Raw genomic sequence first — 130838 nt, forward strand, 5'->3', positions numbered from 1 at the left:
CTTTGATTTGTGCTCGGAAATGTACTGGAAGCCAATGTAGAACCATTAGGACCTTAAAAGGATAAGCACTTAGTATATGCTCAGAGGCTTTCTTGTTTATTTCATTTCAGTCTCTGCAGCTGAGTCCTGGTTATAACAAATCCCTCTTTCACTAGTTATAAGTCCAGTTATTTCTTTGTTTAGAAGGCATGGCTGTCAGCAGACAATGAGGTAAAAAGGCAACAGAAACTGACTATTTATGACATCTGCTAATCAGCCATGGCTCCTGACAGTATTCCCTCAGGATCCACAAATTAAAAATATTAAATGGAGGTGCAGTTAAAGTGGCACAATATTGATTATAATCCTTCTGCCTGATGCTGCATGTCGAATTAGGTAAATATAATATTGAAAGCTCATTCTGAAATGAATATTCACCACGCACATCAAATTTGACCAGCGACACGGGTTCATATAGATGTGTATTTATATACTTGCCAAATATTCCAGTTTGATTCACACAAAGGGGAAATACTTCTTTCTTTCTTTCTTTCTTTCTTTCTTTCTTTCTTTCTTTCTTTCTTTCTTTCTTTCTTCTTATTTCCATCATTTTTGCCTGCCTCTCTATAGGATTATTCAGTGTGGCAAACAAGTATGCATGAATTAAAGCAATAAACCAAAGTGATTGGTTACACTAAAACTGCATTATAATATTTGCATTTTAAATTTAGATGGAAGGAATCAGGTTTGGGCTGCCTGACAAAAGGCACATAGCGATGAGGACACATGGCAAGGGTGTTTTATACATGACCAGAAATATGTTGAATGCTTTTAAAGACCAAAAAAAAAAAAAAAAAAAAAACACCTTTGGTTACAGGTACCGTTGTGTCAGTTTTGGCCCTAAGCCTTGCATCTTATGATAAAGCTTCTCCTCCTCCTGGAGGGGAGGGATTGTGATCGGGAACCGTTTCCTGCACTTTGCAGGGGGCGTGCCGGCCCCCTGCCCGTCATCACTGCTGACGCGCCACGCTCCCTGGTCAGTCTTCCAATCGGTGGGAAGCTCGGGGGCGGGGTTTAGCCGCCTAAATGCGGCCACGACAGCTCTTCCCCTCATTGTGCTGCCCGTTTCCATCAGGTGGCGGTTAGGCATTGGAATCTGTGGTTGGTGTATGGAAGGACAGGGTGTGGCCATCGCCTACCCCTTCCTTATGGGTATTCCGGTAAAGGAATCCAGCGGTCGTGGATCCTGTCCGATGCCCTGCTGTGGCTGGGGGCCATGGCACGACCCCCGGTGACATCAGGGGACAGCTTATAGTTGTATTTGCATCAACAGGCTCCCCTACTGGTGGTTAACCCCTGTTAGACTCGCCCCTCCCTGAGGGCCGGAGTCGAACTTTGAGGTTTTTTCCAATGCCTAAGCCAATACCTCTCACATGCTGTAAGTTGTGGCCTTTTCTAGTCCATTAACCTTAAATACTGTGTCCATGTGTCTTTCTTATTCCCAAGCGTGGGGGGAGGGTCCTCGAATCACAAGTGTAGGGCAAGAAGGGAAAGCATGGCCCAAGTAGAAGTTTGGTAATATCAGTGGCGTAGCGTGGGGGGTGCAGGGGGGGCCGGCCGCACCAGGCGCAACATCTGGGGGGGCGCACTCGCACTCGCAGCTCTCTGCCCCTACTAAAATCCACAGGTTAGGGGGCGCAAATTACTTGCCTTGCCCCGGGTGCTGACAACCCACGCTACGCCACTGGGCAATATACTGTGTTTTTCTCCAAGATCCTCTAAAATGAGCCTTACAGGTGCTGCAACAGACCTGGTGACCTTTCTATCTGGCCTAATATCAGCCAGATATCATTATTTAAATATATATACCACCCTTCATCTGAAGATGTCAGGGCACTCTGACTAAGTCCATTAAGTACACTAGATACAAGCTGCTTCCTTAACACTGATGGATCGCACCACCCAGAAAATACCTTTTGGTGAATTTTAACTTTAAAATATGTGTGTTATTTTGCCTAACCATGGTCTGTCTCCTTACTATTCCCCTCACGAATAAAGAAACTAGAATGTATATAAGATACAGACAGAGACAAATATTCCTTTACATTTCATTACTTATGAACTTTTCTCCTTGTGTGAGTGACTTATCCATATCCAATTCTGAAAGGATGAAGAGAGTGACATTTTACAATAAAGGGCTTCATTCTGGGGAGGGAGCTGCCTTAGATGAAATTCTCGTTGATAAGACTTACATACACACTGGAAAATGTCTGGCTGAGGTTTTCAATCAATTATGACGATGTGAATCATGTAAAAATGCTTCTTTTTCGTCTCTTCTCTCTCTCTCTCTTTTGCGTATAATCAGATTCAAGTTTTCTGAGCTCAAAAATTAACGCTTATTGCTTTTGATCCACCGCTGCTGAGTTTTTAAATTAATAGGGCTGAGCTGCTCTGTTTGGAATTATCTCTGCAGGAACTAAGTTGTTTTACCTAGATTGAAATTAATGAATTGTGTTTTAGAAGAAATTGATTTTCTTGCAATACAGCAGTTCAATCCAATCAACATATATTTCTCTTTCTGTTCTATTTGCAGACTTCAGTACAGGAAGAGGTGAAGCTGACGCCTCCATTTGGTGTCACAGCTGATGCCACAGAAGATCTTCAAATGACAGTCACGGGGCAAAATCCACACCTCCTTTTCTCAGATAGTTGGGAGTGCATGCATTTGTTTTAAAAAAAATCATTTTGCATTGATTTCTCAGTTTGTGCAATTTTGATTGTATTTTTATTTAGCTATCATTCATTATCTTATTATTTTTGAAGCCATTGGTTCGAGTCCTTACCCTCCAGAGCAGGAGAAAACAAGCTTGTTCCCTCATCCATGTGACAGCCCTTCAGATATTTGAAGATGGCTATCATATCTCCTCTCAATCTCCTCTTTTCCAGGCTAAACAGACCCAGCTCCTTCAACCATTCCTCATAAGGCTTGGCTTCTAGACCCTTGATTATCTTGGGTGCCTTCCTCTGTACACATTCCAGCTTGTCAACACCCTTCTTAAATTGTGGTGCCCAGAATTGGACACAGTATTCCAGGTGTGGTCTGACCAAAGCAGAACAGAGCGGCACTATTACATCCCTTGTTTTGAATGCTATACAGTGATACCTCAGGTTAAGTACTTAATTCATTCCAGAGGTCTGTTATTAACCTGAAAGCGTTCTTAACCTGAGGCACCACTTTAGCTAATGGGGCCTCCTGCTGCCGTTGCGCTGCTGGAGCACAATTTCTGTTCTCATCCTGAAGCAAAGTTCTTAACCTGAGAAGAGCAATGTCCAGCCACTTTTGATTGATGGGGTCTGTGTGGAGAGGGTAACAACGTTCAGATTTTTGGGCATTGAATTACAAGAGGATCTGTCCTGGAGTGTCAACACAAGGGGGCTTGTAAAGAAGGTGCAGCAGAGACTGTACTTTTTGAGAATTCTAAGGAAAAACCATCTTCCGCAGAAACTGCTGCTTGCCTTCTATCACTGTGCCATTGAGAGCATGCTCACTTATGGCTTATGTGTGTGGTATGGAAGCTGTACTACCCAGGACAGGATGGGGTTGTGCAGAGTTGTTAAGGCAGCAGAGAGCATTGTTGGCTGCCCAGTCTCCACCTTAGAGCAGATTTATGCCACAAGGTGCCATAGGAAGGCACTGGACATAGTAAAAGATCCATCGCATCCTGGTCACTGTCTCTTCGAGCTCCTGCCGTCGGGACGGAGATACAGGACGATGAAGACAAGAACGAGCCGTCTTAAGAACAGCTTCTTCTCCAGAGCGATCTCGGCCCTGAATGGGAAGCCTGGACTTTGAAAGTCATCTAATCTTCCTTGCTGTATTATACTGTATTGTTTTAATTAGTGTTTTTATAGTTGTTTTGATTTTGTGTGGAGTGCCCTACCTGGGTGGATGGAGCAGCCAAGTAATTCCGTTGTCCCCGAGAGGGGGCAATGACAATAAAGATATTATTATTATTATTATTATTATTATTATTATTATTATTATTATTATTACTATTACTATTTCTGGGTTAGCGGAGTCTGTAACCTGAAGCGTATGGAACCTGAGGCGTATGGAACCCAAGGTACCACTGTACTTCTGTTGATGCAGCCTAGAAAAGCGTTAGCTTTTTTTTGCTGCTGTATCACACTGTTGACTCATGCTAAGCTTGTGGTCCACCAAAACCCCTATATCCCTTCCACATGTACTGCCAGTAAGTCAGGTGTTCCCCATACAGTATTATAATGATGAATAAAATAATATTAGTTAACTGTTATTCCAGCATTTTATACTGGCATAATGCTTTCTCCCTTCAAATCCATGCACAGTATCCATCTTTCATGAAAGGCCTTTTAGCTCTAATCCCACTAATCCTCATCGCTAGCTCCAGCCAAGGGTAAATACAAGTTTGGCTGGCTCCATTTCCTTGCAGGCATCTCGCTTCCCTCTGTTGTCTTTCTGTTGTCGGTTTTAGACTCTAAACTCCTTTGAAGAGGGGAGCTGCTTTGTATTATTTGCATAATTCTGTAAAGCAATGTGCATTTTGTTATTATTAATAATCAATATTTATACTAAAACAACATTTTAAGCGTTATACATGCTATTTCCAGGTCTCTGGCTACAAACAGTGATGAGTGAACTCTTCTCACTCGATTTGGAATTGGCTCAGTATTTGCAAGCTTTTCCTGAGAAAGTATTTTGGGGCTGGGGGTGGGGGGAAAAGTTTGACTATATTTCCCAAAAGTTCTTCCTGAGCTTGAAGTGATGGCATGTACACACTTCAGCTACATGCATGTACCATCTCATATTGCTCCTGGGAGAAATGGAATTGTCTGGCATAAACCATGGCAAAGAATTCCTTAGAAATTCAACTCCCCCCCTCTTAAAACTAGCACACCTGAGAGCAAGAGAAAGTTTTAGATCTCTTTTTTTTAATAATAATAATTTTTATTGGTTTTACACATATTTTCCAGCATAACATCTCATGAACATCAAAACAAATCTTTGGCTATCACAGCCTAAGACTTCCCTTTGAAACCCTAATGGTTTTCAAAGATCATTTCTAATTATGCATTTTATTACTATAATTATTGCTATAAATCCAAATCCTAAATAAACTCGTACTTAATCCTTTTTGCAATCACATATATAATTCTCCTCACAAAACTTATTGTAACCCTACAAGCGATGTCAGTTGATTACAATTGTCTCTCAGATACGTCATAAATTTCTTCCAGTCCTTCGGGAAAGTCTGGTCTTGCTGGTTCCGAATTTTCCCTGTTAGTCTCGCCAACTCGGCATAGTCCATCAGTTTTGTTTGCCATTCTTATTTTGTTAGGCTTTAGATCTCTGGATTGGGGAGCAACAATTACACGAGACGTGTGCAAGGAACAATAAAAAGAATAGATATAAATAGGGGACATAATCCACACTGATCAACAGAGGTTGCCTCCAGGTCGTCAGTAGTATAATCACCACACAGGGAAATCAGGATAGAGACTCACTGGTATATAATCTTAAAACAAATATGAATGAATGGAGACTGTACATAATCTAATGGAGACTGTACATAATGGAGACTGTACATAATCTAACCTCCCCATAACCTTCGTACAAGCAAATGAGGATGAATGCTTGATAATCAGGTTGTTTGGGATGGCTCAAAGAGTTCCATTGACAGTGAATACAATGAAGGACTTCTGCTCAGTTTGAGTGTGTATAATCTGACTGTATACTCCCAACTGCAAAAGAACTTCCTGGGGAAATTATGGTTGAGTTATGGTACATCTGAGCTGGACAAATCAGAATTCTGAACCAGAAAATTACAAACTGGTGACATAACTATTTTTAATAATTGTATGTGTAAATTGCCTTGAGACCGTTGTTTAGAAGACAATTAATAAAATGATGGTGATGAAGATGCTCTCAAGATATAAGCACAGTATTCCAAACTTAAGAAAAGAAATGAAATAACATTCCCAACATCACTCTGCATTAGCAGTATCTTAGATGTGTGGTGCCACTTGGAGAAAGAGTTAAATGTCTCTTTTTGCAAAGGTGTGCTAATCTTTAGAATGTAGGAGACACACCATAATTTAAAACAGTGCACTGTACTGTGTTGACCTTTTCAATATTCACTAGCTTGCATGGTTGGGGTTTCCATCTTTCCCTGATTAAAGACCCCACTCATCACTGAGAAAGTTAAAAGAAGATTAAAAAATTAAAAATGGCACAGTATTTTTCCCCTTCATCTGACAGAGGTTAGAATGTGAATAAGAATTAGAAAGGAGAAGCAGCCTGAACATTAACAGAGTCATTTGAAATGCTCTGTACAATTTCTGACCTGCCAAGCAGAACTCAGCTCATCAGCCATACATTGTTTTGTGTCATACCAGACCCCCACCCAGTCCTAGATAGGTAGAAAAGAGCAATGTTTTTAAACCACCACCCCCCTTCATCTGAGTGGTTCCCACATCCTGTGGCTCTGCTCTAAAGTCTTGCCCTGCCTTAGGCAACTAGCCCCATAGCAACCTGCCTTCCAATGAGTCCAGGACCCCCTGGATGGCCTGTTAGAATTCCTGCTCCATGATTGCAGTCATGGGATTGTTGTATTTCCCATGACGGTATATGTTTTGACTCCACAGAGTGGGAAGTGACGGAGACAGATGTTTGTGTTACTGTGCTCCGTGAAGTGGGACTATTGTCCTTTGTTCTTTTTCTCTTTGCTGTCTGATGCTAGAGAGAGAAGGAGCCATGTTGCAGTGCTCCATGCGTGCTTATATGTAAATAAAGTAGATTAGCCAAAATGCTGAGTTGTTGAGGTCTGTTACGCAACTGCGCAGACTCTGTGGATCCCTAAGTGTGCCGGTGTCAGTCGGCATCGGTCGCTGTGATGTTCGGGCTGAAGAAAGCTTTTGAAGCTCCCGAACAATCGACCAGGAGGGAGAGAACATGCCAGTCGGGCATGTGTCTCTGCCAGGGTCCTACTCGAGTGTAGGCTGAACTCCTGCCATGGCCAAGGTTGGTGCATGGCTTGGATGGGTGGAAGACTGGTGACAAGGTGATGGGGGACAGAGCTGTGTGTGCCATGCATGGCTTGCCCTATGCCCTATAAGCTAGCCTGCTGCCCACACACGTGGTGGAGGATGGTGTCCTGTTGCCAGTGCTGAAGTAAGATTCGACTGCTGGGATGCAGGTGGCACTGTGGTCTAAATCATTGAGCCTCTCGGGCTTGCTGATTGGAAGGTCAGCGGTTCAAATCCCCATGACGGGCTGCGCTCCTGTTGCTCTGTCCCAGCTCCTGCCAACCTAGCAGTTCAAAAGTACGCCAGTGCAAATAGATAAGTAGGTACTGCTGCGGCGGGAAAGTAAATGGCACTTCCATGAGTTCTGGTTTCCGTCAAGGTGTCTCATTGCACCAGAAGCAGTTTAGTCATTCTGGCCACATGACCCGGAAAGCTGTCTGTGGACAAATGCTGGCTCCCTTGGCCTGAAAGCGAGATGAGCGCCACAACCCCATAGTCACCTTTGACTGGACTTAATTATTCAGGGGTCCTTTACCTTTTTTGTTTACCTTTAAGTTTCGGCTACTAGGCTGGCTGGCTTTTGCAGAAATGGAAGGGGGCATCACCTTATCCATTGCCTCAGGCATTAAAATGCCACAGGCTGGACCTGTATCTAGTCCAGCATTCTGTCTCCAGTGGTCAGACTGATGGTTTTGGGGCGATTCCAAAAATCTTGAGGATTTTCCCATGCATTTTCTTCAGCGTGAACTGAAATGGGGGGTGGGGGGTGGGATCTGCTCATCCCTGTACAGTGGTACCTCGGATTACAGACGCTTCAGGTTACAGACTCCGCTAACCCAGAAATAGTACCTCAAGTTAAGAACTTTCCTTCAGGATGAGAACAGAAATCGTGCAGCAGCAGGTGGCCCCATTAGATAGAGTAGTACCTCAGGTTAAGAACAGTTTCTGGTTAAGAACGAATTAAGTTCTTAACCTGAGGTACCACTGTAGTTTTAATGGGGACCAAAAGTTATTTTTCAGTCAGTAAATATGCCTTGCTCCCACCCACCCACTCTTCTCTCTTTGTGGGGCGGGGGAAAACAGAGGTGCAATACAGGAAAGAGCAAAGGTGCCATGTTTCTCATTTTTATTTCAATGCTCTTTGGGATAATGCTTGTCACTTAATTACACAGTAAATACAGGTAGTGACAGTTTAATTATATGATAATAGACATGGTGATAAAATGTAAACGGGGGATTATTTCTGTCTTTTAAAAGCAGTGTGGGTTACATAGTAATTATTCTTGGACTTACTAAGCATTTTACCAAGTCATCGCCAAGAACATGTAATTATCCTATCTCCCCCTCACATGCTTCCTTTCTACACCGGCATTCAGAACGGAATTTAAATTACTCTTTGGGCTCCCAAACTCTCCACTCGTTACATTTCTGTCATTTCACCCCCGCTGGTTCACGTTGCTTCTCTAATCCTAACTTCTCTCCCACTCACCTTAACCATCCCTGCCTCCGAACGTCATTGCTAGAGCTGACAGCCTCTCCTCATCTTATCATGTTAACCAGAGATGCAGGCAGCTGCGCCATTCTGCGCAAAGCAGCCTTCACAGGCATGAATGGCTCCCTAAGGACTGGCTTATGCACAGCGACAGTGGAAGTGTTGAAAGCAAAGGGAAGTGCAGCTCTGGTATCCCAGGAGTGATGACATCATCGACCACTGGAGACGAGGGATGGGCAGATCTGTAAATTTTGGTACTCCCAGTTTCTCATTTTTCCAATCTTACATCGCGTCCTTACAAGGTGCAGATGGTTTTTCAGGTACAGTTTATATACAGCTCCATTCTAAGTGGTTAACGGCATCCTAAGATGTCTCACAAATAGATACAATAAAATACAATATAAAACACACATTTTAAACATCAGCATAACCTAAAATGACAACCTATGGTGGTAATTACATATGAAGAACCTGCTGCATTGGGCCAATGGCCCTCTGTGCATATTATTGCTCTGCTTCTAACTCAAAGCCTGTCCCTGTGTCTTCTTTCTTAGTAGATTACATGGACTGCAAGGGATCTTTGCCCTGAAAATATGCTTTATTTTGAAGTCTCAGGTTGAAATTTCATATACAATTACTTGAAGTCCAGTTCAGTTCTATTGGATTCAATTCAAAGCACTGTAAAAGATAATAATAATAATAATAATAATAATAATAATGATAATAATAATAATAATAATAATAATAATAATAATAATAATAATTTTATTATTTATACTCCACCGATCTGGCTGGGTTTCCCCAGCCACTCTGGGTGGCTTACAGTACAAAAAATTTGCTTTCAGATGTCTTCTAAAAGTAAGATAGATGTTTATTTCCTTGACATCTGATGGGAGGGTGTTCCACAGGGCGGGTGCCACTACCAGAAGGCCCTCTGCCTGGTTTCCTGTAACCTCACTTCTCGCAGGGAGGGAACTGCCAGAAGGCCCTTAGTGCTGGACCTCAGTGTCCGGGCTCAATGATGGGGGTGGAGATGCTTCTTCAGGTATACTGGACCGAGGCCATTTAGGGCTTTAAAGGTCAGCACCAACACTTTGAATTGTGCTCGGAAACGTACTGGGAGCCAATGTAGGTCTTTCAGGACCAGTGTTATATGGTCTCGGTGGCCACGCCCGCTCACCAGTTTAGCTGCCACATTCTGGATTAGTTGTAGTTTCAGAGTTACCTTCAAAGGTAGCCCCACATAGAACGCATTGCAGTAGTCCAGTTAGGAGATAACCAGAGCATGCACCACTCTGACGAGACAGTCTGCGGGCAGGTAGGGTCTTAGATTGCGTACCAGATGGAGCTGGTAGACAGCTGCCTTGATTGCACTTTATGTTAAGCAAACTTCCAGAGGAAATTTGGCAGTCAAAACTAGATGATCCATTCCTATCCTTTTCTCAACTCTAACCTGGTCCATAACCCTTGGTAGGAGCTGTCGTAGGGGTCAGGGATGCTGGTGGTGCTGTGGTTTAAGCCACTTAGCCTCTTGGGCTTGCTGATTGGAAGGTTGGCAGTTCGAATCCGCATGATAGGGTGAGCTTCCATTGCTCTGTCCCAGCTTCTGTCAACCTAGCAGTTTGAAAGCATACCAGTGAGAGTAGATAAATAGGTACCACTGCAGTGGGAAAGTAAAGCTCTGGCTTCCATTATGGTGGTCCATTGCATCAGAAGTGGTTTAGTCATGTTGGCCACATAACCCGTAAAGCTGTCTGTGGACAAGCACCGGCTCCCTCGGTCTGATGAGAGATGAGCGCCACAACCCCATAGTCCCCTTTGACTGGACTTAACCGTCCAGGGGTCCTCTACCTTTTTACCCACCTATCCTAGGGGGAACAGCCCTAGAGGACTTCCCCGGCTACTTCCCCACAGTGTTTGTGTGCAATGCCCATTCATTTCAGCGGAGCTTTTCAGTGGACTACTCGATCAGTGAGTGCTTGTGGAGTTTTAATATGCTGCCAGGGGTTATTTTCTTCTATCCCAATTATTTATTTTCCTCTGCTCAGTTTCGCTAATGAGGACAGTCACTGAATTACACAACCAGCTTTCCTCCACAGTCATTTGCAGCTCATTTAAGTTTCCATTAACCAGCTTTTCAACCCTCTTAAATAAGTAGAAAGAAGGAAAATATTTGCAGCCTTTTGTTAAATGACATTATAACCCTATCTGATAACAACCTCTCTCTCTCTTTACAAGGTATCAGAGTGCTTGTTGGAAGTCAATTTTATATGGAAAGCCTCCTGAATAACATCAATCTTAGTGTTTTAGGTTTCAGATATAGTTATTTACCATATCACTCCTGAGGGACGGGAGGAGGGGGAACCCATAATGTGCACAAATGAACATAGATACACAGCCAGTGATTTTTCCAGTGGTGATATAATTAAGACTATAAAACATTGCCTGTAGCAAACAGCTATTGTGGGAGTCCCAAACATACACTTCTATGCAAGACACCAGATTAAGTTTGTCTTGATTTGCAGCAACAACTATTTGTTTGTCTCTGTCAAAGAGTTTGGAGCACGAGGAAGTTTACACGAGGCATAATTAAGCCACTCAGAATACACTTCTAAAGGAACTATATAAAAATCAAAATAAATCAGTTTTGTTCTATCAAGGAAGATGAATAAAACATTGACATATTTTCCTTTTGGTGTGTGACTTCAAAACTCTGAGGGTGCTTTTGCTGTGGTTTGTTTCAGTTCTGTTTATCAAACGTAATCACCTGGGGTCTGAAACAATTAAATAAGGCACAGATGCTGTTTTTAAACTGCATCTAGATTTATCCCTCTTGGGATTAAGGGCTTCATCAAACATCAGTTCATTTGCTTTTTATTCCATTGGTCATTTTTATTGCTACGAGTGGAAATTACTAAGTGAAGCGATTATGGATTTCATTCCCCTTTCCTTTTGTTCAAGCTTCTGATATGACTCTAGTGGATTTTTCTGAAGATAGTTTTCAGGGTAAGGCTTCGTATTTGTTTTCAAATCCCAAATTCCTGCTTGGATTAACATCCAGAGATGTGTTAGCCTGTCCAGCAAAAGCTCTAATCCACAAAAGTTTATGATGCAATAAATCTGTTAGTCTTTAAAATGCCACAAGACTCTTTGCTGTTTTTGGTTTGGATCAAGCTTGTCCATTCAACAATAAAAACCTGATTAGATCCACATTATATTAGCCAAATAACTAGTCCACCTTCCAAAGCTGAGCCACGTACACCACAAATCAAAACCCTGTCAATAAAAGTACAAACTAATTTTAAAGGTAAGCCTCCAGGGTGCCTTAACTTCAGGTAATTTCACTACAGCATTGCAAACCAACAGTTTTGGAGCAAAGCTCTGCAGTTTCTTCAAACTGTGCTATATTGGGTTTCTTGTCTTAACATTTCATTATTGCTCAAATTTAGATGCTCTGTAAAGCACATTCTTAAAGGACAAGGTCTGTTGGAAGAATGAAGAAAGCAAATATATGGTCCCAATCCAATGTAAATTACCTGTGAGCACCTTTATGTTTGGTTTCAGTAGTTGCACTGGTTTCAGTTGTGGGTTTGTCAACATCGGAGCAAAATATGGACCCCACTCAGTGTTACCCCAGACTTTCCCCCTTTTCAATGCAAGGTTTTCTGTTTCAGACATTCAGTGGATAAAGAAATGCCACATGCAAGGGAGAAAAGTTCTGAGACAACGCTGTAACGGGGATGACATCTTGCAGGCAAGCCTACATTGATGGGGAGACAGGCGGTACGAATTGACATTTTGCTCCAGTGTTAACAAGTCCTTAGTCATTCCTAACATCTCCATAAGTAGGTCCTCTGTCTCTGAACCACCATCTTCTGTTCACAGTTTGCTTCCTAATGTGGGATTCTACTTATTTTGAGATAGACCCTGTCTATAACAAATTCAGCAAAAGTGTTCCCATTTCTGCCAGGAGAAAACCTGGCAGATGTGATTCTTTGTTAATGAATACTCAACATTGCACAAGCCACACTGGGAACACTCTTTACTCCTCAGCTGACATTCTTGGCTGTTTGTCAGACTGAAAATATACCCTGGTTGTGGGTAGCCAAAGAGGATAACAAACACAATGGTTCAAAGTTGTTTTGGAAAGTTGGTAGTTGGTGGGGAGGGAATCCCCTTATTAAACGGCCTCGGTCCAGTATACTTGAAGGAGCATCTCCACCCCCATCATCCAGCACCAAGGTCCTTCTGGCGGTTCCCTCACTGCAAGAAGCAAAGTTACAGGGAACCAGACCAAGGGCCTTCTCGGTAGTGGCATCCTGTGGAATGCCCTTCCATCAGATGTCAAGGAAATAAACAACGATCTGACTTTTAGAAGACATCTCAAGGCAGCCTTGTTTAGGGAAGTTTTTGATATTTGATGCCTTCTTGTATTTTAATGTTTTGCTGGAAGCCGCCCAGAGTGACTGGGGAAACCCACCCAGATGGGTGGGGTAAGAAGAAGAAGAAGAAGAAGAAGAAGAAGAAGAAGAAGAAGAAGAAGAAGAAGAAGAAGAAGGAGGAGGAGGAGGAGGAGGAGGAGGAGGAGGAGGAGAAGGAGAAGGAGAAGAAGTTGTTGTAAAGTTTGTGTCTCAGGGGTATAAGTGCAGTTAGGTAGACATCCCAACAGATATTACATAAAATCTCTTAGAGGAGCAACACTTTCAGCCTGAATACCTAATCCTATATGCTGTGATCCTGTACCCTATGTTCAGAAATCGTCTAGCCCCAGGTGCCCCAGGTTATAGGGGACAGAAAAGAGACATCTGTTATTGGCATTCATCTAGCTCGAGAGACAATAGAGGGTGCCTCCGGGGGTGATGACATAGGGGGTGATGACATAGTGCTGCATTATCAGCACCAAAGTGATCTCCCCATGGCGCAAGCCTGGGCAGTGTGTAATGGAGGTCCTGAGCTCCTCGGACTAAAATACCCTACTCTTGGTCTCGCTGATGTGTAGCTGGAAGGAGGTGAAAAAGCCCTACCCAAACACCTTAGGGACTACTTCTTAGCCTTTTCTTCTCCCAGAGATATCCCTCAAGGCAGTGGAGGTTTAGGATCAGACTTTTCCTTCTCCTAGATGAGCTACCTTCCCAGGTTGACGAGCTCCAGCTGCCCCTCAATTCCTTCTCCAGCATGTGCAGAAACCACCTTCTTGACCACTGGCCCCTCTATTGGTCTTGTCTGCTCAATCCACCAGAGCTTGTCTTCGCATGCAGAGAAAGTCCATAACTCACCAAGGCTTTGAGACCCATCGGCAATCTTCACCTGGATTGGCATTCCAGTCGAAGCCGTTTCCCAAGGTGTAGCCTCTGTCACATGCTGACAGCTTCTAGGAGCCACGGGTGAGAGCTGAGTGCAGGGTGGGGACTAAAGGAGCACAACATGTCTTCTACCAGAGGTACTACCTTTCCCCTAGCATCCTGCAGAGATATCTGGCTGCTCAATATTGAAATAAAAATACTGGACTTAATTGGATCTTTGGTCTAATCTTGCAAGACACTTCCTATTTTCATATCCATCTTCATGTGTTATTTACCATTTGATGAGTTAGGAAAAGTCAGCAGGAGGCAGAAAAGGAAGGGCACAAGGGGCAGGGATATTGAAAGTAACTTTGTCCTTGCATGGGATTAAAACAAAAAAAAGAATTCTGCATTTGGGCAGGGAAAGTGACAAAGAGAACGCAAGGATCTTCAACCCATTAACTAAACTTTTTATAAAACCAAATGCATCCCCAATTCCCCAAGCAGATGCTTTCAGAGCAAATCATGTCAAGGGAAAAGGCCATAGCTCCGTGATAGAGCACTTGCTCTGCATGCAGAAAGTCCCAAGTCCATCATTTCTGAAACCCGAGAGAGACATTCCTGGTCCATGAGCTAATCGGCCAATGGTCTTGGTATAAAGCACTTCCCTAATTTTTTCACTTTATGCTATATTTTCTGGAATCTTTTTTTTTAATCGCATAACGATCACCTCTTAATAAGATATCCTGTGTAGTTTAAATATTCACTGCACATTAGTGAAATGCTTTTTAGTGGTGTGACATATACTTGGAGTCGAGAGTGGATTTCATGCTCTTTATTCAGCTCATAGTGGTGAGGAGGAATGGAAGTTCCCCCAGAATGTCTGCTTTATATACTTTATTTACACAATGGGTCCCATGTGATTGGCTAATTCCGGGATTCTCCTGTAGGCCAATCAGGTTGTGGATTCACTTCCACCTGGAGCTGGATTGGGTGGCTCCTGTTGACCAATCAGACTGCTGTGTTCTGGGTCCTATTGTTATAGGACCAATCAGACTCCTCATTTTGGATTCTATTCAACTCAGTGCATGACATGATGTGTGGAGGGGAAGCTTTGATAGTGCAAGTATCCTGGAGGACGATTTGCACAGGAAGATAGACACATGGCAGCCTCTGGCCAGGCCCCTGGGGTTGGTTCAGATGGCAAATTTTGTCTAGTTTTAGTGCCCTAAGGCATAGTGCTTCAACTTCTCTCATCGGATTAATTGGCAGCTATTTGCTCATGTTGTAGAAAGAGGGGTGCTCAAGGATGCAGCTTGGTTGGGAGGGTACACCTTGCCTTGGCTTTTGTGATGCCATCCATTAAGAGTAAAATCTGTGTGTGACTGCAGAGCCCAACCCTGCGTTCTGTTTCTTGGTCAATGGGAAGCTGTGGCCACCCAGATGCCACAGGGCTCTAATTCCCATCATCCTTAGCCAGTGGAGCCAGGCATCCCATAACATCTGGCGGACTGCAGGTTCTCCAGACCAGCACTAGAGTGTAAGGAGGCCTCCCCCAACCTGATGTCTTCCTGACGATTTAGACTACGATCAGACCCACCCAATAGGTGGTCAGGAATGATGAGAGAGTTGTAGTGCAAACCATGAAGAGGGCTTGGTTGGAGAAGCCCCATGTTAGGACATGTTGGCAACTGTTGTATGCATCAACGTAGCTTTCAGGAAGGAAGTTAACCTAACAACACAGTTATACTTTGCTTAAATTTGCCAGAGTTTTTGCTTCCATTTTGCTGGAAGGAAACCATCTCATTCAAAATAACCTAATTGAAGTGCTACTTGATAGCAGCTGATGAGAAAACACTCCCTCACACATATCATGTTGTTTGCTTCAGAGCAATCAGCAGATAATGGCATTTCTTTACCAATGGGCGTTTAGAACATTTCCATTATTGGCTGTTATGGCTTTTTTCAGCATCCGTTATCTCAATAGCTGTCGATCCAGTAATAGAGGGAGATGCATTCACTGCTTGGCACAGACCACTGAGAACTACTCACAGAGAATCACACTTGTTTCAGCGGAATACAGTCTTTAAGAAAGAGCACATAGAGCGTGGCATACTCCATTCTTTGTTTCTGAGTTACAGCCCAAGGAACTCAAAACACTTCTCAAACACCCCTAAACCAGCACTTATTTTGGTAACAGCAACAGTTTCTGTTTCACCTTTGCACCTCACAATAAATCCTCAGATAACCTTATTCCAAGGACAGGCTATATGGAGGATAGCCTAATGGACGTCCAGGTAGCTCTGCAAGTTATATGGGCTGCCAATAGGAAATAGCTTATAAAGATCTATGACAGCACTCTTCTGTGGAAATGGATGCTCTGTATCTCTTTCCAGCCCTAATGCTCTTACTAGCGCAGTATCCTCTAGGGTGCTCTGGTCAAGTCTATCAGCTATTCTCCTATCCACCTGTATGCTCCAGTGTTAACACTCAGGACGTCAAAGTGAAAAACAGGAATTGTTCCCTTCAAGGGAACTCTGTGGTGCTGCTCTGCTAAATGGGGGACAAAATGTTTGAGAGCCAGTATGGTGCAGTGCAAAGGTGGGACAGGGGTGGCGCTGTGGGTTAAACCACAGAGCTTAGGACTTCCCAATCAGAAGGTTGGCGGTTCGAATCCCCACGATGGGGTGAGCTCTCGTTGCTCGGTCCCTGCTTCTGCCAACCTAGCAGTTCGAAAGCACGTCAAACTGCAAGTAGATAAATAGGTACCGCTCCAGCAGGAAGGTAATGGCATTTCCATGTGCTGCTCTGGTTCGCCAGAAGTGGCTTAGTCATGCTGGCCACATGACCTGGAAACTGTACGCCGGCTTCCTCGGCCAATAAAGCGAGATGAGCACCGCAACCCCAGAGTCGGCCACAACTGGACCTAATGGTCAGGGGTCCCCTTACCTTTACCTTTATGGTGGCAGTGCAGAGTTTCCCAAATTTATTTGGCCTACCGCCCTCTTTTCAGAAAAAAAGTTACGCAGCACCCCACCCCGAAATCTATCTTTTTTAAGTGGCTCAGTCTGATCCACCCCAGGGGTGGGGCCAGTCCCACAGCCCTTCAACTGGCCAATCAGGCAGGCAAGTTGTGATCCACTTCCCAGGGGGTGGGATTACCCACTTTGGGAAACACTGGTGTAGTGTGCTGGACTTGTCCTGGGAGATCAGGATTCAAATCCCTCCTAAGTCATGAAGCTCATTGGGTGATCTTGAGCCAGCCACTATACTCCATCACGGTGTGGTACGCTGGTTTGACATCATCTGATAGGAAGTGCCTACAGAGGGCGGTGAATACAGCACAAGACATTATGGGCTGTCCCGTGAATCCGCTGGATGACATCACAGAAGAACATTGCATCAGAAGAGTAAGGAAAATTCTCAGGGATGATTCACACCCTGGCCGGCACTTTCTTGATCTCCTGCCCTCAGGCAGAAGATATAGAAGCATGATTAGTCACACCAACAGGGTAAAGAACAGCTTCTGTCTGTGGGCTGTTAGGCTGCTGAATGAAAAGATAACAACAGGGCAACTGACTTTTGGGCTTGGTGGGTGTGCATCAGTAAATGAGGGGAATTAAGACTAAGAGAGCTTAGAGCTTAGTGGGGGGTGCTCGTGTAATCTCACTGTATACAAGTTGTACAAGTGACAATAAAGTATAACAACAACAACAACAACAACTTAATTTATTATTTATACCCTGCCCATGCGGCTGGGTTTCCCCAGCCACTCTGGGTGGCTCCCAACAGAATAAAACGTCAAATATTAAAAACTTCCCTAAACAGGGCTGCCTTCAGGTGTCTTCTAAAAGTCAGATAGTTGTTTATTTCCTTGACATCTGTTGGGAGGGCATTCCACAGGGTGGGCGCCACCACCGAGAAGGCCCTCTGCCTGGTTCCCTGTAAACTCACATCTCACAATGAGGGAACTGCCAGAAGGCCCTCGGAGCTGGACCTCAGTGTCTGGGCTGAATGATGGGGGTAGAGATGCTCCTTCAGGTATACTGGGCCGAGGCTGTTTAGGGCTTTAAAGGTCAGCACCGACATTTTGAATTGTGCTCGGAAATGTACTGGGAGCGAATGTAGGTCTTTCAGGACCGGTGTTATATGGTCTTGGCGGTCACTCCCAGTCACCAGTTTAGCTGCTGCATTCTGAATTAGTTGTAGTTTCTGGGTTACCTTCAAAGGTAGCCCCACGTAGAGCGCATTGCAGTAGTCTAAGGGGTAGTTAACTAAAGCATGCACCACTCTGGTGAGACAGTCCATGGGCAGGTAGGGTCTCAGCCTGCATACCAGATGGAGCTGGTAGACAGCTGCACTGGACGCAAAATTAACCTGCGCCTCCATGCACAGCTGTGAGTCCAAAATGACTCCCAGGCTGCGCACCTGGTCCTTCAGGGGCACAGTTACCCCATTCAAGACCAGGGACCACTGTCTCTTAGACTAACCTACCTCACAGGATTGTTGCAAAGAAAAATGGAGAGGAGGACTAATGTGTATACCACCTTGGGTTCCTTGAAGGAAAGTTGGCTATAAATGAAATAAAAAAATGAATAGTTGTCATGAAAATTATGTTTGAATATCTCCCCTCACCGCTAAAAATGAAGAAGTCACAAGTAACAGGGACGACTGAATTCATCTCATTAATCTTAGACCCAATGAGTCTCATGTTTTTCCAGCTCACTGGTGGCTTGCACATGTCTGGAATTGTTAGACACGGCATTTGTAAGATAAGTGAAAGTCATAAATAGTTCAGTTTTTGCATTTGTATTTCTAGCAAACAAGTAGTCAGGGTTAGGCTGTATTGATCCGAGACCTCACAGATCCAAAGTCTCTGCATTTGTGCGCTGGTACTCCTTGTTACGGTGAACTACACAGGTTTCTCTGCAGAGTAAAGTAAGAAAAGACAACCATGGTCTCCTCACATCATCATCATCATCAAACCTTTTATTGGCAGCACGTACAAACATCCATAACATAACAGTACAGAGTTACCGCTTCCCCCGTGGCACAAAACATTTACCCCAAAAAAGGAGAGGCAGAGCACACTATTGTCACATCTCTAGGGAGATCAGTCATCTGCAATGTGTTTTGACGACAGAATACCAGATAAAGGTATTTGGCCACTAACATGGTGAGCTCCTGGTCATTCCTCCAATAGTGGAAATTGTATGACCTCCGACTCTGGTTTCCATTTGGGGATGCAGAGTTGCTCTAGGAATTGCTGGTGGAGATCAGCATATAGTGGTCTCCTCACATGAAACCACTTCCCACATTGGCTCCTCTGTACCACCGCTGTTTTCAAACGTTTCCTGGTTGAGCCTAAGTATTTACAGTGGTACCTCGGGTTAAGAACTTAATTTGTTCTAGAGGTCCGTTCTTAACCTAAAACTGTTCTTAACCTGAAGCACCACTTTAGCTAATGGGGCCTCCTGCTGCTGCCACGCTGCCGGAGCACAATTTTTGAAGCAAAGTTCTTAACCCGAGGTAATATTTCTGGGTTAGCGGAGTCTGTAACCTGAAGCATCTGTAACCTGAAGCGTCTGTAACCCGAGATACCACTGTACTGAGAAGCAGTAATAGTTTCTGTGTGCTCTATCTCTCTAATGGTTTAGAAGTGGGCATCTTTCCACCATCTTCCATGGTGATAGTCAAGGCAAATAATTCATTTAGCTTCTCTGCGTCCTCCCTGTCCTCCTCCAGCCCTTTCACACCTTTGTCATCTCCCAACACTTTCTGGCCAGTTCCCTGCTCCTGGTGTATTTAAAGACAAGTTGATTGGCTGTCTTTTATGCCTTTTGGAGTTTGCTCCTCTCTATCTCTCTGCTTGCCTTATCAACACTATGTTTTCACTCTTAGAATTACTGGAGGATTTGACACATGACTCTGATATTCCGTGTCTTCTGCTGTGACATCAGGGAGTCACTGTCTCCTCAGCTTTTACTTTGGGGAAAAAAGATAATTAAAAAGAAATCACCACACTAGTCTTTCAGTTGGAAAAACATAGGCCTCTCCAGTGACTCAGTCGAGGGAGCCACCTCAAAGGATCCAGAAAGGAAATAGGTTATCCGATCACAGTCCTTGCAGCACAGTTTCCCTCCCACTGCTTTTAATGGCAACCCACAGAAAGCACATAAGAATGGAACAGGTCTATTATCCATTTGCTGTAGGAAGGGGAGGAATTAGGCAGCCTACTACTCCAACCCTCAATACGTTTTAGAGGACAACTTCGATAAGGCAATGGTTCCATGGCCAAGGGTCAGGGATTATGGGAGTTGTAGTCCAGCAAGGTTTGATGCTGCTTTTGAATTATGGTGCTGGAGGAGACTCTTGAGAGTCCCGTGGACTGCAAGAAGATCAAACCGATCCATTCTTCAGGAAATCAGCCCTGAGTGCTCACTGGAAGGACAGATCCTGAAGCTGAGACTCCAATACTTTAGCTACCTCATGAGAAGAGAAGACTCCCTGGAAAAGACCCTGATGTTGGGAAAGATGGAGGGCACAAGGAGAAGGGGACGACAGAGGACGAGGTGGTTGGACAGTGTTCTCGAAGCTACCAGCATGAGTTTGACCAAACTGCGGGAGGCAGTGGAAGACAGGAGTGCCTGGCGTGCTCTGGTCCAGGGGGTCATGAAGAGTTGGAAACAACTAGACCACCAAACAACAACAACAAAAGATTTGATGGCACAAATAAAGGGAAATAAAGTGTTGCAAGCTAGATCCCTCCCTCTCTCTCAAAGCATGAGGTCATCATCAGTCATGGCACAAATCCCTCTTTGTATCACTATGACAACTTGGGATCTCACAATCCAAACAACTCTCACTGGCCATGCATTATGGCTTCCTAGGCACTTGATCCCTCCCCTTTTGTTTGATTTTTGGTAGCCCCAGGCAGGGCCGGATTTAGGTTTGATGAGGCCCTATGCTCATCGATTTTATAATGAATGGTTTTAGAGTGTTGTTTGTGCTGTACTTTTGTGCTGTTTTGTTGTTGTTAGCCGCCCTGAGCCCGGCTTCGGCTGGGGAGGGCGGGATATAAATAAAATTTATTATTATTATTATTATTATTATTATTATTATTATTATTATTATTAAGCTACTGAAGGTGATGGGACCCTTTATATGTCCAGCTGTCCTTTGTCAACAACAAATTGTCGCTGTTTTTTGTGTTGAATATATGCTACATGGTCATTTATTGACCTAATAGGTATCTAAAGCCATTTGCACATAACAAAGTATGTATTTTATCAAAGTAATTGTTGAACTGAAATACAACTAAGAAGAAGTATATTAATAGTGAAATACAATTAAGAAGAAGTATATTAATAGTGAAATAATTATTAAGCTGTAACTTAAAATGATTTGGTGCCCATTACAGTGGTACCTCGGGTTAAGTACTTAATTCATTCCAGAGGTTCGCTCTTAACCTGAAACTGTTCTTAACCTGAAGCACCACTTTAGCTAATGGGGCCTCCTGCTGCCGCCGCGCCGCCGGAGCCAGATTTCTGTTCTTATCCTGAAACAAACATCTTAACCTGAAGCACTATTTCTGGGTTAGCGGAGTGTGTAACCTGAAGCGTATGTAACCTGAAGCGTATGTAACCCGAGGTACCACTGTACTTACATCATGGGAGCCTACACAACACAAAACACTGTTGCTGTATGTAGGTTTTATTTTATTTGTTTTTTATCTTATATTTTGGAAATGTACATCCAGTTTTTTCCCTTTAAATTTTTTTGGGGCCCCCAAGAGAGTGGGGCCCTAAGCTATAGCTTGTTTAGCTTATACGTAAATCTGGCACTGGTCCCTAGCATACAACTACATTGGTGGGAGAGGGTGTTACAAAATTTGCAATGGAATTTGCCTTCTTGCATCACAACTAAGAGTATCAAAAATACTTCCTGTTTCATTTCCTTTCTTTCTAGTAGTGGGAGGGAGGCTTCCCTCCTCTCCCCAGCAGATGTTAGCATTTTCGGTTCCAAGCTTCCCTGTGATGTAGAGGAGAAATGCCATTGAAAGAACATGGTTCCTAGTTTCTGCGATAAAAGAAGATTAATTTGACGGGCAAGGGAGAGGGGAAGACTGCATGACTGCATCATGCGAGTTGACCTAGAAAATTGGTGGGTTTTTCTAGCATAGGAAATGGGTGGATTTAATTTTTTCCGCGTTAGCGTCGGTTCAATTCATTCTACAACCCTTACACATTAAGAACATTAAAAAGGGCCCTGCTGCATCAGGCCAGAGGCCCATCTGCTTCAACATCCTCTTCCCAGGAGTAGCCAAATGATGCTTCTGGGAAGCCTGGAAGCAGAGGAGAGAGGTATTACCTCAGGAGTCAGCAAACTTTTTCAGCAGGGGCCGGTCCACTGTTCTTTTTTTTTTTTTAAAGATATTTATTAAAGTTTCAAAAAGGTTTACAAAATAAGAAAAAGGAAAGAAAGAAAAAAAATACAAAGTACAGAAAAATAAAAGAACAGTTAAAAACATATCAATCTTTTCATGTTTGTCTTTCATTTGCTTGTTTCCCTGACCTCCTCACACCTCCCTTTTTTTTCTATTCCAGTTCAATTAGTTAATTCAACAAATCCTTTTCCTCCTTGTTTTTATCTTAATCCTTTACTTTAATGTATTGTAACTTTGCATTCTCACCTAATAGTAATCCATTTTTACATACTCCTTTATAACATTGCTGCTAAAACCACTTAACTTCATTCTGACATCATTCTAACATTCATTAATTTTACAGTATTTATGTCAATAGTCTTTAAATTTCTTCCAATCTTCTTCCACCGACTCTTCTCCCTGGTCTCGGATTCTGCCAGTCATTTCTGCCAGTTCCATATAGTCCATAAGCTTCATCTGCCATTCTTCCAGGGTGGGTAGATCTTGTGTCTTCCAATACTTTGCAATGAGTATTCTTGCTGCTGTTGTAGCATACATAAAAAAAGTTCTATCCTTCTTTATCACCAATTGGCCGACCATGCGCAGGAGAAAGGCCTCTGGTTTCTTCAGGAAGGTATATTTAAATACCTTTTTCATTTCATTATAAATCATCTCCCAGAAAGCCTTAATCTTTGGGCACGTCCACCAAAGGTGAAAGAATGTACATTCATTTTCTTTACATTTCCAACAAATGATAGATTTTTGCAAGCTTGACTGGTGTCATGTACCACCTGTATATCATTTTCATAATATTCTCTCTTAAGGCATTACATGCCATAAATTTCATACCTGTGCACTGTTCTTCAGACCTTGTGGGAGGCCAGACTATATTTTTTTTGGGGGGGGATGAACAAATTCCTATGCCCCACAAATAACCCAGAGATGCATTTTCAATAAAAGCACACACTCTACTCATGTAAAAACACCAGGCAGGCCCCGCAAATAACCCAGAGATGCAGTTTAAATAAAAGGACACATTCTACTCATGTAAAAACTATGCTGATTCCTGGACCGTCCGCAGGCCAGGTGTTATAGACTGAAGTTCTCACCCTTGGCCAGCAGGGGGATACTGTAGGTAATTTTCAGTCAGGTCCACATATGCAAATAAGGGATTGAAAGTGACGTTCAGTGATTGGATAGTCACAGAAAGTGGTTACTGTTGCGTTGTAGTGGAGCTGTATATAAGCAGGCTGGCTGAACCCTTCAGTTCAGTTCAGTTCTGTTCTGGCCAGTGAATTAACAAGAATTTGAAGAATCGCTGTGTGATCTGATATGTTCACCCACAACTTAACACTGGTTTTAGAAGGTGATTGGGCCGGATCCAGCCCCCAGGCCTTAGTTTGCCTCTTCCCACTGTTTGTTCCCCAGCAAGGGGCATTCAGAGGCATGTGGAGTCTGGAGCTTCCTTTTACAGTATTTTTCTGGATTTAGTGTATCTTTTAATACTGGGAGACATCATAAACTTTTTTATGGGTGCAGATCTGAGCAAGTGATCTTAATCAAATCAAATTTGGGCCGGAATCCTAAACCTATCTAGGAGTCTGGAGCTTCCATTTAGCTGTCATTTGGTTAATAGACATTGGTTAGACATCTCTACATTCAGATCTTTTTTAGTAAAATGTTGCTGTTAATAGTACATTTATACTTATTAAATTTTTTATTATTTATTAAATTATATTTCTTATCTGCCCTTCACCATAAGGTCCCGGGTGGGTTACAGCAGTGTAAAAATACAATATAGAAGAATATGAAAACAGTGAAAACATTTTACAATCAAATGTATAGACTGGGTCCTGTATGTATATATGTATGTATCGCATGCATGCATTTCTTGTTTCTAAATCGAACAGTTATTGCAAATATAGAAATACAGGTAGCCTCCAGATTGCTCTATGCTGCCTGCGAAATAATGAACACCTTCTGTTCACAGTCCAGCCTCTATAAAGATATTACGCCATTGTTAAATTGAATCTCTTACTCCACTGTTAAAACAAGTGATCAATATCCATTACCATTCACTGAAGGTTGGGACTGAAATGAGATTATATAGTAAATGAGCCACAGGCAAAGTAATGATCCCTTTATTCTGATATATGCAAAGATAGACCCAAAAGTAGATAATTACCTTTTTTAAATAAAAAAACTAGAAAATTTCTAGCATCCCAGTTACGTGGATAAAACTTTTGTTTATAAATGTTTAGGATAAAATTTCATATTATGAAATTTGGACTAGCATTTAGAAGGCCTAAAATTAAGAGCTAGCTAAAATGCTTTGTTGGCAAATGCCATCTTTTGGCAATTTGCACTCACTATACATAGATCCAGCAACAGTTAAGCACTTTAAAATTTAATAGATTTCAATGGTTGAGCATAGACTTAACTTTTAGCCTGAAATCAATGGAACTGAATGTGCTTACCTTTGTGCTTGCTATCTAGAGCACTGACGAACCAAATCATTGTCTTGGGAACAGAAGTGATATTGTGGGTTATGTGACTTTTTAAAAATAAAAATGACATCTCTGTATCTATTGAAAAGACGTAGAGAACCCAGTCCTTTTGTTTTTTAAAGAAATAAAAACATTTTAGAAAGAATCTTTGTTTACTTATACACCATTGCCAATTAACAGAACACTTTATATGGTAAATCTAAATAAATAAATAGGATAGATATGTATCCCAAGAAGCTTAGACAAACTGCATCTGTGCCTTGGAGGAAAGGTGGGAGATAAATGTAGTAAAATTATATATATATTTATATTTATATTGTAGCACCTCTGCTTGTGGTTAACGCTTAGCTGGAATGAAATATTCAACGCAGCAATAGAGAAATTAAAATATTAATTTATTTGTCAGACAAATAAATGAGAGGCACAGTGGTATATGGTTACCAAGCTCTGGCCTGGCCTCCTGCCATTCTGGCCAGCACTTATATTCCCTTAATCCAGCCCCCTTTGCTCCTCCTGTGGCTGCCTCTGTCCAATCAGCCTGGTTGGAATTCCTATTGGCTGTTTGGTAGAACCAATCACAAAAGATACACCCACAAAAGATACACCCATTTCCTTGCCCTTATAAGGGAGACAAAGAGCTATATATATGACATATAAGTAATAATATATCTTACATGGAATCTTAATTACCAGCTCACCTCTTGCCCTATTGCCTTCTAAAACAAATGTTTAATCTTACATTTTTATGTTCAACAGATGTCAAGGATCTTGAGTTCACATCAACATTGAAAGATTTCCTTCATTTAAGGTTTCTAAACAAATGCCTGACAACTATATATCAAGAGTGCTTGGATGGCGTCTTCTGTCTGGCAGGGGGGCTAGGCTGGTGGCTGACTTAATTTCAGGATAAATACAACTCTTACAACCATATGAAATAAGAATCTAGCATTCCTTAAATCCTTTGCATAATTACATTTAAGCCAATATATTTAAGCTAATATATTTCATACATTATCATAGGTAGCCTCTTAAAAGAATAAAGCTTCTCAAAGTAAAAAGGAAGGAACTCAGTAAAAAACAGCTTTTAAAAGAAGCCTCTTTAGTTTACACTCCTCCTTTCACCCCCCTTTCCAGCCTAAAAATAAAGTAGAAAGAAGCTTCTTCTCCAGCCAAGCCAGTTGCCTTTCCCCAACATTTTATTGCCCTTTTTAACTCTCTCAGTTTGAGAAAGAAACAGCTTTAGAAGATTTCCTAAAAATGTTCTCTTTTTTCTGTCAGCTAAATGTTTTTCCCATTTGCTTCTGGCCTTAGAGAATTCAGCTCAAGGTTTAACGTGAGGCCCATTGGTATCATTTTACTTATTTACCCATTCTTAATAGTGTTTTTTCAGCCTTGGGGCAGCATATGTAATTCTCCCTTTTTATGACTTTGAGAATTGTTTTTTCTACCATAAATCAATGGGGCCCTCTTGTCTTAGGAGAAAACCTCTTGCCAAGGTTTTTTCTGCCTGGCATGAAACATTTTGAAAATCTAAGCCCATTTAATTTAGGAACCTGATCAAGATATAAGCCAATATAAGTCTTGATTAAAAATGCAGTCTATATTCAGATGCCACATTCCCCCCTTTCAAGCTCAAGGACCTTCATCCCAAGTGTCCTTGATAGCTTGACCTTCATCATATTCCTGAGGTAAAGCTCTGTATAGGGCCATGATATGAGGTAGAGTTTCATTTGAAACCATCTTGCTAATTGTACTTCTAAAACATGAAATGATACATGGCATCATACATAAAACCATTACCACTACTGTCAAGAAAAACAAGCAAGACAATAGTATCCCTTTAAGTCCTGTGACATTAGGTAACCAATTGGTGAGCCATCCCATATCCCATCCTTCCCATGTTTGTACTGGGACATGTGCTATATTCTCCATCTTTGTAGCCAACACACGGATTGCCTCACCATTATCTGAAATGTTAAAGCAACAGGCATTCCCTGTCAAGTTCAAGACTCCACATAAGCCTCCCTGCCTGGCAAGTACATAATCCATTCCCATTTTCAGCTGCAAAATGGCGGCTCTACTTTCATCCAACTGTTGTGCAATAAGTCTCAAACTCTGGGCCGTTGCATTGGTTACAAGTTCCACTACTGCTTGCAATCGAATTATTCTATTTAGATTATAAATAGGATCCCGTGCCCCTTGTATGAGCTCACCAGGATTCCAGGAGGCAGGATCATAATAGGCTATAATGCGCTCTGGCGGCCAATCATCAGTACCGCTCCAACTTTGGGTACTTCCTCCTGCTATATGAGAAATATCAGCGTTTCTTCGTGTACGCTTGGCCGAACTAGTGGGCATAATCCACATTGGTGGTAATACCCAACCCAAGAAACAAGTCCCACTCCATTTGGAAGGGAGTTTCTTGTATGCCCATTCTCCACATATCCACCACAACCATCGGGTCTGAGGTTTTTGGTACGTGGAGTGCATAAGGCGAAATATCAAAAGGGGTAGAGAGTTCACAGTGCAGTATGTTAGATTGCCTTTTTCTGTCACAGTTATGTTCCACACCACTTTCCATGCATGAATAAAAGGAGGTGCACAGGGCAAGGTATTCCGAGTTCGATACGTAGTACCGTTTGCCCAGGTTTGACTATTCTTAATATAATCCCAAGTATAGTGACAATGAGAAGAGCCTATCATGGTAGGATCAGCTGCATCTGATGATTTATGCACACAGATTTCCCCTTGCACAGGTATAACTCGTATTGGTTTAGTTGAGTTCCATCCGGGGAAATTCTGTACTTCTGTTTGGTGTGGCATTTCGCTTACCATACCAATGGCACTTAATGGTATTGGTAATAAGGGCATACCTCCCTCTGAATCATCTGGCCCAAGAGAGCAAACAAGGCAATTAGTCCTATTTGCAACATTGGCTACCATCTCAGCTAAGCCTACCCACATATTGTGGTCATGGCGGAATCCATATTTAGCAAATTTGGTCAGATTCATGGACCCTTCCCCTTCCCAAGGGATCAGGATTAATAATGAAATCATGTTGATGTCTAGCATATGCATTCCTTCCACAAAAGATTACCTTATTGTGATAGCAAATAATTATTAGCCCCAATATAATTCCCCCAATGACAGAAATGGGGAACCACCAAGACCAAAACATATATCCCGAGGATCCCCAATGAGTAATATCACTTATAATTGTTCCACAAGGGGGCAGTCAATCGATTGTATAAGAGAATCTTCCCGTTCACAATCGCTGGTTTAGACGCTCCTCAAGCTTCAGGCGTGCGCAGGTCAGCCAGCTTCCAGGTTGTGGCTGCAGCAGGCCGGTCGTCAAATGTTGCCCGTGACCTAGCCCGTTCCCGGTAGGGCTAGATACAGGGGTTTTTGGAGAGAGTTAGTTTTAAAGGATTAGAGGGGTCACCTTTGCATGTCCAACTGCCTTCGGACTTCTTCAAACGAGAGTGATGAATCCAGGGGGTCACCTCAGCTACCTTCACCGCTGTTGGAGTAGAGAGCAAGACGGTGTAAGGTCCACGCCATTTAGGTGCAAGTGGATCGCGTTTCCACTCTTTCACCCATACGCTATCGCCAGCCTGGAACTGATGAATCGGCTCAGCAATGCTGCACGGCGTGCGTTCGAGGGCCCACCTGTTAAGAGAAACAAAAACACGGGAGAGAGATTGCACTTGTCCCTGTGTCACATGGTCTCCTATTTGTTTAAGGTCAGCTGGAATATCCTGAACAAAGGAGGGCGGTCTCCCATACAGGAGCTCAAAAGGTGACAACTTAAGTCTTTTTGTGGGTGCACACCGAACACGAAACAGTGTTATGGGTAACACATCTACCCATCCCAATCCCGTTTCCTGGGTTAATTTTGCCAATTGGGTTTTCAGAGTCCGATTCATTCTTTCAGTTTTCCCTGAACTCTGAGGCCTATATGCTGCATGCAGTCTCCATTTTACTTGTAGGACTCGACATACATCTTGTACTACTTGATCAATGAACGCTGGCCCATTATCACTTCCAATGCATCTAGGTAATCCAAACCTTGGGATCAATTCAGTGAGGAGTCTCTTAGTTACCTCTCGTGCTTTTTCAGTTCGGGTGGGAAAAGCTTCAACCCATCCGGTAAGAGTATCTACAAACACAAGGAGATACTTGAATCCCTTAGAAGGGACCAGCTCTGTGAAGTCCACAATTAGGCTTTCCATGGGGACGTATCCCACATGCTGAATTCCAGGAGGTTGTACCGGTCCCTGCCTGGGATTGTTTTTAGCACAAAGAACACATTTCTGTGAAATGCAAGTTGCTAATTGTGATAGGTTAATAATATACAACTTCCGACTGAGACTCTCTCTGGTTGCAGTACCGCCAAGGTGAGTAGATTCATGATAATTTCTTACAATTGTGCCTGCTAGATGATGAGGTACATAAATCCTATTGTCCGGCAGGATCATCCAACCGTCCTTCACAACCGCTCCTTCCTGTTCAGCCCACTTCCTCTCTTCTGGGGTATAGTGAGGTTTAACTTCTTCTGGAACTACCTCTGGTATGAGGGCTGCTATAAATCCTCCCACAGGCTTTTGGGCTGCCTCTCGGGCTGCTTTGTCAGCAGCATGATTTCCTCTGGTTATTGGATCCCTTCCTCGTCCATGACCTTTGCAGTGCATTACAGCAATCTGTTCTGGAGCCCATACTGCTTCTAACAGGATTTCTACTTCAGGTCCATATTTCAAGGCCTTCCCGTGGGCTCCGATTAGACCTCTTTCTTTCCATAGAGCTCCATGTGCATGCAGGGTTAAGAAGGCATATTTAGAATCAGTATAGATGTTTGCCTTACATCCAGCTGCCAACTGCAGAGCTCTAGTTAAGCCTATAAGTTCAGCTTTTTGTGCTGAGGTGCCAGCAGGCAAAGCTTCAGCTTCCACAACTTCCTCATTGGTGACCACAGCATATCCTGCTCGTCTGGCACCTTCATGCAGGTAACTGCTACCATCCGTATAATATACAACATCTGGATTTTTCAATGGCTCATCTTTCAGATCAGGTCTACTGGAATAAACTTCATCCATTATTTGGAGACAATCATGTGATTCTTCATCATCTACCTCTGGTAGGGGCAGCAAAGTCGCTGGATTGAGCATATTCACTACTCGTAGATGAATCCTGGGATTTTCACACAATAGGCCTTGGTATCTAGCCATCCTTGGGTTCGTTAGCCAATAACTACCCTTATATTCCATGAGTGTCAGAACAGCATGAGGTACATTCACATACATCGTCTGGCCAAAGGTAAATTTATCAGCTTCTTTGACAAGGCTTGCAGTGGCCGCTACTGCCCTTAGGCATGGAGGCCATCCTTTTGCTACTGAGTCCAATTGTTTAGACAAATAAGCTACTGGACGGTTCCAACTTCCTAGTCTCTGGGTCAGGACTGCCGCTGCAATCCCATTCTGTTCATGTACATACAGCTGAAAGGGTTTTTCCGAATTAGGCAATCCAAGGGCTGGTGCCTCCATAAGTCGTTGTTTGATAACTAAAAAGGCTTGTTTCTGCTCAGGTCCCCATACGAATGGGTCCTTTTCTGCACCTCGAGTGCTTTCATGTAAGGGCTTGGCCAGACTGCTGAAATCAGGTATCCATAGTCTACAAAACCCTGCTGTTCCCAGGAATCCTCTAAGTTGTTTTCTTGTGGTAGGTTCCTTGATAAGGCAAATAGCTTCTTTCCTCTCTGGTCTCAATGCTCGTTGTTGGTGTGAGATGTCAAAGCCCAAATATTTGACCTTTTCTAAACATAACTGTGCCTTTTTCTGGGAAACTCGGTAGCCAGCTTCCCAGAGCAAGTGGAGCAGTTCCTCTGTCCCTTCTTTACAGGTATCAAAATCCTTTGCCGCTAATATAAGGTCATCTACATATTGCAGAACCACCTTTTCTCCCGGTATTGAGGGGTAACTTGTTAGATCCCTCGCCAAGGCAGTGCCAAATAAAGTTGGGGAATTTTTGAATCCTTGGGGCAATCTTGTCCAGGTTAGCTGGCCTTTTGTTCCTGTTAAAGGGTCTTCCCACTGGAAGGCAAATATAGGTTGGCTCTGTGGTGCCAGCCGGCAACAGAAGAATGCATCTTTCAAGTCCAATACAGTAAAAAATGTTGCTTCTGGTGGGATCAAACTCAGCAAGGTATATGGGTTTGGTACATTTGGGTGCAAGGTCTCGATAGCCTGGTTTACGAGCCTCAAGTCCTGCACTGGCCTGTATTCATCTGTCCCAGGTTTTCGAACAGGCAAAAGGGGTGTGTTCCATTCTGATTGGCAAGGCTTAAGCAGACCATATTTTAATAGGCGGTCCAAATGTTTCTGGATGCCCTCTGCTGCTCGCCGGGGTAAGGGATATTGCTTTACAGATACAGGGGTAGCCATAGGTTTTAGGGTTACTACAATTGGAGCTATATTCTTAGCCATTCCTGGTGGGCTATTTTCGGCCCATACTCCTGGTGGCACCTGTAGAGTTCGGAGGAGCTTGTTTAATTCTGTATCCAATGTGGGTTGGACTTGCAAGGCTGACATTAGGCGCCATGATTGTTCCTTAGGTACTGAGAGGGTAATTATTCCTGCTGCTTTTGATGGCAGTTTCATTTCTGGACCTCGAGGAGTGAAGGTGATTTGGGCCTGCAATTTGGACAGCATATCTCTGCCTAAGAGAGGTATTGGACACTCAGGTATATACAAAAACTGATGGGTTAAACGATGTCCCCCAATCTGGCATTCCAAAGGTTGGAGGAAAGACCTCTTAGCTGACTGTCCAGTGGCACTTTTAATGACTACACTTTTGGATGCCTTTTTCTGCAATAGTTCTGGGAGTACTGAGTATTCAGCCCCAGTATCAATCATAAAGTCTATTAAATGGCTCCCTAATTGAATCGTGACCGTGGGCTCCTGGAAGCCTAACTTTATGGAGTCCGGTCGTTCCTAGTCTTGGGTAAAATCCTCTTCTGCCAGTCCAATAAAATTGTCTCTACTCCGTCCCTGTCCTGGTCTCTGATATCTTCCATCTCGGATCATTCCCCGTCCCCGTCCCTGGTTTCTTGGGCCGGAGCCTGGGCCTGGGCCTGGGCCTGGGCCTGGGCGTACTTCTTCCAACCTCAAGGGTTCAGGACACTCCCGCTTCCAGTGACCCTCCTTCTTGCAATTTGCACATTGATTCCTTCCCAATGGTGGATTCCTTCCTCGCCCTCTCCCTCCATTTAAGGGGCGGTGGTCTTGCTTCACTGCTGTGGCTAGCATCACCATCTTTTCCTTCTGCCACTTCTTCTTCTCTTGTTTCTCAGCCTCATCCCTATTCCGATAAACTCGGCGTGCAATGGCCATAATTTGGCTCATCAGCATCCCTTCCCATCCTTCTGATTTCTGAATTTTCTTACGAATGTCAGAAGCACACTGGGCCACAAATGTAGCCGTAATCATTCTGCTGTTTTCAGGGGCTTCAGGGTCAAAAGGAGTCCATATACGATAGGCTTCCTGCAGCCTCTCTAAAAAGTCTCCCGGACTCTCATTTGGTTTCTGTTCTACTTCTGAAACTTTAGACATATTAGTGGGCTTCTGACATGCCCTGCGGATACCTTGCACAAGCGTCTGGCGGTAGGTGGTAAGTCTGGTCAGGTGAATTGCATTGTTTGGATCCCAATTAGGATCTTCCAAGGGAAAGTTGTCTTGGAGATGACGGTCAATATTAAAAATATTTCCCACTCTGGCCTGCTCACGCAAATATATCTGTGCCTTTTCAATTATGTCTCTCCTTTCCTCAGTGGTGAAAAGAGTATTTAGGAGCTGGCGACAATCTGTCCAAGTAGGGCTATGAGTATTTACTATTGAAGTCACCAAGTCCATCATAGCCTGAGGTTTTTCTGCAAAAGATGGGGTGTGTGTTTTCCAATTCATCAGATCTGTAGTTGTGAATGGAATGTACTGCAGGGTCGAAGTTCGAGGTGGCCGTGGTCCGGGTTGCCCGTTAACCAGCGCAGGCTCCTCAAGTGCATCAAATACTCTTCTAAGAGGGGCTACTACGTGACCTTTCTCTTCACTTTGCTCTAGGGGCCTCAAATCATAAGGGATGGTATCTGTTCCAAGGCGTTCTTTTAGCAGCTTTATACGCCTGGCTGTATTGCTTGCTGACCGATCAAGGTCTCCCTGTAACTTCTGTAATATTTCTCTAGGACTTGGATGTACAGGGGTTTGGGGTGGGCAATCAGTTGTTCCACTAAAGGAGACTTTAGATGGAGGTCTATTAGGAGTCACAGGTGGAATAACCACTTCTGCTTGGGCTTTATTATAGGACTCCAATGCCTCCTGAAGATATTTATCATAATCTATCAAGGAATCAAGCTCTGTGACTCCACCCCCATTATTCATTCCACTTTCTTGCTTCGGGGTTACAACTGGTGGAGTGTTTGGATTAGGCTCCCTTCGATGTGGAGCATAGGGGGGAGGTGGAAGCACCTCTTCCTCTGGTCCCTCAAAAATGGGTTTAAGTTTATTTGGCAAGATTCCTTTCCTAGCTTCAGCTTTTACAGCCAATAATTTGCATCGTTGGACTTTGCATTCCCTTATCCATGGAGGATTTTTATTTAATGTGCTCAGCCAGGAATCTATATATGGAAATTGTTCTGGGCACCCTCCAGTTTCTTTGGCGATATCAGACCAAAGTTTGCTTACTAAATTTATATCAAAGGTTCCCTGGGATGGCCATTCAGTATTTTGCTTTGGCCATTCTAGTTCACATAACGTTCTCAAGCGCTCTGGCGTCATTTTGACTCCATATGCCCCTGAGAAGGCTTTCTTAAAATTATTTAACATACACTCAAGAGGTGTATTTTCCCCCTTTGAACCCCCAACTCCCATTGTATGGCCCTGTGAAGTATCCACTCAGTCACTCACAGACACGCTTTGTGGGTTTCCTTGCCTAGTGAAGTCGCCTTACTAGGAACCGAAGTACTGCCCACTCCACACTCAGGTCAGCTACAGATTGCTCTGTACTTTCTCACACATACAATGCGCTGGATACTTCACCACACTCTACCTCCCAATTTTCCCTTTTCCTCCACCAGACCACCATCTGATGTACCCAACCACCTAGCGTACTCAGTTTCCCCTTACTGAGACGCAGAAGTTTGATCAAGACTTCTCTTCCTCCTAATTAATTGGAGGGCCAAAAATCCCTTTGTGCACTTACCCTTGGTTGATTCCCTGTTTCCCCCGGTTCCGTCGCCGCCAGTGAGCAGGGTATCAGACAGACGAGTCTTCTGCGTTCCCCCTGGAAAAATTTACCAGTGCGCGCTTTGGGTAAGCAGTTGTCCTCTCTCTTGTACCCTGCCCAGTAGGGCGAAGGGGCTGCGTTCCAGCAGACCACTTATCCGAGTCACAGGGCACCATAAAATGTAGCACCTCTGCTTGTGGTTAACGCTTAGCTGGAATGAAATATTCAACGCAGCAATAGAGAAATTAAAATATTAATTTATTTGTCAGACAAATAAATGAGAGGCACAGTGGTATATGGTTACCAAGCTCTGGCCTGGCCTCCTGCCATTCTGGCCAGCACTTATATTCCCTTAATCCAGCCCCCTTTGCTCCTCCTGTGGCTGCCTCTGTCCAATCAGCCTGGTTGGAATTCCTATTGGCTGTTTGGTAGAACCAATCACAAAAGATACACCCACAAAAGATACACCCATTTCCTTGCCCTTATAAGGGAGACAAAGAGCTATATATATGACATATAAGTAATAATATATCTTACATGGAATCTTAATTACCAGCTCACCTCTTGCCCTATTGCCTTCTAAAACAAATGTTTAATCTTACATTTTTATGTTCAACAGATGTCAAGGATCTTGAGTTCACATCAACATTGAAAGATTTCCTTCATTTAAGGTTTCTAAACAAATGCCTGACAACTATATATCAAGAGTGCTTGGATGGCGTCTTCTGTCTGGCAGGGGGGCTAGGCTGGTGGCTGACTTAATTTCAGGATAAATACAACTCTTACAACCATATGAAATAAGAATCTAGCATTCCTTAAATCCTTTGCATAATTACATTTAAGCCAATATATTTAAGCTAATATATTTCATACATTATCATAGGTAGCCTCTTAAAAGAATAAAGCTTCTCAAAGTAAAAAGGAAGGAACTCAGTAAAAAACAGCTTTTAAAAGAAGCCTCTTTAGTTTACACTCCTCCTTTCACCCCCCTTTCCAGCCTAAAAATAAAGTAGAAAGAAGCTTCTTCTCCAGCCAAGCCAGTTGCCTTTCCCCAACATTTTATTGCCCTTTTTAACTCTCTCAGTTTGAGAAAGAAACAGCTTTAGAAGATTTCCTAAAAATGTTCTCTTTTTTCTGTCAGCTAAATGTTTTTCCCATTTGCTTCTGGCCTTAGAGAATTCAGCTCAAGGTTTAACGTGAGGCCCATTGGTATCATTTTACTTATTTACCCATTCTTAATAGTGTTTTTTCAGCCTTGGGGCAGCATATGTAATTCTCCCTTTTTATGACTTTGAGAATTGTTTTTTCTACCATAAATCAATGGGGCCCTCTTGTCTTAGGAGAAAACCTCTTGCCAAGGTTTTTTCTGCCTGGCATGAAACATTTTGAAAATCTAAGCCCATTTAATTTAGGAACCTGATCAAGATATAAGCCAATATAAGTCTTGATTAAAAATGCAGTCTATATTCAGATGCCACAATATGTTTTCGTAGATTTTCACGGGTACAGGAATGCAGGTTTTGGTGTCCTCGGGTGTCTTCCCGTGTAAAAGTTGGGGTGTCTAGGCGACGTTTCGACGAGGTCTCACTCGTCATCTTCAGGCTGGTGCTTTCGGCTTCTTGTTACTGGAACAGAGCTATATATATATATACACACACAGACACACACACACACATACATACATATACACTGTATATGATTTTTTCACGGAGAGAATAGTTTCACAGGTCTGGCTTATTTTAATGGTTCCTCGTGAATGTGCATTTAAAGTTGAGTCTATCAACTTCAGTTTCCGAAACAATATGTGAACTGAAAGACAGCCATCCTTCAAAATTTGCACATATCCAAATTTTATGATGCAGAGTTTCAAACAACCAGTGTTTACAAGAATGCATATACTGGAGAAAGTGTTCGTGAAAATGAAGATATTAGTGAAAACAAAATACAATTTTATGCATACATCAGTCAAAACTGCAAAAAAGGGGGTTATTAGGAGAAATTTGCACCAAAATGCTGGTGGATTTTCATAATGGTTTTTAAAAAATAAATCACAAATTGCTGAAAAATGTGGAGAATTGAATGGAAAAATGAGAAACTGAAAGAACAGAAATGTACAGATCTTTCCATACCTATTTGGAAGTAAAACAAAAACCCAAAAGCTGTTGAACTCAGTGGGGTATACTTTCAAATAATGATGCATAGTTTTAGCTTCAACAGCTGTTTGAAATAAATGGGGTTTTAGGGGTCTTGCAAGTATTTTAGACTGATAAACCTTACATACCATGAAACGTTGGTCAGGATCTAGAAAACAACTTTTGGCATGCCCACATTAAACTAGTTGCTTATGGTCTTGATAGCACAAAGCAGGCTTTGCATCAACTTTCAAGAGAAGAGTTTTCTTGTCAGCGACGACCTCTATTTTTGAAAAGTCAGAAAGTAGGAAGAAAAACCCCCAAATACATCCCAGGGAACAATCACTGTCCAATATGAAATTGAAAATTGAACTTCTCTAAATGTACAGTAAAAGCAGTAATAGCACAAGGCAATGGAAAACCTTCAATTACACAGTAAAAGTGCAGTTCAATAATTTATTCAGGGCAGCGGGGAAATAAAACAGGTACACTGGAAGAATCAAAAAGTCAAGGAACATGGAATAATTACTAGACTGACATTTAGGCATTCTAAAAATGTCTCAACCTGTACTGAAAACTGTACTGGATTGTCCTAAAGTCTCTAAAGGATTATGGCTTCAAAAGTGATGGGGGGGATAGGGATTGTGTCCGTTTAAGAATTCCATGGCAGGAGCTCATCTATTTCAATGATCTATCTCCCTAATCTGCATGTGATTAACACAATTAAATTCTTAGAGATCAGGAATGGGCATCCCTACATAGCAGAGATAGTTTGCTGATGCTTTTTTTTGTCTTTTGATTAGCAATATCTGTGTCATACATCCATGTTCATCATACTCATGAATGGATGCAAGCTGAAATGTTATGTCACCTCACACACAGTGCTTTACTTATGAGTTGCTTCAAACATGCTGGGTGGTATCCAACGAAGTCATAGAGTTGTTGCTTAGTCGTTTAGTCGTGTCCGACTCTTCGTGACCCCATGGACCAGAGCACGCCAGGCACTCCTGTCTTCCACCGCCTCCTGCAGTTTGGTCAAACTCATGCTGGTAGCTTCGAGAACACTATCCAACCATCTTGTCCTCTGTCGTCTCCTTCTCCTTGTGCCCTCCATCTTTCCCAACATCAGGGTCTTTTCCAGGGAGTCTTCTCTTCTCATGAGGTGGCCAAAGTATTGGAGCCTCAGCTTCACGATCTTTCCTTCCAGTGAGCACTCAGGGCTGATTTCATTCAGAATGGATAGGTTTGCTCTTCTTGCAGTCCATGGGACTCTCAAGAGTCTCCTCCAGCACCAGAATTCCAGCTCTCCCTTCACATTGATTGAAATCAATGGACCGCAATAAGTTGCGCTGATTTTGTTTATTCTACTCTGGGTATTTGGTTTAGATGGGTACAACCCACAACTTACAGGAATAAAAGGTTCAGAATTAAGTGAAGGAGTGTCTCCACCCCCATCGTTTGCCCAGACATTGAGGTCCTCCTCTGAGGGTCTTCTGGCAGTTCCCTCACTGCGAGAAGTGAAGCTACAGGGAACCAGGCAGAGGGCCTTCTCGATAGTGGTGCCCGCCCTGTGGAACACCCTCCCATCAGATGTCAAAGAAACAAACAACTATGTGATGTTGGCAGATCTGAAGGCAGCCCTGTTTAGGGAAGTTTTTAATGACTGATGCTTTAATGTATTTTTAATATTTTGTTGGAAGCCACCCAGAGTGGCTAGAGAAATTCAGCCAGATGGGCGGGATATAAATTATAAATTGTTGTTGTTGTTGTTGTAAAAAAACACACCAATGCACATGCATGAGCTAACTATAATCAGATGGTCATTTAACCATAGATGAAACAGTCATTAGCAGTAAATGAAAAATAAGACAGTATTTTAATAAATGTGTCAGCAATATTAAGAATTTTTGGAAATTTATTAGATGCACATCTATGCATTATTCCTTAAAATGCTGATGGAATCTTGGCAGTCATTCTTGATGCACTGTCCATCAAGGTAAGAACATAAAATCCACTGCCATCGTTTTTCACTGGTCCTTCTACTTTATTGATATGGCAGAGCTGTCGATTCGCAAATGGTTAGCCAGAAATGGCCCAAGTCATTGAGACACTCAGTGCCAATGGTGACTCTCATCTCGGATCTTCCCTCTACCTCTGATGGTCAAGCTGTTGGTGCCACTACTTGTGTCACCAAATATACAATAGTTTGTTTTATTGAATTATTCTATACCATAGATTCATGGAATTGTAGAGTTGGAAGGGACCCCGAGGGTCATCTTGTCCAACCTCCTGCAATGCAAGAATCTCAACTAAAGCATCCATGACAGATGCCCATCCAACTTCTGCTTAGAAACCTCCAAGGAAGGAGTGGTAATGTGCTTCTCAGAAAGACATTCCATGATCCAATCATAGGGACGTTACCAGGAAGGCTTTCGTAATTCAGGGACTGTCCCTGGAAAATCGGGACACTTGGAGGGCATGCTATTTTGTGACCTCTGGGCACACCTCCTGCATCTAAAGCACATTCTCCCCCTCCCCACCCAAAAAGAATCATGGGAGCTGTAGTTTAATGGTGCTGGAAATTGTAGCTCTGTAGTGTGAAACTACACTTCCTAGGATTCTTTGCTGGTGGTAGGGAATGTATTTTAAATATATGATGTGCACGATCTAGCCGTTGTTTGCCTTGCTTGGGAGAGAAATTAAAACTGTTAGTTATTGCTTCTTTGGAGCATGTTTGGTTCACCAGAGGTTACGGCCTGAGGTGTTATGTGAATTGATTCCAACAAGGACTGCTGAGCGCAGCCAAGATAGTATTTAAGCTTCCTGAGCCCTCTGCCTGAATTACTTTTTGTTTTCTCCAGCTCTCTTATTTATCTTCCTTCTGCAGGGAAGGATTTAGTGGACTCATAATACAGCTGTGTGGGTTCCTTTTGCTCTGTGTTTGTTTGCTTTGGCATGAAATAGTTGGGTTTGTTTGGATGGAGGTGGGGGGGCAGCGCAGTGCCACATCAGGGCAAGCATGGAGGCAAAGGGTTAATTTGAAGCCCGCTGGTCTTAGGAGATTAGTTCAGGTTTAATTGGTGTCTTCCAGCCCTTTTCTAGCTGTGCTGAATCCCAGATGGCAAATTTTCTTATTAGAGGCAAAAGCATTGCCCATGGATACCAGGAGAACAACGGCGCTTAGCCCTTCTAGGGTCTTTTTTTGAGTGTTCAGAGAACATCGTAAACATTATTTCAGCCATCCTCCCAATGCATGTTATGCGCATTTGGCTTGCGCAATTTCATGTTGAGAATTCCATTCCTCTCGTGCTGCAGATGTGTGGGATTGTTACATGTCACATGTCTGTTTACATTCCAGCACTGATTATTGGAGTCATGTGAGTGGAAAGGGAGATGTGCTGTTTCTGCTCTGTATAGCTATTGTTTTTGCAGTTCTCTCTCCGAGGACGAAAGACAGAGGGAGAAGCCATGTTTTCTTTGTTCTTTTACGTTGTGCGCAATAAATTAGGCTTAGATGTTACACCTCAAGGCTCAGCTTCTGTTTGGACTCTGCTAGTCGTGTGCTCATGTCCTTGGATATGGGTCACATCAGTGTGATGGGACATCGGGCAACTCTGCATGGGGGGGGGGGAGGCACCGGCCTCGGCGTTATCACCCAACTTTTCAACCATATGTGGTTGAAGGCAGGCTTGTGAGAGAAAGGATCAGAGATCCTGGGCAAGACCTGCTTAACATGCCAGCTCTGGTGGTACTGGGGATTCTCGTCACCCCCTCACCAACAAGCCATGGGGCAGCTACAAGGGCATCTACTATGAAACCAATGAAGCTTAAGTATAAGGGCCCCTAACTCCAGAGGGGCCCCAGAAGTGACTTTAGCAGACCCAATTTGAGTGGCATGATTCAAATTGATCAATTTTTGTTGTATATATTTCAACACAGCATCTTAAAAAGCAGAGACATCACCTTGCCACCAAAGGTCCATATAGTTGAAGCCATGGTTTCCCCAGTAGTATTGTATGGAAGTGAGAGCTGGACCATAAAGAAGGCTGAGCACCGAAGAATTGATGCTTTTGAATTATGGTGCTGGAGGAGACTCTTGAGAGTCCCATGGATCAAACCTCTCCATTCTTCAGGAAATCAGCCCTGAGTGCTCACTGGAAGGGCAGATCCTGAAGCTGAGGCTCCAATACTTTGGCCACCTCATGAGAAGAGAAGACTCCCTGGAAAAGACCCTGATGTTGGGAAAGATGGAGGGCACAAGGAGAAGGAGACGACAGAGGACAAGATGGTTGGACAGTGTTTTCGAAGCTACAAACATGGGTCTTACCAAACTGCGGGAGGCAGTGGAGGACAGGAGTGCCTGGCGTGCTCTGGTCCATGGGGTCACGAAGAGTCGGATACGACTAAACAACTAAACAACAACAACAACATATTTCCACAATCCCAAAGTTTGAGAGTTGGTAGCACAGGTGTTGTAAAGGTTGTTGTAAACAACACCACTGAAGAAGAGAACAGTGGTTACTCAGGCCTTGTTGCTGGTTGACAAGGGGCCCCCATGACATTTCAAGCTTCAGGCCCTCAAAAATGTAGATCTGCCACTGTCCAAGGGACTGGGTATTAGCAAGAAGCCATGGAACTAACAAGCCTCCCAGCCTCCAATAATAAGCAATCGTACTGTACAGCCAAGCCTACTGGTGAATTGGAAGATAGCATTTGGAGGAGGGGCCATCGTAGGTAATCTGATTTGCATACAGAAGGTCCCATGTTCTCTTCTTAGCATCTCAAGGTAGGGTTGGGCATGTCTCCCATTGGAGAGCTGCCACCAGTCTGCGTAGGCAGTAACTAAATGGACCAATGACCTGACTTGTCATAAGACAGGTTCCTGTGTTTCAGTGTTCCTTCCTAAATCTGCTACAGCCCTTAAGATGGTTCTTAGTGTTTCTTGAGATATATTAATGTACCCCAGGAATAAAGATTTATTTCATTTCAAGAAGCTGGTGTCTGTCTCATGGGGAACACTTCATCAGCCCCATGACCACAATGCAGAGTGTGAGCTGGACTCATACCATGGATGATGGATCTGCTGTGATGACTGTTTAAATGGCACATTTCAACCTACATATTGCCCCTGTATTTAGACCAAAACTGAAGGAAGCCGCAACAACAGTTTTATTATTTGTATCCCGCCCATCTGTCTGGCTTGCCCCAGCAGCTTCCAACAAATATAAAAGCATAATAAAGCACCAAACATTAAAAAACTTCCCTACATAGGGCTGCCTATTTCCTTGACATCTGACAGGAGGGCATCCCTCAGGCCCCACTACTGCAAAAGCCCTGTGCCCGATTCCCTGTACCCTCACTTCTCACAAACAGGGAACCACCAGAAGGTCCTCGGAGCTGGACCTCAGTGTCTAGGCTGAATGATGGGGGTGGAGACGCTCCTTCAGGGATACCAGGCCGAGACCATTTAGGGCAGCACCAACACTTGTGCTTGAAAATGTACTGGGAAACGTATGTCAATGTACATGACAAGCCCATCGGAGGACATATACCAAGGATGGGGAATCTGTGGTCCCATCAGCCCTAGGCAGCTTGGCCAATGGCCAAGGGATGATGAGAGTAGCATTCCAGCAATATCTGGAGAACCAAAACAGAGGGAAGCAATAATCAGATTCATATCAAATCATAATCTTGTGTTAATTACAAAGAATTAAAAATAAATCCATTATCCACTGAAAAGAGGGCTCGTGTTTCCCTGGATGCTCTTCCAAGTCTAGTCTTTATATATATATTTGTAATGTGATGATTTGGATATCTCATCTGAAATATAATTCAAATTCCAGATCAGTGTTTCTGCAAAACAATCATTTGCTCTTTTAGAAAAATTGATTGTTTGTGGTTTTTCCCGTGTCTGTGTCATTTTCATTTTGCATTCTGGTTATTCCAATACACAGCACTAGCTGGGCAATTCTTCACTGATACTGTTATCTGAATCTAAAATATAATTAATTACTTGATGTTTAAAAAAAAGAGAGAGGAAATGGGCACTTTCAGACAGTTCCTTGTTGCCTAACATTATAGGAAATATGAAAGCTGAGATAGTTTTCCATGCTGAAATAATTGCATGTGTCAAAGAAATTGCTGGCAAAAGCATATTTAATGCTGGATTTTAAAAAAATACTGACATAAAGACTTTATACAACTAAAAGTTATTTCTCTTCCTTTTAATAATAAACCTGATTCTCAAAGCACTACTACCGTCACAGAAATGAAAACAAATTTGCACCCATGGAGGCCTCATTTGACTCAGTTTGGGGCCATCATGAACACCTGAATTCTCTGTTTGCTGCTATGAACGGCAGGCATCGTGGGCAGCCTTCCAAGTTGCACATCTTCTTGTAAGGGTTCCGCAATCAAACTTTAATGTAATAACTTTTGTCTGGCAATTAAAACACATCCAGAGTCTTTCTCCTTCATCCAGAGTCTTTCTCCTTAGGATGCAAGGTACAGGAAGAAAATTCCAAGCTTGGGTTAGCTTTAATGAGATTTGCAAACCCATGAGCAATACTTTCAAAAAATTATATATTTATTTATTAAATCTTAAAATGTTTAGCTTTCCCCAACTCTGTTCCTTCTGGGCCCAGGAGGACCTACAGTGGTACCTCGGGTTACATACGCTTCAGGTTACAGACTCCACTAACCCAGAAATACTACCTCGGGTTAAGAACTTTGCTTCAGGATGAGAACAGAAATTGTGTTCCGGCGGCACGGCAGCAGCAGGAGGCCCCATTAGCTAAAGTGGTGCTTCAGGTTAAGAACAGTTTCAGGTTAAGTATGGACCTCCGGAACGAATTAAGTACATAACCCAAGGTACCACTGTACTGTAAACACTTTGAAGAGGTCTCCACACAATTTTGAGTTTGGGGCCAGAGTGCACACACACACAAACACAAATGGAAACAGTCGCAATTAGCATTTCCGGCCTTCCTCGCCCCACTGCTGGTGTAGGTTGCCTTTACTTTGTACAGATTATTCTGGGAAAAGTAAAAGTCAGCATTTCTCCTCGCAGTCCTACTCTAGCAGCAGGCTAGGGGTGACTGGAAATGCTGAATTAACTTTGTACAATTATTCTGCGCAAAGGATCAGGAGCTATTTGTCATTTCTACCACTTAAGTACTGAGGTGGGAAGAAAGGCTACATTTCACTCTTAAAGAGCAGGTAGGCTTTATCTCCAAACTTAGCACTCTGGTGCTTAACACAAATATTGGAGATAGAAAATCCCTCTGGTAAAGCAGTTTACCTCCCAATCAGATTGTGAGATTAGGTTATCAGGGAGGAGGGCTGGTTGGCTTAGTGTAACTGGAATTTATCTCCTTTTGATATTTTTCAAATGCATTTTTTAATTACATTTCCCCAAACGTTAAGAAAACAAAAACATGCAGCTCAAGTACCCCATATCTGCATCTCAAAAGAGCAAATGGGTGAGTCTTTCCATCACCATCTCATCTGACTGGTAGGTAGAAGAACAATAGCCAGAGCTGTTGTGTGAGGGAGACGAAAGCTAGAGAGACATGTCTTGTTCTGTGCTGAACCCAAGATGGACTTTGGGGCTTTTCTGAAAACCTAATGGAGAAGCAGGATCTGTTGGGGTGTTCATGTTGTTGTGGTTCTACAGGGCTTTGTGTTGTCCCAGATGCTATTCAATATCTACATGAAACCACCAGGAGAAGTAATTTAAGAGTCTGGGCTGTGGCGTTGCCAATAGGTGGATGGATGACACTCAGTTCTACCTTTCATTTTCATCTTCGGGCTCCAGGAAGGCTGCTGAAGATCTGAACCAATGACCAAAGGCAGTTCTGGGATGGACGATAACAAACAGAAGTTTAATCTGAGCAAGTCAAAGGGAAATTGCCAGCTTGGAGAACTGCTATCAGTTCTGCATAAACATCATATCCGCCTATTGGGCGACTGAGGGTCAAATGTATACAAGAAGAACAAAAAATGTGCAATATCAGGTCTCCCCGCTACACAGACCAGGTAGGAAGTCAAACCCAGGAGATTGCCTTTTAGAGACTAAGAAAGTGTCAATTGACTTTCTGTGACCTAACAGTGCTTCCTTGACAGGTTTCTGCACAGTCACCCCTGACATTCCATAGATGGTCTCCTATGGGCTTCAGTCTTGACCAGGGGTCAGCAAACTTTTTGAGCAGGGGGCTGGTCCACTGTCCCTCAGACCTTGTGGGGGGCCAGACAATATTTTGAAAAAATAATAATAATGGATGAATTCCTATGCCCCACAAATAAGCCAGAGATGCATTTTAAATAAAAGGACACATTCTACTCATGTAAAAACACGCTGATTCCCGGACCGTCTGCAGGCCGGATTTAGAAGGCGATTGGGCCAGATCCACCCCCTGCCCTTAGTTTGCTTACCCATGATCTTGACTTTGGAACATAATGGCTTGTTATCTGACCATGTAAAATTATCCAGATTTTAGCAATCCTTTATCATAGCCCAAAGAGAGCATAACTTTTTTTCAACGTGGACATACAGTAACTGGTTGTCTTAAAGTGCACTCATTTGGTGTTTTGCTTGACAAATGCTATTAATGACAGCTGGGGTTGTGTGTGTGTGTGAATGTGCATCAGGTACTCTCTTAGTAATAGCTCTTCTATACATGCAAGCAATAAGGACGCAGGTGGTGCTGTGGTCTAAAACATAGAGCCTAGGGCTTGCCAATTGGAAGGTTGGCGGTTTGAATCCCTGCGATAGGGTGAGCTCCTATTGCTCGTTCCCAGCTCCTGCCAACCTAGCAGTTCAAAAGCATGTCAAAGTGCAAGTAGATAAATAGGTACCACTCCGGCGGGAAGGTAAACGGCGTTTCCATGTGCTGCTCTGGTTTTGCCAGAAGTGGCTTAGTCATGCTGGCCACATGACCCAGAAAAACAAATGTCGGCTCCCTCGGCCAGTAAAGCGAGATGAGTGCCGCAACCCCAGAGTCATTCACGCTGGACTTAACTGTCAGGGGTCCTTTACATTTACATGCAAGCAATATCTTTTAATGAACAGACAGGTATTATACAGTACTGGGCAAATTTTAATTTTTGCATTTACATTCCACCATTCCTCCATGGTTTTCAGCCTCATTTTATCCTTATGACAAGAGTTAGGTAGGTTAAGCTGAGGCTGGCGCAGAGTAAAAGCACAGATACATCCCATAACAAACAATAAATTTATAATATAAGTACTGTGTTTGTGCTCGCAGGTCACCAGGAAAGAAAACATCTGTTGCAATGGGTGCAGACTTTGCCTTCAAAGTATGCTCAATATTGTATGACCTATTTGGGGTTTTATGCCTGTTAGGAGGCATTTTTTAAAATGCTGCATCCCATAGACAGTGCTTCCCTTGTGCCACGTTGCAATGGGTTAAGCTGCTGGAAGTCAGTAGCCATTATAAAGATAATTTAAGCTGGGAAACAGTGATGGCAACACATTATGAACCAATAATGGGATACTAATGTCCTGAGCAGACTCTTGCTGTTCATTGAGATAAAAAGATGCAAGTTTCAAAACCCAACCCTTAATTATATAGATGATTTTCTGACTCGGAGCTTACCATGCTGTCAACGTTGGCAAGAGCTGGGCACTGCTTCTCTGAGCATTGCGGGACTTGGGTCTCTTCACTGCAAGCAACAAAGGCAGGGCTTTCACATCAAACAGCATTTTTGTGGGTGTGAATTTTAGCGCAAAGCAAATCCGGTGGAAATGGGTTTTTTAAAGACCTCAGCAAGCCCTCATGGGGCAGGTTTCATCTTCTGATGCAGAGCGGTGTCTTACTATTTGGCAGCATCCACTGCCGAAATGAATGAAACACCCTAGTTTCATCGGGACAGGAAAAGCAGCTGAAAGAGACATGTGTGGCGTTTTGGAAGCAGTCTGTTGGCTTGCTGTTTGAAATTCCTCCATGACACGATTGGATGCCAGAGACTTCCATAAATATCCCAGTGGCTAGGAAATGATGTAGGAGCATAAGGCTCAGAGCAATAGATAAGACTGCAAGGAAGGAGAAGATTAGCAGATCAAGCATTGCTACTTCAGAGGACCTACAGGTATACAGATTGATGGATTGCAATATAGTTTGATACAGAGGCAGGCTTTTCATCTCCTTTTGGTAACATTAAGTGTGTGAAGAGGTTTTAACAAGGCAAACATACATTTCTATGATTAAAATTGTAAGTGTGTGTATTTATTTATTTATAGGGTGGTAGCAGAAATGCTTCCATATTCTGCAGAATGCCATGACTGTGCCCTTGGAGAACACACACTTGTTACTTGCTGCTTCTTAGCTTCTGGGCTCTGGTTGTCCCCTTTAAAGGCTGGATTCCTTGCACATCTTAGGGCAGAAATGGGAACCTATATCCCTCCAGAATTTGATGGACTGCTGCCCCCTATAACCCTTGACCATTTACCCTGCTGGATGGGACTCCAATAAAACCAAGAGTTCTGCATGTTTCCCACTCCTACCTTCCAGAATGCTACTTCCTGTACATCTTTTCCCAAGTCCCGAGAGAAAGCTCCTGATTCTCTTTCAGAGGTGACAGATATTGGTTTGAACACAGAGTGTACTGTAATCCTGTTCTTTGGTGTCCTTCCCCCAGAACTGCTTGCCAAGACTGTTTGCCAGTTTTCTTTCTGCTGCCAAGAAGAAACATTTCTATATGCAAAGCTTCTTCATTGTGCTATTTTCGTAGATGTCTCTTTAGTTGTTTTCTCATAGCTTTATATCAGGTTCTTTGGGTTTTTAAGATGTTGAAAAATCACTTTTTGAGAACTTATTTTAGTGGAAAAGCTACTAATATAATATATAATATTATATATATAATATTATAATATATAATATTTATATATATAAAATGAACTGTCCACTTTAAAGAATCATCCCATGAAAGCTTAGAAAAATGGGAAGGGGAAGAAAATTAACCACGTGCTTCATTTTTCATTGCTTTCTTCCATTTTCTACAATGGAGTGCTTTGAGAATTTTCCTTTCTTAGTGACTGAACAGCCACACAAAGTTGGAGGAAGAAATTTCTTGAGGAAAAAGTACTTACCGCAATGGAGGTTGGGCATCATAGTCACACACACACCCCATTATGTCAATCTCAGCATCCATCTCAGCTTGACAACACTGATCACTGCTGATTCTTTGGACTAGCAGCCATTTGCATTGTGATCACCACTAGCTCCAGGTGGGTTGTGAGGTTGTGCCCAACACTAGCAAAAAACCCAAAACCTTCTGCCTTAAAAGATGCATGAAGGAAGCTTCTCCACTATCCTTATTCTCACATTGCAAAGACCTATTTTCCACCATCCTGTGCCCACTTGCCTACACACAAACACACACACACACACACACACACTTCAGTCACATCCATCTTAACAAATGAGGAGCTTTTTCTACATAAAGTTTTCCCTCCCATCACCTTATCTGGAAAGGTGGTGCAAAAATATCAGAAGTAAATGAATAAAATGAATAGGCTAGTTCACACATCATAGTGGACCCACCCAACCAGCTTGAGACCAAACAGGACCACCAGCATGCAGCTAGCTCATGATTTCTAGCATCTCTATGTAGATAGGGTCCTGCATAATCACTCCCTGGAAATCACACAAACAACACTGACCAACAAACATGTTCCTGAAATAAGCACATGGGAGTCACTGTGATGTGTGAACTGACCCAAATAGAAAGAGCGCGCTTTGAAACAAATTTATTCAGTGAATGAATTGAGTTACAAGTTTTGAAAGCCTGAAGATTATTCAGTATAGACCTGGGGCACCAAGCAACCCTTACAGATGTGAGACACTTTGTCAAATTAGCCAAGATGCTGTTACTACTGTAAAGAAAAGCATCAGACAAAAGAAGACAAATTGCTGGTATATATAAAAATCTAATACTCAACAATATTTCATAAGTCTCTGCAAATTCTTCATTCATCCCAAGCACGCCAGCTTTTGATCAGATTATTTTTGTGTCATTATGGATGAATATTAGCTTTTGTGTACTGGGAAAATAGTTCCTTTGGTCTGGTGTACCTTGTTAACGACATCTTAAATTTAGTATTTTAACAGTAATTTCACAACAGTTGTCAGAAGTATTATTTTCCTTGTCAACTCAAATTCTCATTGTGTGCTCTTGGTTGAGATTTTATCGCTACTGTACTGAGCAGTAATCAATAACATTGTTTTTCCCCCCCATCACGTTGAATCTCTATTGAACATTTTAATTAAAACTCACGTACCCCAAGCATTATTCATTTTCGGCTGAAATGTGTTGCTTGCAATTTGGAAGCAGAGTAGGAACATAATGAGAACACTGCAAAAACTCTCCTTAAAATTATTTGAAGATGCAGACAAAAGACTAATAATAACATAAGAGTAATAAATCAAAAAAATCTTAACAGTAGGCCCCTTTTAATAAATATGTTTAGGTTTTTTTTTATTTTTCCAGCTTTGTTGGCTAACATGAAAACAGAAACTTTTCAGACCATGAAACCAGTTTTCACAATCTGGTTTTGCATTTCACAGAAATAGTCCTGACAAACATTAATAGATGAGTGTTGGTGCAATCATAGAACAGTATAAGGCATATTTACACCATCCTTACAAAACGAACACACAGCCACACACAAATCCTCACAAAGTTCAATTCCAAAGACATTTTACATTGATCGTCTTGGCATTGAACAAAATATTTATCCAAGCAGACAAACCTCTTGCTCTTTTGTGATCTACTTGTCAACTATTGTGCTCATGCAAAATAGACATTTGCTTTATTGCATTAACATTTTAAATAGTGTTCATGTTTAATTCTGTTATCATAAGCCCCATTCTTCTTCATCCAGCGGAATTTTGTATCACTGCTATTGTGGATGATGAATGCTCTCATGATATATTTCTTTCACAAATGAGAAGTTTGAAAACCAAACCAAAATTTCCTATCATGCACATTTTAAACTATTATAAAAGAATCCATAATGCTTTAGTTTCATTTTATTACTTCATTTTTGAAAAAGGGAAAAAACAAAAGGTCAACCCATGTCCTACCCAACATCCAGTTCACAGAAAGAAATAAGCAGCAGGAATCACTCCAATGAGTAGATCAAAAAGAACTACATCAGTAGAAACTGGCAACTTAATATACATCAAATGCACCACCGACAAGTCATAAAATACTGAAAAAACTATAGCCCATATTTTTGTAGCAGTTCAGATTGCCATGGGCGTTTCCGTTCAGGAAAATAATCCGGAATATGGATTTGTTTAAAATCCTGAATACACTTTTTCATCTCTTCTTCAACACTTAGCTTCTCACATACCTTCCTTTTGGACAGGTTTGTTTCTCTGGACTTGCTAATGAGTGTCTGAAAAAGTTCGCTGTTCCTGCGTTTGTCTGGTGGGGGCATCCACTGTGCCCCACCTTTCTTAGAGGGCCGATCCAACGTTAGAGTATTTGGCTGGTGCCCTGTAGACTGCTGAGTGCTGGCAGCGTTTTCTTGGGGAGTGCTGGCCTCAGAGTGGCTGTCGCAACTAGAGGTGGACAACTCATTGCAGGACGTCCCACTCTCACTTCCTTTGTCTGCAACTTTTTCGTGCTTCTTATCTTCGTGGTCTTGTTTGGGAGACACTGTCCTCTGTGGTGGTCCTAATAAAAGGAGAGGGGGAGAGAAAGTATGAGTAGGCAATGAATTAACTAAATAAATAATCCATAAACAATAGGACTGTTTACAGACTGACTTGTGTTTTCTTACTGTGAGCTAACTTGTAGGCTTGTTGGGCCAAAAAGAAGGGTAAAGATTTAAGGGGGAAAGCATACTCCTTAATGTTACATTGAGTGGCATTCACAGTATACCCACTGAAATTAATGGACCTAACTCAGCCTGTTGATTAATTTCGATTTGTCTACTCTGGGTAAAATTTAATGTTGACTGCCCATTATATATTAAAAAAATTTCCCTGCCTTAAGCCAAAGAGTTCAGAGTGAACACAGTTCTCCTTCCAATCAAGGCTTTTTCCCCAGCCGGAAATCACTGGAACAGAGTTCTGGCACCTCTCAGGTGGGCGCCATTGCCATTATAAGAGAACAAGGGAGGTGTTCATGGTGAGTTCCCTACACCTCTTTTTCTAGAAAAATAGCACTGCTCCCAATGTTATTTTTATAGCAACTCTAATAGTGGTTAGTCACCCAGTGAGCACTGTGACTGCGAGGCTTTCAATACTCATCTCTCTGATTCTTCCTTGAACTAATGCCTCTCACTGGTAACAGTCCTACAGGTCAGCACTCAGTGCATCAAGGCCCCTTTGGCTCTGAATTTAGGCCTGAAGTCAGACTAAAATGGGTCCAGATAAACCCTTTCCTCCAACAATATCTGAAGCTGACCACTAGCTACTAGGGTTGTGCGATAAATCACCATATTGTTGAATACCGCTATTGAAATAGCATCCTTATATACCGGTGAACAAAAGGTGAAGACTTTGACAGCTTCCCAGGGGGTAGCTCAGCTGAACTGATACTTCACAGATAATTTGTAGATAATTTGCAGGCACTGTATTGACAGCTTTGTTTGCTCTCTCCCTCCTCCCTCCTAACCAATAAGAAATGATGATAAGCCCTCACACAAACCAGCAAACTCTTTCAGTTTCACCAGTATCTCTTAGAGCCTGCTAACAATCCAGGAGGATAGACAGTAAAGTAAAGTAAAGTAAAGTAAAGTAAAGTAAAGTAAAGTAAATGAAGAACTGGAAAGCACTTCTTTCTTCCTTCACACACTCCACCACCAGTGAAAAAAGAGGTGGAAGAGGTTTTGTTTTTATTTTCTGGTGGCGTTTATGTTGTTTGTTCCCCCTAAATAGCTTTCCTCCGTATCAAAAAGGAAGGATTGGTGGGTTGGTTGGTTGATTTATTTGAGACTATCTCAGGCACCCCCAAACTCAGCCCTCCAGATGTTTTTTGGGACTACAACTCCCATCATCCCTAGCTAACAGGACCAGTGGTCAGGGATGATGGAAACTGTAGACCCAAAACATCTGGAGGGCTGAGTTTGGGGATGCCTGGACTATCTTTGCGCTTGCTTGCCCTTGCTCCCTCCCTCTGATAGAAAGGGGGAGAGAGCTTTGCTGAGGAGGGGTGGGAATGGAGGTGAGAAGACTTGCTGCCTACCTTATGCTGAAATGGGAGGTTGGGTACCAAGTGAGAATGATGGGGAGGATGTTTTTCGGTAAGCAGTGCAAGCAAATGCATGTATACTCACAAGCAAGCCCTACTAAATTCAGTGAGGCGCAAAAGAGCCCAGTTTCTTCCCTCTCCCTACCTCAGCCTGTGCAGAAGCATCATAAGGAAGAACATTCCAGGAACTGGGAGGTCTACGCATGCTTTCTGTATTTCCACCCAGTCTGCCTTCTCTGTAGGAGAAGTTCAGAGCTGCTGTGATCTAGATCTTGAGCAACTTGAGCAACACAGAGGGGGAGAACTGGATGGGGACATGGGAGGCCTGTACAGACCTCCTGTTAACTGCCGGGTGATACGACTGGAGAGTGGAAAGAAGTGTCTGTCCACTGAGCCCTATGGGGATCCCTCCATACATCCTTCTACAGGGAACGAGGGTGTCCTAAATACCTGGAGTTTGCTACATCTTTTGAAACATGTTCAGCTCTGGATGAACATACAGGGGTTTCCACTCGGAAGGCATACGACTGAAAGAAGACTGCACAGAATAACTGGGGGTTGTAAGAGAAACCTCAAAGTAACCCTTTCTATAATGTAGGTCACAAGACAAATGTTGCTGTAGTGATAATTAGCTTTTTAATAGGTTTGAGAACAAAAACAAAGGGAAACTGACAAAATCAAACATAGTGATGAGTCTGTCCAGGGCTAACGAAGGCAAAATACTGTCTTGATTTATTTCATTAGGTTTGACTACAAATAATGTTAAGTGGGCAACAACAACAACAAAAAAGCTGTTTCTCAGAATAATTACAGTTCTCTGGTGGTATTAGCATTGGTGGTGGTGCCATCTCACTTCCTTGAGTGGAAAACAGATGACTTTCATAATTAGATTTGGCAGTTTTGTGTAAATGGTAAAGTTTTTCAGGCATATGATTATGTTCTTGGGACTGTGGGCATTTTAAAATGAGGGCCAGATGTGTGATTGCAGTTGAAACTGGAAGATGCCTTTGATTTCAAATTCCTTTATCTACTTGGGGATAAAAGGATTTAGCTGTGTAGAATTATGTTGTGGTGAGTGCAATTCCCATAAGGGAAATTACCCTTTAATAGCATTGAGCTCAATGGTGTGTGACTGGTTATGTAGTGACTTGAAATGAATGAAGCAATTTATCATTCAGAACAGGACTCCATGTCTCTAAGTGATAAGCCATTCATCTAAAGCAATGCTTCCAAACTTCTGGGAATCGTGGATTCTTCCTGATTTAACAAGGGAACTGAGCTAGACTGACCCACACAACTTTTATGATAAGTGAGAGGGATTTCCCAGTTGTGGTGCAGTGATTACACTTTTAGACTTAGACTTGAGAGACTAGGGACCTTTCCAGACTGGTGTTTTATTGTGGATGTACAGTATTCTGCCACAATAATAGTGCATTTGTGGTGGCTTTATTCTGCTTTAGTATTTTCTGTGATGCCTCCCGATGCTACTGCATTATTGCTGTCTGGAGGGGCTCTAAAACAATAAAAGCAGGACAAAAATAAATCAGAACATTTGTGGCATAAAAAGTTACGGAATTTCAACAGGAAATTTCAGGATATGAACTGATTGGGCATGAAGCTGTGTGACAGCACCAAAACCTTTGCAGGCCCAAAAGGTAGGATCAAATATGACCGTATTATAAGCAGAAATCACCACAAATGCCAGGTGGGCGGGGATGTCTGTAGGAGCCCTAGAGTTCAAATCATCACTCAGCCACAAAGGTTAGTGTTAAGTTGTGGGCGCACATATCAGACGACACAGCGATTCTTCAAACAGCTGTTTATTCAAAGGCCAGAACAGAACTGAACTGAAGAGCTCAGTCAGCCTGCTTATATAGAGCTCCAGAACAATGTAACTGTAGCAACTTTCTAAAACTATCCAATCACTGAACGTCACTTTCGATCCTTCATTTGCATACAAACTATCCAATCACTGAACGTCACTTTCGATCCTTCATTTGCATAACTATCTACAGTATCCCCCTGCTGGCCTAGGATGAGAACTTCAGTACATAACAGTTACTGCATGAGCTTCATTCAGCCTCAACCACTAAAATGCCTCACAGGGTTCTGAAGGGCAAGGAGAATAATGTACGTGACCCTGAACTCTTTGGAGGAAGAGATAAAAAATATAATAAATAAGCACTCCTTTTTGGCATTCCGCATGGTGGTCACCGCCATTCTTGGTTACAAATCAAATAAAGTATGTTCCCAATTTGAAGAACACAGCTTTAAATCAGGCTTTAATCCATCAGCTCACCCCCATTTATTGTATCATAGCTCTGCTGTATGTAATATAAACCCTGTTCACTTTATGTATTGTGGGGATTTCAGTGCCTGGATATAAGAGTAGAATCATGAATGCTGTTACTACCCTCAACTGCAGCACCAAAGGTCTGAACAGAACTCATATCCATACAGCAGGCTCCTAGACACCAGGGTCATTAATACTGTAATATCAGGAAATAAAATCTACCATGCCTTTTGGAGTATTGCTTGTCTCTTTGTCTGATCTCTATGTATTTGGGCACCTCTTGTGATATCATAAACAATTTTTGCATGTTGGCTTCTGAGATGAAGGAGCAGGTTCCTGTCTATGTTTGGATACTATTGGACACCATTCTGAATCAAAATGGTGGGTTGAACCTTTCAAAACTGCATGGATTTTAACCACAGTTTTCAAAAACTGCAATTTTTTATTTTATTTTTTGGTTTTGTAGAATTCCTGAGCAACACCAGGCACTTTCTGCTAGTAAGAGAAGTAAAGAATGCTAAGAGAAAATAGGATCATTGTGCTTGTTTGTTTTTTTAAAGATCCTAAGCCATTATACTATGCTGTGGCAAATAAAGAGAAGGGAAACTGAGCTGAAATTGTGAGGTTGAAGGAGCAATTGAGCTAGTAAATATAAATGTGGACCTGAGTGATTTGACTTGGGCACACCTGGTCAAAGAAGTTAATGCTCTACTGTGGGCTCAAAATGAAGGGCTAAGCACAGCTATCGCTGGCAAGTTGTGATAAGAAGGGGGACAGTTGGTTGAGAGGATGTTTTGCACAGCAGCAGTTCTGAATAACCTTGCAAATAAATCTCTATTGCTTTCAGCATAAGACACCACCTTTGCTCCTGAATTTCTCCTCTCCCTATCTACACAACAGCACCCACCTATTGACACAACTTAACACCATAAGAATTCAATAGAAACTCTTACTATGGAGAAAAATCCCTAGTTTCTCTTTACTTCCTTATTTATCAGTTTTTCAGATAGGAGCCCGGTCCAAGGATTGGAGCACACATTAGAGCCCCTGTAGAGACATTGCCACTGGAAACTATCTCTCCGTGGTGACTGATCACCACCCAGGCCATTGTGTTCAGAAGCATTTACTGCATGGCAGCCAACCATCATTTCATGTGTCTCCAAACTCTCATTCCACATTCCTCACAGCTGCTCACTCATGGCAAACTCAAAAGCAGATCCACTGCCTTGAGGGGAGGGGATGGAAGAGGGCTTGGACTTGCAACCTAAATGGCAGAATAAAGCTCTTTTCAGCCAATGGACTAGCTCCAGAGGGCACGGGCAATATTCGTTGTGTGATGTCTCTTCCAACATCACAGGGAGAAAGCAAATACCCTTTGGCTGTCCCAGAACAAAACTATTAAGTGGAGAACTAATCAGGGATGTGATCCTGACAGCGTTAGCTCCCCCCCCCCCCGCCCCACTCAAGATGTAGCCTAGAAAACACACCCTTAGAGACACATTCTAGTTGATTTAACAGCAGCATGCTCAAGTGAGCCACATTAAGCTCAATATGGGGCACATTTCATATTGAACATGAGCACTGAACACATAATCAGATATAAATAAGGATGGGGTGGGGTAGGCACTAGTTCAGCCTGAGGTGCAGTCACTCAGCACCTGAAAACACATTTGTGTCAAAATAATAAATTTTCTGTTTTTTATTAAAAAAAGGTTTGTGAATGTTTGTTTTCCCATGAGCTGGAAAAAAAATCAGATGTATAAATGTGCATGAGAAGGCACGGATATAGCATTATTTACAGTAGCAGATTCCATGGGCATTGGATGAAAATAACATGCAATGAGGAAGCAACGGAAATCCAGTCCTTAAAGAACACAGCACATTCCAATAGAACTTGTATATGAGTATCTCAGATCATACACAAAGAGAACCAGGGTTTTTTCCCCTCCAACGACCACATTTAATCCTTCTACTAATGAAAACAGATTGAATGGTTATTGCTACTACTTTAATTATCCCAAGCAAATTGGACTAAAAGAAACAGGCAAAAACTGATTTCACTCTAGTTTTCTTAAGTCCGATTTCATTTACTTGGCCGTATTTTCCTCTCACAGCTTGAACAGTCACACTGGAGGTCAGGCCAGTGGAAAGTTATAATTGCCTGGGAATATTGCCACAAATATACTGCCAGGGCAGTAAAGCAGCACACCCCAGCTGAGTACTTCTAAGCAGCCATTTAGAATTGATGGAAACTCATTCAGGAAAATATTCCTTCTTCTCAAAAGGATCTCCATTCCATACCATTTGGGTATTTTTTATCTTCCTTTTTAAGTTTTAGCTCTACGATAAGCCGAAAATCCTAAAACAGCCTGAAGATGTAAACAATTGTCATTGAGAAAAAGTAATCTTATCTTGATTTTAAAATAATGAAGAATACTGGTGTTGCCATAAGGTACAGAGATACCAAGAATATATGTACGGTATTTTTAACCACTTATGGAGAAAAAGGTAAAGGTACCCCTGCCCGTACGGGCCAGTCATGTCTGACTCTAGGGTTGTGCGCCCATCTCACTTAAGAGGCCGGGGGCCAGCGCTGTCCGGAGACACTTCTGGGTCACGTGGCCAGCGTGATGAAGCTGCTCTGGCGAGCCAGCACCAGCGCAGCACACGGAAATGCCGTTTACCTTCCCGCTATAAAGCGGTACCTATTTATCTACTTGCACTTAGGGGTGCTTTCGAACTGCTAGGTGGGCAGGAGCTGGGACCGAAAGACAGGAGCTCACCCCGCCGCGGGGATTCGAACCGCCGACCATACGATCGGCAAGTCCTAGGCACTGAGGTTTTACCCACAGCGCCACCCACCACTTATGGAGAAAAGCTGACTATAAATACAACCACCCTGATTCAGCAAAGGACAGGTGAATGGCTCACTCCGTAAGTGGATTATGTTGCTGCTACTGACATGTTCTACATACTCATTCTCAAGTCTACTCTTGTTGGTAAACCAAGGACCATGCCATTGTAAGGTCTCTTGTGCTTTTCTTGTGATCTGATTGAAATAAGTAAGTTTGCCTGCTTTCTACTTCCTCCTTTCTACTTCCAGAATAATCTGTTCACCCTTAATTTTGATGTATTAGAGAGAAACAAAGTGGGTATCATCGTCAGCATACTAATAACATTGGGTTTTTTGAGTGTGCATGCACACGAAAGCTCATACCAAGAACTAACTTAGTTGGTCTTTAAGGTGCTACTGGAAGGAATTTTTTTTTATTGGGTTTTTTAATCACCTAATGGCCACACACACTGGATTCATAGAAGTTCTTCAGTTTCAGATATGTTGTGCCAGCTATAGCAAAAGTCAAATGATCTTAATATTGCCATCTGTACTCATATAAACAAAGATGGAGTAGGCCATTAAAGCTGTTTCAAGTCCCAGTTCTTGTCTTTAGCCTGATCTGGACACACGGGTGATCACATAGTCAAATTATTTTGGGACAGCATGACTGGAGACAATTAGTGCTGTATGCTTGAGTGATCCTCCATTGAAACAAAGAGGCAGACAGATACTGAAATACAGCACAATCAGGAAGAAGGATATGCTCAAACTCTCCTCATTGATATCTTGTTTTCTATATAGTGGAGCGCTGAATAATATAACCCTTCACTTGGAATCTGAAGTGGTGCAGACCAGGGGCAATGTAGTCAGCCATTTGTGCAGTCTGGGTCTAAATTATCATGTACTCAAATTAAGCAAAGTGTGATGCTCACATAATGCAAACAAAATTTCTCTTATGCCACAAGACACTCTTTTTCTGAACAACACATGTAAAACTGCTTATAGCTGCTTAGCATTTACTAGACCTATATTTTAAATCTGGGATATCCAGAGTGGCATCTTTCAGATGGCTATTCCTGTCAGCCCCTCCCTGCATGTCTAGTGGATAAGGATAAGGGGAGTTGTAGTCCAACAACAACTGGAGGGAACCACATTGGCAAACTCTGCCTTTAAATGGTTCACATGTCCAACATCTCGTTCTAAGGTTAATTATTCCTTCTTTTATGCATGCTTTCCCTGCCTCCTTGCTCCCCTCTCTCTCCAAACCACACACAAAAAAATTAAAATGCCAGAGAAACCTTTCTCCATCCAATACGGTAAAGTGATTAAAAAAGCGAAGCTAACAGGATAATGAGATGAGGAACACAGTCTAATTGGTGATAAAACATCAATATCCCAATAAACGTGTACCAGAAGTCCATTTGATTTAATAGGCTCCCTCCCTCTCTCCCAGCCATAAATCAGGAAAGAGACAAATTGCAATGGAAATCAACCATATATTGCTGGAGGCAGGGTGAGGTTCTATCTCCAGAAGGTGTTAGACCCAAAGTCTCATCAGCACCAGTCAGCATGATTCCCAATTAATCAGTGAATAACACATTCAGAAGATATATGGGAAACATACTAAGCATCTTCATTTGAAGGCATAGTTATATTTAATACTACGTGTGGTTATTTATTTAAACTGTCCAATTCTTATTAGTTCAATGATAATGTGAATTGAACTTTTGATTTCATAGTAAGGCTTCTGGAAAACAATGTTAAATTGCTTTGGAAGAGAAACTGAACTCAAAAGTGGAAAATGAACTTAGATTGGTAATGTCCCAATGTGAGCTGTTTTTCATGATACCGTAAGAAACATGTGGGCTGCTAAAGAGAAGCTGCTACAGGGCTTCTGTTTAACCTGGAAAGTACCTGGCTTAATCAGAGAGACTTTGGAGGGTCTGCCCAGGCTTGGCTCCAACGAGCCCCCAATACTAGTCATCCAATAAGCAGCACATTTAGGAACACACTCCGAAATCTTTTTTCGTTTAGTTGCAAGCTTCAAGCCACATCTTGAACTATCCTGTGCCTGATACCAGACCAGGGAAAGGTTAGTCCAAAATGGATGGGTCCATCTTGAAGACCTGGCAGACCTTATTAGACTCATGGGCCAGAGGTTCTCCACTCCTACTTAGGTCCATCTATTGATTAAAGCTTGCAGCACCCATATTCTATTTCATTTATGCAGCGGACAGGGAATCAAATTGTTATATTTTAAAGCTTGTATGATATGGCCTTGATTATGGGTACAGCAAAGTGTGTTAAAGGCCTTTAGCTACTGTAAAAGCTGAACAGCACACACAATGATGTTCACCCATTCATTTAAACTTCTTTGGTACCACTTCCCCCACACTCAACAATAAGTAGAAACAGGGACAAGTAGTGTATCATATTCCTTTGCTAAACTCTCATGAGTCCACAATATCACTGAGAACAAATTGCACTTTACGGTAGAAGTCAGAAGTGATTGGAACCACTCTTACTCTCTGCTGCTAGAAAGGTGTTAAAAGCATTTTAAAGAGGCAGTGCAGAATTCAGGAGATGGTAGACTGTCTCAAGACTAATGATAGGAAGCAGCTCTGTGCAACAACCAGCAGGAGAAGCAAAATGGAGCTTTACACTTATCTTCATTTCGGACTGCTGAGTGCCTGGGGGGAAATGCCAGCCTCAAGAGTCATCGGAGCATTTTTATTTATGATAGACCCCACTATGAGTACAGGCAAATTGTATAAAGCCATTCCAAACCAACTTCATATTAAGACAAGGAAATGTCTATTAGAGCTCTACATTTTGCATCTTACGGCCTTTGAAAAAAAGGAAGGTGCTTAAAAGGGCATATGAAAGTAAATCTACCTTTTAAACATATGGGATGGAATTCAGCCTAGAGCTAAGAAGATAGTTCTCCTTATGCACCAGCATTTTGGCTTGCCCAATGGAATGATCTCCCCTCCCTGCCCACTGTGCTGTTCTGCTGCCCCTACCCATTTAATGTATTAAAATTAACATATTAAGCATATATGAAGATCCTCTTTTCCTGGCATGATTCCAAAGCTTTTAACAGCTGTGTGAAACAGTTTCTCCCAGTTCAAAATTTCTTTCTAAAAGTATCCCAGTTCTAAATGTCTTTCGGGCATGCTGCTGTTGAAGGTACATAAGCCTTATCAGAAAAAAGTTGGCAACTTTGATTCCAATTTTATTTTTTTATTTATTTCACAAAATGTAGACGCCATTTGAATGCAATAAAACTTCCAAGCAGCATACGTAATTTTAGTGAAAGAAATCTGCGGGTTGCTGTTGATAAATTTGTGTACCAATGCCATGGACAACAACAACAACATCTTTTGAAAGTACAAGGTAGCCATTGGATTCATCTGTTGCACTGTACTAAGAACTAGGCTACCGCAAGCGGATATTTATATAGATGTTCCTTCTGACAGAGAACCATTTCTTCTTTATTCCAAAGGCATGGGAGCTCTGTGTGGTTGCAGTTCTATACATGTCTTTTCAGAAGTAAGTAATTAAGTAAGTAAGTAAGTAAGTAAGTAAGTAATTAAGCCCCACTAAGTTCAGTGGGGCTTAATTCCAGGTAAATATGTGTATGATTGCACATTGAATATGAATAATGTTTTATCTGATGATACTACTGGGGAGAGGCAAGCCTTCCTCCAAACATAAAAACCTTCTAAGGAAATGGCTGCTCTAAATAAATAATATTTTTTTCAAGCCTAACCTAAGAATGAATATAACATAGAAATAGACCCATAGCCATATGCACAGAAAACAATGGGGGGGGGGGAAATAAATTTACAATATAAAACTCCCCCCAAATACCACGTCTTGCTTTAAAACATCTGTATTTCTGAAGGCTATTTCTCACTAATACTATGAATTACACTACCCTTTTACACACCCTTGTAGGAGACTGGAGAACCTAATACTTTTTAAACTTACAAATACTGCAAATATATTACACTGAGTTTTGGTCCAAGCATGCATGTGAAATTTCTGGACTTGAAAATGAAATTAAATATTTCAATTTCAAATGCTCACCTATGTACGAAAATCTCAGAGGCTAAGGAACCTTTTCACCAGTCTAGAACAAATTCCCCATTAAATCAGTAAGCTGAACCATGAACATTTCCCGAATGTAAAAGAATGTATTGCTTGTGCTAGAATGTCGGAAGAGCATTTTCAGCAGAGCAGATCAAGAGAAAAAGGCGTCTTGATTGTAGAAACAGCTGACAGATAAAAGCTTATAAAAGTTTATATTAATAGAGTTCCTTTGCATTTTACAAAGGAAAATGCATGAATTGCCCTTGAAAAATCAGAATTATTTTGAGCCAGCCTATGCCTCTATCTACGGAAAACAAAATTGGTTATAGAAGCCTAATTACAAGGGAGGGACAAGTCTTGATATGTACAATGAAAATCAGGGAGACAAGAAGCAGATGGCCTGAAATGGAATCTCTTAATCCTTAAAATGAAATGAAAATGTAGCCTCTAAAAGGATTCTGCCTTGGTGTTGATGTTCTTTAAATGTGGTAAGTACCTATGAATGATTCATTTTTTTCAAGGAAGAGATACACACACGTATGTACGTATGTATGTATGTTGTATGTATGACAAAAACAGAAAGTAGAATTCAATGTAGTGCTAAGTGGCATATTCATATAGGGAACGAGGTCTGCTAGCGCAATGAGACTTTCCTTACCCCACATGCCCTCCGAACCTGTTCTGTGTTTTCCCCCAACTCTCCAGAACAGATTTAGTGGGTGCAGGTGGAAGAGAGTGAGGGGAGGGTCCCATTGAGCAATTGAACCTCATTCAAATGGAAGGAGAACTCTGCCACCCATACTTTCACATAATACTTATAAAGGTTGATACTCCATTGCATCACACTCAGGGTAGACCCACTGAAATCAATGGGCTTAAATTACTTAGCAGTAGGAGGCGGTAGGATTGCTCCTCTAGTCTTAATTCCCATTTGGCAATAGTAGGGCTGAATCTCCATCCAGTGGGGGGGGCACCTCCCAATCCAAAGTCCTGCTCCTTATGCTGGCCAGGGTGGGAAGAGGTTATTCTCTCTTGTGGGTCAGTCACACTGCCAGTAGCTGGATCCCATGGATCCTTGGCTGGCCAGCTCCACCTCTGCTTTCAGAGCCAAATGGAAGGAGATCTCTGCCACACAGAGACAAGCATGGCAGACTGGGGGTATGGATTGCTCTGCAGTAGGCAGTTCCCGGTGAAAGTTCTCCCCCAGCTGCACTAGGCAGTTTCCAGTGTTGCATACCTGCCCCACAAGTGCAGGGGACATGTAGGTGTGGATTTTGAATTACAGTGGTACCTCGGGTTACAAACACTTCGGGTTACAGACTCCGCTAACCCGAAAGTAGTACCTCGGGTTAAGAACTTTACCTCAGGATGAGAACAGAAATTGCGCGGTGGCAGTGGGAGGCCCCATTAGCCAAAGTGATACCTCAGGTTAAGAACGGTTTCAGGTTAAGAACGGACCGCTGGAATGAATTAAGTTCTTAACCAGAGGTACCACCGTATAGCATTGCAGGCTAAATTGAAGCCCATGGGTTGGAGGTACCTTACTTCTATGCTTCAAGCTTGCAAGACTCAAGTTTAGAAAAATCTTTGCCCTGTTTGGGGTCAACTATAACTTTGACCTCTTCTTAAGTTTTACGGAACACATTTTGATAAATGTCAATTTTTTTTAATAGTGGGGAAGCTACAGAGTAAAATATGATTTTATAATTTTAATCCGTAAATACTTCCAAGTCCTGGAGTTTTATTGCCCCCCCTTTTTTTAGCTCATTCAGTGTTTGTTCCATTGCTATCAGAGCTTCAAGATTCTCAGCTTTGTCCTTCAATAAATGAGGTAAATATACCTTCCACATAAAAGATTTAATACTTTCCTCAAAAGCATTCTCAGATGAATAAGGTTTAATGAAAATCTTTTTGAATTCACTTACTATATCTCTCGGGTGTACAACTATAATCTACGTACCTCATGAAATGTTGCTGTTGCTTCTTTCTTAATTATGCTGCTAATAGTCTATCCAGTTTGTTGCCTTTTTCAACTACACAGTTTTAGAAAACATAAGAGTTGTTGTTTTTTACCTGGAAGCAATTTAGATATATCTAATTGGTTCCACACTGCTTCCAATTTTCTATATACAGCCTTTCAGCATATCCTTTTATGTTCTTCCTCCAACTGGCATATTTGCAAAGTAATATCTTCCACCTTTTTCTTTCTGTTCTTCCTTAATAAAGAAGTCTTTTGTATTAATACCTCTTTGATCACAGCCTTCAATGCTCCCCAGATTAATTAAAATTTGGATTGTACTGAAAGTATTAATCTATATTTATTGTTATACTGTACTAATTCTTCAAAGGCTTATATTTCTTTGAATTTTTGATGGCTCCTGTAATTCTGTTGTTGACTATTCTTTCCATTTTTTGTGAAACAGTCCTTCTGTTTCCACCATACTCTTCCAGCCCTGTCTTCACTAAGTAATAATTTCTTGTCTAGATTGGATTCTAAAATATCATCTATTTTTTGACATGTGAGAATGAAAGCACAATTCCTTAAAATGACCAAACTCAGAGAGTTAGGTTTATTCAAACCAAAGTTAGTTTAAGCTAATTTTTTCCAGACTTTGGATCTTCAGATGTTTTTGGACTACAATTCCCATCATCCCTGACCACCGGTCCTGCTAGTTAAGGATGGTGGGAGTTGTAGTCCAACAACAGCTGGAGACCCAAGTTTGGGAAACGGTGGTTTAAGCAAACCAGGATCGTAAAATACACTTTGATGCTAGTTTGTTTATATTAACTTTCCCATGTAATCACATCATTGCGATCCATCACTCCTAGGGGAATTGCAATTCCACTTTCAATTATCATGGCAGCAGTGTTTGCTAGCCACTTCCTACCAATCTGGCTTTGATCCGATTCTTCACTTATGTGGTTATAGCCAGGGCTTGTGGAATTTGTGATGTTTCTGGGTGAAAGCTGGAAGTATGTAGTTATGAGTACCTTTCCAGCAAACTGCATCCATTCAGATTCATCGGACAGAGACTCACACTTAAACAAGTTACATCAAGCATTCTTCAGATTATTATACTTACTCAACAAAATGGAGAAAACCAGAACAAAAGGCCAATAACGATGTACTACAGGACAGCACCAGATAAGAAAATGACAGGCCTCTCTCACTTAAAACTGTATCATCTATTATCTACAGTCCATCCTGGACAAAGACACTTCTCTCACACAGGCCTTGGGTGGCAAGCCTGCACTTGCTTACAGACGCCCCCCCTCCCCCCCAAAAAAATCCAACATGGATACAGGCACAGACCCTGGGGCAGACCCAGATGCTAACTCTGTCCCCATATTTACTCTGACAGCAGTATTACAGGACTTAAAAATGCCACCCAAAGCATCAGGGGTTCATTCACTTCCTTCATCAAGCAACAATACGCATCTCTCAAGGTACCATACGCCACCATCTGCTATCAATGCCCTCTGCATTCTACATAGGGCAAACAGGTCAGGCACAACACTGGCAACATAGAGAAGCCATAGATAAATGTTTCAGCCTCCAAGAACTTAAAGCTACCATCCTTAAACAAAGGAACATCAAGGGAGCATGCACAGTGAAACCACTGAGTTAGAATATATCAAGAGGTTCAATACAGGTAGAATTGGTACAATGGATTTTATCACACTGCATGCGTTAACTGGCTTTATCAATAGCAGCAAGTCTGTGCCATGGATTATTTTTGTCTGAGGGAATAATCTCATGCCAAACTTTTCTGCATTTTGTTTCCAACAGACCTCACTGTTTATAATGCCACCCACCCACAAAAAATAACAATTAACTCAAAAGCTTATGCCATGATAATTTGTCAGTGGTTAACATGCCACAAGACTGTTACTTTTACAAGAAACCAAAAGTTTTGAAACAGTTCTGTGAGTAAAACAACAACAACAACCTGCAAACAGAATGCACGAATGCCAAGTAAAATTAATGAGTGGAGTAAGGTGGAAACAAAATTTTACTTGGTTCAGACAGCCCCCCCCAAAGATTTTTTGTCATTCTTGGAGGGGGCTGGGCAAGAAAGAAAGCATTGTTAACATCATCTAACTTTTTCCTAATTTTATAAAATATGGTTTTACAGCAGACACCAATTACTTTGTTAAACAGGAGATGAATTTTTTATCAGATTCTACACTTCACTTGACTTCACGTGGTGAGATTCTTATTTTCAGGGGAATAATCCAGATAGTTTGGTTTGAAACCCATCAGCGTTAAGAGTTCTAGCTGATCTGAGCTGCATTTACCAATTTGCATTATGCTTCTCCATGCTCAGCAGTTTTGAAACAGTATTACAAATTAATTCATAAGGGAAAGTGAAGGAAATCCACCCCAAAATTTTTTAATAGATTACGTATGACATAAAACAATGCATGATCTAAAGAACAGCAGGGTTTAAGCAGAGCAAACTAAGAAATAAAAACTGGCAAAAGCAAATTTATGATGACTCAAGAAAGCCTAGAATATGATATTTTGTACTATTAGCTTGCAGTGAAGGAAAGGACAATGAAGGAACATGAAAATGGTAAAAACAGTTGACAGAGTAATTTAATCAGTCTACGCTGCATTGCTGTTTGTGGAAGGGAGGGGGGTTATTGGTTTGTGGTTTTAGTTTTATCATGTATTTTTATATTGTATTTGATGTTGTGATGTGAACCACCCTAATATCTGCAGATGAAGGGCAGTATTCGGAACAAACAAACAAAGGTAAATGAAACAAGTTTGAGAAAGAGAAACAGCATGGCAGAGCTTTCCAAACTTTTCATGTTGGTGACACTTTTTAGATATGCACCAGTTTGCGACACAGTAATTCTGTTTTCCTAGCAAACCAGACATTAAACTAACTCCTTTCCAGCCCTGGGAGGAGTGCAGGGAGAGTTTGCGTAACACACCTGCACACTGCAGCCGACACACTAACGTGTCGCAACACACAATCTGGAAAGCGCTGCAATATGGGAATGACAACAAACGTTGGCGCAGGGTTAGTGAGCTGAGAAATTAACCAAAAATTCAGACAATGTGCTAAGCCAAACCTTTCCTTTACTCAATGCAGCGTGGCAGTAAAAAGGACCAGAAAGGAGCAACGCAGGTTGGTAGTTCCTCTCCAGGAGCCCACACATTTCTGTAGTCAGAGCAAGCCACAGTTTGGCTTACTGTGCTGTGCAAACTAGGAATGACCCAGTTCATACCTAATGCTTAACCATGGTTTAGCATAGTGTACATGAGCCTCCATGAACCCAAGCAGTGCCAGCTCACCCAAATTCCTGCCTCCTTACATCTTGGAGAGGGAGGACCTCTTGCAAGTTCAGTTTTGCTTTTAACCATGACAATTCTTTCAAGGAACTCTTTTTTTGTTGTTGTTAATGCCTGATATTTTTAGTTTGAAATGGTAGTATTTCCTATGTGTGTTTTTTATAGGCTAAATTTTTATGACTTGGGAGTCTGTGTCAATTCAAGAGACTAATCTCCCAATTATTCATGTCTTCTTTAAGTCTACTGCAATAAGCAGATGTTTAGACAAAGTTAGGCACTTTTAAATTCCATTAATTGAAATGGGCACGTTAAGCATGTGCATAACTGTCTCCAGACTTGCTTAACTCTGTATTGCATCTCTGGATAATGTGTTATACACATAAAAAGTATAAGAGTTATCATGTGAAATGTGAATTCATGTGAAATTATATATTAATCTTGCCTGGTTTATCTTTTTTCACTTTTCAGCTTTGAGGCAACTAGTAAATATGTCTATGGAAAAAACTAACTTTACACCAGACAGAATATGCAAATTAAATTCATTGTTATGGAGCTTTAGAATTGAAAATTCACATTCTGCACCTGCATAGGAATCAATAACAAGATCATCATAAATTGTTTATATAATACTGCTGAAATGGAGAAATTTCAGGTACATGTAACACCTGATGAGGCAACTGGAAGGTTTGCCACTGACATCCAAGGTTAAATTTTCAAATACTTACACCAGAAATAAATATATTCTTATCCGAAAAGAAAATTGTGAGCAGTATGAATTTTCATATGCACTGAAATTACTAATGCTTCGTTTTTATTCTTTAAGGTGTTATGTTTGCGGGTAGTTAAGACACATTCTTGTGCTGCTGCTTACGCACAAGTTCCTATGGAAAAAAATTGCAGAGTGTATATAAAAATGTATAGAACAGATGAATTTTATCAGAAGTTTCCGGTTCTGTTAGATGCCTATATCCCAGGTGGTTTCATTTTTACATTGCTCTATCCGTAGAGCTCCAAACTAGAGGATGTAGGCAATTCATGTCATTCCTCTCTGAACTAATTGCTGGACAAGGCAGGGGGCAAGGTGGGTGTGTATAGTTGCTGTGCATGCATGCATGGTTGTGTGCATGGTTACAGTGCGCACAACAGTTTTACCAAGTTGCAGTTTTACCAAGTTGCCTGGTCTAGTGAATCCACTTTGGGCATAGAAAGGTAGAAGTGTATGCAACATTGCTTGCTTCACTTGGTAGGCATGATGATGCCTCTGGAATAGCCAGGACTACTATAATTCATACAAGGTTGGCTTTCTGCCCTTGGCTGATCCACAGAGATGTCTACCTACTTGCTATGCTTCAAGTTTCAACACAGTCTTTATTTGGGCTCCAGCTAAGATAGCCCTCTAGCTCCGATTCCTTCCAGCTCAATATATCAACTCTAGAACGAACTCAGGGACACTAGGAAAGAGAACAGAATCTTCAGGGTGCCTTGGTCTGGCAAAAACAAACTTGTCATTGGCCACTGTCTCATGGATAACAACTTTCGAGGCTATCCTGCTGCCTTGTGAGTGAATCTGGTATACGAAGCCATGTAATCACACAAAATTTACTAAAGTATGTTAGTGTCTAAGATATCATCATGTAGCTCTTGCACATATTAGTCTTGTAGGCAAGTTGACTTGAACAAGTGAAAAGGTGTCAAGGTCCGGTTCACGGGTGATCGAAGTCACGGCAGGGGACGTCAGGACCGGGGGCAAGATGGTGGGGTGGGAGCAGGAACGGGGGTCCAGAAGCCAGGAGTCAGGAAGCCAAGAGTCTGAGGATCAGGAAGCAAGGAGCCACGAAGTTAGGGGTCCGAGGATCAAGAAGCAGGGAGTCAAGAAGCTGAGGTTCAAGGATAAGGAAGCAAGAAGCCAAACGCAGCAAGGCAGGAAGCGTGTTGCTGTTTCAAAGAGCTGAAGGGAAAATGCTGACCTTATATCCCTTCCCAGCTCTTGCCACCAGGTGCTGTGAGTTACCAATTGGCCTCACCTGTGAGGCCATGCCTTGCCTCTTCAGAACAAACTTAGGAAGGCCCCAGTCCTGCAAAGTCCTATTGTTCACAGGGCCTGGCTCCTGCATGCACACCTGAGAGAAGGATTTAAAGCGGAAGCTTGACATGTGTCTAGGGGAAGCTGTCAGGGAGCTGTTAATGGCTCCCTGATTCACTGTCTTCCACAATTCCAAGCAATGTCCATAGTTTTGACTCATGCTACAACAACCTGAATTCCCCAATGAGCTATACGCCAACTTGGAACCAGAAACACTAAGATTGCTCTGCTTATAAAATTTCTGCTACACTCTCGCGACACATGGGAGGCACAGAAATGAATAACTAACTAGCCCACCAACAGACACAAATTTCCCAGCGGGGAAATTATTTTTATATACTCATTAGTCCATGAATACTCTCAATTTTTATTTTTATTTTTTTAAAAAAAAAACAATTCCAGGCAGTGACTACAGCTCAAATATGCACTGTATTCTTTTCCATCACCACATATTATAAAATGCTGAATATAAACATTACTGTTCTGGATCCAATACATAAAGCTGTTGGATATTAATATTTCTCTACCTTTGCTTTCTTATCAACTACCTAAAACTGTCAGTGTTTTTCAACCAGAAGGTTTTTAGCTGCAAGAAAGAAAGCTATAAATAATTGATTCACAACCGTTTATTTCCTATTTTATCCTCACTTCTTCCATTCTGTCTTTTATTTCAGTTGCGGGATTCCTCACACTGCCTCAGTGGTTTCTTTTTCATGTAAATACAGTTTTAGCCCGCATTTTTTAGAAATAGTATTATTGCTATGTTTTAGGTGCAGCAAATTGTCAAGTGTGTGAGGCTATTTTGTGCTGAAAACTGGATCCAGAAAGTCTGGCTTGGGTTTAGGGAGCTTCTACAGTGAAGTGTTGCTTTTATGAAATTAAGGCATTTACAGTTGCATTTCTGTGCCACACATCACATTCAGAGTGATTTCCAACAACATAAAAAGCATTCAACGTTTTGCAAACATTAATAATAAAAAAATACCCTGGTTTGAGGGAAAGTGTTCCTGGGTGGCACTAATTATCTGGATCCACTTCAGTCTGCGTTTGAGCCTGGTTTCTGGTCTGAAATAGCTTTAGTCACCCTGATGGATGACCTATATCAAGAGACAACAGGGAATTTGACGCTGCTTCTACTGCTGAATCTGCCAGTGACTTTTGACACCACAGAGCATGGTATCCTTCAAAGTTAACTGTGTGGGATGGTATTGGAGGCATTCTACTCCATCCTGCCTGCATGGTCAGGTCCAGAGAACAGCATTGGGAGAGTGATCTTTGACTCCCTGGCACCTATGCTATGGCTTTCAGAAGAGCTGATATACAAAGCCCTGAACATTTTGGGTCCAGGATACCTTAAGGACCACCTGAGCTTTAATATCCCAGCTTATATCATATGGAGGAAAGTTGTTAGTTGCGCCCGTGTAACCAAGGCCCAACTGACCTCAGCCAGAAGTTTGGCATTTAGTGCTGCTGCTCCCAAGTTGTGGAGCATTTCCAGAAGAAATTTGGAAGGCACTCTCACTTTTGATGTTCAGGAGACTTCTTTTTGTGAACAAGCCTATGCAGTTGTTTAAAATGTTTCTTGAGTATTTCAATGGTTTTTTAAAACTGCTTTTAAATGTTTTATGTACATTGCCCTGAAGTTTTGCAAGAGGGTGGTATGCAAATCAATCAATCAATCAATCAATCAATAAAAAGATCTATTGCTACGCTCTAACAATGACAGCAGAAATCTCAATGCCCCTTAGCTGCTAAATTGCTTGTTTCCAGATAGGTCCAGTCTGTATCTATGGATGGAGTATTACCTATGGTTACTGCTTAAAACCACATAGTCCAACTCTTTTCCGCCCGAAGTAGAAAACTTTATATAGCAAATAGGCTGAAGTAATTTTATCATTTTACTTATTATATAGAATATGCATTACACCCTTTCTCTAAGGAGTATCTGGAGTATCTAATCTTATTCATTTCTTTCCCCCAGCCCCACATAACCCTGCAGGGTGAGAGAAATAAAGGAACTGTTCCAAACCCTCCAGAGTCCAAGTCCAAATTTGGCATTCTAATCACTTTGAAAAACATAACTCTCATCCTGTCCTGCCACACCTTCCTGCTACAACCAAAACCCAAGAACTTGGATTCAGATGGCAACGTTTCAGATGGCAATTTACCAATATATACATGTAATCAACTGCTCATCTATATTGTACTGCCGATTGGCCAGGAATATTTTATTGGCCTTCCTTCCTTGTTGCTTTTCCAACATAATTTCTCCAAGCCAAAAAAAATAAAGGAAGTTTGCTTCTGCTTCCTGAATGTAGTCATCTCCTTAACGTATAGAATTTATTATACAAGGAGCAACATCAGTTCAGGACAACTGCTCAGGACTTTCAACTTTTGTGCCAGTATCATTTTACAGCACCCATTAATACTTAGCTGAGGAAGGCATCTTGTAAAAATGTGTGAAATCAAAAAGCTCATGCTTCTTCTTGTGCACTGCAAAGTGGAGTTATTCTGCATGGCATTCTGAAATACACTGCCTTATCCATTTTCTACAGAAATACTTTACAGTAATAATTTAAATTCACTTTGCTCCAAAAGACCCCAGGCAAGCAAAGTTTCCGAGATAGTAGTAAAAGAGACTTTTTGTTACTAACACAGGCTGCTGTCCTAATTCTGGATACAAATGAAAGCTAACAGCTGCTTTTTAAAAAGCTGAGCTTTCAAACAAGTTCAGGAATGAGGAAAGATGAAAAGTTTTCTCAACAAAATATTTTTTTACCATAGATATAAATTAAAAGGTGGGCATGGTCCAGCTTATAAATATTTTAAATAAATATTTACACTCTCACTGTTTGCTCTTGATAGAAGGAAAGTTGTAGCTTTTTCCTTCAGTTTCAATGAAAACAGGTTCCCATTCATTACAAATTTGTGTAACTGTTGCATATTGTAACCCCAAAGAGCAAACAAGCCAGTGTACCAATCCAAAGTTTGATTCAACTGTGATATAGTCAAAAGTGAGAGATGCAACTTTCACCCTTCTCTTCATGTGCAGAAAAGCAAGAATGCAAGAAGGCTCACTCCAGGTGGCTCATTATCACCCAAATGATGGCTTTTGATGATCATCTGAAACAGGCTACTTGATTCTTCTGTGCAATTGCAATTATCTATACACATTTGGTTATGTTTCTACCAAAAAAGGCACAATGTTTAATTATTTTCATAATAAATCCTTTCAGGAAGGCTGTCAGCTACGTAAATGTAGTTATTCCCCTTATATATTTTTTATTTGAAAGTTTAGCTATTAAATCAGAAGAATTTTACCATTTTTAAAATGGGGAGGGGCAGCAATTATTTGCCAGTTTTTTGTGGGCAGGCAAAACAGTATCAAATTAGGAAACAATAATACCACGCAGAGTTAAAAGACGCAACTTGAATTTTCCTATTATCACATCAATTGTTTACCCTGGATTATAGAGTGGTTTGATGAATCACTTAAAACTAGGTGTTACAAAAAGTTAGAACATCGTACTTCAAAAGTTACAAGACATTTCATGACTAAATAATAAAGGCAGAAAGAAGAATTATAAGGCCCCAAATTTTATGAAATCATTGCTAGAAATATGGGATAGATATAAGGAAAGAATAAATCACCTAGAGGGTCTATAAAAGGTGATCCAGAATTTTATTTAAATAATATATAGGAGCACTTTAGTCATGCAAACCAGTGCTTTTTCATACTTATAAAGTACTGTTAAGCCATGAACATTTTGTTTAACTTTAGATCTAAAAATATTGCCAGATAACATTAATCTTTCATGATCTGAATATCTGCAACTAAGGGAATATGTAATCAAACTAAAGCATCAGGGTTTTCAAGTGAGAGTTTTGAAAAGTTTTACTTATCCAATGTAAGAGAACAGTGTGTGTTAAGAATTCACATTCTGTGAGTATTTTTTGTGAAGAAAAATGAAGTACATGCTGAAATGGGGGCATACATTTTTATATTCAAAATGAATAGCTAGATGCAACTCTATACAGGTTGGCCCAAAAGTCAGTCCCATTAAACTGCATGGGGCTTATTCCCAGGTTACACTGCGAGTACAAAATAAGTAGTAGTGAAAGAATATGTGTGCCTGAACTAGAGATTGCATGGCCTTATTGGACAGGAGCAGTTTTCTACCCAGGTACCTAAATCTCATTTAAGGGCACTTGCTACTTGCCCAAGCCAAACACCCAGGTGCAAGGCTGACATAGAATGACAAGAAACACACCCCTCAAACTCTGAGACAAAGACTTGTAGCTCAGTGGCAGAACACATACCCCCACAAGCAAAAGATCCAGGGTTCAACCCCTGGTGTTTGCAGGCAAAGCTGGGACAGATACCTGCATGAAACCTGAAGGGCCACTACTGCCCCGTGTCAACAGTACTGACCTAGATGAGCCAATAGACTCACCTGATGAAAAGCACCTTCCTATGCTCCTGTGATTCTGCAGTTCTGGTCCTGACTACTCATTATGATTCCCCAATTCCTACTCCCAAGTGACACTGCAGATTAAATTAAAATGCCTATATGAAATGCAAACTTAAAAGGAAAAGGTATACAATAGTTAATAATAAAAAATACTGATTTACGCATATAAACCCGTATTTTTAACTCATTGTTTCTCTTCTTTCTCCTATTAAAATTCAGGACCGTTGCTCTAAGAAAAGTATTTGACATCTTCTAGCTTGAAGAAGCAGAAGACCTCAACTGTACTACATGCAGTCAAATGGGTTTCCTTCATACAGTTAAAAATAATTAGACCAATACTTTTGTATAAGGAAATACACCATTACAATCTCAGTGGGGTGCAACCTTGGCCTTTAGCTTGAGAGAGAGAGAAATCACCAAGTTACTTTCCTAATAAACAATGCAATATTAATAAGCACAGTTGGGGTCCGGTGTTCTGAAAACTCGCAGCAGGTATTGAAATTGTTGCTTGATTTAGCTTGGAAATTCACTATTCTTTATAAATGGACAGTGCTGATTGCAAGTAACAGAAGGGCAAATGTAGAGCATAATCAATTAAAGGATAAAAAAAAGAAACTACCTAGTAACTTTTGAAATAATAATTCTGCTCTGTTCTGTGCTGATCAAATCATATTTGGAGAAATGTACTGAGCTCTGTTAACCATACTGTAAGGAGGACATTGACAATTTCTGTTTGAGGCTGTGGCTATGGAAGAAGCGCTTGGTGTGTTAATGCTGTAAAAGGTAAAGGTAAAGGTACCCCTGCCCGTACAGGCCAGTCTTGACAGACTCTGGGGTTGTGCGCCCATCTCACTTAAGAGGCCAGGGGCCAGCGCTGTCCGGAGACACTTCCGGGTCACGTGGCCAGCGTGACAAAGCTGCATCTGGCGAGCCAGAGCCACACACGGAAACGCCGTTTACCTTCCCGCTGGTAAGCGGTCCCTATTTATCTACTTGCACCCAGGGGTGCTTTCGAACTGCTAGGTGGGCAGGCGCTGGGACCGAGCAGCAGGAGCGCACCCCGCCGCAGGGATTCGAACCGCCGACCTTTCGATCGGCAAGTCCTAGGCACTGAGGCTTCAACCCACAGTGCCACCTGCGTCCCTTATTAATGCTGAGAACCCCACTATTGCAGGCTAAGGTTGTATATATGTGCAAATAAACCATATATCATAAAGACACCACAGTCTCCACTGTGCCTTATTCCTGAAGGAACCACAAAGCCTGGGATAGTGTCTGGAACCCCTGGAATCTCACACCACTCAGAGATTGGGGTGGCATGTAACGGTATACAGTGGTACCTCGAATTATGAACTTAATTCGTTCTGGAGGTCCGTTCTTAACCTGAAACGGTTCTTAACCTGAGATACCACTTTAGCTAATGGGGCCTCCCACTGCTGCCGCACCGCTGGAGCACGATTTCTGTTCTCATCCTGAAGCAAAGTTCTTAACCCGAGGTACTATTTCTGGCTTAGCAGAGTCTGTAACCTGAAGCATCTTTAACCCGAGGTACCACTGTAATTTAAAATCCATTAGGAGTTTAAAAGGCGCACAAATTACAAGACTAGAATAAGCACTATGTATAAACTGTAGGCATTTATTTATGACCAGAAATTGAGAAAGCCATTCAAGTATAAACGGATGGCACTTGGTGTGTGCCAGGTCTAAGCAATTGGGATATTTTTCAGCTTATGGCAGACACTAGATTAAAAGTGCCATCTGAGAAACCTGGCCACTAATTGCCAAGGCACCATGGGATTCATCCCAGAATTATGTAAGATACTTTGCCAACACAGATGGTAAGGTTATCCAGGGGCCAAATTAAATGTGAGACCAAGTTCCTCAACAGTGTTGTTGTTTAACTGAAAAGCAGCCTGAGAAGGCTAGAAACCTGCCTAACATATGTATATTTGTTCTCATGCAGTGAAAATCAGCTTGTGTGTAACTTCAACTTTTCCCAGCCAATTTCTCATTTTAAAAATGTCTAATTTAGCCCTGTAGCTCAATGAGTAAAATCATATTTACAGTGGTACCTCGGGTTACAGGCGCTTCAGGTTACAGACTCCGCTAACCCAGAAATACTACCTCGGGTTAAGAACTTTGCTTCAGGATGAGAACAGAAATCGTGCTCTGGCGGTGCAGCAGCAGTGGGAGGCCCCATTAGCTAAAGTGGTACCTCAGGTTAAGAACAGTTTCAGGTTAAGAGCGGACCTCCGGAACGAATTAAGTTCTCAACCCGAGGTACCACTGTACTCTTAAGGATTAAAGAAAATAATGCAAACTGGTAGATAGTATTTTAAAATGTGGTCTTAATTAAGGAAGGCCCTTCAGTTTGTTCTTCCTCAGTAAAATAGATTACTGGTGACCATCCTTTCAAGAAGTTCTAAGCGTTGGATCAAACGTTAGAAAAGCCACATGGAAAGTTCTAGAAATCTTTTGCTTTTAGGTTATTCATTACATGGACGCGGATGATAACGTGGAGAGTTTGAGCATCAACATTTGCAGCCACTGATGCAGAAGTTCTCCATATGATTCTCCACTTTGCGAAAAACTTGGATATATTTTTCCCTCTCCCTTCTCTCTCTCTCACATCCCCCCCACGTATTTCTATTGGACTTTCTTTGGTGGCTGTAATATTTGAGTCAGTTGCAATTTCAGCTTCTATGCAACTGTGATGGGACGATGAGCTGCTTGTGCGTAAAATGCAAGTCCCTCAGAGTTTGATCAGGTTTTCAAACCTCTGCCTGTGACGGAGCCCCTCCAGCATGGCTGCGTCAATCACTAGTAGAATCCGAAAGTGGCTGCTTTCGGAAACGTTTCCAACATAAAAGCTCCTTAACGGAAACACGTCGTCTGGCCTCTCGGCGTGACAGTTTCCGTCGAGGTGTGGGTGTCCCTATAGGAGGTCCTGAGACCTCCCCACTGGTTTCGCTTGAAGCGTCTCTGAGCCATCCCTCCGACTCACTTTCCCTTGGAGTTCTTGCTCGCCCTCTACTGGTTCCCTCTTCCGCTGCTACTGCTCTCTCAACCTCAGGGAGCCTTTGCACCTGCGGCGCTTTAGATGTCAGTTCCCTGACATCCACCTCCCCTCCAGGGCCCCCTTCACCCCCTCCCGTCTCCTCTCCTACTGGCGGTGAGGAGGTAAAACCCCTGAAAGAACCTCCCTCATCTTCCGACGTCGCGAACACTTCCTTCCACTTGTTGCTGTTCCTACTCTCTAGGTACTCTTCGTCATCAGAGTCCACTCCATCTTCCAACTCCGACTCCGCGAACCCTTCCATTTCCTCTTCCTCATCGGTGGTGCCGAAATACTCCCTCCTAAACCTTGCTATAGGCTGAGGTTTCCTCGGGAACCTTTGGTGGAACGTTTCTGTTAAAACCTCGTCATTGACTTCCTCTGCACTTACCCAGGTGTTTTCTGACTCCGGTTCCCCTTCCCACGCCACCAAATACTCCACCTGATTACCCTTCCACCTGGAATCGAGGATTTCCGCTACATGGTTGCGGCGTTCCCTCTCTTCCAAGGCTGGTCCCCTGACGTGCTCCCCTTCACGTCCCCCCCTGTATGGTGACAGTAACGACCTGTGGAACACTGGGTGCAATTTCATGTGGTTGGGTAATCGGAGTTTGAAAGCTACCGGGTTGACCTGCTGAATCACCTCAAAGGGTCCCAATCTTCTGGGCCTCAGTTTCTTACAACCCCCTTTGAACGGCAACCCTTGGGTTGACAACCACACTTGATCCCCCACCCTTATGGTTTCACCTTCCCTTCTGTTCTTGTCTGCCTGCTTCTTATATTGTGCCTTGGCCCTTTCTAAGTTGAGCTGGAGCTGCTGATGGATGGCTTCCATCTCTTCTACAAAATGTTCAGCCGCTGGAACGCTCCATCTCTCCCCTCCTTCCCCTGGAAATGCCCTGGGGTGACACCCGTAATTAGCCAAAAAGGGACTCATCCCTGTGGACACATTCTCCGCATTATTGTAGGCAAATTCTGCCAACGCCAACTTTTCGACCCAATCGTTCTCTCTGTCATTGACATAACACCTAAGATATTGTTGAAGAATGCCATTTGCCCTTTCCGCCTGCCCGTTGGTTTCAGGGTGCCGGGCAGTTGAAAAATTAACTTCCACGTGTAGCAAGCTCATGAGCTTCCTCCAGAACCTGGAAGTAAATTGTTTGCCTCGATCTGAGATCACCCTCAAGGGAGCCCCGTGCAACCTAAAGATATGTTCCACAAACAACTTCGCCGTTTCTTCCGCTGTGACTGCATGTGAGCATGCTACAAAATGGCACATCTTAGTTAACAGGTCTACTACTACCATGATGGCTGTTTTCCCCTTGGACCTTGGCAGATCCGTCATAAAATCTATTGATATCGCTTCCCAAGGCCGTTCTGGTGTGGGTAAAGGTTCTAATAACCCTGCCGGCGCCCTTCTTTCCCCTTTGGCTCGCTGACATTGGTCACACCCTCTTACATACTCCCTTACATCTTCCCTCACCTTAGGCCACCAAAATTCCCTGGTAACCAACCACATGGTTTTGTGTTGCCCAAAATGTCCCGCCGTGGGGCTATCATGCAACTGCTTGAGTACTCTCCCCCTCAATTCACCTTCGGGTATATACAGTGCCCCTTTGTAATACAATGCCCCATTTCTTTCCTCAAAACCTCCGGGGCTCTCGCCCTCCCCCCTGAGACCTCTGAGCTTATCCTGGGCATATTCATCATTTTCCGTTTCCTCCACCAGTTCCCGTTGCCCCACCAGCGCCGCCCCACACACCCAGCGGTCCTCCGGGATGACATGTCTCTCTTCGATCACCTCCTCCCCTTCCCAATATTCTGGTTTGCGTGAGAGCGCATCCGCCCTGACGTTTTCTGGGCCTGGCACATAACAAATCTCAAAGTTAAATTTGGAGAATTCCTGTGCCCATCTCACTTGTCGTTGGTTGAGCACTCGAGCTGTTCTCCAATACTCTAAATTTTTGTGGTCGGTGCACACTTGCACCTTGTGTTGTGCCCCAATTAATAAATGTCTCCACCTCCGGAATGCTTCGTGAATGGCAAGTAGTTCCCTGTCATACACCGTGTAATTCCTCTCGGACTTATTCAGTTTCCGCGAGAAGAATGCACACGGTCTCCACTCCGACGCACTCCTCCCCGGTTGAAGAAGGACCGCCCCTATAGCCCGGTCGGATGCATCTGTTTCCACTCTCATGGGTTTTTGTAAATCCACATGCAGAAGTTGTTCTTCCGAGGCGAAAGCCCTTTTCAGTTCTTCAAAGGCTCGATCCGCCTCCACCGTCCAAACAAATTTCTTCTTGCTGCTGAGGCAGTCGGTGATGGGCGCCGTCAAGTGGGCAAAGTTCTTGATGAACTTCCGATAAAAGTTCCCAAACCCCAAGAATCTTTGCACGTCCTTCTTGGTCTTCGGTGTCTTCCATTCCAGTACCGCTTGAACCTTGCCTGGATCCATGGCCAATCCCTTGTCTGACAAGCGGTACCCCAGGAATTCCACCTCCTTGGTATGAAACTGGCACTTCTCCAGTTTCACCCACAGCTGGTTGGCTTGCAGCCTGCCCAACACTTCTCGAACGTCCCTCACATGCTGTTCCTCATCTTCCGAATACACCAACACGTCGTCTAAAAAGGCCACACAGTTCTTGTAGAGCAAAGGTCCCAGAACGTGGTTTATAAAGCTTGAAAACAGGCGGAGCCCCCTTGTAGACCGAAGGGCATAACGAGGTATTCAAAGGCTCCCAAAGGGGTAAACATGGTGGTCTTCCATTCATCTCCCTTCCTTATGCGTATCAGATTGTACGCCCCCCGCAGGTCCAGTTTTGTAAAAATCTTTCCCTTCCTTACTCTGGTCAAAATGTCGTCAATTCGGGGCATAGGGAAAGCCAGGGGCTCCGACACTGCATTGAGGGCCCTGAAGTCACACACCAGTCTCGGTTTGTCTGTGTTCTTTTTGTCCACAAAAAACACTGGGCTGCCCCCCACCGCTCGGGACTCTCTGATGAAACCTCGCTTCAAGTTTTTGTCAATGAACTCCCTCAGCTCCTGCATCTCCCTGTCTGACATGGCGTACAGCTTGCCTACTGGGAGTTGGGCCCCTGGGAGTAGGTTGATTTGACAGTCAAAGGGTCTATGCGGTGGCAGTTTGTCTGCTTCCCTTTCGCTGAATACGTTGCTCAGATCTGCGTATTGCGGGGGCACCTTCCCTTTGCCCATCACTTCCATCCCCGCTAGGGTGACTCTGTCTCCTCCCGAGACCTTCCCCTCCTTGCAGTGTTCTAGGCAATGCGCTGACCCAAAGGAGACCACCCTCTGATGCCAGCCCACTAGCGGATCGTGTAGCGCCAGCCAGCTCATCCCCAAAATGATGGGCGCTCCTCCCAGGATGGCCACATTAAACGCTATCTGTTCGGTGTGCCTTGCCACTCTCATTATCATCGGGACAGTCTGTTGGCTAACTTCTCCCCCCAACAGCTCTCTGCCGTCAATCGTAGTCACCTGCAAGGGGTTACTTAAAGGGATGGTCTGTATCTGGTGCTCAGCTGCAAACTCCTTACTCATGAAATTACAGGAGCTGCCTGAATCCAAAAGCGCCTTGACCTTTAGTGGGTGTCCGTTTGGCAGTTCTAGTGACACCTCTATCACTAAAGCAGGTCTGGGAGGTTCTGGCATGGGCACTTTCATTGCTCTTTGGCCTGGCTGCTGTGCCCCGACGGTGGCAGCCAGGCGTTGGCTTTTACTTGCTCCTTGCTTTCCTCTTCCTTTCCCCCAACAGCTCCTGCCATCCCTTGCCATTCCTTTCTTTGTGGGCAGACTCTGGCAAAGTGCCCTGGCTGTTGGCAGAGATAACATCTCTTGGCGCTCTTTCCCTCCTTCTTCCGCCCTTCACTGGGATTAGAAACTGCGCGCGCCCGCGCTGTTCCAACTTCCATCGGCTCTGCCGGCGGGAAAGATGGCTCTGGAATGTCTGGAATGCGGAACTCCCTCCAACGGTCTCCTTTCCCTTCCCGCCTTTCCAAAGCCCTCGCCTCCTGGCGCGCTCCTATGGCCAGCGCAGATTTGGTTAATTGGTCCATAGACTCCGCCCTGGGCCCCCGGGAAAGCTCATCTTTGACGGTTGAAGAAAGCCCCTCTTCGAAAAGCATTTGGATGGGCTCCGCCGATAGGTCCCACCCCAATTTATGAATCAGCATAGTAAATTCAGTCCAGTACTCACGGACAGATCTGCTTCCTTGCTGGCAAGCCATTAACTGCCTTCGCACCACCCCCTGCTCAATATCGCTGGAAAACATCAGGTCCATGGCACGAAAAAACTTCCTCGTGTCCTTTAGGATCTCATTATTCGCTGCCATCAGGGGTCTAACCCAATCTTTCGCCCCGGATTCGAGATGGCCAGTCACATACGCCACTCGCGATTCCTCGTCGGGGAAGTCATCAAACTGCAAGTTTAGAGCGTATTGCATCTCTGTTCTAAAGGCATGATAGTTCCTGGGATCCCCCCCGAATTTCTGCACCAATCCTGGTACCTTTCTGGCGAGCGGGGTGGTTTTCTCCTTTCCCTTTTCTGCATCCTGAGCCCTCCTCTCCTCAAGCCTCGCCGTTTGCAGCGCCAACTGGATCTCCAACGCTCTGTACCTTTCTTCCAGGCTTGGACCCCCTCCAGCTGCTCCTGCACCCCCGGTTCCGGCTGGGTTGCTCATGATGCTTCTCTCTGCACAAGCTGGCTTTCGGTGACTTTCGGATTACTGTGATGGGACGATGAGCTGCTTGTGCGTAAAATGCAAGTCCCTCAGAGTTTGATCAGGTTTTCAAACCTCTGCCTGTGACGGAGCCCCTCCAGCATGGCTGCGTCAATCACTAGTAGAATCCGAAAGTGGCTGCTTTCGGAAACGTTTCCAACATAAAAGCTCCTTAACGGAAACACGTCGTCTGGCCTCTCGGCGTGACAGTTTCCGTCGAGGTGTGGGTGTCCCTATAGGAGGTCCTGAGACCTCCCCACTGGTTTCGCTTGAAGCGTCTCTGAGCCATCCCTCCGACTCACTTTCCCTTGGAGTTCTTGCTCGCCCTCTACTGGTTCCCTCTTCCGCTGCTACTGCTCTCTCAACCTCAGGGAGCCTTTGCACCTGCGGCGCTTTAGATGTCAGTTCCCTGACAGCAACCTATGGTAAGTAGCTTTTGAGGTTCAGAACTGAATAATAAAACTTTGAGAGCAGAGATCATTTAAGACATATCTGTTTCTTAAAGTAAAACCCACAATGTTCTTCCAAATCTTTCCAGTAATGATAAGCTGGTTTAGATACAATAGCACCAACGCATGAAACAACTATTGCTATTTGCTTTATTATTTGCTTATTAAGAAATGAGCAAATTGTACAAGCTGAATGTCGTCTGGGCTTCTGAGAAAGAAAAGAAAGAGGAATCGCAATCTTCATGGGACCAGGCTTTTTTCCAGCAATATGGTCAGTCTGAGGCTTCTGACCCAGGGATGAGCTGGCTATAGGTCAGAGAGGAGGATACCAGACTAAACAGACCCTTGGTTTGATGCACAAGGGAAGCTGAGAAGGTAAAGCATCAGAAATACACTACTCAAATGCCCGTGAATTTGTATTTGGCAAAAGAAGAAGAGAGTACAGTAATCGAGTCTGAATCGAGTCTCTCTGGAAGGAATGTGACTAGTTCTCATAAGCATGAGAGAGAAAGATCATTTGCAGTGTACTTCTGATTTACCTCCTTTCATTATAGTCAAGACCAAACTGCAGTTCTTCAGTTCTCTGTATGCAAAGGAAAAGAGTAAATGAGATGATTTCTCCCTTAACCTTGAGAAAGCTGGTTATTAAACCATTCTAGATTACCAAACCATCCTACCGGTGTACTGCCATCTAGTGTAGATCAAAAACCACTCTGTAAAACTACGCAGAAAAAAGCTTTCTAGGTGCACTGAGTTTTTTACATGGGTTAATCAATCAAATGCATGGTGATGTACAATCAAATGGCTTAAACGGCACAGTCCTGACAAGAGTTTTACAACGTTTGTCTCTTGGCTTGCTATGGAAAAATCCGTAGCTACTTTTTCTTTAAGAACAAAACTTGATAAGCTAGGATTTAGGTAACAACAAATCGCCAAATAGGAGAGTAAAGCACTGCTGAGTGGAACAGGAATGTGGAAACCAGGATTTCCTTATTCATTATCTCTGAAGTTTCTTATGCTGTTTTGCCACTGCCATTTTTGTTTAGAAATATGCTATCTGTATGCCACGATTGTATTATTGCTTTTCCTGTTTTATGTAAACTGCTATGACAATTTCTTTTCCCAAGAGTGGAATAACAATCCTTAAATTAATTAAATAATTGAAAATTATTGTTAATTATTAAACAATTTCCAAAAGAGTACATATTTTAATACACTTGTGAGTTCTTTATAACACTGGAAGATTTTGTAAATTTCTAATCCTATTTGCACTGAACATGGCTCCCCAAAACCACTCAATAGTTATGTTGTCCACCATAGCTACTACAGTCGTACCTTGGTTGTCAAATGCCCTGGAACTCAGACGTTTTGGCTCCCAAACACCATAAACCCAGAAGTGATTGTTTCAATTTGCAAACGTTCTTTTGGAACCCGAATGTCCGATGGGGCTTCCGTGGCTTCTGACTTGCTGCAGGAACTTCCTGCAGCCAATCAGAAGCTGCGATTTGGTTTTCGAGGTCAAACAGACTTCCAGAATGGATTCTGTTCGATTTCCAAGGTACAACAGTATAATAGCTTCTCCAGTCTCAAAAAAGAAAAGGAAAGCCTAAGTGAACTACATGTACAAGTTGTTTAACTGATTTTCAGAAAATTCCCTTTTTAAAAAATGAAATGAAAGGAGAAAAATCAGCGTTTTTATTTTGTATTGTAATCCAATCCAAAAAGCTAACTGTCATTCCCTCCAGTACCAAACTGACATGTGCCAAGTGGGATATCCAAAAACAAGGGATGGTTTACAGTTCTACATACTTGGTGAACTCCCTAAGTATGCAGAAATGCATAACTTTAAATTTATGTATGTATGTATGTATGTATGTATGTATGTATGTATTTTTAAAAAGGAAAAGCCACAAATGGCCTGGCATGGACCTACATGCCTATATAACCTAGGGGATATTGAAAGCATAGAAACACAGGAAGGCACCTTACAAAAAGTCAAACCATGGTCTACCTAGATCTCTATGATTCACATAGTCTCTCTCTGCAGTTCCATGCAGGCGTATTTCCCAGCCCTAATTGGTGTCAGGGAGCTGAAAAGGAGAACATCTCATTCGCAGATCAGGAAAGTCAGGGAAACACCAGCTAACTTGCAGTTAAGTTTCTTTAGTAAGGAAGCAGAACAGAGAACATACAGAGCCCTCGGAGGGATGCTCCCACTTCGGCCTTCGCAGTTGCTTGAGCTTGCTTGTACTTCCCACTTCACCCCATTCCCTATGTGTCAGGCCCCTCTCTCTGTGCAGGCATGTCCAAAGTCCATTTCAGGGGCCTAATCTGGCCCACTGGTCAGTTTAATCCAGCCCCTGCGGCAGTTTATTCTTTGAGGTAAAATACTAAAAAACCCTCAACAACTTCAACCCTAAAAGAAGCTCAACAACTTTGGGGTAAAATGCTAAAAACTCAACAACTTCAATCCTAAAAAAAGGTAAACAACTTTGATCATCAGCCCTCACGGCCCTCACTTCATCAAATCTGGCCCTCTTTGAAAAAGGTTTGGACACCACTGGCAAGGAGTCCCAATGGACCCTCTCTGTTTCTGCCTTGCTCTCTGCTCTGTGAAAGGAATCAGACGCCTTGGGGGGGGGATTTTTTGGGGGGGAGGCTTGCATGCTGTCCACAGAAAAACTGTCAGGGTGGCTTTGTGGTGAAGCTGCTGATCCTTGTCTTTGCTCTGTGCTGGGGCAGCTGCCTGTTTCCTCCTTTTCCTCATCCTCCAAGCTCCCAATCTCCAGTACTTCCCAGCTCTTCCCCTCCTCTTGGGTGTGTCCATTTGTCCACCACCAGGATCGAGAATCCAAATCTTCTACTTCGGCTTTCCCCAGGGGGCAAGGCTCTCGGTCCTACGGTTTCCACCACTTCTCATCTAGCCAGTTTCTGACACCTAGGGAGCTGCCAGGGAATTTATCTGGGATTCTTGCATGCAAAGTATATGCTCTCCCCCTGAGTTTCAGCCCAGTTTATCCATGGAATGTTATGGTGAAAATTAGGGCAGAGGGAGACAGTGGAGGAACGATCTCAGTTCAGGCTCTGTTCAGGCTAAAAAATTGTCTTTAGGCACTATTCTGCAACGTTATCAGGAGGGAGCGACTGAGTGAGTTGCTTGTGTAAGGCTACTGTGATGGGACGATGAGCTGCTTGTGCGTAAAATGCAAGTCCCTCAGAGTTTGATCAGGTTTTCAAACCTCTGCCTGTGACGGAGCCCCTCCAGCACGGCTGCGTCAATCACTAGTAGCATCCGAAAGTGGCTGCTTTCGGAATCTTTTCCAACATAAAAGCTCTTTAACGGAAACACGTCGTCTGGCCTCTCGGCGTGACAGTTTCCGGCGAGGTGTGGGTGTCCCTATAGGAGGTCCTGAGACCTCCCCACTGTTTTCGCTGGAAGTGTCTCTGAGCCATCCCTCCGACTCACTTTCCCTTGGAGTTCTTGCTCGCCCTCTACTGGTTCCCTCTTCCGCTGCTACTCCTCTCTCAACCTCAGTGAGCCTTTGCGCCCCCGGCGCTTTAGATGGCAGTTCCCTGACATCCACCTCCCCTCCAGGGCCCCCTTCACCCCCTCCCGTCTCCTCCCCTACTGGCGGTGAGGAGGTAAAACCCCTGAAAGAACCTCCCTCATCTTCCGACGTCGCGAACACTTCCCTCCACTTGTTGCTGTTCCTACTCTCTCGGTAATCTTCGTCATCGGAGTCCACTCCCTCTTCCAACTCCGACTCCGCGAACCCTTCCATTTCCTCTTCCTCATCGGTGGTGCCGAAATACTCCCTCCTAAACCTTGCTATCGGCTGAGGTTTCCTCGGGAACCTTTGGTGGAACGTTTCTGTTAAAACCTCGTCATTGACTTCCTCTGCACTTACCCAGGTGTTTTCTGACTCCGGTTCCCCTTCCCACGCCACCAAATACTCCACCTGATTTCCCTTCCACCTGGAATCGAGGATTTCCGCTACATGGTTGCGGCGTTCCCTCTCTTCCAAGGCTGGTCCCCTGACGTACTCCCCTTCACGTCCCCCCCTGTATGGTGACAGTAACGACCTGTGGAACACTGGGTGCAATTTCATGTGGTTGGGTAATCGGAGTTTGAAAGCTACCGGGTTGACCTGCTGAATGACCTCAAAGGGTCCCAATCTTCTGGGCCTCAATTTCTTACAACCCCCTTTGAACGGCAACCCTTGGGTTGACAACCACACTTGATCCCCCACCCTTATGGTTTCACCTTCCCTTCTGTTCTTGTCTGCCTGCTTCTTATATTGTGCCTTAGCCCTTTCTAAGTTGAGCTGGAGCTGATGATGGATCGCTTCCATCTCTTCTACAAAATGTTCAGCCGCTGGGACGCTCCATCTCTCCCCTCCTTCCCCTGGAAATGCCCTGGGGTGACACCCGTAATTAGCCAAAAAGGGACTCATCCCTGTGGACACATTCTCCGCATTATTGTAGGCAAATTCTGCCAACGCCAACTTTTCGACCCAATCGTTCTCTCTGTCATTGACATAACACCTCAGATATTGTTGAAGAATGCCATTTGCTCTTTCCGCCTGCCCGTTGGTTTCAGGGTGCCGGGCAGTTGAAAAATTGACTTCCACGTGCAGCAAGCTCATGAGCTTCCTCCAGAACCTGGAAGTAAATTGTTTGCCGCGATCTGAGATCACCCTCAAGGGAGCCCCGTGCAACCTAAAGATGTGTTCTACAAACAACTTCGCTGTTTCTTCCGCTGTGACTGCATGTGAGCATGCTACAAAGTGGCACATCTTAGTTAACAGGTCTACTACTACCATGATGGCTGTTTTCCCCTTGGACTTTGGCAGATCCGTCATAAAATCTATTGATATCGCATCCCAAGGCCGTTCTGGTGTGGGTAATGGTTCTAATAACCCTGCCGGCGCCCTTCTTTCCCCTTTGGCTCGCTGACATTGGTCACACCCTCTTACATACTCCCTTACATCTTCCCTCACCTTAGGCCACCAAAATTCCCTGGTAACCAACCACATGGTCTTGTGTTGTCCAAAATGTCCCGCCGTGGGGCTATCATGCAACTGCTTGAGTACTCTCCCCCTCAATTCACCTTCGGGTATATACAGTGCCCCTTTGTAATACAATGCCCCATTTCTTTCCTCAAAACCTCCGGGACTCTCGCCCTCCCCCCTGAGACCTCTGAGCTTATCCTGGGCATATTCATCATTTTCCGTTTCCTCTACCAGTTCTCGTTGCCCCACCAGCGCCGCCCCACACACCCAGCGGTCCTCAGGGATGACATGTCTCTCTTCGATCACCCCCTCCCCTTCCCAATACTCTGGTTTGCGTGAGAGCGCGTCCGCCCTGACGTTTTCTGGGCCTGGCACATAACAAATTTCAAAGTTGAATTTGGAGAATTCCTGTGCCCATCTCACTTGTCGTTGGTTGAGCACTCGAGCTGTTCTCCAATACTCTAAATTCTTGTGGTCGGTGCACACTTGCACCTTGTGTTGTGCCCCAATTAATAAATGTCTCCACCTCCGGAATGCTTCGTGAATGGCAAGTAGTTCCCTGTCATACACCGTGTAATTCCTCTCGGATTTATTCAGCTTCCGCGAGAAGAAGGCACACGGTCTCCACTCCGACGCACTCCTCCCCGGTTGAAGAAGGACCGCCCCTACCGCCCGGTCGGATGCATCGGTTTCCACTCTCATGGGTTTTCGTAAATCCACATGCAGAAGTTGTTCTTCCGAGGCGAAAGCCCTTTTCAGTTCTTCAAAGGCTCGATCCGCCTCTACCGTCCAAACAAATTTCTTCTTGCTGCTGAGGCAGTCGGTGATGGGCGCCGTCAAGTGGGCAAAGTTCTTGATGAACTTCCGATAAAAGTTCCCAAACCCCAAGAATCTTTGCACGTCCTTCTTGGTCTTCGGTGTCTTCCATTCCAGTACCGCTTGGACCTTGCCTGGATCCATGGCCAATCCCTTGTCTGACAAGCGGTACCCCAGGAATTCCACCTCCTTGGTATGAAACTGGCACTTCTCCAGTTTCACCCACAGCTGGTTGGCTTGCAGCCTGCCCAACACTTCTCGAACGTCCCTCACATGCTGTTCCTCATCTTCCGAATACACCAACACGTCGTCTAAAAAGGCCACACAATTCTTGTAGAGCAAAGGTCCCAGAACGTGGTTTATAAAAGCTTGAAAACACGCGGAGCCCCCTTGTAGACCGAAGGGCATAACGAGGTATTCAAAGGCTCCCAAAGGGGTAAACATGGTGGTCTTCCATTCATCTCCCTTCCTTATGCGTATCAGATTGTACGCCCCCCCGCAGGTCCAGCTTTGTAAAAATCTTTCCCTTCCTTACTCTGGTCAAAATGTCATCAATTCGGGGCATAGGGAAAGCCAGGGGTTCCGACACTGCATTGAGGGCCCTAAAGTCACACACCAGTCTCGGTTTGTCTGTGTTCTTTTTGTCCACAAAAAACACTGGGCTGCCCCCCACCGCTCGGGACTCTCTGATGAAACCTCGCTTCAGGTTTTTGTCAATGAACTCCCTCAGCTCCTGCATCTCCCTGTCTGACATGGCGTACAGCTTGCCTACTGGGAGTTGGGCCCCAGGGAGTAGGTTGATTTGACAGTCAAAGGGTCTATGCGGTGGCAGTTTGTCTGCTTCCCTTTCGCTGAATACGTTGCTCAGATCTGCGTATTGCGGGGGCACCTTCCCTTTGTCCATTACTTCCATCCCGGCTAGGGTGACTCTGTCTCCTCCCGAAACCTTCCCCTCCTTGCAGTGTTCTAGGCAATGCGCTGACCCAAAGGAGACCACCCTCTGATGCCAGCCCACTAGCGGATCGTGTAGCGCCAGCCAGCTCATCCCCAAAATGATGGGCGCTCCTCCCAGGATGGCCACATTAAACACTATCTGTTCGGTGTGCCTTGCCACCCTCATTATCATCGGGACAGTCTGTTGGCTAACTTCTCCCCCCAACAGCTCTCTGCCGTCAATCGTAGTCACCTGCAAGGGGTTACTTAAAGGGATGGTCTGTATCTGATGCTCAGCTGCAAACTCCTTACTCATGAAATTACAGGAGCTGCCTGAATCCAAAAGCGCCTTGATCTTTAGTGGGTGTCCGTTTGGCAGTTCTAGTAACACCTCTATCACTAAAGCGGGTCTGGGAGGTTCCGGCGTGGGCACTTTCACTGCTCTTTGGCCTGGCTGCTGTGCCCCGACGGTGGCAGCCAGGCGTTGGCTTTTACTTGCTCCTTGCCTTCCTCTTCCTTTCCCCCAACAGCTCCTGCCATCCCTTGCCATTCCTTTCTTTGTGGGCAGACTCTGGCAAAGTGCCCTGGCTGTTGGCAGAGATAACATCTCTTGGCGCTCTTTCCCTCCTTCTTCCGCCCTTCACTGGGATTTGAAACTGCGCGCGCCCGCGCTGTTCCAACTTCCATCGGCTCTGCCGGCGGGAAAGGTGGCTCTGGAATGTCTGGAATGCGGAACTCCCTCCAACGGTCTCCTTTCCCTTCCCGCTTTTCCAAAGCCCTCGCCTCCTGGCGCGCTCCTATGGACAGCGCAGATTTGGTTAACTGATCCATAGACTCCGCCCTGGGCCCCCGGGAAAGCTCATCTTTGACGGTTGAAGAAAGCCCCTCTTCGAAAAGCATTTGGATGGGCTCCGCCGATAGGTCCCACCCCAATTTATGAATCAGCATAGTAAATTCAGTCCAGTACTCACGGACAGATCTGCTTCCTTGCTGGCAAGCCATTAACTGCCTTCGCACCACCCCCTGCTCAATATCGCTGGAAAACATCAGGTCCATGGCACGAAAAAACTTCCTCGTGTCCTTTAGGATCTCATTATTCGCTGCCATCAGGGGTCTAACCCAATCTTTCGCCCCGGATTCGAGATGGCCAATCACAAAAGCCACTCGCGATTCCTCGTCGGGGAAGTCATCAAACTGCAAGTTTAGAGCGTATTGCATCTCTGTTCTACCCTGGTAACACATGGAAAAAATAGTGCGTTCCAGCCATGCAGCTTCTTTCCTTCAGTCTCTTTTGCCACCGATTGGGAACAGCCAGCTGCATGCATCATAGGTTGTCTTCATTAAGATTCATACTATTCAGAGCTTCACGACAGCCAACAAGGAACTGCTCGAAGTTCTCAATCCAAGAAGCTACCCTGGTAACACATGGAAAAAATAGTGCGTTCCAGCCATGCAGCTTCTTTCCTTCAGTCTCTTTTGCCACCGATTGGGAACAGCCAAGCGCTGCAAAGTTTGCAAAATTCTTCTGGACTCACATGCTAATATTAAACAAGTGAAGCCTTTGTCATGCAGGGGGCGGGGGCGGGAATCCGACATGCAGTCTGATCCAAGTAACAATATAGTTCATACATTTCAAATATCTTTAGCATTTCCTCAATCGAGTCACTGCAGCTTTTTATCAACAGATTCCCCATGAAGTGATCAAAGGGGGGGGGATCTTTAAGGTGCCAGAAGGTAAGAGTAGTATCAGTTACTGAATTTCCAGCAATGAAACCTTATTACTATGCATGATGTTTACTCTGCAGCATCTGTTTCTTGTTGAGCAAAGACCTCTTTTACAATGATGATATAAGCCCTGTAGCTTTTCCACTAAAGGAAGCATCACAGCATAAATTCAGACATCTTTATAGAGCAGTATCAATAAGTGTATCCCATCTATTCAGAACATTCTAAGGAGCTCATTACTATGATGCTAAAATTCCTCTCCTGTCTTCTAGGTTACTTTTTTTTAGCAGTAGTGCAAGTAGGTTTTATTCTGTTAAGCATAGTACAATTTTTAAAAATAAGATTTAGGTCCAGAGATATATTTTTTGCTGTGAAAGTTTTCAGGCTAGGAACAGAATAGGTAGTAAAACATTTTGCTAAGAGAATGTTGCCAAATATGTATATTAATTCAAATATATGCAGGGCAATTAGATGGTAATTACAAGGAAGTAAGTCACAGAAGTCTGGCTGGCTCACTCCCTAATAAATGTACTTGGAACTGAAATTTTTACGCACATAAAAAGCACCAGATTCCATGTGTTGATGGTTGCACTTTTGTATAGTTCCAGTCAAGCTTTGCACCTGAAGTTGGCATGACTGCCAAAACACCATTCTGAACTACATAATTGTTGCGACACTTGCGATATAGTCCAACTTTGCAGCAGCAAGCAAGTGCGGCTTGTCCCTATTGCCTAAATGAAATGGGAGAGCAAGTGTAGAACAAATATAGCACAAGCTACAGACAATTCCATCCTGTGGTGGTTCTACACTGCCAGGATCACCCACCATCACTCATCTTTAATTCCCTCTCACAATAGCTCTCCCTCTTCCTTGCTGCCCACTTGGTCTATAAGGCAGGAGAGTCAGATAGCAGTGAGAAGATGGGAAAGAAAAGCTGGTACTGACATTTTTTTAAAAAGTTTTGAGCAGTACCAGGAAGGGCAATACTAGCACCATTTTCACTCACTCAGGAAGAGTCTCCATCATGAATTATGCCAACAAAGTGTCAACGAAGAGCAGAATTGGGGTTGAACGCTCTGCCTTGTGTTCATATTTTCTTGAGGAAGCAAGGAGTAAGTTCACACACTCAGACCTCTTTTGCTGGATGTGAGGCATTCTTTCATCCTTCAAGTCTAAGATGCCCAGTGTGCATGTGAAAAACTAAATATTATAGGGCCACACTTGTGGTCCTGTGTTAAGGGTAGTAAGCTGAACTGTATTCTGGCAGTGTCTTGAGAAACTGCGGGGGGGGGGGGTCCAGAAGTAGGTTCTATAGTTTATACCTAGAAAATGTTTGATATGGAACTTGGCAGTGTAGGAGAGGCAAGGTTGAAGATCTGGGTTAGGTCCACCACTGACAGCCATCCATCTTCCAAGGTAGTGGTGAAGCTGGAACTAACCATAGGATAGGATACCATACCATATCATATCTATATTGCCTAAATAACATGTCTGTTAAAGGTGTCATCTTTAACAGCTGTAATTTTGCAGCGTTTTGGAGCTTGACATGAACATGAACAGCTTTTAACACAACATGTTAAGCTGAAAGTTTTATTAATTGATTTGCATTTTAGCTCTAATGAAAATAATCCAAATATGTTGCCATCTAAGTAAGGGGCGCCTCGCATTCTAAACATGCGAAATATTAAAACAAGACTGCTTCTGAGCATGGGTAGAATGTATGTTCCCAACAAAAAGCAATAATGATAATCACATCCAACCATGTATTTTAAATGATGGAAGGAACACGGTTTCTACATCAATGATTATCTAACTCATATTCGTACCAAAATAAGCTGGTAGTTAATGTATTTTCAAGATCCACATCGGGCAAAATCTAAGTTTTTAATGTCATTTAAGATCATTAGAAGATCAATTAGCATTTGAAATCAAGGGGGCTTTAAAAGGATGGAAATCATGGTCATATTACTTTCTTCGATGTAAATACTGCTACATTATTAATTTTTTTACATATTTTCTATCTCATAGTCAATAGAAACATTTGTCTTGGGGCACAACTCAAACCCTAACCACTTCCGAGTGGAGAATAAGGCAGATAGATGTGTCTCAGGAGAGTAATTCAGGTATTCAGCCATGGGCTCGCATTTGACCCCTTCATTAATTCAAAGAGAGCTGTGCCACAACGAAATATCTACCCTGAAAATTATGTAAAACTCTTTGTGACATTTAACCATGTTATTTCGTCACTCTGAAAGCAACAATCAAATGTTTTTGGATAAGCTCTGAGTAGCCACACTAGCATTATTTGAAAACAAAACTAGTTTCTAGCACTTTTTTTTAAAAAAAGTTAAATATCTTGATATTATTCTGAGAATTTGAGCCAGTAGAATTTAATATTTGCTGCTTGCTTCCATCTACTAGGTTTCTCTGACGCACTCTTCAAGATTGCTACATGGGACATATTAAGTGAAAAAGCTGTAATTGCCAGAAAAAGATGTGTATTTCCAACAAACCTAATCACAGTAATTTTCAGAACTGAAAAGGGGGAATAGTGACACCTAGGTATTTGAAATACTTTTTTTTTTTAATCCAGCACTTAGAATGTGCATGATATTTTACCCTGCAGATAATTCTGAAAAGATGCACTAAAATTTTACTTTTGTTTCCACTTCTGAACTGTAGTGACAACAGTTATAGTATTTAGCGTTACTTCCTGCTCTGTGCAAAAACAGAAGTGATAAACATATGGCAATGTATTGCTGTCTGAAGGTATCCAGTACTGTATTAACAGTGGAATAGTAATGGGGTCAACACCACCCTTGTCATGTCAAATGAGTTATTGCCCTTTGGCAGAGGGTGATGAGAGAAGCCCCATGTTCTTCTGTTGCTTGGAGCCAAGAAATGAGACTTTGTGCTGTTATAGTGACATATTGTTAAAAGGTAAAGGGACCCCTGACTGTTAGGTCCAGTCACGGATGACTCTGGGGTTGCGGCACTCATCTTGCTTTATTGGCCAAGGGAGCCGGCATACAGCTTCCAGGTCATGTGGCCAACATGACTAAGTTGCTTCTGGTGAACCAGAGCAGCACACGGAAACCTTCCCGCTGGAGTGGTACCTATTTATCTACTTCAACTTTGACATGCTTTCAAACTGTTTGGTTGGCAGGAGCAGGGACCAAGCAACGGGAGCTCACCCTGTCGCGGGGATTTGAACCGCCGACCTTCTGATCGGCAAGCCCTAGGCTCAGTGGTTTAGACCCCATTAGCTAAAGTGTGTAAACATGCACACACTTTTCCACTAGAATACAGGTGACACTATCACTAAAATTAAAAACAACAACAACACCATTTGGAAACAACATGCTCCAACTCACCCCCCAAAAGAATGCTAATTGTTTTATGGATAACGTTGCATATATTTATTTGGAAACCTATATGTTATTGATATGACTTGACTTTTGACAGTCAAAATATGAACCATAAAACAAAACTAGAAGCTTTTACAAAATGCTGCAGTATTGTATAAAGAGTTAGGTAGAACTAATGCTTTACTCCGTAGCAACAGAGTGAATCAGTAATTAAGAGTAGACCAACCAACAAAAAAAACAGAATAGTACAAGGCAAACTTTATTGCCCCCATTTTGGCACACATTTAATCAACAAACCAACCTCCCCATCTTTACTTGTCTATAGTCACCTTAGGTGAGGCCTGTAAGTATATGCATTAGAAAGTGCATTGTGCTCATACAAACCCCTGAGCTGAATCAAGCCACTTCAGAGAGATTTTGGGGGTCTTCCAGGTGCTAAACAGGTATGCATTGAAGCACCCCAAACAAAATTAAGCTGCTCCTGAGGCCTCAGTGCCGCTTCAGACTTCCAGAAGTGCCAGGCAGTCTTGAGCAAGTTGCCTATTCAAAATGTTACGTTCCCCCAAGCTCACAATATAAATGAAAAGGGGCGATGATCTGTAGTTTTGTGCCTAACAACTGTAGTTTCCAAGGAGACTCAAAACCATTTTCATTCACCATAACTCCCTAACTGCAGTGCCTATCCCCTCAGAAAGGCAATTTGTATTCAAATTGCACACACGACAGAGGCAGCCCCTAGGTAAATAACGTGCAAAACTGGTCCACCCAATTTAGGCAGTTAGAATCCCTGATTGGAAGGAACACATGGTTCAATACATGAGTTGAGGTGCCATTTTGCATCTGGCTCTGCCTCCTTCAACACTGTTCTGCACCTGGCTTCTAGTAAAAAAAGTAGATCCTGCAAGCCTGTCCATGAATGTCTAGAACCCTGGTTTTAAACAAGAGGATCAGGAATACAACATGGACATGATGCAACCTAGGGGAGTTTCATGTTCGCTTCCCCCCCCCTCCCAGGGGGAGTTGCCATAAAAGAAAGAGAATGAAAGAATACAGAGAGAGGAGAAAGTCAGAAAAAACAGAAGAAAAGAGCAAAGGAACTGAGGGCTCATCTAGACTTTGCTTGCCTCATAAGCTCTATCAGAACATCAATCAGGTTTTGTCTGGATTGGCACGTGCCCTTGTTTAAAGCTAAAGTGTGGTTTTTTTCATGCCTAGAAAGTGTGGGTCCAGCATAAAACCACTCACACCCATGCTTTCTAGGCATGAGACAAGTGGAAGTGTTGCTGAGCCCTGAGACAAGTATGGTACAAAATAGTTCCCACGCTGCATGTTTTGTGTTAGGGAAGCTCCCTGGTCTGAACAAGTTGAAGGCTCCTGTTCTAGAATGAATGCTATTGCAGTCCAAACAGCTGAATACTTTTTTCACAAACCGTACTGTAAGAAAGCAACTCCCCTAAGTAGTAAGATGCAGAGGATAGAGCAGAGTTCAGATATGTATCTTCAGGACTTCCTACGATTAACTATTAGCTTCAGTCATACACACTCTGGTTACATCCATGCTAGATTCCTAGAATACTTTAGATCATGCAAGTCAATTTGAAAACTTCCACTGGTACAGATTGCAGCAGCCAAGATGCTTGTGGCAGATGAGAGTTTGAACTATGTGATACTAATGTACCAGTTGCAATGGTTCTGTGTTTGCTTCTGGGCTCACTTTCAACTGCTAGTTTAGTTCTTAATGGCCTTAAATAGTTGGGGTCCAGACGGATTGCCTCCAGCACAGGCCTGGAGATGAACTCAGAGGTTCTGCTAAGAGCTATCAGGTTGGCAGGTACCATGGACAGGGACTTTTCAGTAGTGGCCTCACAGGTCCCTGGAGAGGGAGTTCTTATGGCACTCTCACTAATGACTTTTAATTGAATTGTAAACACTCTTTTATTTGATTTGGCATTTGACTTCTGGCCTTATGCTGGCTTTCATGTTTTAATTGCTGCTGTTTTATTTATTATTTATTATTTATTTTGATAATTTATATACTGCTTAAATGCAGTTGTCTCTAACCATGCACAAGTAACTTGTTTTACAAGTGGTCTGCAGGTAACTTGAACTTGTTTTTGGTTATTTGATTATATTTTTGCTGGCCACCTTCAGAGGGTTTGCCCCTTAATATCAGGTTATAAAAAACCAACAAACTTTGTGATTATAGAACAGTTTTGATGCTACTGTTTGACAAAGGTAGACTTATGAAAAGTCTGTCCTGACACTTTCTCTTTTAATTTTTAAACAAACTTTAAGTTACATCCAATAATCAATGTGATTCACTTCTTCAGGATATTCAGCGGTATTATAAAGTCAACAGATTCAGAAAGAAAATATTTCATCTCTTCCAGTGATGCATTTACGTTAACAGTCTGCCCTCCAACAGTTTCGGGACAGGTGTCATATGTTTTATAGGTATATATTAAGAAAAGAATATGATGAGCTCATGTCCCAAAAGGGCTGATGATAAAATACTTTTGCTTGGCTGTGACAATTTCCGCAACCACCAATGCAGAGGGAGCAGAGAATTGTAACTCCAGGTGGAAAACTAAGCAACATTATTTGGACATTTTTTTTAAAAAAAAGTTATATTTTTAGTGCATTTATTGCAAGAATAAACCTAAGCTTAGCACAGTAGCGCAGAACAGATACCCCAAGAAACTTTCACGTGTTAAATGTGAACTCCATTAAGATCCACTGGGTTTTTCAAATGAAGAAGGACATTAACAGCCATGTGCAAATAATCTTTTGTGGAGAAGCAAACTGAATTTGACCACCCCTCTTACCATTAAAAAAAGAAACCCTGACCTTGTAAACACATTAGCTGAAGAGCTGTGTCAACAACTGTGAGAATGGGATGCTGAATTAGATGGGACATTGGCAGCAAGCTCTTCTTATGTCCTTAACTGACACATTAATACAGAGCATGTAACTCAGATAATGGTTTCACTGCACATGACACAGGCCTGCAACAGAAACTAAGCAAGTCTGGTTCAGTAAGCTGCCTCAGTGTTAGATACGTGTCCTGTCCCATCCCCTGCAGACTCCAGCATAGCATCCAAAAGGTTGCTAGTCATAGACAGAGGCTCGGTTTAAAACAACTGCCCGTGAAACACAGAGTGGTAACCAAAGGCACTATAGTTGCTGGGAGAATTTTATTTATTAAAACCATTTCTATCCCAAACTTCTGCCTCAATATGAGACACTCAAGGTGGTTCACAAGTCTAAGACAACCCCAAAGTACAAAAATAATCAAAGAAACAAAAAGCAAACATATACAAATATTACAGCAGAAGGACTCTCTGGGTACACAAAGTAATATTAGGGTCAGCAAAGCCACATATCCAAAAACCTGTTGGATTTTTATTTTTTTAAGTCTCCAGCACAGAACAGAATGCCATAAGCAGAAGCATAAGACCAATCTGTTGAGGGAGGGTAGCCCAGAGCTAAGGCACCACAACAAAGATGGCTATGTCCAATGTTCCCACCAAAAGAGTCTCTGATATCAGTGAGCTACCCAGCAGGGCTTTCCCCATTGATTATTTATTTAGAAAGACTTACAGACCACCACCGCCCCCAACTCAAAGCGCTATACAAAATAAAACTGAACCATTTTAGTAAATAGAACAGTAGCCACAAATTTGAAAATGAATAAAAATACTGACAAAAATAAATTATCAACAAAACATAAATAAAATCAGTAGAACATTCTGAAGGTGCGTCTCCACCCCCATCGTTCTGCCCGGACACTGAGATCCAGCGCCAAGGGCCTCCTGGCGGTTCCATCGCTGCGAGAAGCCAAGTTACAGGGAACCAGGCAGAGGGCCTTCTCAGTAGTGGCACCCGCCCTGTGGAACGCCCTCCCACCAGATGTCAAAGAGAAAAACAACTACCAGACTTTTAGAAGACATCTGAAGGTAGCCCTGTTTAGGGAAGCTTTTAATGTTTAATAGGTTATTGTATTTTAATATTCTGTTGGAAGCCGCCCAGAGTGGCTGGAGAAACCAGCCAGATGGGCGGGGAATAATAATAATAATAATAATAATAATAATAATAATAATAATAATAATAATAGTCAGACTGCACTTCAGTAATCCAGCCTTGAAGTTACGAATGTCTGAATTACTGTGGTTAACCTTTCCTGATTCAGGAATGATTACAGCTGTGGTACTAACTGAAGCTAGTAAACCAGCCTCACTGAAATCTCTTGGGCCTCCGTTACAAAGCTGGATCCAGGAGGAAACCCAGGCTGCCAGCCTACTCCTTCATAGTGAGTACAATTCCCTCCAGGGCAGGCTGTTGGCCAAGTTCTCAGATGCAAGAACCAATCACCCACAGAGACTCTGACTTGCCAGGATTTACAAGTAGCTTAATATGGCAGGTAGGAGTCCTTGTAAATATTGCTCCTGATACAGGAGGTAGTAAGGAAGAGATTAATTAAGTCTAGATAGTATGTTAGAGCAGAAGTCAAAGTTGATAAAAAACTTAGTAATTGCACTCTCAGTGTTCAACAGGACTCTGAAACACAAAGATTATTCTGATAGTTATTTTTACACCTATAAAAAAGCTGGAATAATAGATTTGGAGACTGATTTGTAAGCATGCAGATTTTGGGAACAAGTGGCAAAAAACAAATAGCACCATCATGCCACCATCTTCCATTGGCCTACCTCTCTGGAGATGTTTTCATGAGACACAAGCCAAACTGATAATAATTGGAGGTACCAGGGAAAGTCTGCTTGTTTAATGTTTGCAGTCCATATTTGCAGATAAACTTTTGGACATCAAGGAGATGGAACCAGATAGGTGGAGGGCAGAAAGCAGCCCAGGATTTGACCGGGGACATCAAAGCGGAAGAAATGAGGTTAAAAGTCAAAATGAACCACAAGGAGGGGCACAGACTAGAAAGGTAAAAGTGGGGTGGGATAGGGATAGGGAGGACACTGACAGGAAAAGAAGGGTGAAGAGGCGCAGAATGGAATGAGCTGTGAGCTGCATGACTGTAAGTGGTATGCTTAGTGCTGAAGTGGCAAAAAGTGAGGCTTCTCTTCCAATACAGGGATGTCGGTGGCGCTGTGGGTTAAACCACAGAGCCTAGGACTTGCTGATCAGAAGGTCAGTGGTTCAAATCCCCACAACGGGGTGAGCTCCTATTGCCCAGTCCCTGCTCCTGCCAATCTAGCAGTTCAAAAGCATGTCAATGTGCAAGTAGATAAATAGGTACCACTCCAGCAGGAAGGTAAACGGCGCTTCCCTGCGCTGCTCTGTTTCACCAGAAGTGTCTTACTCATGCTGGCCACATGACCCAGAAGCTGTATGCGGCTCCCTTGGCCAATAAAGCAAGATGAGCACCACAACCCCAGAGTTGGCCACGACTGGACCTAATGGTCAAGGGTCCCTTTACCTTTACCTTCCAGTACAAGTAGCAGCTGGGGGTATTTTGTGGGAACCGTGAAAGGGTTAAACTCTCCCTGTCCACTCCCTGTGGTTGCAATGCTACCTCAAGTTCCCTGTGACTGCTGTTTACATACAGTGGTACCTTGGGTTACATACGCTTCAGGTTACAGGCTCTGCTAACCCAGAAATATTACCTCAGGTTAAGAACTTTGCTTCAGGATGAGAACAGAAATTGTACTCCGGCGGCGCAGCAGCAGCAGGAGCCCCATTAGCTAAAGTGGTCTTCAGGTTAAGAGCAGTTTCAGGTTAAGAACAGACCTCCAGAACGAATTAAGTACTTAACCCGAGGTACTAATGTTTTAAAGTGCATGTTAACTACATTCATGCAATTAACTTTGTGTCTAGTTTGGCCCTCAAAGTCAATTCGCATGACCACCAAGCTCAAGGTGGTCTCCTTAAATCACTGCAACCAGCAGCTGCCGCCACATGAAATGTGAGGAGCCTTTTCAATATCACTGCAAAAATGGGGGAGATGTGTAATGACCTGCAACATGTTTTCTCCTGCACATGGTCACAGGTAGGAAGCAGGCAGCAATTTCAAAAAGCCTAATGGGTGCATGAGTTGTCCTCAGCTGCTGCTTAATATGCCAATCAGTGAAAATCCATAAATGACTTCCCATTATATTTTGTTTGATTTGTTTAAAAGTGCTAAATTGCAGTCATTTCCTAGTCACAAAGCCACTGCACTAGAGTGCTCCAATTTCCTCTATCCGTAGTTCCCTCCTTTGCAAAAGCATAAACACACAGGCACCTCCACAAAAGCCAGTGAATAGGAAAAATTACACTCACTCCACTCTGTCTCTCATATACAGGACTTAACTCAAACCCTTTCAAACATTTTTTAAAAGACCTAAAGCTTACTGAGACCTGGGAAGGGAAAATCTGCCAAACAGACGTTCGCATATGGAATCCAGTTATGCTTTTCTTTAGTTCAAATCACTTCCTACTTATCGTTCAACACAACATGTACTTTGTGAGATTTAAGGATGCCGTCTAGCAGTATGCAGCTACAGTTTATTTTTTTCATTTCCAAATGTCTTGAAGTTTGTACAGCACACTTATGCACACCGAACCTAAGAGAGAGTTATTTAAAGAATTTTTCCTACTGAGAAGCTTCTTGCTTTTTTTTTTCTTTTTGAGGTTTATCTTTTCAGTAGCCTTTGGAAAACTGAGACTCTTCTTGCTGTTCTGTCCTCCACTGAAATGTGTCCAGATGGAGTCTGTTTACTTTGTAGTTAATGAGAATGGAAGGAAATGTAGTGATGAAATATTAAAAACCCTTCCTTACTTCTAGCATTGCCTGCTTTAATCTTGTGCAAAGCTTCCTTCAACAAACTCTGTGAAACCTTCAAAGTCAAACAGCATCACTCTCTAAACCTTTCTTTAAAAAGCGAGAAAGGCTGTGGTTTTGGGGGGCTTCAAATAGTTTCGACAGGCAGAGATGGGGAGCTCCAAACTTTTTGCATGGAAAAATATTAGAACCTTAAATTTAAGAACCCATTCACCCATTTCCAAAGACTGACAACTGCAACAACCATCATATTAATAAGCTGATAGTGACTTGGTGCCACCACAGTAAGTTTCAACTTGATCCTCTTGATTTAAGTTACTGGTTCTAAGTAAAATGATCAAGAACAACTTGCATCAAGAAGTCAACTTCTTGGAGTACTAAAAATACGAGTTGAGTTCCACTTCACACATGCATATTCACACACTCAGGTACAAAGTGATAGTATATATCACCACATGTGGAACTTTTTTGTATCACCCAGTTTCAAGTTAAGGAATACTATCCCAGGAAAACAGTTCACATATTTGGCTTTGAGTTATCAAGAATAGCGAGCTGCTGGGTGATGAACATGAATATATGTATCTGCCTTGGGATGAAACAATGTCAGGAGTCCTTAAACTCATCAGGGAAGAGCTTTCTCATCCTGAAAAAGTCAAATTTGCCCTCCTACTGGTATTTCACTGCACAGGTGCCCAATGTATAAATGGTATGCAAATCTCAATGAATTTGTTCAAAAAGTGTTAATAATAATAATAATTTTATGATTTATACCCCACCCATCTGGCTGGGTTTCCAGGACTATGTTCTGTTTCAAGTCGGAATAGATTACACATTGGAAACTGAGGGCTTAGGGGCTCTTCTTTTTCCTGCCACACACATTTAAATACTACGTATAGGGATAAAGATTTGTGGTATACTTGGTACAGTGGTAGTTAATGGGTAAGTTGTAACTTATTTAGCTACTTTCCACATGGAAATTTCTCGTCCTCTGCAGTATGTATGAGCCTAAGTGGGCTTTACAAGATGAGATTCCTTGCAATGAGACATTTCTACACATGAGTGCCCGCAGCACTGGGCAAATTAATGCAGAATTCTAAAAGGGACCAACTACATCTTTGAAGTGATGAAATAAAGAAAATATTTTCAAGTAACTAGCAACACCCTAACTTGCATATCCCAGCAACTAAACCCAGCACTGTCAGGGATCGAACCTGGCTTTGGGGCTTCCCAGCAGCATCTGGTTGGAAACTCTTCGAAAGAGAATCCAGGACTGCATGGAAAGCTGCCAGGTTCCCCCTGTTCTTCCATCCTTGCCCCTTGTCCTTTAGGAGGGAGACTAACATGCACTCTGCACATGTTTAGAGACCGATTTAGCTCCATCTCTCACTGCAGAGCCGTCAAAAAAAAGTTTATAAATCACTTTTGTGAACCCTGGAGTGGCTGGGGAAACCTAGACAGATGGGCAAGGTATAAATAGAGTCATATAATTGTGGAGTGTTAAAGCTATGGTTTTCCCAGTAGTGATGTATGGAAGAGAGCTGGACCATAAAGAAAGCTGACCGCTGAAGAATTGATGCTTTTGAATTATGGTGTTGGAAGAGACACTTGAGAGTCCCATGGACTGCAAGAAGATCAAACCTATCCATTCTTAAGGAAATCAGCCCTGAGTGCTCACTGGAAGGACAGATCCTGAAGCTGAGGCTCCAATGCTTTGGCCACCTCATGAGAAGAGATGACTCCCTGGAAAAGACCCTGATGCTGGGAAAGATTTGAGGGCACAAGGAAAAGGGGACGACAGAGGATGAGATGGTCGGACAGTGTTCTCAAAGCTACCCGCATGAGTTTGACCAAACTGCGGGAGGCAGTGGAAGACAGGAGTGCCTGGTGTGCTCTGGTTCATGGGGTCACGAAGAGTCGGACACGACTAAATGACTAAACAACAACAACAATTGTAGAGCTGAAAGGGGCTCTAAGCATCATCTAGTCCGACCCCCTGCAATGCAGGAAAACGCAGCTGCCCCATAAGGGGATCAAAACTGCAAACATGGCGGGATCAGCACCATGCTAACCAACTGAGCTCTCCAGGCAAGTCTGAATAATAAAATTATTATTATTAAGCGTTAAGCCTCCACCTTCAGCATCTCACCACCGGGGAAGGAAGAGCATCGGGGACTTACTGTAGAAGATGTACTCGGTGTAGCTGCTCCAGATCTTGTCCTCTCGGTACTGGTTGATGAAGGCGGCGGTGCCGGTGGAGTTGCAAGCCACCATGTGGAAGCCGGCTTCGGAGAGGCGGTCGAAGGCCTGCTCCAGGTAGGTGAACTTCAGGTAGAAGCGCGACGTGTACTTCTCGGGCGGGCGGTCCGGGTCGCGGCTCTCGTTGAGCGTCTCGCCGAAGATCTCCTTGGCCAGGGCGATGCGGCCGCACACCATGATGCGCGCCACGCGGCGGAACTTGGCGTCGGCCTGGTTCTCGCGCACCGTGGTGTACGAGCCGCGGTAGCCCACGGTGATGAAGCCGGCGCGCTTCTCCCCGGCGCTGCGCTGCTGCTGCGCCACCAGGAGCTCGCCGCTGCCGGGCGAGTTGGCCTCCTCCAGGTCGCTCTGGCAGCCCTCGTCGTTGAGCGAGCTCTGCTTGGCCACCTTGGGCGACAGCAGCTTGACCAGCTCGGCCAGCTGGAAGTACTCGGCTTCGCGGAGCAGCCGCTCCTTCTCCGGGAAGTGCTCGGGCAGCGCCAGCTGCTTGTCGCGCAGGTAATCCAGCACGTACCTGAAGAGGAAGCCGTCGCGGTCGATGAAGAAGCGCGCGCGGCTGTCCCGGGGCAGCTCCCGCGGGGCGCTCCGCCGCGGCGAGAACATGCGCGCCAAGGTGCTGTCCGGCACGCTCAGCAGCGTCGCGTGCTTGGTCACGTACACCTGCCCGCCCACGTTCAGCTCCACCACCTCAGGGAAGGCGCCCACCGAGCCCGGCGCCGACGGAGAGGAGCACGACGACACCATGTCGCTGATGGGCAGGATGGTGGCGCCGCCGCCGCCGCCGCTCACCCCTCCGCCGCCGCCGTCCTTGAGGGCCATGGCTGAGGCGCTTTACTTCAGCTAGCGGGAAGGGACGGCGCCGCCCGCCGCTCCGCGAGTGCCTCCGGACGCCGCGCGCGCAGCAGCCGCGGAAGGCGGGCGGGCTCGCTCAACCCACTCGCCTTCCTCCGGGGCCACGTGCGCGCTCGTCTCCCCCTTCCCGCGCCCGAGCTGCTTTCTCCTCAGTTGGCCAAGAGGCCACTCGGCGGCACAACCCCGATTGCGCCTCCCCCCTGCTCTCTCTATGCGCCTCGCGCGATTCCCTCTCACGAAAGGGGCTTCTCGAGCGCTTATCCCGCCTTTTTGCTCCTCACAGGGTGTTTCCCCCCCAGCCGCGGGACGCCTTTCTTGGAGAAGCGGCTTCTTCTTTTCTGAGAGAAGCGGGTTCCTTCGTTGGCTCCCCACAAGACAGGTCCCGTTTCGTTCAGCGCTGAAGGAGTGATGGAGGAGGAGGGGGAAGAAGCCCCCTTTATCCCCCCACTTCCCACTTAGAGGGCTCGAATCTTCTCTTGAGGAGAATCTTCTCCTCAGGAGGGAGCGCCTCACTCCTGGACATCCCGCGCCCCGCTCTCCCCTCTTGCCGGCGCCTCGGCTCCCTCTGAGGAGGAGCAGGAGGAGGAGAACTCCTCCCGCTCCTCTGCCGTCAGCTAAATGCACCACTCCGCGGGTTCTGGCGCAGCGGCGTGCCACCAGCGGCGCCTTCCGGACCGAGCAGCAGCGCGGGGCGGCGGGGTGGGGGGGGGGGAGAGAGCGCAGCGCGGGAAGCAGCTTCTAGTGAGGCAACAGCGTCGTCCGCTCTCTCTCTCTCGCTCTCTGCCTCACCAACTCCCAACCCGCCGCGACGGCAACTCGAGAAAGGCGCGCTGACGTCAAGCCCAGCCTGCAAAAAACACACACGCGAAAGAAGCGGCCGGGACGTTGCGAACAGAACAGCTGTCGTGTTTCTTGGGAAGCGCGGAGTGGCGGGAGGACTGGGCAGGCGCGGCTCGTTGCTGGGATGAGGGAGCGGGGCGCTGGGAAGGGGAAAGAGGTGGCTTTGGGGGTCTTGTTTAGAGTCCCCCCCCCACCTGTCGGTTTATGAGTGAGAGGATATTGGAGAGATCAGGGGCCGGGCCCAGGAGGGTTCACCTGCAACCCGAATCTAATCAGGTTTATACGGAAGTATAAGGTCCGCTGAGCCCCATGATAGGAAGAGTGCAAGGTTTAGGACGGCAACCTCTTACTGCGCATGCGCGCGCTCCCCTGAGTGTTTTGACTCTGTCCATGGTTGGGACCAGGGTTTAGCCAATAGCAGCTGGGGACATAGCTGTCAACTTACAGATTTGAAAATAAGGGACCGGCAGCCTCGAAAATGCTGTAGTGGTTAAGAGCAGTAGTCTCCTAATCTGGGGAACCGGGTTCGCGTCTCTGCTCCTCCACATGCAGCTGCTGTGTGATCTTGGGCCAGTCACACTTCTCTGAAGTCTCTCAGCCTCACTCACTTCACAGAGTGTTTGTTGTGGGGGAGGAAGGGAAAGGAGAATGTTGGCCCATGTTGATAATGGGACATTATCAATAAGAGACAGCAGCGGGACACGGCACTGGGATAAGGGAGTTTCCCGCCAAATAAGGGACAGTTGACAGTTATGGCTGGGGAAAATGTTTCAGGGTGTGAAAGGGTTAAACACACTGGGAAGGGTTAAACGCACTGCTTCGGATGCAACTGGTATACAGTATTTAGAGCACTTTGCAAGGAAGAAGTAGTATTAAACTAAGGTTTCCGATGCAGAGCTGGGGCATCAAGTGTTATTTAACCCTTCAATGGATCTGTTGGGTGCAATTCTGTGCAGGTGCTTGTCCCCCTCCTCAATAGTCATGCAGTGTTGGCATTTGCTAGTTTTGGGGAGGGGGAATCCCATTCAGTTATTGGCAGGAAATTTGAACTGAAATTGAAACATTAATACCTCCCTTCAGCCACAATAGAATTTTGCCAGTGTCTAGGAGTTGACAATGACGACGACGTCATGGAAGGACATCGGAGGAGCGCTGTGCAAAGTACAAATGCATCTTTGAGAAAGTGATACATATTACCATATTAGATTCTCAGCAGATATATAGCCCTGCAAGTACAGGCCTCATACTTGCAGACACTGGAACAGTTTCTGTCCATGGAATAAAAAGTTGCCTTCCGTTTGGTTATGTTAATGAACGAATCAGTATATAAATCTTAATGGCCAGAACTAGCTGATGCATGAGAACCAAGTGACTGAAGATGGATGCACTGCCTTCTGGAAGTTCATTGATAGAGTTGGGCACAGTTGCAACACAAAACCAATAAGGATGCAGAGGTAACCAGGTTTTATTTCTGTGGCAATTAAAGTATAGGCTAAATCTTGTATAATAACATTACACCGATTTTTGCATATTTTCCCCACACTGGAAAATAGAGGCAGGGAGGTGCTGGAGGAATGAAGTCAGACTTTCATTTGATTATGTTGCAATTATATACATTGGAAGTTTTACTGGTATTTTTCAGTGTTCAAGGGAAAGTTCTGTTTTAAAATGTTTTACAGTTTTCCTGACCCAATGGCATGATTGCCGTGATATCCAAAGTTGAAGTGAAAACTTTTATACTGACTTCACTGCAACTTTAATTCTGATAGCTCATTCATCAAGGCAGATATCACACTGAGGTATCTTCTGCATTTTCCTTCCCCTTCTTTTAAATATAGGTGTGGAGTTCAAGCTGAAGACGGAACTGGAAACCAAAAAAATGTAAAAGTGTATATCAAATTTCATTGCAATATATCAATACTCAAGGGAGATATTGCATTGCTGGGTGCTTTTATAGCCTTTGAGGTGGTGTAGAACCATTGCTTTTAGAACTTTAAGTTCCAGTTCATCTTGATTTATCTTGAGTTTGCACATAGTAGAACTTGTATCTTCAATGGCTTTCAAGTATCAACATATCCCCATTTAAAACCTTTTCTTTCCTCAAAAATATATTATTCAGGTTGTATATTTCTCCACAGGGGGCTATAGTTGCAGAATCTATTATCATATTTTCCACAAAGCTGCATTCTATAGCTCTCCCGGCCATTTATCTGCCTTGGCTCTGGCTGCCCTGCATTTATAGCTGCATTCTAAAACAGAAATAATTTACTCTTTTCTGTACTGTCCACACTCCATGCAACAATGGAGCACAAATTATTCCCATTCACTTATGTGCAAGATAAGGTATTATACAGCTACTGTTATTGCAAGAGTCAGCTACATTATATCGGTGTAAAGTTGTATAGGTCAAAACCGGTACTTTGAATTGGGCCAGGAAATGAATTGGCAACCATTGCAGTTGGGCCAGGACTTCTGTAATATGCACAAACCATCTTGCGCTGATGAGCAACCTGGCCACCAAATTCTGCGCTATCCGAAGTTTACGAACTATCTCCAGAGGCAACCCTACATACAGTGCATTGCAGTAATCTAACCTAGAGGTTTGCCAGAACACAGACAACAGAAGTTAGGTTATCCATTTCCAGATAGGGGCACAACGTGGCCACCAGTCAGAGCTGGTGGAAGCCTCAAGCGAGAGCAAAGGGTCCAGAAGAATCCCCAAGCTATGCACCCGCTCCTTCAGAGGAAGTGTAACCTCAGAGCAGGCAACTTTCCATCCATCCAGTTTAGGGAACCAGCCACTAACAGTGCCTCATTCTTAATTGGATTGAACTTCAGTTGTTGACTCTCATTCAGTCCAAGGAGGCTGTGTGTCGTCAGCATATTGCGGACAATGTACCCCAAAACTCCTGAGGAACTCCACATTGAAGGCTCCATGGGGTTGAAAAGCAACCCCCCAACATCACCCTCTGGAAACAATATAATCCAAGTAGGACCAGAACCACCGCAAAGCAAGCTACCCACAATTCGGATAGCTGCTCCAGAAAGATACCACGGGTGATGGTATTGAAAGCAACTAAGAGGTCAGAGAGAATTAACAGGGACACATTTCTCCTCTCTTCTGACAGAGGTCATCGTACAGGGTTACCAAAGCAGTTTCTGTGCCAGAACCTCTGCCTCTACACCAATTGAAATGGATTTAGAAAACCCGTTTCCTCTTCCTCCCAGAGTGCCTGGATACACCCAGTCAAGACCCTTGCCCAAGAAGGAGAAATAGGCAACTGTCCACCAGGCTGCTTCATAGTGAAATGCTATTGGCAGGAAGACCCCATTATTAAGAATGATACCAATTAGAACTGCCCTTTAGAAGATTTTGTGTTTATATTTATATGTATACTCTCTTTCTCTCTCTTACACACAAACACACACACACAGATTTTATAAAAAATGGGTATTATAAACACAATAGGTTTTGTCCAAGTACAGTTATGTATGAAAAGGAATTGTAAGCAATGACTACTCTCCCCCCCGCCCATCGTAATACTGCAGTGAAGCAATGTAATCAGAATGTAAAACACCTTCATATTGCAAGGTGCTGCATTTAAAAGCAGCAGTCTCCCAAATGCATCATAAGGATAAATTAACGTTAGTGCTGCGATACATGAATAAGGTTAAAGGTGACAAGCTCAACGGAGCAGCTTAATAAGCTAACATATGTAAATGCAGAATTCAGTGGCGTCTTCCTCATAATAATGCAAATCTAACTTTAGCATCCAGTCCATGGTTGCCAGTGAGGAAACTGGCATCAGAAACACGACAGGAAAAGGCAATACAGAGAAATTTGCAACAGGAGACTTACCCCAGAGTCTTGTGAACCTGGCACGCAGAATGGGTCAAAATATTGGTCAGTTCAGCTCAATGTTGTTGTTGTTGTTTAGTCGTTTAGTCATGTCCGACTCTTAGTGACCCCATGGACCAGAGCACGCCAGGCACTCCTGTCTTCCACTGCCTCTCGCAGTTTGGTCAAACTCATGCTGGTAGCTTCGAGAACACTATCCAACCATCTCATCCTCTGTCGTCCCCTTCTCCTTGTGCCCTCCATCTTTCTCAACATCAGGGTCTTTTCCAGGGGGTCTTCTCTTCTCCTGAGGTGGCCAAAGTATTGGAGTCTCAGCTTCAGGATCTGTCCTTCCAGTGAGCACTCAGGGCTGATTTCCTTCAGAATGGAGAGGTTTGATCTTCTTGCAGTCCCTGGGACTCTCAAGAGTCTCCTCCAGCACCAGAATTCAAAAGCATCAATTCTTCAACGATCAGCCTTCTTTATGGTCCAGCTCTCAATAATAACTTGCAATTGCACCTCAGGATCTTTTGTCTTCACCTGAGATTCTTAACTCAGTGGTGAGGAACCTGTCATTATTCAGATGTCATGGACTCCAGCTTCCATAGGTCACAACCAGCATTGCCAGTGGTCAGGGATGCTGAGAGTTGTAGTCTTGCGATATCTAGAAGGTCATGGATTCCTTACTCCCTAATTCAACTGGAGATGCCAGTGATAGAACCTAGTGCCTTCTGTTTCCATGTATGTCTCCTTCCTTGGGATCAATGGTCCTCCTGGCATAAGGAGGAGGTGAAAGAAGCTTGTTATATCACACTTTCCAGCTTCAGTCCCTAACATCTTAAGTTGGAAGGAATCGTTGGCATCCGTCTGTCTCAAGAGACTATGGAGTGTGGCTCTGAAGGTGGAGTCAAACCGCTGCACATTAAAGCATCACACCAAATATAACTGGTCTATAGAAAGGACTTTATGATCTGAAAATAGAGGCAATATATGTACTTTTGTAACCCATGAAAAGCAATTAATTAGCAGCACCAAAGTGACCTCCACTGGAATGCAAGCCTGGTCAGCATGTATGGACGTCATGGGCTGGGAACTGGCATTTAAAGCACATGTCTTCCCCAGGGCCGGATTTAGGTTTGATGAAGCCCTAAGTTACTGAAGATAATGGGGGCCTTTATATGTCCAGCGGTCCTTTGTCAACAACAAATTGTCACTGGTTTTTGTGTTGAATATATGCTATATGGTAATTTATGGACTGGGGACACAGGTGGTGCTGTGGGTTAAGCCACACAGCCTAGGACTTGCCAATCAGAAGGTTTGTGGTTCAAACCCCTGCGACGGGGTGAGCTGCCGTTGCTCGGTCCCTGCTCCTGCCAACCTAGCAGTTTGAAAGCACGTCAAAGTGCAAGTAGATAAATAGGTACCTCTCTGGCGGGAAGGTAAACGGCATTTCTGTGCGCTGCTCTGGTTTGCCAAGAGGCCAAGAGAGTAGGGCCATAAGCTATAGCTTGTTTAGCTTATACTGGTCTTGCCCCAAGGAATCATGAGAACTGATTTCCAAAGGATTAAAAAAAAAAAGTAGTGGGAAACCATTCATAGGTGAGGATAAAATATGCGAGAAACACTTCCAATCACCCAACAATGCTCTCTCGCTCTGTGTTCTGAATGACTTCTTTGATTCTTGCCAACCTTTCAAAGTTTGGCATGTTTAGTGGGGGGAAATGTATTTTTAGAACCCACATCAATCAATGAGCGGCTCAGCGTTTTTCCTGCACTATGAGATCACTTCATTTTTAGAAAGCTAACTCGTTCCATGATAAATAAGGCTGTTTACCTATGTATTGGCATAGTAGGACTCCCCCCACCACCAAGGATCCTCAAATCTTTATGGAGTGGCATCTCTATAAATAGATACATAAAAATAATGGAAATGTAAAAGAGCTTGTGAAGGAGACATTAAAAGGAAATGCAATCTTAAAAGTGAAAACGTGCCGTATAATTGATTCATATGGGGTTTATAAACATTAATATCCAAGATTCCAAGCTCTGTAACAGAACACTGTTAAAATGCTACATAAAAAAATGAAAAGAAGTTGCAGCTGATTTGTAATAAAAAGAAAAGTAGTATAGTTATACTTAAAACATGCTAGAAGATTACATAAATTTGGCTATTAAATGATAAAGGGTCTGTGCAAGATCAGATTACAGCCAGAAAGAGATTATAGATGAGTTTACACATTAGATACTGGGAGTGGCTGTATATACTGTAGAATAAGAAATCCCATTTGTTTGGATTGAGTGAACTAGACTAGCTGTGATATCAACCACATCATTTACTTTACTGGAATTATTATTATCAACGTTATCAACACTTTAGAGTGTGCAAAGCAAATCAAGTAACACATACACATTACCTCAGGAATGATGCTTTGGAGGCGGAAAATAATATTATGAGTGAGGTAGATGTGAAATAACGTTCTGAATGAAGTCAGAATAGCACAAGACAAAGTCGTGTTGGCGAAAGCTATAAGTAACAATCCTAATGAAATAAGACAAGTGGCAAAAGGTCAGTTGACAATATGTCTCAAGGAAAAGTGGGATAAATTTAGTAAACTAAAAAAAGCAGGGAGGGGGCGAAGGGTTGGACAAATTAGATGAATAATTAAAATGCTGATGGTATAGTGGGGGGGAAATATTTAGGGAATCCTAGCTCAGTGAAAGGATCAGATCAATTGTTTGATGGATAAAGCAATCAGGGAATGTACCATCTTGGTCATACACGCCCCTAAGGACAATAACCTCCCTTGTTTGGTTGGATGCAGTTGGGTAACCTCTCTGTGGCTCCTGTTGCTAGAGGCACCTAAAGTTCTTCGCTGCCTCCTATGCAGTCCTTTCCATGGATTACCACATCCCTCAGTGAGAAGAGCCATCCTCTTTGCCTGAACCATGAATGATATTTAACTAAGTTTTACTCAGAACAGACCCATTGAAATACAAGGTTAGGCACTGAACAACTCTAAGTTAGGTCCATTAATTTCAATAGGTCTCCTCTGAATAAGACTTAGCAAAATCCCACCTGGTCTCTCTGCCCATTCCCTAGTCCTTGTGGGCCAACTATGGAAAATCAACAATGAATTTCCCTAACAAAGCCTAACAAACAACAACAACTTATTATTTATATTCCCAGTGGCCTCCCCAGCCACTCTGGGTGGCTTCCAACAGGATATTAAAAACACAATAAAAGATCAAACATTAAAAACTTCCCTAAACAGGGCTGCCTTCAGATGTCTTCTAAAAGTCAGATAGTTGTTGATTTCCTTGACATCTGGTGAGAGGGTGTTCCACAGGGTGGATGCCACTGCCGAGAAGGCCCTCTGCCTGGTTGCCTGTAACCTCACATCTTGCAGTGAGGGAACTGCCAGAAGGCCCTCAGAGCCGAACCTCTGTCCAGGCTGAACGATGTGGGTAGAGACGTTCCTTCAGGTATACTGGGCCGAGGCTGTTTAGGGCTTTAAAGGTCAGCACCAACATCTTGAATTGTGCTTGGAAACATAGTAGGAGCCAATGTAGGTCTTTCAGGACCAGTGATATATGGCCTCAGTGGCCACTCCCAGTCACCAGTTATTAAGAACTCCAGTGCTCTGATCAGGTATCCCTCAGGAACCTACACTGACAGAGGACTCATTCACAGAAATCTTAAAGTCAGTGATGGGAAGGATCCGAGGAGGTCATCCAGAGCAACCAACTTCAAACTCACAACACTCTATAGATTGATATTTGGTGAAAATGCACTGTGGTAGCACATTTTCAAGCTTTTAACGCCTGACGGTCAATCAGGACTTCTCTGGATGTGTTGAAGCCACAACTATCTGACTTTTAGAAGACTTCTGAAAGCAGCCCTGTTGGGGGAAGTTTTTAATGTTTGATGTTTTATTGTGTTTTTAATATTCTGTTGGGAGCCACCCAGGGTGCAGGGGAAACCCAGCCAGATGGGTGGGATATAAATAATATATTATTATTATTATTATTATTATTATTATTATTATTATTATTATTTTAAAAAAAAACCTGATGCACATGCATGAGCTAACTATAATCAGATGGTCATTTAGCCATAGATGAAACAGTCATTAGCAGTAGATGAAAAATAAGACAGTATTTTTATAAATGTGTCAGCAATATTAAGAATTTTTGGAAATTTATTAGATGCACATCTATGCATTATTCCTTAACATGCTGATGGAATCTTGGCAGTCATTCTTGATGCACTGTCTATCAAGGTAAGAACATAAAATTCACTGCCATCATTTTCCACTGGTCCTTCTACTTTATTGATATGGCAGAGCTGTCGATTCGAAAATGGTTAACCAGAAATAGCCCAAGTCATTGAGACACTCAGTGCCAATGGTGACTCTCCTCTCGGGTATAAATAATAAAATTATTATTATTATTATTATTATTATTATTATTATTATTATTATTACGTGTGGGATATTCAGGGGCATCCTTAAAATTGCATAGCTGAATGTGGTGGCATTTGAGCACCAGGTTTGACTATATCTTGGGTCTTAATCACCTTGAGTGAGCATCAACTTCCTTGCTCTTTGCTAGGGAAGACAGTGGAGAAAGTGATAATTGCTGATTCGGTAATGGGCTGGATTTGAAAGGGACTTCGTGGCACGGGAGCATTTTGTATCCCGCTTTCTTCAAAGAGAGCAGCTGAACTGTGAAATGAGTGCATAAATGAGAAAGGCATATGAAAAGGTCGGAGGTGTCACAGCAGTAAATGGGAGCATTTCTTCACCTGGTGATGGATGTGCTAGTATTAACTGGCAAGAATGAAGCTGGCTCCGTGTGGCTGCACACAGATATGGCACGGAGCTGCATTTCGGCTCAGGTTTCATCCTAATCTGAGCAAGAGTAATTGTCGAGCGAGCGACAAACCCCCTACAAACAAAACATGCATGGAGGGCAGAATGCAGAGATTACTTCGGTCTAAGGTTTCGGACGGGAGAAATAAATTAAGATGGAAGAGCCACAATTAAAAGGCAACCTGATGCAGCCGCCCCAGTCAAATGGGCCGATCAAATGGGAGGATGGATATCATGGAGGGTGAAATCCAGTTGAAGATGATAAGCCGGTAAATGGCTGTAAATAAAGGATGCCCCAAACGACATGTTACACTGTCCTGATCTTGCTGTTCCCTCAACGGATTTACGATGCTAGCTATTGGCCTTGACAAAACTTTGGGCTACATGCAAATACGCTGACAAGCTGCAGAATGAAAGACCATCTTGATCGATATAAGCCACTTCCAAGGACTGGGATCAGCAGCAGAGAGGGGGCAGATGGGAGGGAGGTCCTGTTATTTCCCCACTCCAAATTTCTGCACACACATGCACCCCTAATATTTTAAATCTGACTGCATATTGCATTTTGGACTCTGTGAGTGTGTGGGTGGGGGGGATGCGAAGTAGGGAAGGTGTTGTGGCCTCTTCCCACAATTCCTCCATTTCAAATTTCATGCTCTGGCAACAGTTTTTCTATTCAAAAGGGCCTACCAGCCCCACCATTACATACATTTGCATGTACCATACAGGGGCGTAGGAAGGGGGGGCGGTCTGCCCCAGGTTCCATTATGAAGGGGGGTGACAAATTATCAAGGGACAATTACTGCCCTACTAGAGCAGTTCATAAAAAACTTTTTTTCGGGGGAAATGCCTGCTGCAAAGGTCTTATCTTACTACACAAGGATTATATAGCTATACATGAAATTTCATGCATATCAGTCAATATCTTGACCCTCCTCCATGAAAAATAGCTGTTTACTTGGCCATTTTCCTATGTTGTGAAGGCTGAAGTTTCAATTCAGTGGAGCACTTACTGTTCCCAACCCTAACCCTGCGGAAAGTCATCTAATTAGACTTTAATTTGATTTTGACATGATTTTAGGAGGTAGTTTAATTATTGTTTGATTTTATACCAATGTTACGTATCTGATGTTAGCCGCCATGAGCTCGACTTCAGCCAGGGAGGGTGGGATATACATAAAAGTTTTTTTTATTATTATTACTTATTATTATTCCTCTGTAAGAAAATAACATAAAACCAATTTTGCAGGCAAAAAAAATAAAAATCAATGTGGGAGGGGGGTGACAAGAAATTTTCCGCACCGGGTACCACCTGACATTCCTATGCCTCTGGTACGAATCATTGTTGTTGTTTAGTCGTTTAGTCATGTCCGACTCTTCGTGACCCCATGGACCAGAGCACGCCAGGCACTCATGTCTTCCACTGCCTCCCGCAGTTTGGTCAAACTCATGCTAGTAGCTTCGAGAACACTATCCAACCATCTCATCCTCTGTTGTCCCCTTCTCCTTGTGCCCTCCATCTTTCTCAACATCAGGGTCTTTTCCAGGGCATCTTCTCTTCTCCTGAGGTGGCCAAAGTACTGGAGTCTCAGCTTCAGGATCTGTCCTTGCAGTGAGCACTCAGGGCTTATTTCCTTCAGAATGGAGAGGTTTGATCTTCTTGCAGTCCATGGGACTCTCAAGAGTCTCTTCCAGCACCATAATTCAAAAGCATCAATTGTTCGGCAATCAGCCTTCTTTATGGTCCAGCTCTCTTCCCATACATCACTACTGGGAAAACCATGGCTTTAACTATACGGACCTTAACTATACTGGTACCATATAGTTTGGACCTAAGATGAGCTCCTTATTCCTTCCCACCCCATAGAGCAAACAGTGCTGAGAACACTTAAAGCCATGCATGACCCACATGGCATGTTCCTTGGACCTCGGTGTGGGTGTTTTTTAATCTTAATGACAATCATTACAATAGAGGCTTCACACACGTTTGTGTGAATAAAGATTTGTGCCTCTCCGTGTTAGTTTTCATTTTAGCTCAGAAACATGAGACGTAAACAGATTACCATGAAGAGAGAAAGACAAAGATAGGATAAGCTTGTGTTTCACTGCTTCCAGTGACCTGCATCAGAATTCTTGTATAGCCAAGGCCACATAGGACTTTAAATGGGCTCTTAAGCAGAAAATGTATCTGAACCCATATATAAAAGGTGCCGCAGAAGCACAAAAGATGAAGATATTGAGAGGAAGAGGGAAAGAGAAAACAGCCTTTCAGAGCCTCCTGATTACTTGCTGCCACGTATTGACTGAAATACAAAAGGAATACTCAGAAAAGAAAGTGGAATGTATTCACAAGAGAGAAGCAAATGAAAATCTCACCTGCAAAACATCCCAGCTTTGTAGAAATCAACTCAGCTGGAAGAGTTTGAAATAATCAGTCCCACATATCTGCCTTGACAAAACAGGGATTGTTGACTGATCTCGCGAGTGAAATGCATACCCCCGTGAAAAGTGGGAACAAGGTGTAGGCTTTAAGCTACTCTTAAGACCACAAATACTACAATATTATTGTGAAAGGTACAAAACCACGTGACTTAGTCATAAGTCTAGAGTACAAACTACTATTAATGTCAAGATTTCGTCAGAGTTCAACATTTCTGCATCACACTCACAAGTACGTTAGAAAAGCAAGTCCAACACTTAAAAGGAGTCAGATGCAGTTAAAGTGTGCTTCAGACTGCAGCTTTACAACCTGTGTTTCCTCAGAAATAAGTCAAATTGACTTCAATGGAACCTATTCACTTATTTCCTCCCACTTTGTATGCAATGAACGATAAAAGCCTTAAAAAACAACAACCCAAAAACCAATGAACCCCATAAAAACAATCAACAAAAGCTCAAAACAACAACAACAACAACCCAGAATAAAACCAACCACAGTACAAAACTAAATAAATAAAGCCAATAAAAGCTCTGAAAATATTTAGTCTTAAAACTTCAGGGGGAAGGTTCTTCACCTGATGCTGAAAATATCACAATATAAACTTACTTCCAAGTAGGTGTCTGTGGGGTTGCACATTTACCCCCCTTTCCTCAGTGAGATGCTCAAGGTAGCTGCCATCTATAGAACTCCAGAATTCCTCAGGTCCAGCTGTGAACCTGAGTTACTCTCAGGGAGTGCTACCCCATCTGAGAAAGGTTGAACCTTTGTTGAAACCAATGGGGCTCAAAGTTACCAAACGATGCACATTAGTAATGGTTTGCTCCTCTGTATTTGTTTTCTTTTATAGAGCGTAACATATTCCCCTCATAGTTCAGTGAACACCCCGCTGTTGACTATCATCTGTGTTTCTGAAATAATGGCATTGTTTCTATGGTCTGTTGCAAATATGTTCTCACACGGAAGTGATTTGTCTAAGATGGGCTTCATTTGAATTCAAATGAGCAAGTTATGATTCACTTTTAAGAGATCCTTTGGTAGCACTGAATGGTCTGATTAGAGATGTATCATTATGCTACATTATGGCATCCGTGGTCTTTTATGATCCAGAGTTCAGACAGCCGCCAGCATTCGTCTTTTGTGACGTCTGGAAGCCGATTTTGGTGCCAACCTTGGTCATCATGCAAAGATTTGGAAGTCAAGGCATCATTTTCATTTGTTATAAACAACCCAGCTGGGAGTGCAGCTGCTTAATAAGGGGGAAACGATCAAGCTTCCTTCTACCTGGAAGGCTCTCATTATTCAGCCACCTAGATAGTCTCTCAAAAGAGCAAATAAACAAGCTTGAGCTGAAGAAAGAAATAGCCCTGAACCCTGGAAGCTATGGCATCTGAAACAGCTTCCAACGGGGGATACTTTATACACTGATATCAACCCAAAGATCTGCTAAATGAAACTGAAGTAATGAGTTTCCAGGGATATGTAATCTGAGAGTCCTAATTGGCCCACTTTGCCTGAGCTCTTCAGCCAGAGCTGCCTTAAAAAGCCATCCTTTCACATGAATGTCATGGCATCTGCACAAAACAAAAGAGGGGACATCTTCATACAGTTACCCAGAACTTGCTACATTGAGCGCAGACCCAGGAGAACAGGTAACAAAGGACACTCTGGCTACACAGTAAAATCCTACCCTTAGCAAGTTTAAATGAGGTGATAAATTAACGAAGCACTTTTAAAATAGAAGGAAAATGGGCTTTTCAATATATTCACCGATATAGTTATGGCAACTGGCAATTGGCTGTGAAAACTTCGTTATAATTTGAACTTGCCTAAGATTAAGGTGAGTTGATGTTACAGTAAAAGTGTTCTTGTCCATAGCAAATATCATTATCATTATTATTAATAATTAAATTTATATACCATCCTGCATCACAAGATCTCAGGACAGTCCACAGAATAAAATGCAAGATAAAAACACAAGTAAATAATTAAAACAATAACAGACACATTTAAAAAGCTCTAGAATATTAATCAGCCAAAGGCCTGGTTGAAATGGATTTCATAATATATTTTTAAGCCCCAGGCAAACCTCCCCAGGGAGAGCATTCCACAAATGGGGAGGCACTACAGAATATGCCTGTCCTTGTGTTGCTGACCTTTGCATTCCTTCTGCTCCCCCCAAAAAACTACTGGTAAATAGGAAAGTTTGTTTTCTTTTGTTTGACACAACTGCTTGATCCACGAATTCACAGTCTGAAAAACCAGTCACTTCACACATTAGGTTAAACATAAATGTTATTAGAAGGCAATGTGTCATGTTTGCAGCAATCTTCATTCTCACCATTAAAAGGTTGCATTAGTCATCCCAGTCTGCACATCCCTCTGTTTGCACACATCCTTTTCAAGTCCAAGGAGTTTGGAGAAATGTGCGGAGGGCAACGTACGGACCTTTCGTCCATGACAAAGGCAGATTTAGGTCCATATGCATTTCACATGTACAGCCATGCCAGGACCCTCAAGGTAGCTATATGGGTCAAAAGGTAAAGGACCCCTGGATGGTTAAGTCCAGTCAAAGTTGACTATGGAGTTGTGACACTCATCTTGCTTCAGGCAGAGGCAGGCAGCGTTCATCAACAGACAGCTTCCTGGGTCATGTGGCCAGCATGACTAAACCGCTTCTGGCACAACAGAATACTGTGATGGAAACCAGAGCGTGCAGAAACTCCATTTACCTTCCCAGCACAGCAGTACCTATTTATCTACTTGCACTGGTGTACTTTCAAACTGCTAGGTTGACAGGAGCTGGGACAGAGCAACAAGAGCTCACCCCATTGCGGGGATTCTAACTGCCAACCTTCCAATCAGCAAGCCCAAGAGGCATAGTGGTTTAGACCACAGCGTCACCCGCTATATATAAGGCATCTGTTGTTACGAAATAGGATCAAGAAAGCACTTCCAAGAGTGAGCCAGAAGTTCAGAATTGCAGATAAGACATCAGGACCATGGATAGCACACTGAAAAGCTGCATGAAGGGTTGAGGATTGCAATCAGGCTGCCTTTTAAAGTCCCAGTCAGGAGTTACTGAGATCTGGAATACTGCTGTTGACAGTTCATGGACAGTTCAGACTCTGGAACCACATACTTGGGTGACCCAACCTGGTGGCCTCCTTAGACATCTCCTTCAAGAGCAGTTTCCCAAGACCATACAGTGGTACCTTGGGTTACAGACGCTTCAGGTTACAGACGCTTCAGGTTACAGACTCCACTAACCCAGAAATAGTACCTCGGGTTAAGAACTTTGCTACAGGATGAGAACAGAAATTGCGTGGTGGTGGCGTGGCAGCAGCGGGAGGCCCCATTAGCTAAAGTGGTATCTCAGGTTAAGAACTATTTCAGGTTAAGAACGGACCTCCAGAACGAATTAAGTTCTTAACCCAAGGTACCACTGTATTGTGAACCCCATGAGTCACCCTATTTTTATATTATTATTTTATGCATGCATTTTTCTGTCTAGCCGTTTATTTTCCTTATTTTCTTTTTAACTGTGAAAAGGGTTTCTTTTTAACAAAAGAAGTTCAATGCATGGAGCAACAATTTTAAAACTACAAAATGGCAGAGGGTGATATTCGGCCTGGTCTCTACTCTGTAATTTGCTTAGCACAGTAGTGGCCAAAACTAGCTAACAGAGGTGTGTTGCAGGTTGAGTGGATCTTCACCACTCTCCCATGGCCTGCTATTCCATTGCTTCCAAGTTTTAAGTGCTGCGCATCTGAATGCTAAAGAGAGAACGGGTGCTGTATATAATATAGAGTAATAGGGTACTGCACAAGAACACTTGCCAGAAAGTCTTGAAGCTGACAGCTTCTCAGTAAAAAACAACAACGAAAAACCTTCATGTAAAATTTGCAATCAATGACTCAATAACTCGCATAATATTTTCTGAAAGGAAACATGTTGCCTGCCAGCATTTTGCCCGAGGTTGAAAGGATTTCTTCCAGTCTTTTCAGTTCGGGAAAGCAAAATGATTGACCTAATTCATAGTGATTGGAAAACTGGGAAAAGACTGAAGGAGATCAAAAGAGCTATGTTCAGAGGCACAGCTGCGACTCTGTTGATACAATATAGTTGCAGGGTAGGTTGTTTCATAACCATGCTAGAAATGTTAATACTGGGAAACAATGTTTGTCATAGAAGTAGGAAGGCGTGGTGATTCTGCTTAGTGTGTGAACTCAGTAAGAATTGAGCTTATTAAGTTTAAACTTAATATTGCAACACCTGGGAGCTCATGGCCAGGACATTGTGACCAGGACTTCTAAACAGGGGTGTTTGTGAGGGCGACAGCGAGGGAGCTGCTGCAGTGACCAGCAACACCTGTGCCTTGCTTGACTTCCTGCCCGAAATTGCGTGAAGCTGCACCTATAGCTTCATATTTGACTTCGGCTGATATTTACTCTAGAGCAGGCATCCCGAAACTCAGCCCTCCAGATGCTTGGGGACTACAACGCCCATTATCCCTAGCTAACAGGACCAGTGGTCAGGGATGATGGGAATTGTATTGGCAAAACCTATTTGGTGTTTTGCAACTTTCCAACTAGTTGCAGGACCTTAGCCAGACCTAGCAGAGTACACGCAGAATCCACGGAAGCAATTGGCGACTTAGCTGCAGACAGGATAGACGAAGCAGGAACCAGGAACTTGTAGTCAGGTGTTTATTATATACAGTGGACTATTTACAGGAACAGAACATGGATCTTTAGCTTGCTCTCTCATTCACTACTCACAACTCCTACACTGACACACTGCACCAACAGTTAGCAGACCATTAACTGTCACTCCCTTGAGAGAGCTTGACCAATCAGGGAGCTGTCTCCATGTCTCTGTTATCACCAGGCAGACTTACTCCTTCACATGACCTTTTGGCTGCCTGCCAAACCTTAACTGACTCTGTGTGAGTAGCTGCACGTACACAGTTTCCCAACAAATTGTAGTCCCAAAACATCTGGAGGGCCGGAGATGCCTGTTCTAGAGCTCCTCCAGCCTGTTCTCTGAAGGCCAGGCTAGATGGGACATCATTGGCATGAATGGAACTCATGTTGGTGTTTCTCTTAGGTCAATAGAAGCCACAGCACATGAACAACAGCAAGATGCTTCCAGTAGAGGCTTTCATCCAACAGCAGAAAGTTTACTAAAATGAAGCCACCCTCCTGGCATTGGCATCACTGCAACTTACTCAGATAAGGCTGGTGCATCCACACAACCCCAATCTCAGCACCGCCTTGTTCATCAACCCCCCAAGTCCCATCTAGGTGAGCTGCAGCAATGCTGGTGTCAGGAAGGTAGTTCTGTGGCTCTTCCCTACCACAGTGTTGCTTCCTTGCCAGTGCTAATAGCAACTTGGGGAGGGGTGGTTTTCATCAGGACCATGGAAGGAGTAGCAGGATTACGAGTCCCCCTTGGCTGCTACTTACCTCATGAAAAATGCACAGGAGTTCATTGCATCCATACAATTAACATCACATCCAGTTTTGTTGAGAGAATGAGCTATTTGCCCAAGGCTATTGAGGCTGCAGTCCAATACTGTAGGGTTGAGGAGGGGTCCATTTTCAACTGAAGGGTTGCATTCTCTCTTGGTCAGCCTTCTGAGAGATGCATGCCAGAGGTGGGCGGGGCCAGAGGCAAAAGTAGGTGGAGCCAGATATGTCTACACCCCCTACCTCTCCATCCTTCATCCAGGCATGCAAGAGGCATTGTCTTGGGTCCATAGATGTCAACTTTTCCCTTTTCTTGCGAGGAATCCTATTCGGAATAAGGGAATTAAAAAAAGGAAAACGTTGACGGCTATGCTTGGGTAACGAACACATTCCAGCCATGCAACAGAGCCCAAGGAGAACATGTGGGAGAGCGAGTAGCCTGGGGAGAAACCCAAGGGCCACATAGAGAGGTCTGGAGGGCCTGAGGTTCTCCATACCTTACTTGGGAATAAGCCTAATTGAAATAATGGGACTTCTGAGGGGACATGTGTAGGATTGTGTTTTTACTGAGATGTATGGCTGAGGGAGGATTTCAGTCCAGTTCAAGCAGTTCTGTTAAGGAACATCTTCATTGCAGAAGATTTGAAGGTGTGTTCTGACTTCCCTGGGGATGATGGCCAGGTCTACTGACACTCAGCTTTGCTTTATTATGTGAACTGAGAAAGAACTCAACACTCACCTGTCGCTACACATAACAAGGAAAGATTGATTGCTATCTGTAGGTTTGGTTGTCATAGAATCATAGAATTGGAAGAGACCACAAGGGCCATCGAGTTCAACCCCCTGCCAAGCAGGAAACACCATCAGAGCACTCCTGACATATGGTTGTCAAGCCTCTGCTTAAAGACCTCCAAAGGAGGAGACTCCACCACACTCCTTGGCAGCAAATTCCACTGTCGAACAGCTCTTACTGTCAGGAAGTTCTTCCTAATGTTTAGGTGGAATCTTCTTTCTTGTAGTTTGGATCCATTGCTCCGTGTCCGCTTCTCTGGAGCAGCAGAGAACAACCTTTCTCCCTCCTCTATGTTGTCTTCAAGGGAAACCTACATGTCGTCACTAATTTATCTATTTACTTTAAAAATGTATGCCCTGCCATTCGGGATCTGGGCCCCAAAGATGGCGGATCACTAATATTCCCACTGAAGAATCACCAGTGAACTTCCATAGAAAAAGTAGGGTTCCTTGGGGGACAAATACTCCAGCTCTATTTTACAAACGGAGGGCACCCAAATACCAATTATTAAAGACCTCTGCAATACAAGATACTGTTTCAAGGGCATTATAATGTGGGGAACAAAGTTATGTTTCCCTTTTCCCGACATTTAAAAACAAAGCATTTCTGTTTATTGTAGGAATAACTCACAATTGTCAGTGCAGTAAGCTAAAAGCAGATACCCTGACTTCGGAAGGAATTGCATGATACTAGATATTAAGAGCACTGTTGTGGGTGGTACATATAATTTTATGAATTTATAGAAAAAGCTTTGTGGGGGTTTTCCTTAGCTGTATCTGTTTTGATTGAATATAACCCTGTTGTGACATAAATTGATGCCCTGCATGATTAATCTGCTTAACTCACCCCTTTGCCTGTATGAGCTGTGATTAAAAAACACAAAAATACATATTGTTAAAAGTCACATAAGGCTGAGAATGTAGCAAAAGTGGGGGGAGACTAAACACAAAACATACTTAAGTTCAAGCTAAATTTTGCATGCAACAAATTTTGCAGTTTATTTAAATACACAATTTCCTTTCTTTGAGTTTATCCAGCTTAAAATAGTGTCTTCCCATGCTAGCATGTCACGTGTTTGCCTATAATTACTGCAATCATTTTTTTTTGCAAAACAACTGTCTGGCCCATTTAAAATGAAAAAAGCTAACATCAATCTAATTATCCCCTGTGAGCCTACTTTCCATCAATTTCTATTACAAAGGTAAGTGAATTGGCCATTATTTTCCACTTCTAACTGCAGCTTCCAAAAGGTCCCCCCCACACACACACACCCTGTGTGGCAGATTTCTTTAAAACCCATAGCTTTCATTTCAGAGTGTGCATCAGGACTATTGACGACTAATAAGAATTGCATCTCAGATGTACTTCTGCACACACTTTCAGTTTTTGTATCAGTTAATTTGCTTTCGCCTCAGTAATGGACATTTGGAGGTGGAGAAGAGCCAGGGGCTGGTTTTGCTCCTCATACATCTTATGAACTCCGCAGAGGCATCTGATTGGCTGCTGTTGGAAACCAGATACTATTTGGTGGACGCTGGGTCTGATCTAGCAAAGCAATTATTATGATGCACAGGCCTTACAGCAGCGACCCCCAACAAATGGGTCAGGAAACCTGTGCAATTGGACCGCGTGGCCTTTAGAAGAAAACCAAAAATAAGAACTTTTAATCCTCGATGGGCCTGATAAATACCTCTTACAGCTTTTTTGTTTTGTTGGCATATTATAATGCTTGCTAGGAGAACCCTGTTCCCTCACAGAACTACAAGGAAGAGGGATTGTTAAAGCACTCTGGGAACCATAGCTCCATGACAGGAATAGCACTCTCCTAGTAAAAGCTATGGTTTTCCCAGTAGTGATGTATGGAAGTGAGAGGTGGACCATAAAGAAGGCTGATCGCCAAAGAATTGATGCTTTTGAATTATGGTGCTGGAGGAGACTCTTGAGAGTCCCATGGACTGCAAGAAGATCAAACATACCCATTCTTAAGGAAACCAGCCCTGAGTGCTCACTGGAAGGAAGATCCTGAAGCTGAGGCCACCTCATGAGAAGAGAAGACTCCCTGGAAAAGACCCTGATGTTGGGAAAGATGGAGGGCACAAAGAGAAGGGGATGACAGAGGACAAGAAGGTTGGATAGTGTTCTCGAAGCTACCAGCATGAGTTTGACCAAACTGCGGGAGGCAGTGGAAGACAGAAGTGCCTGGCGTGCTCTGGTCCATGGGGTCACGAAGAGTCGGACACGACTAAACGACTAAACAACAACAACAACAACAAATCACAGCACCCTATAAACTGCACAACAACTGCACACTTGTGTAATCATACATTTTTAGAATATATATATATATTTGTAGCTTATGAAGCAATATCCTCCAATTTGATGGTTGGTGTTCTTATAGTCCCTTAAGCAAAACCATGAATAACTTTGTGAGTACAATAAATATTTCAACAAATTCCATATTAAATTATTTTAAGTTAAGTTGGGTTTCTTTTGCATGGATAGCTCAAATTGAGTGAACTTATAGGTGAAGGCTGCCAAAGACCTGTGGTCCAAAATTCCTGCGACAATTAATCTATGGGCCACCATACCAAGTAAATTTGGACATGTCTGTCATGGTACCCAAAAAGCTAGGAACCACTGCTTTACAGTATAGTGGATTCTGACTTAATTCTTTCTCTCTGAGAGAGCAGCAGCAAATGAATCATTTGGCAATGGCACGGAGGGTGCATTATATTACAGTCACTATAAGGTACCTCTAAATATAATCACTGTGGTGAAGAGATCCCTGTTTTATCTGTAATGTCTGCTCCAGCACAGGGATTATGTTCTAATGTTCCCTGCATTGCCTTTTTGCATTCTTCACCTGAGAGAAACAAAAGAAAATGTGTTCCACCTTGATTTCAGTGGGATAGTTGCCTAATTTGTACTCTTCAGGGTTACATCTGCTAAGAAAAAAAAGATAAGCCTGGCATCCCGACCCGATAGAACGGTGGCTCAATAATCCATCACACTTTTGCTGAATTGGGTTGGCTTGGTGGAAGGCGCCTTTAATGGCTGCGCACACAGGAAATCACCAGGGAAAGCTTTTAGTTACCAGTAAATACAGTTTTGGGAAAGCTTCACCTGCTGAACTTCATGTTTGTTGTTTAGTCATTTAGTCGTGTCTGACTCTTCATGACCCCATGGACCAGAGCACGCCAAGCACTCCTATCTTCCATTGCCTCCCACAGTTTGGTCAGACTCATGTTTGTAGCTTCGAGAACACTGTCCAACCATCTCGTCCTCTGTCGTCCCCTTCTCCTTGTGCCCTCCATCTTTCCCAACATCAGGGTCTTTTCCAGGGAGTCTTCTCTTCTCATGAGGTGACCAAAGTATTGGAGCCTCAGCTTCAGGATCTGTCCTTCCAGTGAGCACTCAGGGCTGATTTCCTTCAGAATGGATAGGTTTGATCTTCTTGCAGTCCACGGGACTCTCAGGAGTCTCCTCCAACACCATAATTCAAAAGCATCAATTCTTCGGCGATCAGCCTTCTTTATGGTCCAGCTCTCACTTCTATATATCACTACTGGGAAAACCATAGCTTTAACTATACGGACCTTTGTTGGCAAGGTGATGTCTCTGCTTTTTAAGATGCTGTCTAGGTTTGTCATTGCTTTTCTCCCAAGAAGCAGGCGTCTTTTAATTTCATGTTCGGTTGTTGTTAAAGACATGGAAGATTTGCAAGACTGACTCAAGTCACCTACACAGCAGGCTGGTTAACCCTCGTGTGCCAAGCCATTTTCATGTTCATGAATGAAACCCAGATTTGTGAGAGCCAAGCCATCTGCGTTCTCATAGTGCTTTAACCTCCCCATGCCATATCTGCCTCCCTCTGAGTGAAACACCCATGCACAAAAACGACTGCTTATGTAGCCGAAACGACAACAAAAGGCTACAGGATTCAGCTAACTGTGAATGAACTCGTATCATCAGGGGCATTTTAGATGAAGCATGCACGTTGAAATATTAAAGGAGCAGCTGCACAAAGAGAAGTGACTGTATTTAATCAACAACACACACAGCAGATGTGTTTTCTGCAGAAATCTGTAGCTACAGGTCCGGAGATGGAACTGAAAGTGGAATTCCAACTATAGGTTCCGTGTAGGTTGTAGGAGATGCATGTCTTTCCTGTCCTCTGACTGTATACACATTACTATAGCATTCGTAATCTACAAAACATTAACAACAGGGGTTTTGTGTTGTTGTTTTAGAAGGAACTTGGGGGAATTGAGTTCCCTTACCTTTTAAAAACTGAAATAATCATTATTTTTTGTCGGGGGGGGGGGATGTTAGAACGGATATACACCTAATGTCTGAGCCAAAATCCAGAGATATCTGTAATTAATAAAGTTGTGGTCATTTCTAATTCAGATCATTGTCTGTTTGAGTTCATTAATCAAACAAACAATCTTTATTACGGTCCAGAGACCAACAAAACATTACAAATCAATACAGAGTTCATACAGCCTACCTCCAGGTTAATCAAGCACTTTGTTTGGAATATTGGGCTCATTTGTTCTTTCAACCACCGATAAAAACTTTGCCACTGCCAAAGTTCTAGCTTTTGTCCGGTCTTCCAGTAGGAACCTGACATAGTGAGCCTCTGACTTTCCCGGGAAAGGCACCAGCAAGGGTAGTATCAGTTCAGCCCTGGCCTGCTCATACTTCGCACAATGTAACAAAATATGATTTATGGACTCGATGTCTTGAGCACACGAGCAAAGTCTGTCCTGGTAGGGAACTCCTCTCAACCTACCATCCAGCACTGCAGAGGGGAAGACATTCAGTCTGGCCTTGGTGAAAAGGCTTCGATAGTTAGGTACTGTCAGGTTTTTGATGTAAGGTGTTAACTCAAAGACATACCCATATTGAACTCCTGCTGCCAGTGGACTACAGACTGCGTGTGACCGAGATCGCAAGTCACTGTGTGCATTGTCCCATAATCTTTGCTTTAAAGCCTTTTGGGCGCCTTCATAGCCCAGGTAATACAGTTGGGGGGGAGACAGACCAATAGAGGTGGCTTTTTTAGCCATGGTTTTCTGCCATTTGCTGACAAATTCCTCATTGGTGATATGTTGGTACAGACCCTTCCCTAGATTAAACACTGAAATCCTGAGCCAATGTCTTAGGGCAGCCCACCATGCTCTAGCTGAAATTGGGCATTCACCAGCTTCCAACAGAAGTACGGAGTTGGGGACGCAGTTAGGTACCTGCAGCAGAGATCGTATAAATTTTGCCTGAAAGCCATCTAGCTTTGGCAGGTCCCCATTATGCCAGACATTTGCTGCATACAGGAGTTGGGAAACGGGCTTTGCGTTGAAAACCCTTAAGGCTGCTGGAACATATTTGCCGCCCTTTGTGAAGAAGAATTTATGTATGGCTAGCTTTGTAATCTCCGCCTTTTGAAGGGAGGTTTGCCAATGGTGCTTCCAAGATCTTGTATGATGGAATGTGAGCCCTAGGTAGCTGAAGTATTTTACCTGTTCGAGGTTATGGCCATCCAGCACCCATTTAGACTGGGAGAATCTTCTTTTGAAGACTAAGATTTTAGATTTTTCATAATTAATGGATAAACCATTTCCAGAACAGTAATCAGAAAATTTCCTCAACAGATAATTCAAGCCCGGCCTGGAACGCGAGATGATGGCTGCGTCATCAGCATACAACAACAAAGGGGTCCTTCTCATTCCTATTTTTGGAATGTGTCCATCTGGGTCCATTAAGTTCTCTTCTAGGTCATTTAGGAATAGGCAGAACAATGTGGTGGCCAAAATACAACCCTGTCTCACCCCCCTAGTCATCTCGATGCTGTTCGATAGCTGTCCCTGTCGACCGCATCGGACCTGCAGTTTGGTTCCATTGTACAGGGCTTTTATAAGAAAGAGAAGTCGTTTGTCCTGCAAGATCAGACTCAATTTGGACCATAGCTGGGATCTGGGGATGGAGTCAAATGCTGATTTCAGGTCCATAAAGGCCACGAAGAGTTTACCCTGTAGGTGTCTGGTATACTTCTCAGCTAGGAAGGACAGCATTAGACAGTGGTCTGTTGTTGAATGATTCTCACGGAAAGCTGCCTGGGCTTCAGATAGTATATTATGTTCATTTAGAAAAGTTGTCAATTTGCTACTGAGGAAATGGGCATATAGTTTCCCAATTATTGAGAGCAGGCTAATAGGCCTATAATTGGAAGGTACATTTGGGTGGCCTCTCTTAAAGATTGGGACTACTATAGCATGTTTCTAGCTATATGGTACCTTACCAGAGTTATTTACTACCGTAAAGAGTGCTGCCAGAAGCGGGGCCCACCAGTGCTGGTTTGATGTAATCACCTCAGCTGGGATAAAGTCTTTCCCCGGAGCCTTTCCGCTCTTCAGCTTCCCAATTAATGTATGGACTTCCTCCACAGTTACCGGCCTCCAATTAGGGAGCAGTGACAATTGTACCCTGTCATCCTCCTGTGAACTGGAAGGGAGGTTTGGACTTTCCATAAATATATTTCTGAAGTGGTTCTCCCAAACCTGAGCTGGAATGACACAGCTGGGGGCTGAGGAGCTATTTTTCATTGAGTCGGAGACCAGTTGCCAAAAGAGTTTAGTTTCATTGTTTAGTGAGGCATTCAATAGTAGGGACCAGGAATTTTGTTCGGACTGCCTTTTTTTTGAGGCCAAAAGGGCTTTGTACTCTTTTTTGATTTTGAAATAAGATTGAGGTAAGTAGCTTAATCCAGCGTTTCTATAGGCCAAATAGGCGTTCCTTAGGGCTTCCTTCTTTGTGTGGCACTCTTGGTCAAACCAACTGCGCCCTTTCGCAGTGCGTGGCTTGCCGGCTGAGTTTATGTTAACCGAGACCACATCCTGCAAGGACTCAATGAGATTTTCGTAGGCTGTCAGGGAGGAGTCTATTGATAAATTGTTTATTATAATTGATCTTAACTTAATTGCAGTTTGTGAATTCAATCTATTCTCAACTGCAATTGCTATCTCAGGTGTCCATTTTTTCCTACGCAATGCTGGATCATTTGCTTTGTCTATGTCCTCATGTTCTATGTGAGAGTGCTGAATTGAATTTTGGCCGGTAATGGAGATGATAAGAGGTAAGTGGTCACTTTCAGTCCTATTATCTATTGTGAATTTTTTAATTGATTCGAAGGCCTGTCTGTTAGTGAGACAGTAGTCTACTGTGCTGGCCCCATTTGAATTTATGAATGTGTACTCGCCTTCTCTGTCCCCGGGGAATGCCCCATTAGCAATGATCAGATCCAGACTTATTTGTAAAAAAGCCAGGCAGAATCCAGCATAGTTGATTTGGCTATCTTTCGAATGTCTACGTGGGGGTGGGTTTAGCAAGAGGGCGCTATTTTCCTTTAGATCTCTTAATATTGGGAATTTTATTTCCAGGCTATCATCATTTGAGCCTATTCTGGCATTCATATCTCCCATTAGGTAAAATGGCGAGCCAGGGTACCTAATTTGTAGGGAATAAAGGAAACTATGGATTTTACGCCACGTGCTCTCTATCTGTGTTTGCACTGTATATGGTGGAATATACACTGAAACAAAAATAATACTCTTGGATTCCATATGCAAGGTGATCCCCAGTGCCAGCTGCTCGAAAACTGAGCACTCAATAACTTGTGACGTCAATTGAGTGGAAACCAGAGTTACTAGGCCCCCCCTCGGTCGTCCCCTTCCAAGCGGTTTAGAGGCCTTGATTTCATAGACGTCGTAACCGTCAAGAGCTATGTTATCAGTTGCCCAAGTTTCCTGCAGCATTATTATGTCAAAACCCATTATATAATCACGAAATGGCTCGTCCCCAAGTTTGTTAGCCCAACCCGCTATGTTCCATGAGATAATGTTAATCATATCTTACATTTAGCCACAGCCCAGGTGTTGTTGTTGTTGCAGCACTGCAACTGGGCCTACAATAAACAAACAAGCAAGCAAACTTTGTGGCGAGTTCCCCCACATTTCCCCCCAGAAAAAAAGCACTGATTAACAACATTAACAAAATAGCAACCCAAAACAAACTAAGTCCTGTTGAATTCATACACAGTCTCCTCACCCCTATAACTCAATCTTCCACTCTGTTCAGTTCATTAAAAGACACCTACCCACAATGCCCATGGCCACAACTCCATTCTGAAGGCTCCTGGGGCTGGAGGGTGGGGCAAGACAGGTGGAAAGCACCTGTGCTGGTCCCATGGGTTACCCAAAAGATGAGGTCCAAGTCCGGTCTGAGGGCAAAGGTGCAATGTGGAGGCAGTCCGTAGCAGCTGAAGCTGGGTGCAGGGCAGGGAGCCAGGTGAAGTCAGGAACAGGCTTGCAAGCAGGGAGCCAGGGCGGGTCAGGAGCTCAGGCAGGAAAGCAGAACAGGGTTCAGGCAGGTACTAGCAACCAACAACGTTGCTCCTGCAACTTGGGACTGGGGCTGGCCGGCTTTTATCTGCCCCGAGGCATAGGGCAGCCCCGATCCTCTGGTGACTCGCCTCTCCTGGCCTGGAGGCGAGCACTCCTCCTGCAGAAACTTAGTTCCCTCCACTTCTCTGCCCTGAGCCTCTGCAGCTCAGGAGAGGCTGGAGGGTTACCGGACCCAGAGGCAACCTCAGCTTCCTCTGACGGGGCTGTGAGTGGAGTACCTGCAGGCAATGGGTCCTCCATCACCTCAGGGGCCAGAGCAGACTCAGCTGATGCCTGCACCTGAGGACCCTTCAGGCTCATGCCCCAGCGCTGGCTCAGCTGGTTCTGGAGGCGGGGAATCCTGTGCAGGCTGGGAACCCTCAGGTTCAGCATCCAAATCTCAGGCCATCACAGCACCATTGGACAAAGCCTCTCTCCCCTCACCTTGGAATGGGTTCTTGAACTCAGATACTTCTTGCTTGCCTACATATAGGATGGAGAGGAATCCATAAGTGTGAAGAAACAAGCCTGTAGCCCTCAAAAGGTTGCCCAGAAGAGAACCTCAGGTTGGAAAAAGGTTCCCCCACCTCTGATGTATAGCAATATGACCAATGTCCATTCCAGAGAGTGGATCCCACTTCTTTTTATCAAAGATGGGTGTGGTGGGGATGTCCTGCAATCAGTGCCATTCCCTCATTACAAAATATACACCCCCCCACCCCAACAAATAAATGTAGCTTTGCAAATCTACCCTTATCTGTGCAACTGAAGAAAAAGAGGATATAGGAAGTTATTTCATAGGGTGTGAATTGCAGAAGCTATTGTGTGTCTTTGAAGAGGACTGATAGTTCTGTCATGTTCCTAGGCTATTTGAGTAGACGCATGTGTCAGGAAAAAAGGAGGTTGGAAATGGTTAAACATGTATCTTCAGAAATTTATTTTGGCTTGATGCTTTCAGTCTGCAAATACAGCTGCGGCAAGAGCTCTGCATCTTGTATACACAATCACACACATAAAATTTGCGTATTGTATACTGAATTCTACCCCTCAAGCCATAAGCTCTTGCCTTCCCCTATAAATTGCTGATAAAAATTGCTTGCACTGTACTGAGCAATCAGATTTGGAGACAGACTGATTGTTCTTACAAAACTGACCTCGTTTTCCAGATGCAAGGAATTAGGATTTTTAAAAAATATTTGTAAGAAACGAGCAACCCAGAACCAACCTTCTATGAAATAGAAACAAGCAATTTGCTTTGTATTTTTCTGCCAATCATTGATGTTATGAAGGCCGAAATTAAGGCCTCCAGGTGGAATCTAAAGAAAACATTGCAATATTTTAACCAGATGGAGGTTGTGAGAAACACATCTGATGTTGTCTGTAGCCTGGTTTATCAGCTGCATCAATGGATCCTGGAATAATCTATATAGGAAAAACATCATGGGCACATCCACACTACAGACTTAAACTAGTTTAACAGTCATTCTCTCATCCTAGGGAGGCTTGGGAATTGTTGTTTGGGGTTCGTGGGTAGAAAATTAAGGGGGGGAAACACCCTGACTACAATCTGCAGAAATCATTGGGAGAAGTCATTCTTTGGGGATGTTCAGAAAGAGGAATGTACAGTGGTACCTCGGGTTAAGTACTTAATTCGTTCCGGAGGTCCGTTCTTAACCTGAAACTGTTCTTAACCTGAAGCA

At 43.4% G+C, this 130838-nt stretch overlaps 1 protein-coding gene across 1 annotated transcript; it reads right to left on the reverse strand.

The window, feature by feature from the left end:
- Nucleotides 1–47922: 47922 nt before the first annotated feature.
- Nucleotides 47923–102437, reverse strand: KCTD8 (potassium channel tetramerization domain containing 8). Its single transcript, XM_081924570.1, has 2 exons — nucleotides 101520–102437; nucleotides 47923–49856 (listed from the first exon to the last, which is right to left on the reverse strand). Exons 1-2 carry the CDS (start codon nucleotides 102415–102417, stop codon nucleotides 49396–49398), a joined length of 1359 nt encoding a protein of 452 aa, XP_081780696.1. The 5' UTR covers nucleotides 102418–102437; the 3' UTR covers nucleotides 47923–49395.
- Between the last annotated feature and the right edge of the window lie 28401 nt (nucleotides 102438–130838).

The sequence above is a fragment of the Podarcis melisellensis genome (assembly GCF_964234715.1).
Source record: "Podarcis melisellensis genome assembly, chromosome: 9".
Classification (NCBI taxonomy): Eukaryota; Metazoa; Chordata; class Lepidosauria; order Squamata; family Lacertidae; genus Podarcis; species Podarcis melisellensis.

Excerpts from the sequence above, each read along its gene's own strand:
- KCTD8 (XM_081924570.1), bottom strand. The coding sequence starts at position 102,417 with ATGGCCCTCAAGGACGGCGGCGGCGGAGGGGTGAGCGGCGGCGGCGGC. Across the intron at positions 49,857-101,519 it reads CACCGAGTACATCTTCTACA|GACCACCACAGAGGACAGTG; the intron begins GTAAGTCCCCGA and ends TCCTTTTATTAG.